Raw genomic sequence first — 110810 nt, 5'->3', positions numbered from 1 at the left:
CCAATTCTTATATAGTGGTTATAAAATCTAACCGCATATATAGTTTCAAAGTTGTATATTGGTTGCAAATATACTGCAAAAGAAGCAAATGTCAAGGCTGCGAGCGGAGTAATATCAACTTATTTTGAAAATTTCTGCGGAAAAAAAACAGCGTTAATTTACAAAGAGCTGTGTGAGAAAGATTATTTTGTGGTATACACAGTTATATGAAATGGAAAAGATCCTAGTTCTTGTTTTTTACTATTATTAAAATCGCGTTATAACAAATCGTCGACGTGGTAGGTCAATATTATATCTGTTTACATGTCATTTAGATCCGATTTTGAACGTTATCCAATGAACGTTTAAAGCATAATTTATAACGCTCTTGATCAGCTGGCTGCTGGCCATTTTAATGCATTCCAAGACTCCCTACAATTACGTGGCGCCGTAACTGGTCTCTGTCCGTTAATTTGTTTGTAGCTGTGGCACTGGGCGATAACAAGCACATGTAGAGGGAGACATTCGACCAATTAGATTTGACTGACGTATGAGTATTGTTTTGGTGACGTCGTTATATTTCATTATACGTGGTTTTTCGTTGTAATAGGTCTATGGAACCAGCATATCGTACACGTAATGAGAAAAGCGACTTTACGATATAAAATAATCTAAGTATATATATCTGACAGTGCGGGTGGCCACTATAGTGTTCTGCTGCCGGTTACTCCTACCGACCGATTTTTCGTTCATGACCTTTCAATTCTGTCGCCATTTTGGCCGATATAGTTGAATACGTTGTACAATTGAAAGCCCCTTTATGCAGTAATTGATCCTTCCACTAACGTATGAACGACAATTTCAAATTTCCGTCTAAATAGCTTTTACTTTTCCGGCTTTTCACGTGAAATCTCCGTTTAAAACATTCGAACAATTTCGCTGAAAAGTCGGTTCCGCGTCACAGCCGGACCTGGACACTAAACACGAAAGATTCCGTTGAATGACGCCATACGTGACGCGCTGAGAGACCGGGAAGGTTTTTAGAATAAACGTTGATGCTGTTGATGACTGATTGAGATTTAGATCGCTACAATTTGTTTCACTTCAAAACCCTCAGTCTTTGACCCCTTGTATTACCCCGGCGTGTGTGGGTTCTATTCCGAAGTATAACGGAAGGCTCTGTTAAAATTTACGGAAAATCTTGTTCACAGATGACTGATGCGCTTCATTGAAGATGATTTTGTTGGGTGAATGCATTCTTGGGTCACTGAAATTCATCTTTATCGAAATAATTTCGGCCAAAAAAGTTGAAAACTAACATCGCCTGAAAACACTCTGCGAGACGACAACCGTGCGTGTTAAACCTAATTTTACCCGGCGGATGTTACTTATCAATATTGCTTTTTTAATCAAAAATATAGAATTGCGCTATAGCATTTTGTAAGAAATACCGGACTAGTAGACAAACTAAATCTAAGAACCACAAGCAAATATAGTAAAGAGCGGCGATAACAGCTATGCATGTCTTGTATAGGGCTTAAATATGAGACTCGCACGCTTTGTATGCAAACCTTTTATTCTAGCCCCTGTTACAAATTTAGTTGTCAAGCACATTTCCAGCAAGATCTTAAAAAAAAGGTATCGTTTAATTTGTGATGACGTTTTTTTCCGAGAGAGTTGTCATCGTTCGAAGGAAACGAGTCCGCCCTGGCACAGTAGCAGTTTTTCAGGTTCTATAATGCGATTTCTCGCTCTACCTCCTCTGACTGGCATCGCTGATCGAAATCGTTCACCCCCTTCGCCCTCCTTTTACTTCTTTCCAATGCCACCCAACAATTCAATCGACGTGGGCTAGGCTTTTTAGTTGGATCAGGCAGTCACCGCTTATAGACCTTAAACGGCAGCTTTATCAGATTCTCTCGAAAACGATTTACGTACAGCAAAGGACTTTTTAAATTGGGAAGCTCCAAGGACGAGCAGATTTTGCTAACTGTATTTGGTTGCTGATTTATGAACTAAAGTTGCGAATGTATTAGGCAGGGATTATTTACTTATTTTACTATATTTAGTATTTAAGTTATTGTCCATGTTTTCATTTCAAGAACCATTAAGAGCAAGATTTTTTTTCTAAAGGTTAAACCTGAACCCACACTTGATATTTTTACATGCTGGTGAATTAAACTGAGCGTAGTGTTTAGCACAAAATTATAAAGTATTTCAAAAGTAGGCCTGACGATATAGTTTACTGCTTCAAAATGGCTGAATAGTTTTCTGTAAATTACCCGATGCGCAAACGCACAATTATGATGAAGCAACAAGCGCAGTGAAATGATTAGCTTGGTTGTGAGAAAAAACTTGCACAGGTTGATGTGCCATCGTTGTATCGATTGTATCAAATGACCACTGAGGACGATCACTTAATCATTCACTCCTTTTCCTTTGCGAAGCTATATTTCATTTTAGATTTTGCAAAAATACAAAACATAAAATGACGCTTAACAAACAAAAATATTTTTTCTTAACTTTAGCTGTAACCGTTTAAATAGTAATAAATAATTCGTAAAACTAATGCCTAATTTTAGTAGTTATTTATAGTGACTTATGACATTGATTAAATGTTTCTAAAATTTAAAACTGTATTTTTCGACTTTCAGGCTAAGAATAACATTTACATCTTTGCTCTTTCTCCATTAAATCGTTACTTTTGTAAGAATATGCGTGTGTCTAATGGAGTTACGCCTCCTATCGAAAAGCTAAACGTTTTTGTTTGACTTACTCATTTTACGCAAAGCTAAACGCTTTTCGCACGTGTATTATTGTAGTTGTCTTGTTTTGCCTCTTGACCGAGTAACTGGATCCGCACTATCTGTTCAAACAAATGGTCGTTGAAAGGTGGGTAAAAAGGACGGCGGCCAAACGAGAATTATCGATATGCTATAGGCTGCTGTTTTAAAATATATTATTATTTTTACTTGTCTTGTAATGCTACATCTTCATATTTCACTTTTGTATCTTTTGGATGGCTCAGTTTTTTTCATCAGCAAATGTTTACTTTAAGTTGTTTACCGGATGGTTCATTTCAGCAGTATAGTTTTAGCAAAGGAATTACGGTAAAGGTTGCATATTTTTATATTTAGACTGTTAGTATTTTTATACAATTTTTTTTCAATTTTTCGCAAATTGATACAAGTTAATAAGAATGAGTTTACCAATACAAAGTAGCATGCAACAAGTTTCTAGCACAACGTATTTTAGGAAAATTTTGAATCTATAAATTGTCGCTATAAAATATATAAGCCGGAAAATGTTAAACCGATATTAATGATAGCTATTTATTTCATATCGGCTCCTATATGACTGGCTAATGTGGGAGTAAAAGTTGATTTTTTAACGTTGGGTGGCTTTTTGAAAATGCATTTTATTGTGTCCAGTAAAAATAACGTACAATATGGCATTACGTCATGCGTGAAGGATCGCCGCGTATGGTACTACATCAACGTCATCCACCCCAAATCAGCGGTTTATTCCTCGACTTCATTGAGAAAAACGGATTAAAGTTTATCTTCGTATTTCCCCTAACCAAGATAACGTTATAGCTGCCACGTCATTTTCGGGCGAGAACGAAAGAGTTTGGCATTGGAGTGGACAACTAATAACGTTGAATTTTTGTAACAATATTTCTTCGGTGAGGCACAGAATAAAATGATGTTATTTGACGTAAAAGTTACCGTTGTAAAAATTTTGGTACATACGTAGGCCTCTATGTGGCAAAAAATTAAGCTTTTTTTCATTTTCTTTTAAATACTTTTAGATTTTTGGTTTTGTTTTGTTGGCGCCCTTGTACCCAGCAAGGAAGCGAAACAAGAATAATATATATAGCAAAAAGCTTGTAACAGAGTAGTTTGAGTGCGTTGACAAAATCAAGCGCATTTTTTCATTGCATGGAGTGATTTCAATTTAAATTCCGAGCTACTTGAGGTCGGTTTCGCCACAGTACATTAACAATGAATAAATACTGCGATTTGATTTTCTAAGCAAAAATGTTTAATGTTACAGATATATTTTAGAAAAACTGCGTTACTTTCCTGGTAAGATTTATTTTCGGAAAATACAAGAAACACACACAATAAGAATTGGATCCAATGTTTGCGGCAATGAACTACGGCCACGATTTACTTCTGAAATCGTCGAGCGATCGCTGTTTGCAAGGTTACGAAAAGTTGAGCTACGATGGAAAAACATTTTACAATGCAGAATGCTGGGGCCAGTACGATCCCTGCTATGATACACCCACCTCCATACAAAACTACAGTTTCGGTTATAACCCTGGGTGCAATGATCAGTTGAACAAAAATTCTTACCACCAAAGACACGACTATTACGCAAACGCTACCTCATCTAAACTTGAGGAGTATCCGCAAGCTTACGTCACAGATGACGCCAGTCTTAACGTCAGCAACCACCATGGACGTCAACATGTAGGACAAAGTCAGCTTGATTCCATTCACAACTATAGTGAAATCCATCAAAATCTATCGACGGACAGGCAGCGTTCATCGGAAAAGGTTTTATCAGATGGAAACGGCAACTTTAATCAAGTGACTTCTTCAAGCGAATATAACAAGAGCTCCTGTCTTTCACGAAAGGGTCACAAGGAAAGGTTTGATGACGGATCATACAAGAACGATGCAATGACCAGAAATGGACCGACATCTCCAATCCCAGACCGCAAGTTTCCAGTTGCAATGAGTGAAGTCCAGTCTTCAGCCTCTTCAGAAAGTCATTCGTCGGATCTGTCTTCCAGTGGCAGCAACGAACCGATGGAATATAAGATTTCGAGCAGTTCGGACGACTATTGTGAAAAATCTAACAAAAATGAGACAAAAATTTTACCGGTCAATAAGAAATGCAACAACGGTGATAAAACCAGTTCCATTAAAGAAAAAGTGTCAACAAAAGAGCCAGAGCAGGCCAAATCAAACAATAGAAACAACGCCGATGAAAAAGATTTGAATTCAGCTAAAACGACGAACAAAGACGACGAAAAGAACCGAGTACAAAAGCCTCCCTATAGCTATGTAGCTTTGATCGCAATGGCTATTCGTGAGTCCGAAGAAAAGAAACTGACTTTGTCCGCCATTTATCAGTACATTGTCGACAAATTTCCCTTCTATGAAAAGAACAGGAAGGGCTGGCAGAACAGCATTCGGCACAACTTGAGCTTAAACGAATGCTTCATCAAGGTTCCAAGAGAAGGCGGAGGAGAACGAAAAGGAAACTATTGGATGCTGGATCCAAACTGCGAAGATATGTTTGAAAATGGCAACTACCGACGCCGGAGAAGGATGAAGAGACCTTACAGGCCGACTCCTGGAGCAGTTTCATCCATGTTGGATCCGTCCAGAGCAGCCATGTTTGGATTTGTGGACAATGTTTACAGCTCGTATTCCCAATTTAGTCACAATACCAAATACCACCTGGGCTCGTACGGACGCTACAGTGACTGGTCCCCGTCAAGATCTCTTAGCGGGCAGGTTATGAACACATATGGACATGCGCAATATCCATCACCCGATATGTGCAGGACGGCCTCCTCGCAAACATACACACGAACAAATCCCTCCTATTACAACGTTCATCCCACTCTCGGATCAAGTTTCGTCCCTGGCGACTGCAATTCAACCTGTAGCTTTCAATCGTACAGCACCCCGGCTACTCCTCCGTATTCGGCCGGATACGGGTATGAGTATCCCCAGCAAGCATCGACTGATATGGCCGGCCTCTCCCCCTGCGTTGTTCATAACGTTGGGTCCAATGTTTATTCTAACGTACATTCTTCATATAACCGGTGAAAAATGTCAACAGCAACATACATGAACATTTTTCACAGGCAAAAACATTTTTTGCAGCCGCAAATTAGCTTCGATTGTTTTTCTGGATTTTAACGTTGCATGTTATTTCTTGTTATTTTCTAGTTGCCTTGTCTAATGTGAATCTTGGAATAGATTTTTTTCTTAACTTTTCGTGTGTTGAACAAGTTTCTTTCATATAAAGCCGTATAAAATCTGTTTTCAATGTTTCGATAGCTAGTGACACTGGAGTTATGTTTAGTATTCAAAAAAGAGTAAGTTTTGGAATTTTCTTGTAATTTCATAATTTGTGCAATAACTTTTGGTCCCACAATATGACGTACACGATTTCACGAAATATTTTCGTGTTTTATCGGAAGTTGCTTTTCTTGTCGTTGAAAGGTAATAAATATGAATCCCCTAACGTCAAAGATGTATAATTGTAATTGAGAAGAAATTTGCTCGGAAACATTAAGTCGATTTAACCGCGTTGACACCATATCTGAGTTAGTAATTCTCAGAAAGGTGCCTTGAATTAAACACGCTTCAAAAACAACAAACAAAGTTTTTAGAATACTTTCAGCAATCATTAGAATTAAACCTAAAAATCATTTATTAAGGCGTTTTTATTAAGCCAATTTTTCACGAATTTAAAGCGAAATATCCCTAATAGCAGCCCAAACTGAAAAAAGTTCTGTTCAAGCAGCTTGTAGCATAAAAATCCTTTCGTGTGTCGATCGCTGTCAGAAATCGGCCAAACTTTGTGACCTCATAGGGGATAAACTCTAAACGTGCATAGTTTATCGTCTAAATCCAATAAGGCAGAAGCAAAAACCAACTAGAATCCCAACAATCGTTTTTCTCTTTATCAACGACGATGATAACCAACTCGTGCCCAGTCCATCTGCCCCCAGTTTGACCCCGCTGATTCGACGTTAGCTTTCAATGAATGATGGTCTTGGGAAGGTTGACATGGGGTTAGCTCAGTTGAACCATTTTACGAATGGAAAGATTTTGCTACTTAATCAGATGCTGGAATTATGCAGCATCGTATAGTGAATGATCTTTAACGCCGTATTCGTTTGATAATACTTTCTTCGTATTTGGTGTAGGGAAAGGTGAAATCACATATAAACCGTTTTTTGTAATGGGCTTGTTATTTTATTACAAAATGTTAGCGGAGTATTTCGTTTAAAGTTATACACATAATGAGCTATTTAGATGTCATTAGACATTTAATGAATGATAGTGTTAAACTGATTGACATTTAAGATTAAAACCCCAACATGAGAGAGGATGTTTCTGATGGCTATAGCAGCATCAACAATAAAAACTTAAAGCAAATGGCAAAATCGAAGTATTTTGGCATCAACAGCATTTTTCTTCCTCGAGTATCTGTTACAGGTGATATTGAGACGAAATACTTTTCAAATCTTTGCTATATTTAAAATTAGGTAAACGATATTATTAGACGTTTTGTTGGAACGGTTTCGTTATTTGTATTCTCACATTATGGTAAAAATCATGTTGATAAAAAGAAGCGTAAAAAGTTTCACAGTCTTTTCATTTTTTGCGTGAAAAAACTTGTTTATTGAATCGCGATATTTTGGATTCGAAATATATCAATCGATCAGCCATTTTGCGTTGTTACATTTGACATTCAGTATTGAAAAGTGAAATCTATTTGGCGATCGGCCATTTTGTTTTGTTATCTTAGATTTAAACATTAATATAAAATTCAACATTTGTTATCCTGACTTTACTTTAGCAACTGTTCGTCACATATTCTTGCAAGTTTTCGATTATTCTCTTTACGTGCTTCAGGCAATTTTAAAATGCAGTTTTGCTTTTATGCAAGTACTGTGGACAGCGGTCATGCCTTTGTTTCAAAGTATTTTTTTTAAAACACGACAAAGTTTTGCAATGTCGCAATAAGTTTCTTTCATTTTTGCATTTCCACCTGTGATATTTTAGCCAATACACCAAACACAATAAATGAAGTTCGTCTGTGAAATGGATAAGTCTCAATTCAGTCATGGCAAAATGTGAATTGTTTTCTGAACCAGTAAGTACACCAAACATGAGCATAATGCGGTTTGCTATCGTTATATAGGTTACTCACTCCTTTTCGTTCAAGACAAAACGCTCCGAAAAGAGGCGTTGCAAAATAGATCGAACTGCGCAATGGCAGCACAAAACCGCAAAAGAAATTTGATAAAATTTATCGGGTCAATTATGCCACAGGAGGTATGGTGTGGTGTGGCAATCTCTCCACTGATAAGCGTCAAATGTCATGCAAGAAATGATGCATTTGTTATTGAATACCAAAATATTTAGCCGCAGATATGGTATTACCTGGTTGCATTTTGTTTGGAGGAGCTCTTGCTTTATACGTTTTAAATGGCATAAACATATAAGATAAGACATACAACTTATATAGATTAAAAGCACAATTTAAGAACGGTTTTGTTTGTGTTGATTTGTAATATAAAAAGGGGATATACAAAGATTTGATGTCAATCAAATAGAACCTAGAACATTAACTTAAAACTTTATAATGATGCTATCAATTGATGATTTTTGCTATGCCGTTGCTTTGTTCAGTTCTCAAAGAAGTTATGAATATTTTCAAGGTCAAAAATGGTTTCAGCAGAGTCAATAAAAAATCTGCAATCGACCCGTGCGGGCTCTTCCGGACTTCAAAGGACCACGCCAACTGCTATCAAGCGACAGTGGCGTTTGAACAATTTGGATGACAAGAATATGAAATTGAATAGTCTTCAAGAGCGATAAAAGGTCAAAGGTTAACAACTGAGCGTGTGTGGGCCTACACGCACCCCTTGATCCCCGCCCCGGCAAACGAAAGCGCAACTGTGTAACTAGATACCCTAAAGAGTAAGAATCCAAGGCCGATTTGATCTTCTGCGCCCTGAAAGAGGAAAGTCTTCGTGTTTAAGTAGTAATATTCGTGCTGAGAGCCAGCACATTTTACAAAGTGTCTTTTGTAATTTGCAAAGGCGGCGTGAATTCTGGATTATAGTTAATACGCCAGTTCATTTTATGAGGTGTTGAAATAAAGTTGACCACATAACGATGCGTTAAGAGTTTTTGGTATTTCACTGCTTGTTTCGTTTCTCAAAAGTGTGCGGTGTTGTAGTGGCGTGCTGCCTCGGATATATTGTCTGCCAAGGGATTTGGTGTCTTCTCCTGTTGTTATATCACGCGTTTAATTACATAACAAGTAATATTTATTTGTTTAAATAAATGAATTTCAGATTCCATGGCATATTCATTTATATGCTAAAGCAACGTTTCTTCACCTGGGGTGCTGAAATCACTTTTTTACAGGGGATGCTACAAAGAGTTAAATAAATAAAAAGCAGATAAACATCGAAATATTGTATCTATTTTGCTTTCGATAAGTTAACGACACTTATTGGTGTGAAGGAATTTGCAGAGCATGGCCGTTTTAGTCACAATGTTTGTTGTGCATGTGGCTGTGGACGTGGGTGGCGCTAGTGAGTGAATAAAATGAACGTAGCTATTAATTTACTCTATGCCGCTAGCTAGCAGAAAAGCAAAATAGGTGTATTCACTGTGGCTGCACTTTTCTGTAAGGAGAAGATACAGTAAGTAAGACTTTCAGATGATGGGAAATTAAACTGAAAAGTGAGATTACTTTCTTCATTTTGAAACTTTTTCACAGGTGTGGTCATACACGCCTCTTTGTAAAAAAATGACACGTAAAAGGATTAACCAATAAAACTTGAACAAAATGCTGCGCCATGTGCATTGTTTAATTTATTTCGTAATTTGCACTTTAATCGAAGCTTAATTTACTATGTTTTATTAAACTAATGATCGGTATAGGCTTTCAGATACCTGTCAAATTTCAACGTCCTCAACTGGAAAAAGTTTATTTAGTGGGGGCCTCTTTTGCGTTTCGAGGGTCTTCAAAATCGGTTTCAAATAGAGCTAAGTTACTGTTTGCTGCAACGCTTATATTTGTCTCCAAGTTTTTTAAGTTTGGCCAACAGCTAAATCAAATCACCTAGAATGGAAAAAAGCGACAAACCCAGAGAGCCTACAACGAGTAAGATGTTAGGCCTATATACAGTGTTGCTTACGATAAAATGCTAGCAGTAGCACCGTCACCAAATTTAATTTAATCTCCAGATTTGGATGGCGGTATAAAAACCACTTACACTTGTAAAACAGACTTAAATTCACTTGCAATATACAGTTGTCTGGAAAACGCCGATAAATTTTCTTGTTTCGATGAATCCGTGCATTCCTTTTTCCCTTTCCTATGAGCTAATCCTTGACGAATGGGGTGGAATGAAATTGTAGTGTAGGAAACATAGACAACTGTATTACTATGTCGCAATCGCTTCGTTACAGCATTAATTTAGCACAGAATTCTTGGTTAACTTTTGTTTTCCAGTTGTTGCAATGTGCACGCACAAACTACACAATACTGGTTATTGTCTTCGGCCCACATTTTAATTAGTCTTTTTAAAGGTCAGCGACAGGTTGTGGCAATTGTCTCAGACTTTACGACGTTAACAGCTGAAAAGCTGTGAGATTGTCCGAACCGTTTAAAAAATCCAATTTTACCGTAGTTATTTTGGCGTAGCTGCGCAGTGCATTGTAATTAGTGTCGTCCGTTTCTGTTATCGTCGTTATTTCATTGTTCTTCGACCCTATATAAATAGGCCTATAATTTACTGCTACACAACGAAAAAAATTACTGTTCATGTATGGAGGCACACTAGACCGTTCGTGTGAAACGTCTTTTCGAAGTCAGATTTGTTTGCGTGTTTAGCGCATAATATTATGCTTCTTTCTGGATCTGCAAAATGCAAGGCTTAGTACCTCGATTAGCAATTAATAGAATCAAAAGAGAAAAAAATCTAAACAATTAAAAACATTTATGAATCGCCCTTTTAAATATAAAAAACCTCACTTTTACCGAACACGCTTCTTTCGATCTTGAGTTTAGGGTAACGTTAGGCAAATCTACCGGGAGTCATGAATGCCGCCGTCAATTTAACCAAGAAACCCAAATTTTCTAGACAGGGTTGAAATAAAGTTCTAGAATCTAGATTGACGTTTTCCAATTATGTTGTCAACAGATAGACAAATTGACAGATGGGCAAATCAGACCAATAATCAAATCAAGGCTGGTAAAAACACTTAACCTGCTCGTGGAAGCTGTTCATAAAATTTTGGTTCTTAGTTGCAACCTTACTTTTTGCGACGTTGCTGCTAATTTACTTTAGTGTTTATTTGTTTACAGTATATGATATCTATAGCTTGAGGTAAAGATTGCTTGAGTCGCTTGAGTTCAGCCGACGTCATCGTATTTGCATCTAGCAAATGTCTGTGTTGTAAGCTATACATTTGTATGTAAAACAAAGGAAACCAGTACCGCTAACCAGTAGCCTAGTAGTTAGTTACACCGACACTTATGTTACTGTGTTACCTATTCAGCCATTGCTGCACTACGGCTCCGTCAGCTGTTTTGTTTAAAAAATGACAGTCAACACTAGGTCTAATATGAGGCAGTTATTTGTGGAAGTGGAGAAATTTTGTGCGTAATTTAGTCATGAAAAGTTAAAGGTGAGGTCAGGGATTAGTTTTAGATTAAAAATTCGATCAAAAAATTCTTGCCGCTCAAACAGTAACTCGGAAAGGGTCTAAGAAAATATGCAGCTGATATAGCCTATCAATGACACATTGCAAATTTCAGTGTAGTTTGCCCTTGTGTTTAAGTTTTTGACCTAAAAAGTTTTGGGCTGTCACTATTTCTTTAAAAAAAAAACAAATTATTGTTTTCAGCTTTTTGTTAACTTAATTCCAGTGTTGTATCATTTTACATTATTAACAATCTAACTCTTAATTTACCTTCTATATTAGCCTATACATATGTATACAGTAGTATATAGTCGTTGGCAAAAAGTAATTTAATAGGCTTAAACCCTATATAGGCCTAGCTTTAATAAACTTTTTGCATACCTGTTCTCCTAACTTAACCACCTACTCGTAACAACATGCTGCATGAGGATTTTTCCAGATTTGGGAAGCAACCCAATGTGTATATCGAAACAATTTATAAATTATAAATGCAAAAGTATAAATATTGAGAGACCATTAGGGAAATTTGTGAGACCAGTTTAAAACCCAAAAACATTAAACAACCCCGTCTGATTTGGTATTCTTTGTGAAAGCAAGTTTTGTTAAGTCACCTCTAACTTAGACATGATTCACTGTGTTAATCAGTGATAGCAGATTTGCACTTGTTTAGGTTACCATGCAGTTTTAGATTTTTTATTCCGCTAGTGTAGGCCTATGATGTATATTGACCATTAATAAATAGACTAGTGAATACATTTTGTCTGTTTTTCTCACTATACACACTCTATTATTATTTTAAAATTTCCTGGAAATTTATGTTTGTACAGGGTTTCAAATCTTGCAAGCTTTTCTGTCCTTTTTAAGTTACTGTTTGTAATTTGCTGCTGTAATTTTTGCTCCTGGTAATGGCAGAAAGAAAAAGAAAGAAGCATAAACATGAGGTTTGTTTTATTTTTTATTACATATGTCACTTGTACGATATCATATATCTTATAAATATTTTATACTGTATCTATTAGAATTAGACCTACAATTTTGATGATGAGCATTTTTATATATTATTGCCTAGTTATATATATATATATCTAGTATATACTTAATGGAGAAAAGATTGACTTAAGCTTTAAATTTAATCACCCCTTACTCCTTTCAACAATGCATCCTAAAAATTCATCCATCTTTTTACTCTGTTTTAGTAGCATCTGGTTTTTCTATTATTTATGGTCGAAAACCAGAAATAATAGAATCAATTAATTAGAAAAAGGAAGTATAGTATTTTTCTTATGGCACGTCTGCTTAGATAGTTTACAAATAATTATTCCATGTAAAGCTTTTTCTTCGTGTGATTTTTGTGCTGTTGAATCATTCAGCAGGTAACTGGTTATTGTGCTTTGTGTTATCTTCTTGATGTACATGTATGTTGTAGTTAATAAAAAGATGATAATTTCGTATGCATTTTGATACACACTAACCATAAGTATTTGTAATATTTGTTGTACTTTTTCCTGGTAAGTCTTAATGGGTAGAAAACCAGTTAAATTTTTCCAGAAGCTTGTTCAGATCCCAGTTGTGCTGCATATTGTACACGTATTACACACTCATCCTGTTTCCTGTTCAGATAAGTGCACGTATGCTTTTGCCACAGTAAACTGTAATTTCTTAAGGTTTCAGGTAGGAAAGACACATTAAAAATGTTCTAGCAAGTCAGATATTTATTTATTCAGTTAACACATAAGTGCTAGTGAATATGGTCATTAATATCCCATTTCGTTCTGCATTAAAAGCTGAGGAAGATACGGTTATTAGTGGTCATGACAATAAAGCTGTGTCTTTTGAGGTACTGGTACAATAGCAGCATGCTTCTATGCCCTTGATAATTACAAGACATACATGTATTTGCGATAAAGCTATCTTTTTTGTATTGATGTCCAATATCCATTTGTTTCTGATGTTACTAAATACAAAAATTTCTGGTTTTGTTTCTGCATATATACAAGTCTGCATTTATACACAGTTTCTTATAAGGATGCAAAAATTTATTAGAAGCTTTAGCAAGTAATTAAACAGAATATCTGAAATATAATGTCTATTCTGCTTTATGTTAGATTACTATTGTTTTTAGAATGGTCCTCCTGAACCAAGTAAGGAAGACCTTGAAATTGCGAAATATGTTCGGTTTAATGCTCCAAAGAAAACAACCATATACCAAAAACAAAATCTTGAATATTTCGTAGGTTTGTTGTGTTTCATTTAATTATGCCTTCAAGTTGATAAAAATGGATTAAAGCATAAAATGAAATGATTCATTTCAACAAGCTTTTATTAGGTCACAAGGCTGTCGATACACTGATGGAGTCAAATTGGGCGAAAAGAAGCAAGAAACAAGATCCAGTTTTTCAGACACGTGATGACGCAGTCAGATTTATGGAAACGTAAGTTTCATTTATATTTATTAACATGACTATGTGTTTACTTATCTTTTAGTTACGTTTAACATAGGATGTGTATTATCTACTCGAACAGTGAAAAGTGTAGATAAATGTATAATTGCAATCCTAAATCAAAGGTGTGCAATTTTATTAACATCTTTATTATCTTTGTTTTGTTTTTGTTAACTGTACATGTCATTACGGTTTCCATTATAACATCACTCATAGTATTGTTGACGTTTGTTGCAAAGTATTGAAACCAAAAAATGTCAAACTTGACATTAATTATGTATAACATTAAGAGATTCTGAAACCTTTCAGCTACAAAGCGATAAGGTTATCTTTGGGATTTGGTGAAACGTGAGGTGGGGAGCCAAGTTTTTTAGATCACCCCTGCTTATCTTCATGATTATTCGGCACTTAACAGTACATCATTTTTGTGGCTAGACAATGCAAAAAACAGCATATTTTATCAACATTTTTAAATAAAGAAAAAAATGATGTTGATGCAGTAAAAGATGATGCTGTAGTTTGAAGAGGGAATGTCAGGCTGCAAACATGATTCTAACATAAATATGTCACCATACAACAATTTGTTGGCTATTTAGCTATCGTCATTTTAACTCTAATTTGTTAGCACTTGCAAAGGTTTAAGTTTGTTGGCACTCAGCACCATAGCATGTCATCATATCTGGTCTTGCATCACCTTTGTGTGTAGATTACGTAATTGCTTGATTGTCTGGCCCTAGCACTTTTCATAATTCTTAATTTTGGCCCTTCACATAAAACTGTTGCACCTGGCCCAAAGCATAGTTTTACTACCATGTTGTTTATTCTTTTACATAACAAGATTTAAATACAATTGCACAGGCTGCTACAAAATGGAATGCTGTATCGTGCAATGAAAGTTCTCAAGGAATCAAAAACCTCAAAAGATACTAAAACATCAAAAGATGAAAAAGTTAGTGAAATATGCATGAAAATATTTACTGTGCTATTATGTTGTATGCAACCAATTCAAGGAAGGCGATTCACATTAAGAAAAATTCTCATTATAATCAACCAATACTTGTAATGCTGTATCTTTTTTTAAAACTGGCCAAGTTATTGCTAGTTAAGGCCACTAACTAACAGCACCCACCCACTCACTAACAGCAGCTAGTTGTGAACTGGTAGTTTTTGAAATGAAATTTGTTTCTCAAGAAATCAAAAGCACCTAAAAATGAAGATGATGGCAAGTCAACGCCTAAACCAAGAAAGCGAAAGAAGCAGAAGGAAGAAGAAAAAGAAAAGACAGAGGAGAAAAAAGATGACAAGGAACCTCAGGTATTGATTTATTTTCTGTTTTCCTGAAATTCATACTTCGTAATCTTCCAGTGACCATGTAATCTAAGTTGAATCATAGCAATCACAGTGGAAATACTTGCATGCCAAGGAAGACAACCCCATTTAACCATAAATGCCAATGTTTGCCTTGCATGCAAGTAAAATTATCTGGTAATTAGCCTGTTAAGATCATAAATAATACGTAAAAGAAAGCAAAGAAGGAAAAGGACGGAGAAAAGAAGAAAAAGAAGAAATACAAGCTGGAGGTGCACGAGGAGCAAATTTTCATGGATTCTTCTGATCTTTATGTCTGGATCTATGATCCCCTGACCACTAGAAAAAAAATACTTGGTATGTCGATGCAGGTTCTTCAACGTTCTTTCAATGCTTTATGTCATATAGTTATGTCAAGCAAAGTACGCTCAATTGTTCATTAAGGAACTACTGCTGTAGTTTGCAATCTGGCAATTAGGATTGGTGTAATACTTCAGAAAGCCCTTTTGTAATTAACTAATTACCAACATACATACAGTTACCTACAGCAGGGCTTCCCAAACTGGGGGTCGCGACCCCGCAAGGGGTCGCAGAGCGTATACCAATTTTACACGAAGTACAAAATACAATCAAAACAAAATATACTTCCAGCCTAATAAACATAGAAACCGCCTTGAGACCAGCATTAACAGATATTGAGCCACGGCTGGACTTGCTTTGTAGCAGAAAGCAGTCGGACCAATCACACTGAATAAATGTGTGTGCTTTTTTGTTTGCAGTAGCCTACATATGTGTAAAGTAGTAAGTAGGCTTTGAGTACTGGTTGCTTGAATTCAGTCTTTGTATCTCAATAAATGTCACTAATGACTAATGTATATTTCGCACTGCTTATCAATTTAAACGTGAAGGGTCGCCGAAAACTTCAGAAGTTTGAAAGGGGTCGCGAGCAAAAAAGTTTGAGAAGCCCTGACCTACAGTACCTACAGTCAATGTTCCCTCTAATTTTTCACGAGTCTGAGCAAACACACTAACTCCCTGAGCGGTCCCTTGGACCACTGTGAGCAACATCAGACGTGCCACGTGCGCACTGTGGCCATTATTATGCGTTTATTCTATTTTCAATTCAGGTTGGCTTATTTTCTTGTGCGCAACACAGATTTTCTGTGCGCGAAGACCGTGTCAGCAGTGCGCATTTGCGCACGCGCGCAGCTTAGAGGGAACATTGCCTACAGTTACCTACAGTTAACCTACAGTTACCTACATTATCAATCATTACCTTTAAAAACATGTTCACTCTTTATATTGTCAAGATTGAATTGTGTGATTAGGTGGACTTATGGTACTTGGTATCATTGGAGCAACCCTTTTCCCATTGTGGCCACCATCAGTACGCATCGGTGTTTACTATCTTTCTGTCTGCGGTGCAGTATTTGTCGGAGCTATCATGGGCATGGCTGTTCGTAAGTGTCACATCAATTTTTTTGTGAAAATGCTAAAATCTATATGATTTAAAATAACAAATTTGGTTTTAGTTCGTACCTTCGTATTCGCCATTGTCTGGGTGGTTACTTTTGGAAAACACCAAGTCTGGTTCTTGCCTAACCTTTTAGCTGATGTCGGATTTTTCGAGTCTTTTAAGCCATTTTATACACATGAATTCTCCAACCCCACAAAAGAGAAAGGTAAGAAAGTTAACAGGAATTAGGGCACTAATTTTTTAACCTCGAGCGTTTAAATTCTTCTATTTTATTTCAAGCTTAGTTGAGATGTGCTTAAGTTTTATCACCGTGCACGCAAAAACTCTTAATTTATCGTTAGCGATATGTGTTGAATCAATTCCTTCTTGTTTCTCTGCGAAGATGAATATTGCAGGCAAATTCAAGCAATAAGGGTGAAATTGATTGATTCAATAAGGAAAAAATGTTAGGGCTCCGTGCCTTTGATAATGTTCGAATTATTTTGTAAAAATGTTAATTTGTGTCAGTGAAAACCAGGTGGATTTGTATCTTGTACAGACTAAGTATTTATTCTTTCTTACCAGTGACTGTTACTTTGATTTGATTAAGCACTATATTCAAACTTAGCAAACTTGGGTTCCCTAATTTACCAAAATCTGTTATATTTGCATTTCACAAATCCAGTTTTTATTCGGTTTGGCACATCCTTTGATATTTTTTGAACATTGCAGCTGTTGTTAAAAAAGCGTAGTTCTGATTGGTGACTAGAATGCTGGCATTTATAGTGATCGTTTATGGTCCTTTGCAACTAGTGCGGGTTTCAGGATGTGAGAGGCTCGTGATATCAGTATTCTGTTTGTCTGTGATGCTGAAGTTGTGCTTGTATAGGCTTCAAGTTACTTATAAAAACAGCACATTTATTTGGCTTTCGCCACAATGGTAGCGCCACTGGGTATCGAATACGGCCGCGTTGTTGTGAACCCAACGCTCTGACCACTCCACCACCGAGCTGACGGCGCTACAAAGGCAGAAATGCGCAACACTTGAAACAATATGGACCAGATGTCGATGTTACTGCTTTGCCGTTGCAACCAACTTTAAATTGTTATTTTACTTATGCAGATAAACTGAGCGACTCTGAAGACGAGGGCAATCGTAACGAAGAAGGCGAAGAAAACGAGAATGAAGAAGCCGAGCCTACTGTCGCAACTGATGTCGGTGACGTTGATGACATCGGCGGAGAAGAACCAGTGACAGTTGCGGCAGAAAATGCGTCGGATCCCGACGTTGCTGAACAGGAAGATAAATCGGCCGAGGAAGTATCGGACCACTCACAGAACGAAGATAAATCGGATGGCCGCGATTCTTCTAGCGATTACGAAATTATAAATGCCAAACCCGAAGAAGTTGCTTAACGAGTATTTAGCAGCTCTCAACAGCCGTCTTTTGCAGCCAAACATACACACCCCTAAAAATAATAATTTGTAAAAATTAAGCCCAACTAATAAATTCAGTTATGTAGATTGAGGAAGCGATCCTTGATATAAGTAATCTAAGCGGCAAAAGTATCAATGATTGGTGTGCTTGCCATAAATGTGCAATTGTAGTTGTTTGCCAGTAACAGCTTGTCAAGAAATTGTTCAAGATGTTTTTTACCTGCAAAAAGCGTTCTTGTACCGTATTACCGTATATTTAATGGAATTTTTGTAGGTGCTTTTCCATTACTGTAAAGTGAATTATGTAAATGTATTGGCGGTAAAAAGGCCTATTCTGTTGTAGTTGAGCGAAATAGTCACCGTGGTGTATTCTAGACTGACCTCTTAAATGGTTTACATAGTTGTGCTTTCAAAATAATATTTTTTGTAACGCACAGCTGGGCTTTATTTTGGTTGGAGTGTAAAGTCAGCGATACACAGCAAAGCAACTATGGCGAGATTAGACGCAGGCAACTATAAGCGCACAAATAACACGTTCTGTGCTTTTTACAGTTTATGTAAATTGATTGCCATGTGACTGCTTTTCTGCAGCGACGCAGATTTATTGTTCGAAAGGCAGTAATAAATCAGGCAAAACGCTATCACTGTATAGCGAATTATTTTCAGACGAAATTTGCCAGTTTTGATCACGTTTCGTAGTCATATCACACTTGCCCCGTGGCAATTTAGTTCTCAAAAAGCCTGACGTTGCGTCATCAGTTAGTTACGCACTTAAGTTTTAATAGGTACCTCAGATCAGGCAGAAGACGTCCAGCAAGCAAAAAAGCACATTCGAAACTAGCCGGTTTCAGCTTATACTACTGTACCGTGTACTGAGTTCATAGCTTACTGCAGTATATGTTTCACTTTTCTTCTCAAAAGTTACATGGCTTTGAAACAGAAAATTGGCCTTCTTTTTTGCTGTTTGTACAGCTGATTAGGTTACTATGTTGAATAGTTGTGTAGCTTATTGGCATAGGTTTGCCGAATGAAAACGAAGAAAAGGAGTGAATTTTACGAGCCTTTCTAGTTATAATCGGTTGCTAGTTATAATTGCCGCTTACAAGTACAGTTTTAAGAAACATCAACAGTGAAATAGGCAGTTAGTTTATTTGCAGCTTAACAATATTGAGCGCCAGACGTACAAGTTGTAGATTTCGTACTGCACGAATGCATTATCGTTTCGTTCTTTTACTTCATGAACTGCATGATAAGCGAAAAGCAACGTATTTGCTACAAGTCGTTTTGGCACAATATAACGAAGACGTGATCGCAGGCAATAAACAGGAAGAGACGGCGTGAGGTTTCAAATCGTGGAAGTTTAAAACTGTTGAAACCGGTGATACTTCGTTTAACCCTAGAATGCATAACAGGGGTCAAAATGACCCAAACGTTGCTATTCATCATAACTGCTTAACGCATATTGCGAATTAACTCCTGGATTTTCTTGACTTTGTTGCCCTTTTATACTTATACATGATGAGAAAACGGTTGTTCTGTAAAATTTTATTTTTGACAAGGAAAATGCATTTTTCATTAAATACCCCTAGAATGCATAACAGGGGTCATTTTGACCCGTAGCATGCATCACGATATAAGATTAACGTAGAAGACCCAAAAAAGAGGCCTGAGATCATCAGGTTTTATAACAAGACAAAGATTGGTTTTGACTTGGTTGACCAAATGGTTCAAACATATCTTTGCAAACGACAAACCCGCCGATGGCCTCTAGTTCTCTTTTACAACCTGCTTGACATCGCAGCTCTAAATGCATATACCATATTCAGACAAGTATATCCTGATTATCAGAGTGGACAAGGTTCAAAGCATCGAGGTTTCATAACAGATCTTGCTAACTGCCTCATTTTGCTCGACATAATGACAAGACAGAAAATTCCTCAACTCCACAGAGCCACAAGAGAGGCTATGGTGAGATGTGGCATAGCTTTTCGAAGTACATCCCTGCACACAGCAAACACGTTGCAGAAGTGGAAACGGTGTTCCTTATGTCCACACGCAAAGGATAAGAAAGTTAATTGCAAAATGTTGCTCAAGATGTTGCAGACCCGTGTGCCCAGAACACAGCGTGACCATGATCACATACAACAAATGCAGTAAATGAATCAGGCTATGCGTTGTAATGTGAACTGTTCTGGAATTTTCTTTCATTTTCTCATCGACTCCTTTATACTGTTTTACGTCGGTTGTTTCATTAAAATGCAGCAAAAACTCTAGATATGTCATCATAACGCCAATGGAAGAGACAAGGAAAGAACAAGAAGAAAAATATTCAATGTCTTTAAAATAGAATTGCATGTAATAGCAATAGGGGTCAAAATGACCCCTGTTATGCATTGGCGTAAGTTTTTTCATGTATGCATTCTAGGGTTAAACTGAGTCTGAGTTTCAAAGCTTGCGCTTCCTAACAATGTCAGAGGAGTCTAAGAGCGCAAGTCTAAAAACAAGTTAATGTTATATGAAAGAACACTACTCACTGAATATCCTGGTGAAATATTTTTGAAAAATAGTTTTTGGTTAGGTAATTATAAGCAAAAAAAAAATCGCAAAACTGGCCGTAATTGTAACGCAGATCAAGTCTCCTGTGATCTCATAGGTAATCACACACAACATTCGCAATTTCATACATTAGCAATATTTACTGTATATCACGTATGTATCTGTTACAGCTGTATAGATCGCTCTCTCTGCCAATAGCTTGGTAGGTGAACAGGCTAAACTCCTATGGCCAACTCTTCTGACTTCAGTTGACTTCCACGCAAGGAAAGCAACAAATGCAGCATGTTGTCAAGCATCTTGACTGGTTCATGACGTAACAAGATCCTTCACCTACGTCACAATGAGCCAAAATTTGAGACTTTTTATGATTTTCTTTTGCCGATAACTACCTAATCACAAATAATTTTCAAAAATATTTTACCAAAATGTTCAGTTGATACTTGATAGTGTTCTTTCATGTAAGATTAGCTTGGATTTGCCCCTCATTTTAAGATAATTGCAATAGCGGTTCACTTCAATCAGTAATGTAAATTTTGTCAAAAAGTAAGGATTAACAACCTATAGACGCAGCTGGGACTTCGTTCCCCACAATTTTGTGACAACCAGAACAGCGATGGGGTAGATTTCCAACTTGAGAAAGTTTTTTAAAATCCCGTAAGCCATGTTCAAAAAGATGTAACCGTAATAGAAATGGTTCTTAGGAAAGTAGAAAAGCTCTATTTTACCGACGACTGACAAAAGGTTGAGTGACTATGTGTTTCTTCATGGAAATTGGAAGTTTAAGCCCAGGCGTCCCTTGTATTTTTGCATTAAGAATTTTTAAATTTAATTACTTATTTATTGGTTACTATTTAACTATTGTTTGGTTACTATTACTTATTTAATTACTTATTTCAGTTACCGGTAATTAAACAAAGTTCTTTCTCGGGTTTCTGAAAGTTAATTTTGCAATTATTCTTCAATAACTCCGGTTGGTTGTATGTAATAGGTTTTTTTGAATAAATTTCCTAGGGTTGTAAAGCACTGCACTAAAGAGGATGATCAAATACGAGAGGACACAAATTTAACAGATCCATGAAAAAACAGAAGTCTATTCTAAAAATAATTCATATAACTTTACCTTGAAGTAGTAGAACTTTTATAGAATTTCGGAGATAATATGAAATTCTGCGGCATTTTTTTGCTACTGGTAACCTATATTACGTTTATTTTATCGTTACGTTTGTATCAAACATGTGAGGTAAGTTGATTGAATAACTGTAAATACATGTTGTTTTTGTTTATTAAACGTTTCTCAAACAATTAAGACACGCTTAATAATGAAAATTTAAAAAAAAATGCTCGTAAAAAAAAGGGAAACACAGGTTTCTATCGGAAATAGAAAAAACACAGTTTAGATCAGAAAATTGTGTGATTGAGTTCGCTAGGGTTCGGTTTATATTTCATGTCACAGCATTTAAAATAACATTGATCGTATCTATTGTTTACGAAATGGAACGAAAAGTCGGTACAGTTGCATCGTATTAAAGCTCCATTACATTCCTCGCAGTACACCGGTTGTTCAAGTTGTGGTGCTTCTTTCTCTGGGTCGTTGCTTCTCCTGACTTGTACATAATTTTTGCAAGCACATCGGAAATCTGTAAGTTCGTCTATTGGCAACTCGGCAAAGTCATATGCCATATGACCTATCTTACTTCTTTGTGATTCCTGTTCTTGTTGGTTTTCTGTTGAGTCCCCGCTGATATCTTTCCTTTTGTTCCCTCGGTTCGCATTAGAGTTGAGCTCCGGGCTCTCTTCCCGTGGAGTCCTTGATTTTGCTCGGCTCCTATCCCAGGCGCTCGTCTCCTTTGCTCGACGTCGCGGCTCATTTATTTTTCGTTGTGTTTCCTGTTTCTTCTGGTTTTCTGTTGCGTCCACGTTCATGTCGTTTCTTTTGTTTTCTCGTGTTTTCTGCTGTTCTGGGGTTGGTTCATTTGGGTCGTGGCTGGGGCTCTCCTTTGGTGGATTCACCTCTGTTGGCCGGCTGATCTCTGCATTGTGGGCTCTCTTTTCCTCGACCATTTCCAATAACTCTTTTCTCTTGGGGCATTCTTTGAACTTATGGCCCTGTTCGGAACAATAAGAACATGTTTGAACCTGTCCGTCGTAACTCACCGCACATCGAATCTTTCCCAGGTACAAGTATGAGGGGAGTTGCAGTTGTTGCGTCATTTGTTTGTGTACTTTATAAATCCTTCTGCCATCTCTGATTCCGTGTTTGTCCTTTCCCAGCTGGGCTGGGCCTTTGATTTCATATTTCGCAAGGATTTTGTCCAGATGTCGTTGCGGGTAATCGATTGGCACCCATCTGATGGTGAGATCTGTTCTGTCGTCTCCATGAGCTGTGGCGTATTTCACTTCTGGTAGCTTCCGAGATATATCTGCAAAGCGTATTGCATTTTTCTTGCTTTCTATCGTTATATTTACCACGTTTCCTGGTTTTTGGATGATCCCTTCAATGTAGCTAAGCGGTATTTGGGTTTCTTTTATCAGTTTGTAGATGTCTTCCCTTTTACTGTCGTTTGCTAACTGGATCGTCACTTCTCGATGGTTGCTGTACTCAGCCGCGATATCGTTGTGCCATTGTCGCTTCACTCGGTCTGCATATGTGAGATGCGTGGCCATTCTTCACTTATACTTTCTGACGTTAGTTCTCCGCACTTCACTTCTTCACTTCTTCATTTCTTATTTCCTTTGCTGGAAACCATTTTCTTGTTATTGCTGTTGTGCGTGTTCATAATAATAATAAATACATAATTATTCATAATAAATACATGTCCATAAAACAAATCAAAGTAATTCTTCCGATGTATATGTGAATAATGTTTGATGCTGCTATTATATAATCAGAATAAATGATTTGCTGTTTGTGGATGATTCATAAATGCTACTAAAATATTTTTGCACAACTATCAGTTGCTACATAAAGTAAGCTACTACAACAGCGGAAAATAATGAATTTATAGTATTCGTTAGCTGACAAGAATTATACGATTTCACTCTCATAATTTAATCAATCTGTGCAATAACTATAATATCAACAAACAACATTATATAGCATTCATATTTGTTTAGGACTGGGACCCAATACCTGAGGATTCCTACAACCAAACCTTTGTATCGATCACAGACCCTAAAGCCAATGAAGTTCGACCTTTGGGTTTCAAGGTCACGACCCTTTCAGTTCATGGTAAGCTTTATTGGATTATTGAGTTGCGTTACTGGGAGAAGAAAAGTTGGTCCGTAGTTCCATGCATTGTAAATGTAAGATACAGGATGTTATTAGAAAGTGCCTCAAAAACAAAAGACTTTAAACCACTTATCCTGCTTCTTTGTAGGCAATGCTACTTGCGTCAGTATAGGTGACACAGGCGGAAATAATCGTCACATAGAAATCAAATGGGAGTTACAACAATCTGGTCAACTCTGCGTAAGAAACCAACAAGATGCAAACGAATTATGTAAGACTTTTGGTGGTTAATGTTGCCGCCTAATTATTGCTACTAAAAGTTGCGACACTTAAAACTATAGCACGTTGATAAATGGAAAAGGGAAGATAATATATTACATATTATAAAATTACATATTTAAAATATTACAACAAAATATTGAAAGTTTTAACTCAGGTTATATTGAAATCTAATGTAATACGCTAAAACTTTGGTATTCCTCGTTTTAATTATTTCCGGTTTGATCAATTCCGCATTTTCATTTTCTAGGTGATTAAGTCCAGTTTAAATAATTCCGGTTCAATCTTTTCCAGTTTGGGAAATTTTGCTTTGATGGTTTTGTTAATGTAATTTTATGACAATCTTCAAGAGTTTGTTTAACTTGATACTATGTAATGGCTATGTAGGTGGTAGCACGATCAATCATGACAGCTGCGGAACAGTACCGGGCGGGGCTTTTGAGGTAAATTACACATTCTATTGTCAAGGGGACGGTTGTGAAGGTGGAGACAAGATATTCTGGTACAGGTAAGATCGAAATTCCTTTCGTTATTGCTTTGCCTCTGATCGCTAAACATAAAAAACACTGGCAGCAACAAACAAAAGCAAACACTTGTGTATGTAGGTATATAGGCAAAGCAAGGTGTCTGACATTCAAAATAATTCCGTGCTGACTATTTCAAAAAGGTTCGTGGTTGAAAGTCCAATGGAAGGTGGCGGTTATGACGAAAACTGGTGCCAGACAAGAGACTTAAATTATCCCTCAAGTCTTGTGCAGGTTTGCATGACTTCACTTAATATTTTTCACGTGTAGCTAACGCACGAGCAGTGTTCATTTTACAATAACCAGTGGTGGACTTCAGCCAGCTCGCACCGGTTCGTGCGAACCGGTTCTCGGAATTTTAATGACCTCCGCGAACCGGTTGTTAACAAGCGTATATATAGGCCTATGTGTATATCGGCCCCGGGTCAATATGGCATGCTGCTAGTGAGAGAACCGAATGTTAAAATATTTGAATCCTACCACTGACAATAACTTATAACCCTTTCGTAGGTATTGTTCGCTTCAGTTGGTAATTTTGCATCGTAAGTGGTTTCATTGACTTTTTCAGCTTCCTGCAAGTATTCAGCCGTCCACAACAACCTCACAAAAAAACGATGCAGAGTCCTTTACCACTAAAAGAGTCGCCATGTCAACTGTTACGTCGTACAGTAACCGTTCTTGCCCCGAGGTAATAGTCTGGAAAAAATTGACCTCTTGTCGTAGTTTATATACGGACTAACCATTCTATATACATATAGAAACAGCTTAATCCAGACTTTTCCGTGGCATCGTAAGCACTTAACGCTAGACGCTAACACAGGCGAGGTGCTAGCTGACGTTGCAAAAGACGCATATGTTTAACAAGTACTTTGCATTCGTTAGAGTGAGCGCTTGAGTCATTTAAAAGACAATAAAATGACGTCATGGTCTTTGCTATTTCCGCAATCATTTCAGCATACTTAGCTAGCGAGTTATGTAGGCTACTATCATGGGATTAACAAATGAAAACGAAAAAAAATTGTCGTTTTATACGCATTTGTTCATTTCCGGTATAGTTTGTTGACAACATGAAGGAAATTTTGCGAGATTAGCGTCAGCCCAGCCTGCCAGTGCAGTTGCAGAAACATGAAAAATTGAAAAAGGACAATAAGTGCATTTACAGCAGCTTGAAAGGATTGTAATTGTAGGTACTTGTGACCGTTTTTGTTATATTCCATGTTATCCTTACTAGCCACAGCCACACGTTAAGACCACAAGTATCTCGAAATAACATTGCCTAAATCGGGCGAATAGAGTATAGTAAAGTATCATAATATGTTACCAAGAGAAATAGTTTGAGGTAGGTTTGAGTAACCTAACCAATCACTGCTGATTATAATGTGAAGGCCCAGTATAGTTGCTGCGCTTTAGACTATAGTTGCTGCCTTTAGTTACAAAAAGATTTGTTACTATTTCTGGTGATAAGCTTTTTTATTCTTATCCTTCGGTGCGGCAAGGTAGTCATAAATGACAGGCTAAGATGCAAGTAGTTGTGGCGAAACCGGTTGTTTCGTAAAGTACGTACGAAAAGAATATTTTTGAGAAATGCAGTTTCTTCTCAATGCGGTTTGAAATTGATGGCCAGTATGTATATATTTAGTAACATTAAGGACTGCGATTCAAACCGCAAAGGTCATCGATTGTTCAGAATCTTTTATATTCTATCTCTACGAATGAAAAAATCACTTTTCTGCAGACAAATTTCGGACACTCATGTGATTTTACTTTTGAATTAAGAAGTAGGCTTTTCTGTAGTCGGCGTATAGAAACAGATTTTTGTAGAATATGAGGTTGTGCGCCATTTTATTGTTGCTGTCAACGTATATAACTTTGTCATCACAGCAAGCATGTACTAGTCCTGAGGTAAGTAAGTAAGTAAGTATACGACGCTGTGTTAAAATGCTATTTGGGGTCAGAGTGAATAACGTTTTCATGTTAATCTTGCACAACTAAGACAAACGATTGACCGTTGGTAGATGATTCCTTAATGCTACCAAAATACTGTATTGTAGCCAATTAATAATAGCTGCTACGCACAGTAAGGTTCGCATACTGTATGTACCCTTTGACGACTCATATGGCCAATGGTGAATTTATATAGCTTATTTGTTAGCTGACGTGATTAATATGATTTCATTCTCTATATCTCACCAATCGTTGTGCCATAAATATAATGTCAACACAACAAACAAACAGCCACTATTGCTACGCTAAACGCATTGTTTACATTTTGGTTTATGGCATTCACAGCATCGCGACGCAATTGGCTTAAATATTTACTTTGAAAATGCCTGTATAACTTATTTTTTTGCCTTGACATGTTCTTATGTAATATTACTGTATGACTTGTGCCGTGTTTATTTAGGACTGGGACCCAATACCTGAGGATTCCTACAACCAAACCTATGTTTTGATCACAGACCCTAAAGCCAATGAAGCTCGACCTTTGGGTTTCAAGGTCACGACCCTTCCATTTCAAAGTAAGTTTTATTTTAACTATAAAGGTCTCTAATATACAAACTTGACCAAAATTTGAAAACGCATGATGTGTAAGGAAAGGAGAAACTTTAAACCATACCTCCGCCTACAATGTTGGGTGTAAGAAACTGTTTACCAGGAAGTGTCTCAGAAACAAAACGAGTTAAAACCACTTACCCCCTTTCTTCGTAGAAACCTTCTGCGTCAACGTGGGTGACACAGGCGGAAATAATCGTCACATAGAAATCAAATGGGAGTTACAACAGGATGGCACGCTCTTTGTAAAGGACAACCAAGAAATGAACATCTTACGTAAGGCTTGTGTCGTGTAGCATTGACGTCTAACTGCAGCTAAACAAACTTTAATTGACAAGATTTCGTGTTAACGCTACAGGTAGTAGCTCAATTAATCAAAACAACTGCGGATCAGTGCCTAGCGGGGCCACCGAGGTAACTTACACATTCTATTGTCAAGCCAACGGTTGTGAAGGCGGCGACAAGATGTTCTGGTACAGGTAAGCTTGTTATTAGTTATCACATAGCTCTGCTTTTGATTGCAAATCGGAAATAACACTGACACAAAACGAAGCACATTTCCTTCCGAAGTTTTTGACAATCAAAATAATTTTGTGCTCACTACTGCAGATTCGTGGTTGAAAGCCCAATGGAAGGTGGCGGTTATGACGAAAACTGGTGTCAGACAAGAGACTCAAAATATCCCTCAAGTCTTGTGCAGGTACGTATTTCATTACTCAGCATTGGTCACGCAGCCAACGCTTATCATATGAATAGGTTGTATCACTCGTTTTGTGTGGCTATAGTTAATCTCATAGTTCTATTGTTAGCTCCCTGTGAGTTAACCTGCAGCCAAAAGAATGTGACCTAATCGTTTATGTTATTTTTCAGATTTCCGCAAGTATACCTCCCCCCTCTACTACCACAAAAAGGAACGGCGCAGTATCTTCTAAAACAGGAAGAGCTGTCATTGCATTGTGTACCATACTTACTTTTCTCGCTGCTATCTTCTTCATGTGAACTAGTTTTTTGTTGGTGATATCCAAATGCAAAAATTTTGTTACCCTCTTCTATTCTCATGCATGTTTGCGGTGATCAAAGCCCGTTGAAAGTATTTTTTTACCCACAATCATCATAGGTTGTTGACCGAACGTTTTTCCATTTGTTGTTTTGTTTGTTAATTAGTTTTTATAATTTTCGTCTGTACTATAGTAATCCAATCTATTCCGATATGGGTAGTAAAATAGAATAAGGCAATTAGAAAACTTAAGTTGGTTGTTGTTATCTTGCACTCTTGTCAAATAGGATGAACGTCGCGCTATGTGTGTTTTTAGAGATTAATGTCATTTTTTACAGTTGCTTTATCCTTGTGTAAATTTTGTGCAGTTCTATTCATCTCCATGTAACCACGCCACAATGTATATCATTTTCATTCACACTATCATGCACTTAAAAGCTCGTGCTTAACATTGTCTCTAAATCATTCCCACTTCTTATCTTATAAGATAGTTATCTGACAAAATGGTAAAGAGCGTTTTCCAAAATTGCGAAACTATAAGCTGTATAAATCCGCAAATAAAAAGATTTCGCAGTGTTTTGATTGCAATGCAGTGAAAGATTGATCTCCTTTCTAATTGGTGGCTGGCTGTGTTGCTTGTCGCTACAACTACAGTTGGTGCCAAAAAGAAAAAGTTGCTTCCAAAGATCAATTCAACAATGCACGGCCGCGCCCAACATTTGCGGCGTGGCTCAACCACATCTTGGTTGTAACAAGCCAGCGGCATGCGAGAACTATTTCCGCTACAGACGCTTTATATCGGATATTTTAAAACTAGTTTATAAATTGTGTTTCTGCCGCTTGGTGTCATAAGAGGACCGTCTTCGGCAGTTAAGCTTTAAAATTAGTTTTATTCGCATCAGATAGAAGCTGAAAAAACTTCTTGTATTCAAAACAAGTCAAAACGAATAACTGCTTACGCATTATTCAAAATACTATAATAGAGCAAGATTGTTATGAATCAGGACTGTCAGAACATTCGCAAAATAATGATTATTATCTATCACAGTGAAGAGAATTAGATGATCGTGTTTCTTTTGCACTACTGGCTACACATTAACGGCATGTTTTAAACATTAACACATTAATGTTTTTATAGCATCGTGGAAATGCATCGGATCACCAAATTGCACTATGTATGTGACAGACATACGTCACCTTGTCATGGTCACAAAAATAACGACTAAAATGACCGGTGGACACAAACTACCCAGATGGAGCAAAACTATAAAAATGCACACGATTCACTCAGGAACTACGCCGCTATAAATCTAAACAAAACGATTAAATAACAAAACAGACCAAGGTTAATCGATGTAAGTGGTCTGTCAAAATGCAAGAACAATCCTTTTTCTAAAACGACTTTCAACAATTAAAACAACTTTGCTGATAAGATGGATTGAGTTCGTATAGCTGTCATTGGTGAGATATCTATTTAAAGTTGCCAACAAAAGTCTGTCTGATGCGGCTGATCCAGTCTATGAAATATGAAGCTCTGGTGTAGACGGCTGGTTTTCTTACCTCACTTCCGCACCTACCCCAGCTATAAATCCCATGCAATACATATAACCCGTTCGAACGCGGACAAAACAAAGGACCACCTGTTTAGAAACACATAAATAGATATTCTTATTCACCTAGGTTTCGGTTACAATTTCTATTTCAAGTTCTTTCCCACCTGAGTCGCCATCGCACGGGTCAATGTTGACGTCGCCAGCGCACATCATGCATGCACGGATGACGCAGTTTCTCCAGTTGGGCTGGTTGCAGCGTTGATTGGAAATCATTGGAACCGAAACCTCTTTCATTACACTTTCATAGCCGCTGCCTAAATAGTAGCAGTATTTAATATTGTTGGACATAACTTAAAACGAATCAAACTCCTACAGTTACAGCATACGACTTCTGCATCGGTAGTTTATTAAAAATAAATGTTACCTTGAGTTAACCCAAAGCCTAAGACAACACAGTTTCTGTTCGGTAGAGGCGCTTCAAATGGGGCGGGCATTGGCGCTGGTGTAACGTATTGCGTGATAAAAGCAGGCCTGGAATACAGCATCGATTAAAGTCATGGAAGAATAGTAGTTTAATTTAACCTTTTCCAAAGATTAATTATACTGAGGGTTATTTATCGGTAAATAACGATCACCATGAGACACAGTTTATAGATACATACTGTAGTTTATAGACTTGGGCTTACCTAGATAGTCTGAGTAGTGCCACATCGTTCAATCGTGGCTGGCCACTTGACTTGCAGTGATTTTGATGACAAGTGACGTCACTCACCCCAATATCCTGCTGACCACGGTCACGGTAAAAGGGCGACTTGTGATATTTTCCCAAGCTAACCAGCAGGTCAGTTGTGGGCCTGCAAGATTCAAAAACTTAGAAAGAGCACATATTTTTTTTAAATCAAAGACGTCCAATATTTCAAATAACGAAAAATGCTCACTTAAAGCCGTGGCAGTATTCTAGTACGCAGTGAGCAGCAGTTAGCACCCATTGGTTGTCAATCAAGATGCCTCCGCAAAAATGTTTAGGTACCGGATGACCTTTGGCCAGATGGGCCACGGAATGTCGAAGTTGGCCTGCCGGTCCACCTCCAACAATGCGGGTCATTGGAGCTGCTCTATGAGCGAAGTCTCTATCTAAGTGGAATTCGCAGCAGGGTGCTGTGGGGTCCAAACGACAGCAAGAATCTGCATTTGAAATTTGTAATAAATACCGCAACTATACTACTTTGACATTTACTGATTTAAAGATTTGGTGTTGTGTGGACATTAGTATGACGTTATGCCGGAGACTGAAAAGGCCGAAGTATACGGGGGTGCTTATGTTCACCTCGAAAGCACGAGGTTCCCTATTTGAAATGTGCGTTTACCTCACTTGCTTGCGTGTGCCAATCACAAGGTAAACAAATCGCGCGCCGGCGCTAAATGTTAAGAGAAAATATTTCGCCGGAGTCTGTCAACAAGAAGTTGGGTGAATTTTTATCAAAATTATTGTAAGTATAAGTGCTTCTTATTATGTACTATATTGTGCTGTTTCATGAAGGTAGCTTGTCATTCGTTTCTAAATGCTGGCTACCTTGTAGCCATGGATTCTCGGTTGGTAGTTGGGATGAAAGGTGAAAGACCAAAGATATAAAATGTTGATTTTACCTTGCTCGTCCACTTTGCAAACTCGACTTTGAGATTTCGCATCTTTCTGGCGTTTTCTCTCCAAGTCGTCTAAAAGTTTGAAAAACGCGGCTATGTCATCCAGTGACTGAGGTGACTGCACACCGTTTGACCCGTGCGTTAGGATCGGTGCCAAGGGCAAATCTTTAAAAGCAGATTATACAAAATAACACCAACCATTTATGCTACTGAAAATGTTTATTTTCTATACTTGCTCATCTAAACACTGACCTGTGTTTCCCGTTGTTGTGTTCCCTAATGTATCACTAAAGCCGTCAGTATAAGGTGGTAAAATGTCCTGTAAATATAAAAGTGATATTATGATCATATTCATAAGCACAATGAACTGGATAACCAGCATAAACAACCCAGTCTGGACGATAGTTTATTATATAACACAAAATACGTAGCCCGTCAAATATGACGTATAATAATCTACCGGCATCACTCGAAAGCGAATGCATTGTAAAGGCTCGAAATGTTTTGTTTTTTTGTGAACTAGTGACTGGTGTCAGTAAACATTGTTCCAGCAATCTTCAAGCATTTTTGGCGCAAGGTTTCTGAGCGTTAAAACTTTTCAAATCTGAAATGCCCAGAGTATCTTGAATGGATCATCCTTACTCGTATGCAACCAAATATATGCATTGGCTAAGTCCTTACCTCTCTGGTCGTGGTTGTTGATTTCGAGGAACTTGCTGTTTCATTTGCTATCAGTTGAAAAAGCCATTCGGGTTCGTTTAAGCGGTTTTGTTGTGGAGAGGTCGTTGTTGTTGTTGCTACTGAACTTTCGGTTGACCGGGTGAAGTAATGGGACCGTGTCGTTGGTATTGAGGGGTTTGCTGTCGTAGTGTTGTCATAGGCATATTGTCCTAGACCTGATAACTCTTCCTGCACTAAGGCGAGAAAATCTTCTTCCTTTGAAATGTTTTCCAAAAGTTCCTCCTCTTCTTTGTTTTCGGCTGCTGCTGTTGTAGTTGTTCTAGTTAGAGTAGGAGGCGGAGGAGGTTCAACGATGCCTTCATCCTTATCACTGCCGTTCTCGTTTCTGGGACCAGGACTTCCCTCTGAATAAATAAATAAATAAATAAAATACAAAAGCTGTTTGCAGTCGAATTTGTTGGCCGTTTATATGTTTAAACTCTAGAATGCCCGCTGTACCTTGATTTGTTTCGTCTTCGTCTTCAATCGGAGGAGGAGATACATAAAGTTCCTCCTGGATGACAACTGAAGGATAAAAGCACCAAATTTTTCGAACGTGTCTGCTATCCCAGCAACAGCCAAGTTCCACGCACTCTTGGGCGCTAATGCCTGGATATCCACAATCAGATCTGATAGCTTCGTGTACGCAAGTTGTCTTGGAGCCTGGATTATTGCTTGAGGGAAGATGTTTGTTGCTCGTTGTGGTGGGCGAGTCTGTGACGGCTCGTATGTATGGGCCATTGCCTTGAACGACGTTTGAAAATGAGATGGGAATCGAAGCAGTTGGCCCAAATGTCTGTTGAGGTTGAGCCACTGCATTGCTCACCGAACTCGACTCGGGATTTTTGCTGTTTCTGCCTTGTTCGATCAAATTTGCCAAAATTGCGGCAACAAGGTCATCCGTTTGGCTATATTTTCTAGGGTTATTTCTGTAAGTACATCACTTTGTTCAAATGTAATACAATATCAGTTTATCCGTAAAGGGCCTTTATGTGAAGAACATGCTGATAGAAATTGATCATTTATGAAGCACCAGCATTTATTGTCATTTACTCACATGCTTGATACAAAAGCTCTTGGAGTTTGGGGAACTTTGGTTGTAGTAGTAGCGATGGTGACCGGTACCGTGCTAAATGTTTATGTAAGCAATTATGATCATCAAATGACTAAAACCACGACAAATTGATGAATAATAACGGCCTAATTTTTGGTTACTGAACTACGTAATAATACAATTTTAGGGTGGGAACACCTTACTAATATGTTGATGTTGTTTACAAAATGTGCGTCGGCAGCTGTATAGCCCAAATGTATAGAATATAATGATAATATAATTACATAAAATATAATGGCATTTGGCTTTAGTTGAACATTGCATGGTATCATATCACGTGATGGGAAAACGTTGACTTATGCAAATATGCACCAATTAGAGAGTGATACCATTATCGAAACAAGTCTAAAATATAGTAAACAAAATAGTTTCATCAAAAGTTTATGATTTTCTTTTATATACTGTAGTTATAAGCTCGTTATACGTTGTGAGTTATTCCACCTTTCGTTGACCGTGTAGCCTTGTTTCGTTTTAATCTTGTTCCAATGGTAGAATTAATATAGGTTTAAAAAAACTAAAGATTTTATGACGGTAGCAACAAACGTCACCGATTCGCTTCAAGGACTTACTTTGTATGAGCTATATTTCTTCCCAACAGGTAAAGGGGTGGAAAAAGAAATGATTTTGGCGTTGTTGGAGGCGTTGTTGTGACTGCCACTCTGCCTTGAATCTCTTGCTGGTTACCTGCATTAAAACTAAATATAACCACAGTGTTTGCAAAATAGGATTCAGGCTACGTTAGAAAAGTTTGTATCAAGGCGTCCCTATTTCAGTGGTAAATGTACAATAAACCAATGGTCCTCAAAATTTTTGTTTTGCGGCACCATATGAAATGCTTATTCAGTTTTGCTTATTTTAACTTTTTTCGTCATTCTTAAATGCCCATTTCCACTGTTCACCACACGGCGCCCACTTAGTCACAATACAGTACCAGTCAAGTTAAATTGGAAATTTTTCCACGCCACACCCAATAACTTCCTATCAGTGCTTGATGCCCGGATAATCAGTGCTTGATGCCCGGATGAATAGTGCTTGAGAGTCATTGCATTAAGCGACAACGCGATCAGAACTTCAATTTCTTTTCCTGTTACTCACTTGGATGAAAGCAGGATAGCCATGGCTTGAAGAGGTTGAATTCGTAGCAGCAGTTTATCGCGTAACAATTAATCGCCGATCCCCATCCGACAAAACATGGTCTTTTCGCTGCCACCTGTCGACAAACTGGACTTCGGTGGAAGCTGAATGGTACAGATAATTCTGTCAGAGCAAAAATATTCTCCTTTAGATAGTGGCGACGTTTCAAGTTTATTAACGAAGGTGTAAAATGTAGGCAGCAATACCAGGCACCAGCATAATATTGTCAGCACCGTGTGAAGAGGTTTAAGGTTAGCAGCATTCGCAATTAAACAAACAGCAGTATCTGAATGTGGTGGATATAGGGTTCCAAATTCCCAACCCGTAAATTCTCGTTTAAAAGGAGAACATTTTGAGCAATACCGTTTAATCTAAACTTAACAAGCTGATAGGGCAGCTTTGCTAGCCAAGCTTATGGCGTTGAACTACCGGGGCCTTTTAGAATGTTTAATACCGCTTTGATTGCTGTTTTGTTATTTTGTTGAGTTATTTACTGACAGGCTTTGGTACCAGCAGGTACCTCCATATGGATGGGATGGTATACCTTCGAGGCATACACGGCCGAGGCTGTGGTCTGATCTTATACGTTTACCGGAATACGTCTTAAAATGTTGTGCTATTATTTCTGTAGCAAGGTGCAAATACGATTTCATCATTGCGATATATCAGGCGGCCATGTTTCTTTCATCAAAGGAGTTAAAAACAACACGGGAAAAAATGAAAACAATTAAAATGAGATCATTGAGGGATGGAATAAAACCAAGACCGTATTTATAGAAAAATACAAAAACCTATTGGTTTGATAGATTTATTTAGACTGTTTTGAACATATTCCGGTTATGACATTAAAGTTTGTTCGTAATATTGAAATGCGTTCCCCAAAAATTAACCTCTGTTTCAGTGATCACGTTTGTTATTGATTTGTAATTTGTTGGGTTGAATCGTGGTTTTATTTCACTTATACAGCGAAATTTCCTTTGCTAGGATTCGTCACAAAAGTCGCTTGAAATAGCCAGACAGATATTGGTTTTGTGAAAGGTGAAAGATTTACATGTGATATCATGTTTCGTGCCTCAATGCAAATTACACAATCGCTTTTGTATAAAAAAGTCTGCAATTTGCGGCGTCTGTAATTTCTGTGTGCTACGAAGAATTGATGTTATTTTACCACGTTACCGACAAAATCAAGCGGCAATTCTGCAAAAGTTGCCCAACTATGACGAAAATTGGAAAATTATTATGCGGAAGTTATTTGAAACGACCTGCATAGCGGCCCAAATTGTTTTGCAATGACTTTTGTTTGACTGTCGTCTTATTTCAAACCCAACTTTTACGGAAAAGTCGTGTAGTAGGCTAGTATGCAATTTTAACAGACTTTGCAACTAAGCACGTTTGTTGAAAATAGCAATCTACAGTAATCATAAGCTATACCAAACTTTCTAACCAAACCGGAATACCAATTTTCAAGTATGAGGGATATTTATTTTATCATTGTCCGTCTCTAACGCGCGTATTTGGTCCAACCCATTTCCAAATTCTTGTCTTTAATACCCACTTCTAAATACACATTACTCCAATTACCAATTTGCATGGGTGTGACGCATTATAAATTGGATTAGAACATGTATGGTTACACCCGTTAAAGTCGTGTATTGCTTTGTATAACCGTGCTACTGGTCTCAAGTTATCACAACACTATGGGCCGATTATGCACGCTTATTTGCGTCAAGCTGATCAGTCTTGTAAGGATGTTAATGTCACGTTAACTGAGAAAGTTTACAAATAAAACAAGCAAGGTTTCAATCGGGGAAATTGTTGTATAAATTGTACAAAAAAACGCTCTTACCAAAGTTGTGACAGTGTAATCAAGGTTACATGAAATATTAGCTCTGATGTAAGCGACAAAAACTGAAATCAAATTCTCAAAATATTTCATAGGCAACAAAATGTTTGACCTTTTTCATATACGAAATTCACGTTTATTGATATTGTTATGCGCAAATAATGTATATGCAGCACGTTTGCATGTCCATTAGCGGTAAAACGTGTGGCAGTAGTTGCCTATTTCATCGAACAAAGTTGTGTTTGTTTGTTTGTGAAACTCTTTATCGTTGACGATGCTGCATTCATAATTTGCAAAATACGTTTTCAAATGATCTATTCTTCAAATTCTAACTATGGAAGGGGCTTTCAGTTGCGTGACCGTTTTCGAAATTTGATGCCACAGCACATTTAGTTTTTAGTTTTAATTAACCGCTTTGTAATTTGCTGCGTAATTAGAACATTTATTTTGGTACGTTGCGCCACGGATTAACCATATGGCCAATATCATAATTATCACGTACAAATTTTGTATTTTGCTTGAGTTTTGCTCAGAAAATCTTTACGGTTCAGCTTATGTGGTTTTAACGACCCTCTGATGCTAATTAAAAATTAATTTCAAGACTTCCTGGTTGCTTTTTACGAATTCTTTATGGTAAAGTCTATCGTTCGTATTAACACAAGACGATTTGTAGCTATTTGCAAACTATGACTTTTAACGCAGACAGAAATAACGGAATCTATAACCGACAAACTTATTACCGCTGCTGGTAGAAGAGTTTTTCTTTTTAAAATTCGACAGCCGTAATGGAATAAAGCTCAATACAGCACCAAACCGGTAATGTTACTTTTAAAATTAACTTTTGGTTTCTATTTCTGTCCAAATTAATTTGCATGTTAAATGCAACTCCCCTTACCTGCTAAATTTAGTGTCATAGCCCCTGGAAAACATAATACCAGCAGCAGCTTGGCGAGTTTCCACAGATGCATTTTTTGAACAAAACAGCTGCGAATATAAAATATAAAAAAGTTTTCATGATGTCTATGTACTTATAATACAATATAATCTTTATTCTGTAAATGTACAAATATACTTAAAAAATCAACTATTTGCAACCTTGTCTACGCGGGACAACCTCAAGCGGTTATCATCAATTCACTGGTTAATGCAACAAAGCGTTCATGTGTCTTAGCTGGTTTGTGACGAAGATCTTAACTTTGATCTTTACGAAATGTCCCTTCGACCACACTTGAACTTTGCTACTTCGAGCGCAAAGCATTTATTCTTCAATATCGGGCTCTGTTGATGAAGGTTGGCTGATCTGATAGCCATAATGTGTCAAACGCACATGTCCCTAGGCGTTATTTATTAAATATACCATCTTTTGCGTAAATGTGAACATTTTCTCGCCATACTCAATTTAACGAAAAGCATTTGCCCTGACTTCGTCATAATATGATGCATTAACTGTGTTCCAATAACTGGCTTTCTAGCTCTTATTTGATAGAGTGAACTTAACTCTTGCATATGTGAGAGTTTGTTTTGGTCCAGCCGTAGTAATTGCTAATGCCTGGTGATTGGGTCGTTTGTTTTGAGTTTTTCTAGTTAAAGTTGGCATATGGCTTGTTGTGAGTAATAAAACTAAAGAACCGGTTTATTGCCCTATTTGCAACAAGGAAATAAAAATTTTAAAACGTTAAATTGCCTGTTATAATGTAATTTGCTGAAGTAATAAAATTATCAATGCATGTCAAAATTCGACTTCATACATCGTATGTATACGCTTCAGTATTGAATTAATTTGCTAGTCCTTTGTAGAGACATGTTGTGACGTGGCACTATTTAAGGTCTACTAACTACAGGAAAACATACACGCTGAAAATAGTGTCACAGCATAACATTAATGCAACTATATCCCCTATAGACAGAATACGTAAGTGAAAACAATCAGGTCATGACTCCAATGCCTTAACAGTTCGTTTAAGTTATGTTCGTTGTCGTTAAGTTATAACTAGTTATATCATCCATTACATATAATTTATTGACGTCAATTTCATGGTATGGTTGTATTGCTAATCTGTTGTTTGTCACGATAGCCGTGGTAATGGGGTGACACGTCAGTTTTTTTTCAAATCACTTCTTCGTTTACGATATACGTCAGCACAGCAATAAGCACTTGTATCGAATGGTAAAGTCGCGCGACCAATAGGGGTAGAATGATGAAAGTTAAAATGTAACATTTCTATGGCAGTGGTGTGTTAAAATACTTGATTCTAAAGGTAAAAGTTCTGCATCTTTCTTCATGTTAAATATTTTTATAGAACATGCGCGTTTTTACTCTGTAGTATTGACACGATCAATTACGCTCGATCAACTGCGCTATCACATTTCAAAAGCGATAATTGACCAGAATACCAGCAAGTGTAAAAGGTCAACGCTTTTGATCATTGTTATGAAGCAATATACGTTCTATTAATACACTCAATAGCAGAAAATGACGATTTATCATTTGCAGATTACATGAAAGGTTACATAAAGACATTTCAGATATTCGGTCACCGTACTTGTTAGATATGAGACTTTGAACACTTTAACATCCTTATCATTCTGTGATAGAACATTAACAGAGCAATATGACTCCTTGGGCCTTTTTCTGAAAATTAACAGCCTCGCCTATAGTCTATATGCACTTGCAACTTGCAATTTTGAAGTAATCACTATCTTTACATTACTTTGATGTAATCTGTGTGAACTACACGGCTGACATTTGTTATAAAGAGCAGCATAGAATGCAGGCGGCGCTATTTGCTCTTTACAATGTCGTTGTATGCATCTTTCTCAACTTTTTCATGTTTGTACATCAGGACCTATTACTATGCGTTGGTCAATTATGTAGGCAATGGTCCACTTTGCGTCAGATTCGCCATTTACCTGCAGCAAAAAAGCACCCATACACACTCACCCAAAATGTCCGAAACCACTTGTCCTTTGCCGTCTTAAGATGCAAATTTTCGTGCATCCAGCCCACAAAAATAAAACTAAAATTGCCAACTTAATCACTGGTAAGAAGCGCTGGTAGCCGCTTGACGCGTTACTGCCAAACGATAACGACTCTGCTTCCCCTGTCTATTGTCTTTGGGAAGAGATGTTCTAAAGTGACTCGACTCGCAGCACGACCGAGACTTTTAATGGCGGACGTAGTCGCGCTTTTTTCTTTAACAGTAATATTTAAAAATTTTGCTTCGTGTATGCGCGTCGTTAAAATAAGATCTTGTAATTCGGCGGAAAATTAAACATGGTTGTGTTGTTTTAAATGCGTATAAGGTCAACTCGATCTTCTTAAACTGGAAAGCGAATACCGGTAATAACACGCAAAGTAGATTTTAGCGGAATAGCCTGCGCAGAGTTTTTGGCACTACGTTGCCTCGGGGTTTACTTTAAAACATTTTTTCGGTAGTTTAAGGTTGTCAACAGCAATTAATATGTTTAAGTCAATTATTTACGTCACGAAATTGAATAAATCCGCAATTACCCGCTTGTATAATATGCGTTGGTGGGAAATTGCCTTTCTTTTCGTATATAGGTTGCAGTATTTCATTTTAAAAATTCGCGCTAACGCCCCTCGCATTCCTGTTTAGTTCTTACAGCATTAAATCCCACGGCGTGCACGACTCACTTTACAAAGCACGTCTCTCGGCAAGTGGATGGTGACGTAGTGCCTTTGCATAATTATTAGTGACAATTCCTTGGCAGCCAGATTCTTCAACGGATCAATTTTCTAATCAGAACCCTTCTAAATTCTCGCTAATGAGTATTGATCAACGTTTGTATGCTTTTTGCTCGTGGAATTAACACGTCTCCCGGTGTCACTAATTCGTTTGACCGCAAGTTACCTGTACATTGCCGGAATGCCAGTTGCTTGAAGCCATTAGATTTTTAAGTGGCATAACAATGCACCTTATAGCTATGTGTATGTAGAGTTCCTAAGCAGAGACTGGTGGGTGGAGAATAAGACTGGAAGGCTAAACAGCGACTTCTACTGGATTTTGAAATGCTTGTTTGAAAACAAAGTTCTTAATGTTTTTTGCTTATCAGCGTATTCAGACACTAATTTGAAATTGATTGATTAGCTATGACACCAATGAAATGTGTTCATTTCTATTTTCATTAATCATTATCGCTCTATAGCGCAACACATCGGTATACCAAGCATTATACATTATATTTTGTTTTGCTATATCTTAGACGGTCGTCGTTAGAATATATTTAATTTTGATTTTCATTAATCTAAAGGTTACATACTAATTGTATTAGAATTACTGTAGATTGCATATTTCAAAGCGAGCAATTATAATCCTCCTAACGTAAAACGGTTTATTTTCCGACCTCAATCTAACTTACATAAATTCGCTCTGAAGCAACAGCATGTTTATTTGAGATCAAAAAGAATCATTGTAACGCAAATAGATGTTGCAACGACGATGGAATACAGATATTAGCAACTAATTTTACGTTTATAAAGAAACACATGCAAGTCTATTTATAGTAAAAAGACTTAGCTTGTTACTCTGAAACATAATATAGCCCATGAAATCTTTTGGACGTTTGTATTCTATTCTATTTCAAGACGGTACAGTCGGACGAGTTTGGTTGGTGTCAGTTGACGTGGCAATTGTTTTGCTGGTTCAGCAGAGCGAATTGGGCTTTGTTTGTTTGTAATGTGTTGCGTAATCATTGTAATGATGTTTGTGCTATTACTTGATAATGATGGAAACGCGGCATCCGTACCACCTTGTCGGGGTCATGACCTCATATCTTCAGCCGACAATCACATCGCCGTATTAAATGTCGCCTATTTTTCATCGGTAGGTTCCGTCTTTTGTCTGCTGGGTAATAACTTTACCCTCACTCGGTCCGATCTTTTAGGCTTGACTTTTCCCAAAGGTGTCATCGGGGCCAATATCGCATCGCAGTCTGTTGCCTTGTCAAGTGAGATTGTTTCCGACGCCACAACATCTTCTTGTTTACCGTTGATCGCCTGATAAATTTGCTTTGACTGATCTACAGACACAAAGTTACTGATATAAGAAGGCTTAAGGGCGCTGCCGCTGAAGCTTTGTGTATATTGTTTATGTGCCTCGTTGCATACGTCTAGTTGTTCCAAGTTACTCTTTTTGCTTGGCTGATGCGTTTTTGCAGTTTCCCTTGCTTCATCTTTGCTTGAAACAGACTGTACGTAGGAAAACGTGAAAGGTTTTGTGATTTGAGTCATGTTATACTCGCTGGAAGCGGGTTTTCGATTTTCCACTTTACGATTGGGGACATCCTTTGCTTTATCATTGATGGAAACCTTAAAAGGCGCGATAACTACCTCTTTTTTCGGGCACTTGTGTCTTTTTTTCATGGCTCCATGCGCCACGATCAGTTTATCTGCGAGGGAGCTGGTAGAATCAGGGTTCACAGTTTTTGCCTTTTCTTGTTTTGGAAAATCCGCAGCAGTTTTCAGTGCACCTTCATTGATGTGAGAATCAAAAGTAGTCATGCTGTGTACTGGTTCTTTTGGTATGTCTGGAAGGACGGTCTCTCGTGGAATATTGGTCGCTGGATTCATTGATTTGAGCGCGACCTTTGATTGCTGATATTTCTCCACGACAGCGGCGCATTTCTTACACTCGTCTTTGAACTCGGTCATCCTTTTTCTTTTGCCTCTGGATCTCGGTCTGCCGGTCTGTAGTTCTGGGCTGGGCGGAGGGACCTTGGGCATTGTTATTGTGAGGCGCTTAACCACTTTAAGTTTGGCTTCAATCTTTAGAGGATCTTTTAGCGGTTGTTGAACCACCGAGAAATTCACTTTCCGTCCCGGTTTCACAACATCTTTGTCTTCCCAGGGCATTTGATCCAAGGTCGGGGTGTCGTTTGAACTGCGGTGAGCGTAACGTATTTTGACGTCATTTCCTTTCTCACGCTGATGCGTCATTCTTCTGAGAAAGTAGTGATCCATCGCATCTTCATCCACCTCACTTCCTTCTTCCCAGCGCGGCGTATCTTCAATTCTACCTGCGTAAATATATTTTCGTGGCACTTTAGTATCGTGATAGCCTATATATATGCTATCTACATACTTTTACTCATGTGGTGATTACGAAATTAATCATCTTCCGTTACTGATTAACCGCATCTGTTTTCGCAAAATTTTTGTTTTGGTTTGAAACTACTGTACCTGTATATCGGAATTACGTTAAAAAATTGGAAAATGTAATTGAAAAGTTATGAGTGGAGGTCTGCATATACAGTGACCAGTGAGGTTGTGATGGTTTCAACGAAACATTTTACTTAAATGGCATCAAAACAAGGTTAAATACAAAGACTTCGTAAATGCTTTGAGAAAATTGCTCGATTTTGTTTCATTTTGGAGCGACGTTTCGGGACCGGGGGTTTTTCGAATAATAAATATTAGAACCAATAAACTAGCGGTCATTTTATTCGCAGACGTTATTGACTTCGTCTTTGTCAGCACCGGCACGAATTTGTTTACCGGTTCTGTGGTTAGTTACTACGCTACTTATTTGTTATTGGTAAACAACTTATGAACATAAGTAAACCAATAAACAACTTTATCCACGAACAAGTAACAGAATCAGAAATAACATCAAGGGCAACCAACGTCATGGTTTGAATAAGTAGTTTCCATAATCGGGGTACCGGAAACCAAAACTTTACTTCGGCTTTTTACGTAGTATGCTCTGTATCAACAAATTCATTGCTTCAGTGTTATCAACAATGCGGGCAATCATTTCATACAACAGAGTGTTTGTATTAGTATAAGCACAGGTAGACAAATGACTTGAGCGCATGAGTTTGTGATATCCCAAAATTTCTGCCATCAAAGCCTTGAAGACTCGAAGCAGAATATATTAGCAAATACTTGAACAAGGTCATACAGCTAAGGCAATAAATTATTGTGGAAAGGGATTAGTAGGGAATGATTTCTAATTTCTTGTACATTGCAATCTAACAAAAATTTACCCAAAGATTTGTGGTACTAATGCGTTACAAGTAAGAGAAAAAATGAAAGATATCTTTGTACAGTAATACCCCATACCTGTGGGAATGTGAACGACGTTTTCTTTATCAACCGCCCCTCTTCGTTTATCCACTCTTCCAAGATAGTATTCGAGATTCTGAAAGTTCCTCTGGAGGTTGCCCATGAGGTCAGAAGGAAGCTTATTGAAAACCACTCCAGTTTTCATGCTTCCAAAATGTCGGTCACTCTCTGTCCTTTTGCGTCTGCGGCTCCGCAGAATTTTCGGTTTGTTTGAGCTGCTTTCCCAAATACCTTTGTTGGATGGGTTAGTAACTTGTTTTGATCTTTTAACTGAGTCACCGGGTAGGTTTAGTTTTCTAGTACTGTCCAGTTTTTCCAGCAAAGTTTCTAGAGCTTTGTTGCTTGCGTCTTCCACATGGTGGGGTAATTTCGTTTCTTTTAACTTGGCGTTCTTCTCTTTTTCTCGAAATTTCCGAAGCTGATGGGAATCCCCGGGGTGCCAAACATTCTCAGTTCTAGACTTTTGCAAACTGCTTTAAAAATGATAAAGGTTATTAAACGTTGTAGAAATGTGCAGTGGCGTTGACAACGTTAGGTAGCGAGAATGACATGTTGAGAAGAACGGAAATAACTGGTAATTAAAAATATTACAGCAAAGATATTTGTTACATTGTGCTGTGAATTGATAGTTTACTTATATATAATAATCGTATCGTCTTTCCAATTCTTTGGTTTTCTCTTTGGTTTACCTAATCTCTATTTAACTGGTTAGCTTTCTTGCTTACCGAGTTGGAGACGGTGTAGTTTGCAGAGGTGGTAGCGGTCGGCGAAATAATTTCGTCGTGGTTGTTTCATCTTCGGCCACACTAACTTTCGATAACAAGGGGTTTGTTTTCTGCTGATAAAAGTAACATTGTTATAATTATACTGAACAGTAATGTCCCGAGCGGTATATTTGTCTCGTATTTTTTTATCATGCGAGTAAACGAAAGTGCTTGTTAAAGTTTATCTCAGTATACTGCAAACAGCGAGCGAAATTATAAAAATAAGAATAAATACCGATGCCATTTTATAAGTGCAAGGAGCAACTTGTTTGATCGCTTTATTGGACATGAGATCTATCCAAGACGACTTCCCTTCCCCTTGAGCTCTATTAGTCCCAGCTCGGTTAACTGTTGGTATAAAAGACTTCATAATCCTGGGAAGGTGCAGAGTTGCCACCGGTTCCCTGTTGCTCGTGTCAATCGCCATAAGTTTTTCGAGTTTCTGATTACGCGGAGATCGTTTTATTATATCTTCCTCCAGCTTCGGGATGTCGTAGGAGGCACTTTCTTTCCGCATCTTCCTGCTACCTTTATGCGTGGCGTCCCCCTTCAAGGCTGCCAGCTGTTTTAGTTTAGATCTATCATACGTGGCCTCAACTTTAGGTAATGGAAGGGGATGTCTGATCCCGAGATACGTGGATGGAAAATCGTATGTAGCGTAAGGATCTCGTTGTTGTCTGTTGGGGTTGGACGCGGGTCCCTGGAAAATTAAAAACAAATAACGCATATTCTTTAAACCGATCTGCGTATTTCGCTGTTAATTAATTGTTAAGAGTTAATATAACTATTAATAATGTTAATATAATTGTTAATGGTTTCATAAGTTATAGATATGCATGTTGCTGCTTATTACGCGTATTATGTAATTATTATGAAGTGATTATAAACATGCTCATGCAAGCTCGTCGGTTTCTATATTTAGTTTGTTACGTCACCGCTTACTTGGGAGTCGTTCCCATGTAGCTCTATTTCCCTTTGTTGTCTTCTTTTTGCTCGATTAGCGTCATAAATCGGAACATACTGGACTTGACTCAGTCTTCCAATCAGCTTCGACATTTTCAGCGGCGATGCTGTGGTGGGCATACTTGGACGAATTTCGAGTAAACCCGATTTTTCACTGAAATTTCCAAGTACTTTTCAGGTGAATCACACGAATCCCTTAATAGCAACTGCACATAGAAAAAAAAACGCTATCTGTCGCTTGTAATTAAATATGGTGGGGCTCTATTTTTATCTATAGAAAAAACAGAAGTTTTGCTTATGGTCCAAGTCAGAAAATCACCAAACGCTTTTAAGTTGCCACTGTTGGTTCGTTCGTTAAAAAATGCGCCATAGAAGATAAAGGCTATACGTCCTTTGCAATAGCAGATACTTCTTAAAGACAGATATAGTTCTATCTCTTTCACTGTTTGGATATTGTTTTCAACAAGCGCTGAAATTAAACATTTTCGTATTTTTTCCGTGAGAACTTCGACATAATCCCTGGCAATATGGCTTGAAGTATGTTGCCAGCTGTTCTCGACGTACATTTGTTGGCTTTCGTCGAATATGAAATAACCAATCTTTTATCTATTTCCCACCTCTTTGCTACATGAGAAAGGTCCAGATATAAAAGCATCTCATAACTTTCGTATGAAAGGTAGAACAACTAGAATATTCCTAAGCTTGATATAATAATGAAATTAAAATATCAAATTGTTGTGGTTGAAAACGCCTATATCAGTTTTTGTTTTATTGACCGCTATTGTCCAACGCACGTTTTAATGGCACCCATGTCATACCTCTCGAAACAAAGCAACCCAGTGCAGTGTAAAATGATATCTAATCCGGACTTTAAGCCTCTCAAATCCGGCTGATACGACTTTTGTATATGTCGATGTCCGTGGTTCACGCCCGCCTTATTGTTGTTTTATGTCAGGCCTTCTGTATACAAAGGCTCACAGATCGCTTGCTTTGAAAAGAGCTTTTTGCTTATGTTGTGTTTACACTTATAGCACACGCAAAGATTGTATCTAAAGTCAATACACACTTTTCATAAAGGAGGCTTGTCTGTGTTCTTTCTGCTTGTTTTCCGATTTAAAAGTTAATGTTTGGAAGTCTTGTTTTACTCTTTTCACGTTTTTTTTGTGACATTTACCCAAGTTGTATAATTGAGCATATATAGTATTTGCCTGCTGCTTTCGATTATTTCATCGGCTAAAAATAAGTCAGTTGAGTTAATATTGATCAGCAACTGAATATTTTTCTGCGCGTGGCACATATTAGGTTAATTCATTGGTCTTTTTCGTCGTCAATGAAAACTCGAAATTTGGGTGCTGTCGTCAAACAACAGACATTAGCGAATGAAAAATTGCGGTTGCCGTTGCACCGGCGCGAATACCTGGGATGCAAAAAACAGGAAATTCGATAATGGGCCTGAAAATGAAATTTGCAAAATGTTGAAACTATATATTTCACTATACTTGTTATGCTGGTATAACTGCGGACAACTAATATGCAGATAACAAATAAGTGGAACGTGAGAGTTCCGCTGTAAGCTGAAAGGAAAGTGAGATTAGACAAACATGAAATGCGTAAATGTGAGGACGTGATTCGTCGTCATGAAATGACATTTTTTTCCAATGGCTTCACCAAAAACTGTGTTGTGACATAATACAGGTCTAAAATTGTGCAGAATTTTAAAACAGCCAATTACGTATATATTTTAAAAATAACTAAACCAGGCATGCACAGGCCAAAAACAATCTTCTATTAGCAATAATCTAAATAATTACACTAAGTGTTTTCGCAAAGACCGCAAATTAAAATCACTATTAGGCGTTACAATAAAAATTATTTTTATTATTTCTACAATTTTGTTTAAGTGACCTGATTTTCCAGTTTATTTATTCCAGTTCATATAAACGCATGCGTGATGACTTGGAAAAATCTTGTTAGTGTTATTTGGGCTGCATTTTGTGAAAAAAATATTGAGACATGAAAGTCATAGATTGCGCGCATGCAAAATGATTACGCTGCGTATATCGCAGTTTTCAATGAATGAATAAGTCAAACTCATTTTGTTCGGTTGCCGCAACTTGACTCATCATCCCCAAAACCTTTTTCCTGTTTCTTTATCACCGTAACGCTATACAGTACAGCAACACCGTCAAGCATATGGATGACGAAGTTATAAGTTTTGAAACCTCAACAAATTGCCACCCCATGTTATATAAAAGGTTACGTGTGTTTCTGGGTAAATAGAGATTGACCTAAACGACGGATGGTCCCTGACTTGTGCGGAATAACATTAGTAAATTGTAGTTGTAGGTTCTTATCCTTAAAATAGGCCAAGTATATAGCAATCTATTGCTAAATTGGTTTATTTGCTTTAGTAAACTTATACTTTTTTGATAGAAAATAAATTACTGCAGGCTATTAAAAATGAACAACTGGAACGTTTGTTTATTTGTCTTAAGTCTTGTAGGACTTCTTTCATGCAACGTTGCGTTTGGAAAAAGTGCAGATCATGAAGGTAGGCCTAATAATCCTTTTCAAAATTCTTTCCAAGAAAAATCCTAAGTCTTTGGTTCTAACTATAATGTTATTAAACAATATTCAAGAATAATTATTGGTTGATTGATTGGATCTTAGCTATTTGTATTACAGAGTTTGGTACTAGTACAGAGCTTACTTATAACTATTGTCAACTGTATAGACAGAGAGTTCGTTAATTTTCTTGATATTTACTTAATTTACAAAACATTTGTTTTCAGAGTTGTGTGGTCCTCGTCGGAGAACGACGTCCTCCGGTATATTGGAAACTCCCAAACGATTTTCCTTGAACAATTTTCAAGCACTATATCCTATAGATATAAACTGCAAATGGACAATTAAAACAATAAAGGTAAAAATTTTATAAGTTAAAAATATAAGATGATAAAATTAGATAATACAGAAAAAGTCTAATTTGTTCATGCATTTTGTCTTATTTTATATTTTATTCATACACTTATTATCTTGTTTATTATTTTCCATGTATAATTTTATAATACACAAAAAAGTAATTCATTTATGTATTTTATTTGATTAAAAATATCGGCAAATTGGAAAAGTTTGCTGCGTTTATTAAGATTTTGCTAAATAAGAAAGCTAACTTTTGCTAAACCCACAATAATTCAGGGTTCTCTGAGATTCTTTATTATTCAGCATATGACTTTACGATTTTCTTCGTTCAACATCGAACCAACTTATGCTAGCAGAAGCTGTGACTGTGAAGATTGCGACTACGTTAAAATTTATAACAACGGAGAACAGGTCAATTATACCCATGTTACTTGAACCTGTCGTGAGATCTGCATCGGCTATAAATTATTATGCTTCCATTATGTGAGCTGGCCAAACTTATTTTGCTGCCATTTTTATCAAAGCCACACCCATCACAAGCTTGTACCTCATATGAACGTAGCGTATTTCTTTAGGTTGGCGGACGATACTGTTCGGCGAATCCTCCCCCGGCCACTCTCATTCTAGGCAACCACGTGACAATCCATTTTCATTCTGGACGTGGAGATTCTGTTTCGACTGGTTTTGTAATGACATGGACATCCATAGGTTTAACTTAAATGATATTTAAATATACAACAAGCCAACAAGGTTACCTTGTTTGCGGAAAATATTGTTATCATTTTTAATGGAAAACATCTTTTTTATTGATCTTTTTTTATTTTTTTGTACAGCCTATACACTTATAGACTTAAATACTAATATACACTTATACAATTATGTACACTTTATTGAGTTTAATTCTTTGCTCAAGAATATTCTTTCATCTGAATTTAAATCGAGCAAACTTTTGTTTCAGCTGCACCCATCATGGGCACTTTTGGCGTGATAACGCCAGACTGGACTCACAGCGACAAAGGATACCAGAGTGGGGTCAATCGCACTTGGGTTATCCAGGCTCCAAGAGCAATGGTATAAGCTAAAGATGTAATTAATTTTCAGCGATCTTGATTTTTTAATTCTCTGTTATAAACTCTGCTGACATATTTATAAGTGCTTGTGGATAACGAGCCAAAACGTTATAGTTTTTCTTTTTCAATATTTTATTTGGTTGAGTTTTTCTCGATTTTAGTTAAGCATTTGCGTTTATCTCAGAAAGTGATGGTGAATGTAACAGACTTCAACTTTAACGATGTTTTGCCGATTGAAAAGAAATACTGGAGAAATTTTGATAAACTTAATTCTGTATATTACTGGCGAATTGGGAAATGTCTTGTAAACGCTTACCTCAAAATATCAGAGGGAAATGGAAAGGTATTTCATGTTATGACTACGCAGGCAGTTATCATCTGTAGCTTTTGTGTTTTTGTGCTGTTTGTTTATAGTTTTTAGCTATTTTTTGTTTGGTTTTATTATTGTTTGTTTAAAGGTTAAACCACCATGTGACAATTTATTAAAACCTGTTGGTTGGTACTCTAACCAGCCAAAGAGCATTACAGCAAAGTGTAATACCTATTGTTTTCGAATCCAGTTAAAAAACTTCAGAGATAAGTAAAGATTTTTTATTTTCACCCAAAAATTTTCAGAAGAGAAAGATTTTTTATGGGCAGAAAAATATCCCCACAATTCTCCGTTTTTACAGCGGCATCGTCCGGATTGAGTTTCACTCCTTGTCCAAAAATAGACATGGTGGATTTCACATGAAATGGAAAGCATATTGTAAGTCAATGTAGATATGTAACAAAAGGTTGAAAGCGTTTTACATGTTAAGTCCTATTATTTCGTTGCTTGAAGTTCATTTTCAACAATTTTACATTTTTGCAATTTTCAGAAATCTGTTAGATCGCGCCACTAGAAATTGCTTGATAAACTACATCCCGAAGCCGCTGATTGATGCCAATGGCTCTCTCTAACATCACAGGATTTATGTTTATTGATTTTATATTGCGTTATCCACATATTGTCGTCCAAATATCTCTTTTTTAGCTTTCATTGTTTGTCACAATTTTTTAGCAATAGCCTGCAGGCTAAAAATGTAAACTGGCCGACTCACTTTCAAAACTTTATCATGTGGTTTGTTGGAGTGAGATCTATAGCGGTAAATGGCCTTCTTTTAATATGCTCGTAAAACTTTTGCGTTAGATTCTTATGTCTGTCTTTTTCATTTTCTTTTGTCATTTTCTTTACGGCCGTTTTTGTGTGCGATTGCATAACGTTATATTTCCTGTGACTATTATAGTTATTATTTCTGTTAATCTTACTTGTAATGTATAGCCTGATTGCAAAAATCATTTAAAAATAACTATACCTTAATTGTTCTAAGCGTTGTATTGGTCTCCCCTGCTGTGCGGTAAAATGTGTTGGTCGTGTGAATATACTATGCAGCAAAAGTGGTCTCTTTATGCTGAAACAGCACTGTAATAGATTAACAAGGTTATGCACAGCCTGCGTGGTTAAAATACAAACAAACTTTTCAAGATATGTAGCTAGCCTAAATTGCGTTATTGTCAATTTTTTCGTTATTTTTTGGCACGACCCGGACCGTGTATAATATAATTATAATACATAGGGTAGATTATCTTCAGTCTTGATTTTCTGGAAAATTGTAACTGTTTTTTTTCGGACGTTGTTATTCATCCAAAACTGCATAATCTACAGTATAATTAGCATTAAGGCTCAAAAGATGTTTTTGTCTACGCGTACGTAAAATACACATTTGTGTGAGATTTCCTACAGCTATAAAGCTTATAGCTTTAAAGACCTATAGATCTATAGGTATATAGCTTTAACACACGCTCAATTTTACGGGTCGAAAGCCAGGCACCGTGGCAATGGCAATGCGTTTACACCATTGTAATAACAAGCTGAAGGCAGTGGCAAAAACTTTCACGTGTTTCTATTTCTTTCTTCATTCCTTGCTGTCACCAGTTGAAAAACTATATTAAGTCATCGAGTCAAGAATGCAAGACGGCAAGGCAATAATCTGCCTTGTACAGTCTGCGGCGTAGAATACCTATCAGTTTTCATATATTTTTTTGGTTTTATGTTAGTTGAATTTATGAAAATTTATTTTAGCTTAAATTAGTGTTTCTAAAATCTATTCAGAATTATTTGATTTTTTCTGCTTTATTTTTTAGTTGAAAGAATATAAATTTGTATAAATTTATTAAAATTTACACTAATTCTTATAAATTTATTTTTAATCCGTGCATCACTGTCGACGTACCAGTGAAAATTCCATCTTGCAACCAGCAGCAATTTCATCACATCTTTCAAAGATTATCATTGGTGTGCGTTTTTGCTGTACAAACTCGGGCTCATCAACAACGCCCTTCCTTAGTGCTATGGCCACCAAAAACCGGGCTCATGCGCAGGATGAGACTTCTTTCCACATCCATTGATGTACAGCATATATTGATGCGATTTTCAATCATCTGTTGCTTGAACACACTACCTGCTCGTCTTCTTAACTTCGCTTCTTTCTTAACTTATATTTTGTAGATTTAACTATTTATGGGTTTGGTAGCCGTGCTAGTTGTTACCAGTAATTATTACCTTAATTATTTTTGAGCACGTTTCGGCTTGGTCACTTTCTCCCGTTCATTTGCGCGTGCTGGTAGCAACTAGCTTGATTTTTCGTCCCAACGCGCTTTTGACAAAAAAAATGATTGATTGAATTACTGGTGTCGCGGCTTTTTTTCGTTCTTGAAAAGAGTTTTGTGTGGCTTCTAATCGAAGCGGATTCTGCTTTTCTTACCGTAATAAATTTATTTGACCAATACTGCGCATGCAATAAACACGCACCATCCTGCTAATCTTGTGGATTAGTAATTACTGTACATATCGTATACGTACGGCAGCTACGCTCACTTTTTTGGGTTTTCTTGGTTGATGAGACAGTGTTTTTGCACTTCCAAGCCGCGCTTTTAGTATACGATATTTTTAGCATCATTTCATGCGCTTTCTAATGAAGCAAATACATTACTTGTGACACGGCCCAACACCTTTACTAATAATCCTTACATCACATAAAAAAGACTATTTTATGTTCAAACCATGCGTTTTTCGGCAAGACATTGGTGCTTTCTTTAATAAATAAATACCTACCCAATCAGTCGCAGACACGTTAATAATAAACATAAGAACATTGCACTAAATATACAGAACAAAATAATCTACTAGCAAAGGATAATGCTTGACGACGTCACACGATGGGAAAGGTGTGCATTTGAATAGAAAAGTGTTTTATCGAATGAATTTATTGCCTCTGTAATACTAGGAACAAAATTAAGGCATCATCAACTTATAGTTAAACAAACATGAACTAAAGAGAATTTATCATTTGAAGAATAAATGACGTCAACATGCTACTGTTTTATACAGTTTAGTCAACCAAGTAACTTGGAAATGTGCGTGAGCTTTTCGTTACACGTCAGCTGAAAGAAAAAAAAATGGTATAAATTTACAAAAAGCGATATTTACAAATACTAAGTTATAATCTTAGGCGCGATAGATACACACAAAATTGGAAAATTTTTCAACACGCATGACTTATAATTTGTTATGCCATTTATGATGACATAGCCTTATGTGTGCAAAATATTAAACCAAGTAATGCAGTGGAAAAACAACAAATTTTTTTAGCCTTCCAGTCAGTGTAATACACTATATTACGAGGATAAATAAGTAATAATGACTCCAACGCTTCTCTCAGAGTGCTAACTAACCTTTGTGAATTTTATAACAAACGCAACAGTATTTCGACACAAGCCTTCGAGGTGATAGCGTCACTCATAATAGATAACTAGACAAACAATTTGAAAAAAGCAGAATAATTCGGAACTTCAGAACAAAACAAAAACAACAAAACAATTTTAAGGCGAAAGTTTTCAATGCAATGTGTATGAGGAAATATACTTCGCAGTCCTGCGAACGAACCAAGTAATCTACGACACACGAAAATCTACGTCATAGTCGCACAGTGTTGATTGCAATAAATGTTGTGCCGGTGAGTAACACTATATTGAGATAAATGTAGTGGTCCAATTACATGAAATAATGGTGGAAAATGAACTTAACAATGTGCTGACGTTTCCTGAGTGTACTATCACCATTTAATTTCCACTTGGCCCAAAATAATACAAGCTTCAAACCCCTGTAGTTTTCTCCACTTCTTTGTTGAACTGTGCATCATCCGGGTTCTGCTCCAAGACTTCATCCCTGTTTTCGCTGTTTGTTTTTGGCGAAACGGACCCAGCTTTTTCGTCGGCTTCGGAGGATGAAAAATGCCTTAAGTAGCCCAGGTGCAGTGGTGTTGAGAAACGGGATAGTGACAATCGATCAGACACCAGCGCGCAACGGTTGCCAAGGTGACGGTGCACACGCGCAATGACTTTAAGAGCATGGCCGAGTTTCAAACCCATCTTTTCGACTAAGTGACCTTCCATGAGAAGCGGAAGTGCGTCACCATCAATACAATTTTCTCGAAAGATCTAAAAACATTGGAAAATTTTTACCATCATAATTTGTATTTCAGAACATAAAATTACGTTTCATCTGTTTGCCAAATGTCTAAGTTGCAATTTGATAAAGTCCAACTTTATACAGTTAGCAGGAGTAATTGCATAAAGTGTAAAAATCCTTTTACCTCTTGGTATTGTTCACAGCCGATATCTTTCAGGAAGTCGCAAACGCTTTCTGTAGTCCAGCTTCCCATGTCTTCGATTGTAGACGAGAGCTCGCGCCAGCGCAGCAGCTCTATTTGCTGTTGTGCAAAAGTAACGTTTTCCGTTGGGGAATCTACATAGCCGGATAGACAAGACTCAGGTCGTATCCCATCGTAAGGAAGATTCGATCTCTTTCCGCCGTCGTACAAGGGAGGTGAATGGGGCGGCGATATGGATTTTGCTCGGGGTTTAGCATAATCAAACACGCTTCCTTGGGCTTCGTTTTGAAGCACCTCATCGCTACTTTTCGTAGCGTTGTTGTTTTCGTCCACGACTCCCTGCTTGCCGTTGCTATGAATTTTTATAAATGGTTAAACTATTATTGCAAAAAATGCCGACCTGTGTTGATTCTAACCCTTAAAAAAGTGATGTTTTATTTCACACAAACGCCGCTTACTAATGTGAAGAATTGGAAAGAGCGGGTGGTGGCGCACTGGAGCTTAATCGTCTCATAACGTCGCTTTTTATGCCGATTTCTTCATAGCCAAATGCTGTGTGACGTCGATTAGTCGAAACGCTTGGAGGGCTAGACTCTGACTTTCGTTCGCCATTTCTGCAAGCAGTGAATAATGATGAATTGTTTGGTATTCAGTGTCAACAAGAATATGTCAAAAGTTACTGCAACTAGCGTTGATGCGTCACAAGTGAATCTACTTTGTAAATTAAAGCAATTTTTTTATTTAAACATTTTTTTTTCTACTAACTTATTTTGAGTGCCATTTGTTAATTCTTTCCCGCTGTTTCTCGCGCCCTTTTTTGAGTAGGTGAGCGACATCATCGGTATCGCGTGGTTCTGAAGATCCAACATCTTGTGGTTCTTCTGAGCGGCATCCGCGTTTTCAATTGCTCGCTTATCCGAGAATGATGGCGGTTTTCGAGAGATCGGTCGATGCAGCCGGTTCTTGCGATCCTGTCGCATACCGGCACCCACAGAAAACCGTTTGTTGCTGTCCCCGGCGGTCTTGTAGCCGCGATCATCCATGCCGTGCCCGTGGGACTGCGGCGGGGGCATTGGGTAATAGCGCCGACTTGACTGGGGCCCATTGCAATTGTTATATTGGTTGGGGTGATGATGCAGCACGGTTAATGGCGACTTGTTTGGACCTCTGCGGACATTAAAAGTTGTTCTTTTGAAATTGATATTTTTCTTGCGAATCAATTTATTATCCTAGTAATAAAAATCATAGACAAATGTGCATAGGATGGCCCTTAAATACAGTAACTAACATTGGCGACTCGAATGGATTGAACCCGTGCCTCTGTCCATATCGTTGATCATAGTAGGAGTCGAGTCCTCTCGAATTATCAGGCTTCGGAAATGGAGATCTCAACTCCATCATCGGAAATTGATCTCTAGATGCTGCGCGCGGAGACGGAACGTCGTAACCTCGAGATGAAGCGGCTCTGGGCGAGGTGGAGTCAAGATTGATGAATCCTCCGCGGCCAGGATGGGAAGAGGAGGAAAAATTCTCCATTCGAGGCGGGGTACAAGCTCTGTCGGTACAAGGTGCCGTAGGATTCGCTATAGCGTGCTTAATTGCTTTGAACAATGCGTATTCGTTGTAGTCGTTAAAATCGGGACCACAACCCGACCTTTGACCTCTGAGGTCTGGGTAGGAATACCCAAATGATGGTGAGTTGTTTTTGTTACTATAGTTTCGTGAAGGTCTGTTGCCGTTGGGCCGGGATAAGTCAAAGGCTTCGGAATTATTCTTCGTGCCCTCCCTGTAAAAAAATATACCATTTTAAATTGTCGAAAATATGACTGCTGCCGTTTAAGTCGATTTCATTTTTCCAGTACAGACATTTTTGTGGTTGGTTCACGTACCTTTTTGGTTCGTTAAAGAAAGAACCATTTCTTTGAGCATCATTTCCTACAAAAATAAACGAAACGTTAAACTCACTGTTTCGTAGAAGATTAAATCCTGCAATATTGCAAAAGAAAAGCTACAGGCGCGGCTTTCTCTTACCGTCTTCAGGTGAATTTGAAGAAAGACAGAGAGGTGTCAATTTGTCGTCATCTCTTTGGATGCTTTTGCCGTCACCTGGAAAGCAAGGCCCACATAACATAAGCCCTTCTTAGAACAAAGTGTGAAGGCACTTTAGAATAGACATACAGTAATTTGCCTGAAACGAGTTATTTGTCAAACACACTATCAACATTTATTACTCATTAAAGAGATCGTCATATTCTTTACGCCTTGACAATTATAAGGGTATCAAAATATTAGAATTAACTTACTATCACAGTTTGAATGACGTCTTTTAAGAGGCAGCTCTGGTCCTTCATTAAATTCGTTCTGAAATAGAGTGGATTTTGCTCACTCGTATTTGATGCCGGCATAAACCGGATGAAACATACAGAATGCACATAATCAGCTCTAAAATCATCGCTATTTTGTATTTCGACATCGGTCTCGTTTTTCCAATTTTTAGCAGCGAATAAGCAAAATACGAGTATATATTGTTGGCCTAAACAAACGAGGCGCAAAGGTACCGTGAAGTGGTGGTATAAGTTTGCCTGCTGTGGCGTGGTTATGTAGGAACAAACTAATGTTCCACTGATAAGATCCCACAGAAGCTATTAACACGTATACGAGATAAACAACAGGAAAAGGCCATATAATATGTAGGATGTCCCATCCTGTTTTACCCCGTTACAGGAGCCCATCATCTGACCACAGGAACATGATTAAACCGTAGGTGACAAGTCGCACGTCGTCATAACGTATACGTGAAAGAAAGGCAGAAACATGTTGCCAGTCTCCTCATTAACGGCGCACTACTCATAATTATCAAGTTACTTCGAGGAAAAATTTTAATGATTAACAAGATGTTCTGTTTGCCTTTTGAACAAGATGTTCAAGATAATGCGTGAAGTCTTCACAAACCCACCCTTTGACTGGCGTCCCGTTGTCGCTTCCTTCCGTTCATAAAGTTAGATGTATTGCGTGAGGGGACCCGTACACTCAGGTCCAGAAATTCATCCCCATTGATTGACGTGACGTCACTTCCTGTCTTCTTGTTGTGAAGTTGGGATATGATCGAGTTGAGTCCGCCGTCGCGCCTAAAAGACAGCAAAACATAAAATTTTTGTCATTGACAAAAATGAAAAATGATGTGCTTGTTGGAAAGCCGAATAACCACAAGGCAAAGCATTTCGCGTGAGAGTTTATATCAACTATTGCACAGTTTTGCGTAACTCACCCTGATTTATGTAGAGCTATAGAAGTTGATTCCGGTATTCCCGCTAAAACGGGAGTCGTAGATGTGGGTCTCATCCTGTCAGGGCTCGAGTTCTTTCTTTCGTTTGGAGTCGACGGGATCGAAGGTCGCTTTTTTGAAGATTTTTCCTAAAAAAACAATTAATTCAAAATTAAAAACGCTGACATGCACGGAAACTATAACCAGATTTTCTGTTTCAGTTTGATTTAAAATCATAGCATGAGTTCAACATGGAAGTATCGTTATTTGTTACTGTGCATGTGGCGACAATTCAGGTTAACCATAGACATATGCATGAAGATAAAGTAGTTTCAGCTTTACCAAACTTCATCCAAATAATCTTCATCACGTGGCCGTTACGGCGACCTAGTTAGCGTTTAATAGGTGATAACATGCCAACAACAGTTACGTCATCCCAAACACACTTGTTTATGTTTGCAAACGGAAATATTGAATCGCATTTCCGGCTAAGCGTTATAAGTACAGAGTTAGAAAAACATGAAAAACTCGCTGACGTGGTCGCCGCGCTATTTTCGTGATTATTGAAACGGATACACGTCAACGCTGAAAAGGAAAAGGCGCAACACAAGAAGCAAAGCTGTCACCACCTTTCAACCATGCCTGCAGTTATGCGTGCACAAATTACCAGATTTGATTAGCCATATGCTACACTGTACTATAAAACCAATCATTAAAGATCGTTGACCGACACCTTACTAACCAGCATACCTTGGCCTTCATTTGGTAAGATCCGGGTCCTAAATTTGCTGAAAATATTTATCGTGCAAACAATGTAAAGCCTATATGTAGACCTATAGAAAAGCTGAAAAGTTTAGAGATTGTATGGTATTGTGTGAAATGTGGAAAAGACGTTTCGAATCGTTTAAAACGACTTTTCGTTAGAACTGATACAATTACTGACTTACTAAATAATTAGGTAGTCTGGCAACACATTCACGTTAAACTTCCACTAAACTACACGTCTGCATGCGCATTACTGATATAATCCTGAGCAAACTCTAAACCGCAGCAACTGAAGCTTCGCTCACCTTTTCGGTAAAATCAACAACCGCTGCAACGATCTTTTTAAACTCTGCCAGCAGCAGTGCTTTACAGGCAGACAGAGTAATACAAAACAGCGCATTAAGCCGTTAAAGCCATATAGTGGCTCATAATTTCCTTCCCGTGTTTCGAACGACGCCGTTCCTTCCTTCCTCGGCGTGGAGGATCGCCTTTTTTCTCTCTTGCTCTCAGTATATTGATATTACAGCCTGTCAGCTAGAGTCCCTGCCTTGCTGCGGTTGCAGCCTTGCCTGGGCTGGGCTGAAATCTTTTCCTGCGTTTGCAGCTCGCTTGACGTGTGAATAGAAACGCGTAGACAAGCGGAATTTCACAAATCAGTATTCAAATTGTCTGTTATTGGAAATTATTTCTCACATCATCGTATAATGGTAAAGTAAGTCCGGTATCGGATTGCACATAGTTACGTCATTGACCATACGTGTAACGAAATCCAGGCAAAATTTATATGATCAATGGGACCAACATGTTGATTGCTTTACGACTTCATTTAACCTTGTTGCAAACAGGCAACGCCGGTTGTCTGCTATGCTAAACGCGATTTACATCAATATGTACAAAAACAACCTTTGACAAAATACTTTCCTTCAGAAGAAGGACCAAAGGTTGTAAAACCAATTTTGAGTATTCGACTGGAGTATAAGGACGCCTACGTACTAGAATAGCAAAACGCTGCAAGCCGGCAAACAATGCTGGCATTAGAAACGATCAATTCAGAGGTGTAGATAGGAAGGAAGTGCTTACGATAAATCATGATAGAAATTGTTATGAACAAAAATTCAAGAAAGCACTCGATAAGTTTTAGTCTCGAGTAGCATTTGACTGCACAGAGAAGGAAAACGATCCACAAGTAAACATAATTTCGTTGGCGTAACAACGCCAGCTCGCTTTTGTTTCCGCCGTTATGGCAAAAAGAGGAAATGACATCACGTCAATTGTTCGTCGCCATCATATTATGAAACTTAACGTTAAGGTTTTAGAAATGTTGTTGGAACTCTTTACATTTCAAGCTGGTAAAAAAGCACTTTTATCAGAAAAAAGCGAGTAACTACTGCCACATCAAAGCTTTGAAATATTAAACAACTTTTAGAAGGAAAGAAAGATGGAAAGACTTCTGTATGGGATCGAGTTTGGTTTGCGTGGACGCCGAATTAATAAAATTTATGAAGAAATGTTTTCTCCACGCTCACAAAACAGATTGGCAAGCGAAATGGGTACAAGCAAACTTCACACAAATAGAAAAGCTTTTGGTGAAAGGCTGCTACGCGTTTGTTTCCTTCCGGAATGGAGCTTGAACTGCAATCTATACTTCCGGCACATTGTGAGCGCCATTTCCGCTGTTTGTTTTGATGGTCACGTGACAGACGCTTCTACTGAAAGTAGGAGAATAGATGACTCCATCTGGGACTGTAGAAATATCTTCGAAATCAATTAATGGAAGGTAAAGAAATCTATCAATGCCTAAAACATTTGCATAACGACGCTTACAGATTTCAAGGGGACATTACCATGTGGTCTACAATGCTTCATAAAGATGCATCATCTCTTTTGCGCACAAGCAACCTTGCGATTAAGGAAACAAAGTTATTTGGTCCCAATTCATGGTGTGTGAACCTATAATAACTACGAAACTGTATAACTTAGCACAGCCCGAACAGGTGCACTAGTCTGTCTCCACTTGCACCAAATACGCTGACAAACATCTTTGCACAAACTGGCTCAAAACGATGTGACATCGCAGTTTTGAAATAAAATTTCGAGGGGATCCGCGAATTCTGAGAAAAAATTACGACTAAACCAACGGTTTGCTGGGACACAAGAAAGACGAGCAACATGCTTGTATTTTAATTCTAGCAATTTTACTGCACAAAAACAGTGATTAATAGTATTTGGCTCAAATACGAAACTGCTAATTACTTCCCGACGACTGAAACAATTCAAACGACAAACAACCTTATGTAAGCAATTCATGACGCGACTTCTCAACCGCGCCACCTAGCGCCGATTGAATATTAGCTGCCGCACACCAGACAAATTGCAGAAGCAATTAAACGTTGAGGAATTTTCAAGAACGATTCATGGCATGTTGCTAGACGTGATCACTATAGAAGATTAAAGGTGTTTGCAAATAAATAACAAACAAAGAAACTTCAACGTCCTAAAGATTACTAAATCGGGAGATATTTAACATAAATAGAAATGTTGTTAAAACTATGGGCTGTTTTACTCGTTGCAACTGTTATTAACTATGCTTAAGGCCATTTTGTTATCCTTTTGGCAAATCTTCAAGTATGGCTAAGGTTTATCACGACGGGAATTATTTTAAAATTGAGTGGCTGTATAGTTTTGACTTCAAATAGCAAACTTTTCGTCATAGCAAACATTGAAATTTTATCAAATAAAACAGTAATGAAATTTTACCGACGACACTTCCATAACCACGCTTTATTAGTACCGGGCATAGAGAAACTTAACACATGAAAATAGAGTAGCAGAAGGATTTCACAAGGAGATAACTTATAAAAGAAAACAGTTCCTTTGATAAAAATTTATTACACAGAAAAGAACATTGCGTTGGGGACTGGGCTCGGTATCACCTTTAACACGTGATCAAATCACAAACGTAAACGAGAATTAGAAAAATACAACATATCACAAAGTTCCTTTCCGCTTCCAAGTCGGTTAAAATCGAAATAGTATGCCCTTGTAAATCTGTTTCGTATAGTTACTTATTCACAAGCTGTAAACAAAATGGCTTCCTCTAGTCTAGAGATCGTATATACAATAACCGGAATTACGTGGCAAGACTTATAACTATAACGTAATTATAATATAAAGAGTAATTATAACTGAGGTGGTTCAAAAAGCACCGGATTAGTTTTGCTTTGAATAAATGCCCCGCCAGTCTTCAACCGTCTTGTCCTTATCATTCAATATATACTTTATTTTGCCAGTTAATATAGATTCAGCTTCAATTTTACAGTTTCTGTGTATTTTTAGTGAACATTTAGTGTTAGAAATGCTGGTGGGAATCTATTGTGTTAATTAAGCGAAATTAAACGAATCTCACCAAGCGAAGTATTGCATGTGTCAGACAGAAACAAACCATTTACAAAATAGTTTTATCGTTGAAATTTTACATCATATAACCCAATAGCATGCTAAGCAGTTTTTTTTTTCAGACAAAAATATTTTTTAAGTAAATCTGCGGATATTATCCTTTTTTTAAAAAAATGTCGAGAATTACTCACCGCCAGTGCAGGTCCGTGTCCTTTGCAGTAGTTGCATTCGCAAACTGGAGGGTGCATTTGCAAGATTCCTTTTGTCATGAGCGTCTTCAGACTCTTCCCGCAGTGCCTTATGCTCCTCTTCCAGTCTTTGGCTGTCTCCCTTCCGCTAATGAACTGAAATTCGTTCGGAGTCATCCATTCATCGTTAAACAAAATGGACTGGCCTAAAAAGAAAACATTTCTAATTTTTAGCAACCGAAACTCTGACGTCGGGGTAATGTGAAAATTTTACGCACTCGAAAATTTAGGAAGTTTTTTCAAAATATTTTTTGACATTTAAATCTTTCTAGAATCCTTTCAAAGTAAACAGCAGTCCGCGTTGGTCACTCATCATTCACAAAAATAAATACTGGCACAGCAAGAATAGTAACAAGCTTGGCCTGTCTAACCTTGGGTCACGATTTTCGTGCATAACATGACTTGAAAGATATTTTCACTATCAGCCGCTCTTACCTTTGCTTCCCTGACAGAGTTTCGTGACGTATAAACGGCCTTTGTTGCCGCCGCATTCCACCTCAATTATGGGGTTGTTTTCGTCGCCCTCGAGACAGATTTCGAAACCAGACCGGACCGGGTCGTCTGGTCGCTCGATCGTATATCGCGTAACAAACTGGTGCAATCCAGAGGCGCCGCTGCCGCTGGGTGCAGTTGACCCCAAGCCAACATTACGGGGGTTGTTGCCGGTAGGGCTTTCTCCGTTACCTTGAAAAAATTGGGACATAAATAATATGATATTTGAGCGATGTTGATGGTTACATTTTGTCAATTTTGAATTAAATGAAAATAAATGTTCAAAATACTAATAATAATAATAACAATAGCAATTATGATAATTTTAATCTAAAAAAAAACAGGGCTGTCCCCATAAAATAACTATTTTTGAAATTTATTTAAAGACATAACACGTTTTAACCAAAAAAATGTTGTCATTGCTAACCTATGTGTAAAGGTCATAAGTACAAAAAAGTAACCAACGTGGCAAAGAAAATACAACGACTATTATTATCGCTAGCAACAAAGAAATTGTGCCTTATTGCCAGTAAGGCAATGTCAATGGCCTTAGTAAGTTCTGTGGTAGCACAGAAGCAAAGTGTTATATGATGGCAACAAAAGTGCTTAAAACCGTTTTTGAATGTTTTCGAACGCTTTTAAAAATTTTAGACAAAAATTCGTAGTTTGTTTGCATCAATCTATGGGTTAACGAAAGTGTTTAATTGGAAATCTATACACTGTAATCCCCATCACCTTGAAGTCTATCGTAATTCCAGAAATGGCTATAGGCGTTATAGTATGAAGAGAATCCAGGGTGCGTGGCCGTGTTTCCAACAAAATTTGAACTGAGCAGATCCCATCTCGACTGAATCCAATTTTCGAGTTGTTTTGTATAATTCGGATACGTCATTTTTATGTCCTTTGACGAGTCCAAAACTGGTTGTGTATTAGTTAACAACATTTAAACTGAATTGGTATTGCGCTTCACAGAGCTAAAAAAGTTATGAAGAAATAAAACATTGTGTCATGTATTTCGTTATTGCTGTTTATATCAATGTTTTTTTGAAGCCGTTTCTGCTCACAGGTGCAGTAGATTCTTACTTTTAATCATGATTTCATTTTTTGACTGCTAAAAGTATTGCTGAACAATTCTGATATTTCATCTACTGATTTTCAAAAAATTCTTTTCTAAACTGTATCTTTTTAATAACAAACCGCCTAAACTATAAAATTCTACACAATAACATAAAAGTTACATAAATTATTGATAAAAATCACTTTATTGTTAAAACGTATGCATGCTCCACCCTATCGACAGCTAACTAAGAACTAAATTGCGACCATTTTGCTGTGATGCCGAGAAAAGCACGTAATGTAGTTCTTCCTCCTAATGCATCAAAGAACTCTTGCCAGAATATTTACTACCCTTCCGTGTTTGATAAACAGACGCTTCCCATTACTGCAAAACTCACGCGACTCGCACGAGATGCGTCGCTTCTTTGTCTGAGCAAACTTCATTTTGTCGGTTTGCTGGGAAAATTGCAAAGAAGAAAGACGAGCTGCATCAATCAGAGCGAGGCGTCACGAAAGACGTTCACGCTGGTATGATGCGTCGCGTCACGGCGTTAATAGGACTAGCGGGGTTAATCAATTACTTATGAGGTCACATGAATATCAGCTTCCGGAAAAACGAGGAGAAATAAAACATGAAGAAGAAAGAGGGTCCGGACAGGTGTTTGGAGAAAGACATACCTCTACGTGTCGTGCGCTTGTCACTACTTTTCCGGCACGTTCTAAACAAAACAACGTCACGACTCGTGGCAACAGCCATATTTTAAACCTATCCGAATGTTCTTTTTTCCATCTTTATTGTCCTTTTTCTTCCATTGTTTTCTTTTCCTTTTTCTGAAAGCTATTTTGCAGCCACGAGTTCCTTCGAATTCACTAAACGCCGCTCGCTTCTGCCGTTATTAGATGTTGATGGGAGCGACGCCAAGAGTGATGTGTTTCGTGCCCGACGTTCGCGTGCGAAGGCCGCATTTACCAGTCGCCAAAAAGCAAAACACATAATATGAACTGGTCACGTTGCCGTGGTGAAGAGACCAACTGCGATTCGTGCGATGGAACGGCTAACCTCGTCCCAAAACTCATGATATGTCATATTCACCGCTTCATGACGCGATAAGCAAGGAACATGATATTGGCATATAATATACTAACCCATAATGTTACGCCTCGGTTCACAACGACAGTATGGTCGTGTTTTGAGAAGGACATTTAATGGATCTATGTGCAATAGTATTGATGACGAAATTGCACTTAAACTTACTCATTTTAACAGATTTATGCAAATCAGCGGTATTACCTACTAACTGTAATTAACCTGTGGTTTATTGCAATCGTAACCGGCCAATGTTTGGTAAATGCGGTGGACAAAGTCCGACATTCCTAGCGGCACGTCCCACATGCAGATTTTGTTTGCATCACCTGGTTTAACAAAAGAAACAAATTAATTGCGCGATCAGTCGCGCCCACGCGCGGTTACGTCATGCATTACGAACCCGGAAACTGCAGAACGAAACAAGTTTATTTTAAATATCTTTTCTCGACCAAATGCACGTTTGTTTCAACAAAAGCCGTGTTTTACAAGGTAGACAAAACACGTACATTTACTCACGGCATTAAAAACTGATATCATCAATATTCAGGTCCCTATATGTCTAATTCCTCATGCAGAAATCATCCAAACTACGTAATAAGAATTTCAATCATTGCTATCAATACTTTTGTGAATTTTAATCAATACTATTTCCCAAGTTCTAAACTTTGGAGTTTAATATCTTGATTATCGACAAATCTTATTTTGTTCGCTGCTATTTTGTTCGCTGCTGCTAAGTGAAAGGGTATATTCCGGTGCGGTATGTTTACGCGATCCTATGCAACCATATATACAAAAGTGGGTGATTGCTAGGAAAAACATAACAATGTTCATAGGATATATCCTCGCGCTGCAAAGCAAACTATAATACTATGCAACGTGACAACGTATATAAATGGCTATATATAGCGTCTATAGACTGGGGTAATAAAAGGAGAAGCGCTTGGCCTGCGCCAAATATACCGACACGTGCAATTAATAATTTCATCCAATAATGTAAAAACACCTAAACGTTGATCAGAAAGGGTTATGACGAAAGCTCATGGGTCTCGTAAGGACCCCAGTAACAAGGAAAGCGCATTGGGAATATCAGTCAAGTAAGTGGAAGACCCGTTCCATTTTTACGCTTTAAAAGTCGTGTATCTTCTAACATTTGTGATTTCTCAGCATGTTGTTGATATAATTATTCTTGAAATTTTTGAGTTATTCATAGACACTGAGTGTTCTCAATACGACAGCAATAACAAAGCATTAAAAGCAACGTAATAGAACGTTTCAATATTGCGTAAATATTACCAACGCATCCACGACCATTTATGTTACTATTTGTCAATGTCTATGTGTTTCGTAGAAGTTATCAGCTAAACCTTATAAGGCAATTTGCAATAAAAAAGCAGTTAAAGGGCAGACGGGTTTAGCGACATTTCTGGACGGATATTGGGGGAAGGCTGGAAGTATTTTATCAGTATCGTGGGTATCCTATGCTTCGGCATAGCTGGTTATATAATGGTGGATTGTAGAGATTTTTTCAAGCAAATGTTTTGGCGCAAACATGCGAGCGAGTTACGGTAAGTATCCAGTGCATAGCTCATCATAAGCTTTGCGGATAAATGTACTAGCACGGATCCACCAAGGATAATTAACTCAATGTTATGTGTAGGGCGATTCTTTAATGACTATAATACAACATAAGTGTCTTAACTTTACCAAAAATTGACCTCATTCAACGAAATATAAAGAAAAGAATATAGAAAACTAGAAACGCCACGTGGCCACTTTAGTTCAAACATTTAAAATGTGGTGTAGAGCGGACACGCGTTGGTTAACAGTTTACTGAGGACAAATTTCTGCAAAATCGCTCTTTAGTCATGCAACTGATGAATTGTGCATTGTAACAAACACAGTAATGTGTCATAAATTTATAATTTTCATCGCCAAAGACGTTGATGCACACTGCTATACAAGGTGTTGCACTAAAAAGTCTTTCCAGGATAACAGAAAAGTAAAAGAAAATAATATGCAAAAAATGTACCTAAATTAATAGGATAACGTAAATTGACCTAAAAACAAAAAAATTGAATTTTACAAAAACTATTGGCTTTATTGACCATGAATCGCCGTAGTTATGTGCTGTGCTGCAATGATAGAAAACATATGGTTCTTTAGTATTTCGATCTCAACGTTGAGATAAGTCATTGACGTTGAGCAACATAATCGTCCAATTTAGGAAAAAAAATAATAAACGATATTTCCGTATTAATGAACTATCTCAAATGTACGGGGAAGCATCATGTACACGGGATTGTAACTCAATGGTAGGGTTGTTTAATGGCATATAATGCAAGTCAATTAATTTCGTGATGCCGCAATCGATGGCTAAATCGTTGCACGGAAAGTGAGTCAGCAAGACTGGTTCCAGGAAATTGTACGTAAACATCGATAATTAAAAAATGCATTTTTAATCGCACGACATGGACGTGGAATGTCGCAAATCCCGTTCTGTGGATGCTCTGTCCAGGCGAACAGTGCACGACACTGGCCAGGAATGAACACAAATCACAGAAGCGCGTTGGCTCCAGCGATTCCAGCAATCACGCTATTCCGTGACAGGGTCGAGCGTCGTGCTGGCCACACTGGACAAAATAAACAGTTCGACGATTTTGCAGCAACAGTTTCCGGTTATTTATGACGACATTATACTGCGTGGCGACAACGTCTGCTTCCAACAAACAAACAACAGGACGCGCGGTTCGGGACAAGGGGTCGGCATTTTAGTTTGGCGTCTTCGGAAAATTCACGATATGACTAGTCGAACGGAGAGGTCGACAATTTCTGGTCAATATACATGGCACGCGGAACAAATTAGTCCATACATGAGGGGATTTCCCAACGCGTTGCATAATACATTGACTGATGAGGAATGAACGGAACATAGATAAACCATTCAAAGAAATATGGAAACAAGGATTTTTGTTGAAGGAACCAAATTTAACTGTCACTTGATGGTACGAGATAGTAAAGCAATTTTAAATGGAACCAAGACATTATTTTAGCAGTCTCTTTTGTTACTGTGTTGTAAAACTGTGTTGTTACTGTAAAACAAATGTTTGTAAACATATAACAAAAGCGATTTCACCTTTTCGGCATCGAAATACGAATTAGAAAATCTGCAATCAACGCTCAATACATATCAAATGATTTCGAAACAATATTTGTTTTTCGCGACACCGCACTTAAGCCGACTGACAGGAAAAGTCGCTACGCCATCGATCGCCGACGGTATTGTTGAGTGTAGGCTTAATATAAATAAACCCTAACGTAAACAAAAACGCAAAACGACTAACCTGCGGAAAGTCCAACACTTTTGGCGGCGTTGTTACGCATCACTACCATACTGGCGGAGGCATTGTGACGTATTCGATTGGCGAACGAATCAGGTGACAGTTCAGGTGGAGGCCGTGGCAGGGAAGATACAAAATTGTCCAGAAAATTGAAATTTTCACCACCTGAGCCAACTCCGAAACCGACGTTGTTGTCGTGGCCCAAATACCTGAATTCAGACGCAAAAATAAACCATAACACGACCCTTTTACACAATCATTCGAGAATTCAGAAATAAACGCAGACGCCCGGCTTACCTTCCGTTAATGTTTGCCAGCAGACTCTGTGCATATTTTTCAGCAACTGGAACGTCCATCGGTTCTTGCTTAACCAGAAGAGCGCGGGCTGCAAGAAGATTCAAGCTGCAAAACAAGAAAAATTTATTAGAATACCTAGCTTATTTCTATTTTAGATAATCTTAACAGTAATACTTACTGATTAACTAAACAGCTTTCATTAATTTCATTTGCATATTTAAATTTGCATTTGCATTAATTAACATAAGGACATTTTCCGACATACCTAATAAAGACAATGTTCATGAAGAAAATGATATTATTAAGTTATAGAAATCACTTCACATAGCTAAATAACCAACAAGTTCTGAAAGTTTAACTTGTTGTTTGTTTTATGAGAACATTCTGTACGAGGGCACTAAACATGCATCTTGAATAAGAGCCCTTGTAAGCAACGTGTTTTTAATTTTAATAATGCAGCTTTGCGTCAACACAGAGGCATCTTTATATCAATATCCAGTGGAAATTTTTATGCTGTAAAGAAAATTGTATGACCACATAGCAGTAGAACGAAGCTAGCCTGACAACAAGACCCCATTGGGTCATTTTTGTACATGTTTCAAAAGGTGTACTTTAAATCATGTATTTTTGCGCACTCGTGCCATAATACCTGGAATACAGTTGAGCGGCTGATAAAAGATGTTGCTGGTTTGGAACATTTTCAATTTTACCGACGGTTTCATTTTCTATGTCCGTCAGTGGGCGCTTTAGTGTTTCAGGTCCAGGACTTTGTTTGCGGTTGGTTGATGACGTGGGCAGAGTATCAGCTCGTGACGTTTCCTCATCCGCCTCTGACTTGCCAGGTTCTTTTTCAGAGTCGTCAGGTTCTTTTTCAGAGTTCTTATCACATGACATTTGATTTTTCTTTGAATCTTGGACCGCCACTTTGAGGTCCATGTCTGAGCAGGGAGACTCCTCAATGGGTTCACCATTGTTTTCACTATTAAGGGTTTGCTTGCTGTTAGAGATTTTAATGTGGTTCTCGTCTCCCTTGTGGTCGTGCGAATTAGAATGGCGTCTCCTCCTTCCTTTCTCACCAGCATCGTCCGTGCAAGTGCTGTTAGCAGCAGTCTCCTCCAGGGCTGAGCTTGAAAACGCCCTTGTGCGAGCGGCAATGTTATTTCCGCCTGCTTCACTGGATCTTTTTGACGACCTTCGTTTGCTTTCCCGCCTCATTTTGAAACCGGGAATTCGATAAAGGTTTACGGTCCTGAGTTTCTGGTAAATTTTTCAAAGCTTGGTTACTGATTCACAGACCACGAAACGGTCGTATTGAATTGCCTACCCACATCCAAAAGGCATAATCTTTCTGTATCTACATTAAACGAATAAACCACAGCCCTGTGGAAGCCAATATACAATGGTGAATGCAAAAAATGACTACAGTAACGCAATCAATCAACCAACGTAATTCATCAACGTTACGCTGAACCATGGGTCAGCATCCAGCAATATGTCCCCGGTACGACCTTTCAACCATTCTCCAACGAAAATTAATTTTATAGCTCTGTAATCACTTTAGACTAACTTTAATCGCAATATCATTAATCACCATAACCTGTTCTTGCCATTCTAAACGTACCTTGGTTTCGTTTCGGCCTAAGCGTTTTAAACGGTTCCACGCTCCTGCTGTTGGCGTTGCTTCTAATCTGAACACCATTTCTGTTTCGATATTTGGGCTTTGACCACAAAACTTTAGCACCTCAACGCAAACCAGCACTTAAAATACTCTAACCTTGTGTAAATGTGCAACGTGCTGCAGCCTAATTGTTATCTAGTCCGGGGTGTTGTTTAGTGGAATAGCTGACATTTCACCTGCTAAACTGCAACTTTATCACTGACAAGTATAAACCGCTGAGTTTTCGAGTGCTGTTACCAGCAGCTAACGTTGGGCCTCGAGTCAGTCACTTTTCGCATATTTCCTCGTAACAGGCATCAGCAAAAACACGCCATGGCAAAAAGGCACCACAGCAGAAGCAGTCGTCTGACTGGTGCTTTCGTCCTGCGCATCTCGTCAGATCTGTGATTACTGACGTCACTTCCGGTTACGTTTTGCGCGTTTCAAGCCCGCTTGCAAAGACGATGATCATCCCCCTGTGTCTAGGCCGTGCAAGACGGGATTCTTTCTAAACGCGAAAGGCATCCTCGATAATAAGCTGCTGTTACTCCTGCTTACGCATGATCATGATGTCGCAACAATCGACGATTTATGACTTGATAATGAAAGGCACTTTTTCGTTCAAACGGAAGAGCCTATTATTCTAAGCACGTTGTCGCAATAGCCGTGCGTGTGATGCGATGCAACAAAAATGTTTGTGCGTGCATTAGACTGGTCACTTCGTAAATTCCAGCCCACGGATTTATAGTTTTTGTGCGGCATCTGTTTATTGCCAGATAATAATTAATTCACACGGCTTGAAAACGTATGTTGCTCGAATGGAAAGCACGTATTCAACAGGTTCACTTCCAACACCAGCAGGTGTCTTTCAAACTACGTCAAAGCAACGACAAAGCGATACATTGACCGGTTTTGTTGACTTCCTAAAGCTACAGACTACGGTTTTGCAAAACCTTCCCGTCAAAACTAAATTGCATCGTGTAATGCCACTTGCACATTGGAGCTCACGAAAGCTTTCTTAAATCCCAATTACGACATTGTTGCATGTATTGGCAAGGGCACGACAACGATGCTAACGCCAACACATCACGGGTCATTCAAAAATTACTTGAAAATATTAAAATAAAAAATCGGCACATACGATAACACTCTTAGGTTAACTTTATCTGTATTTTGTTGACGCACGCTTTCGTAAGGATAAGCTTGCTTCAGCAGGTGCACTAAGAGACGATTTGAATTTGAAAATAATAATCATTTTCAAAGCAGCATCCTGGTACCCTTTATCTGTAATTCTATCGTCATGTAGATGGTTCAAATTTTGTGCCATTTTTGTGCATTTACTTTCGAATGTAGTACGTACACATACCTACTCCAGAATTAAATTCACCATTAGTTTGTTCGTATTCACTCTGAAGAAGGACGAGTATATTTTGTTGGAAACATGTTAGTTTTATTTCGTTATTAAGTCGGATTTCTGCATTTGTTGCTTTGATTGCAACCGCATGGTTTTTAAAATCGACATCGACTCTTTCTACATTGTATTACCTTAAAAATAAAACGTAGAAACAGCAAACAATTTTAAAGAGTGGAAAATTAGTTAACGAGCTCTGATTAAGCTAGTGATAGTTAGCGTGTTCGATAGTAATTATGTTCACAAAACAATAACAACCGGTCGTCATTTTGTTTGGGACACTGCATGACCGATACTAAATTGAAACCCCAATGAGTCACTAGGAACGCAAACCTGCCTGCCAGTCTTAACGAACCCGTTGAAACCGTGATTCATTGTAGTAACGTGTTAGTAAGTTAATGTGCAAGTGATTTATATCGGGAGTCGAATTAACGGACTTCGCCTGATGCATCACAATGGCCATTATTGCATCACACTGTAGCGACCTATTCTGTGACGCAGACCATCATTTGCACACACCAAAAAAATCGTAACTACATAGACGGTTACTTCCTGCAGACTGGTGCAATAGATTCTCAAGAAACATGACGATAGAAGTTATTGGCACATAACTGACAGGTTACGCAACGGTAAAGCCCGAATAGGCCTGCCAACAGTTTACCGCCAATCTTAATGATATGCCACAGACGATTAAAAACGATTTTCAACGTTGTGCAAAAAGCAAAAAGACCAGACAGCTAAAATCTTATCTCCAGAAGTTACACCATATTTTTCTAAAGCTAAACAGAATAGCTTTGATTTAAGAAATAACTCAAAATTTACTATAAAATTTCGATGGCTGTTACCAGCTTTAGCAATTAAATTTTCAGTACAATCGTTCAATGCTTACCGGAATGCTATCTAAGTCAGCAACTATGGCTTGCCATAAGCCACCTACACCTAGAGCACGTTAAATTCAGACGGGTTGACGTTGTTTTTCATTATTTTACGCCAAGTTGGCAAAGTTTAAGCCTACTGGAGGGCTAAAGATATTCGGCATAAACCAATTTCAAGCGCTGCCAGGCTAAATCTTAAGCTTCAAGCCGTAAACAGAAAAACAGTCCTTCATGTTTAACAATGTTAGCCTGCATCTTTCCAACTTTGGTTCTAGCTCCAAGCAAATCGTCCTTCCGTCTGTCGGTGCTTCGATCAGATCACAACGTAATTTCCGGACAGCTAACACAAAAGAACAAAAACAGGGGAACACTAGGCCATGACCTATACACAACAGGCGCACTGACTCAGTCGCAGGGACCTTCCATTCCCAGAAAACAACACTGCTGTGCATACAGCAAAGCTTATTGTGTATCTGTTTCGTTGCCTTTCTAGCAGCACTGTGGCAATCGCTTTCCGCTCTTTACTCGAAGTAGCATATACGAGGGCTTAATCGTGAATTCGGAAAAGCCGCTGCGGGTTCGCATAAGACCCGAGCGCCGGAAACATCGTCGCCAGTTCGGAAATTTCTTCTCTCTTTTTTATCTCGTCATTTCCAGGGAGAAATTAAAAGAACAAGTTTCTTGGCCTGTTCGTTACACCAACCAGCATGGCTAAAATGTTAAACGCAATTGGTGGATCAAAATATAATAGAATTTATACTGTAAAAGTAAACCAGGGAAAACTGCAAGAAACTCGGCTTCGCAACAGCGAAAACACAAGCCATAAAGATAAAAGAAATGGTTGCAAGGCCGAGGTTGCAACGTTAGGCCTTTAGGACAAGATATACGGGCATAGAGCACGTAGTGTGCAAACATGTACTGTAGAGCATGCTCACATGCGTTGGTGCCATCATGCAATAATAAAATCGTACAATTTTAGCGGTGTTTATCGCGAACGTCAAAGGTTTTAAATGTAAATATCGTTAATATAGTTCAATAGCAAAGTTGTTATATGAGAACTCAGGGTTCCAAATGTATCGCCATTTCTGCTCATAATATCCAAAAAGGCCAAGCAGAACTCGAGCCAAGGTCGAAAAATCACATGCATCTCGATACATCAAAACTACAGCTCAAAAATTACCGTTACATATATATGCACGAAAAATACTCACTGTAAATAATAGGCTTTGTAAATGCAATCTTGAAACAACATCATCCACAGAAATCACACTGTCACAAGTTTCTTTATATTAGGTAGATCTTTTTTCCTTTCCGTCTCCATTGTCAACAAACACTTCTTATACTTAACTTATCACCGATTTTGCAAGCAACCTGCTTTAATATGAAACAATTTAATACAGGTTTTTTGTCTGAAATATATTGGCAAAATGTTGACATACTGACATTCTACGAAAGCAAATGTTTCGTACTAAATTTGTGTGAATTAAACTAAAATTGCCATAATGCATTTAAGCCTATTCCAGAAAGCGATATACTTTCACACACTTTGATAAAAAATGGTCGCGCAATCACAAAGAGAAAAATCCGACTTTTGAAGAAACGTTATTGTGCAAACGACAATATGATTTTCTAAAACTGCCAATATTTGCCTACCGGTTAGGAAATAATGTCTTCCGCAGAAAACTCATTTCGGCAACTCCTTGGAAAAACTGACAGTTAGGTGATGGCGTCCGACTTAGGTATAATCTCTTTTCTATTCTACTAATTACTAATATGTCGCAACACAAGTTACTTCATGCTTGATCGACCCCGGAAGCATTTTTTCGGTGTACTCTTCTTGGCTGTGAATGACGGTATCACACGTAGCCAGCACGTTGAAATCACTTGATTGTGGCGTCATTTTCGCATTATTTAAACTTATCTGAGACGCCTTCTGAGTAGTTTGTCACATTTTTATCAACATCGGCAAGCGCTAGATAACCGGCTGGAAAATCTTTATCGATAAGGAGTAGGCGTTTAATACTCCAGGTTAACTACCTTTGTTGAGACACCTGACTGAATCCTAGCCCAGTAAATAGAAAGGGAGCACATCTTCTACTCCATATAGTTCTATAGATATCGCTAAAGCTTTTAGCAGACCTGCGTTTCATTTCAACCTTCTCACGAAACATAAGACTGATGGCAGACGCTTAACGCTTACCCAGTAGACAAAAATAGTCGCAATTAAATGTTGCTGATGCCTTTTCCCGCCAACAAGGTAAACAGGTCGAGAGACGGCGCGGTTGCTGCCCAGTTCACTTTGCACTCCGTAATCGCGCGACACAGAGTCCCTGACAATTTTACTCGCGAGATGCGACGCCACCGCAGGCACAAATACGCTTCTCGATGGCTGGCACGTCGAGCGCTTGATAAGAGACTCGCTTCCGTCGAGAATAAAAATGCCAAGGCGGGTTTACTTGCGACTTTTGCACATTTGGTCAAAAACGAAACGATTGTGGTTAACTACCATCACTTGACAACTGCTGAGCAAGCGTGTAAAGTGTAACTTGTCTAATTTTGAAACTTGTCAAACCTGTGTTTGTATAGGTCACAATCACTATTCACAGATGTGAAATTCATAAAAAGTTTATTTTTAACAACAATGATGATAAACAATGAAACAGTTTGTTGTAACCAAGTGTGCTTCTTGTGTCCGTTTATCGCCTCAACGTCCCTAGCTACAATTATTAATTTGTTTGCTAATCGTCGCGTCAAATTACGTTTTGTATGGGTTCATCACCTCGCCCGGATGTCGTTCTCCGTTACGACTCCGCTACGTCACGTGACGCGACATAGCGGTTTCATTTGCTGGGCAAAACTGCGTGCCAAGTGTCAAACTAGCAGAATTTGGTAAATAAGTCAGTGTCCAAACCATCACATATCCTTTTTCGCCAAAATACTATTTTTATCTTTATGTTTGCTTCTAACCGTCCGAATACACTGTTTGGCACTTCCTATGAAAATATGCCATTGTTTAGGGTTCTTTTCTATTCCGTTGAAACTTTCGCGCAAAATTCAAGGGGTTTCAGTAGCCTGCACCTGATGCATTTGCAACGGGCAAGTGCTTTTAACGCAATGACCTACGCAGATCATATAGGGTTTTATTTTACTCTAGATTCTCAATTTCCGATGTTTTCGTTGTTTTATTGGGCTTGGCGTTGAATGAAAGATGTGACGAAATTCGACGCCTTGTTCGGAAATTTTCTTGCACTAGTCATTCGATTTGACAAGCTAATGGCCAATACTCGACGCAAATCGCTTAATCGTCTGATTGTTCGCCAACTACGGTTTCCAGATTGAGCCGGTTTTCGTGAATTCAGTCGGCCCTGCTCGCTTTCCGTTTTCTGTAGCTATCGCTTTGATGCGGAAAAAGAATCGATGAAGCATTTGATCTGGACGTTCATTGCATGAAAGAAATATCTTGCCAACCCGTAGCTCTTTCACGGTTGTACGTGGCACCATCAAAATGGCACTTGGCACAGGATTTAAAATGACTTAATTGAAATGAATTCTGCTTTCCTGTAACAAGACCAGACGCTTTTGAATGCGCTTACCGTCTTTTTTAATTTGATTTGAATCGAGATATGTTGTAGTGTATCAGATTTTAATGATATTGGTACAAGATTTCGGATTTGCGTGAAAATTTTCTTAACACCGCAAGGCTGTCATGGGCAGGTACAGTCAGTACAAGTTCGTAACATTTTGCGTGTGAAGTCTTAAAAGACACTGGGTACAATGAAATATCTAAATGGCGAAAGCTGACCGTTTCATGTGCTATTTATAAGTGACACGATTTCAGAAAACAAAAGTTGGTTTCCAGGGAACACCGCACTCATATACGGAGAAGCTACCGCCGCTTACTATAAACAAAAATACACCATGAATTAACATAAAGGTTTGTTTTTATTACGCGATCTCCGTATACATGATTACCATAGTTCGTCATATCGATGCAGGCTTCTTATAAATCGCTATATTTGTGCAGAGAGACGAAAGGGTACAAGCACGACAAAGCAGGCTGCAGTTTTGTACAAAGGACCAGAAAAAAATCACTACAAATGGATCACCTTTTTGATAAACACACAAAAATGAACCTACCGGTGTAACTACAGTATTTCTAAACATCATTTTACGTAGGCATTCAGACATCGTGTTAAGTGACCAACGGCATAAAGTGAGCATTGTGCGGAACAACGTGTTATATATGCGACAAATTATATCTATCTACACAATATCTCGCCATTAACCAATAAAGGATAGAATATTATAAATATCTTAATGGATAGGTGCTTAAACATATTTATACCTTGTTTTTGGAAGATATATTCCGTAAGAAACTTCACGTATAGGCCAAAACGTAATGGAGCTAAGATACTGCAAACACGATTTCGGTAAAAGCGACATACAAAGTAAAGATACAGAGCATATATTATAGAGCGAAGGCGGTAACTACACAGGCTTAAAGGTATAATTGAATATCAATTCGAATACAAACGTAAGAACACCAAACAAATATCGAGAAATGACTACAAGCATGCCTTTTTACAAGTTGATGGCAGAATGCGAAGTGCCCGTTTATCAGAAGATACGTAAAGGTCAAAATATGTACATTTGATCGGTGGTGGATGTATATGATAAGCTTGTATAAGTTCTGTTTAGACAATGTAGAAATTCAGCACAAAAATCCAAGCGGCGCGGTAGGGATTCGAATCCAACACCCGGTAATGTTGTTTCGCGTTGAAGATGAGAATTTTCGACTTCATCAATCAAGGCACGGTGACGTGAAAGGGACTTCCCGGAATGTGGTCATCGCCCCACTTAACAATAAGCAGATACTCTCCAGATTCCTTTGCAGTGTACGTGACCGTGTAGCGACGTTGACCGACGTGCTTCACGTGAACTTCCTCGCACGGAGTTACGGGCCCGTGAACACCGACCAAGAGCATGTTACTCCCTAAATTAACAAGAAATGATTGTTGGAACAAGTTTGAAAGAAGCACACGATAATATAACGACTTTGGATGATGTTACGTACATTAAATAGCAGGCTGCGTAGTAGGCTACTTTAATGTACCAAAAAATGTGAATCAATGAAAAATAAATACCATTGAAAAACCTACCAGCGTTACTGCAGTCAACTGTGAATAGATTGTTATCGCCGACCTTTGCGTTTCTCAGACCACTGCCGTATGACCTCACCTTTGCAGCGTCTGATCTCAAGCGAGGCTGGAAAAGAAACAAGTATTAAAATCGACATCGAGCACAGAGAAAAAGCAGCAGACTTTCAGGAAGGGTATAGAGGGGGAATGTACATTATTTTGGAGACCGTCAGAGGTCTTGAGTAATTAGGCATTGTTGCTAAAGCAAAAGCAAACGACGACATACCGAAGATTTATTACTCTTTCCGACTCCTGTGACACGCACGGGGAAACAACTTCCGGGGATGTGGTCGTCATTAAATTTGACAGACACCTCGTAATCGCCTGGAGATAAAATAACCCGGAATTAAACCGTGCAAAGGCCGAGACCGCACACAGGGGAGCATTGGTCTACTTGCATTTAAATTAATTATTCTTCAACAAACCAGTGCAGTGTGAGTTACATAATTCATTACTAAATGAGTCGGTTTTAACTGAATCGCCCATTAACTCGCTTATTTAGGTGCAAGGTGTTTAAGCAGCAGTCGTTAGTAGAGAAGGCGAAGTTGAAATTCATACCAGGTTCGGTGACAACATACGACACTCCGCATGATCCGTCCTTTCTATCCTCGAAGTTGATCTCCGCCTTTGACGGTCCTTCCACCGCGATGGAAAGTCCGCCGGCTCCCGCTTCCCTGGTGTAAATACTGAACTCCGCTGCAGAAAATTAGAATCACAATTTAGAAAATACGAATGATTTGACGTTTCTTCTGTGAATTTAATTTTACCTAGTTTGCTATTATTTGTTTTGTTATTGTTACCTGGCACGTTGACGGTTGCCTCTTCGAGACCGGGTCCGCGAGCCGTCACTTTACCGGCACCACCTTCACCTAGCGGTCCCACTGTGAACTGGAAGGGACTTCCGGGTACATGGTCATCCAAGTATTTTACACTGACCGTATGGACACCAAGTTCCTACAAAAACATGGTCTTTCTAGTTGAGTTTCGAAACTTCGTTTAATTAAAATCATTGATTTTGAATGGAGAAAATTCATGGTACTTTTTCTAATTCGGTGACGTATTTGCTATCCAATCGCATTCGAGAGATTACGAAAACATTGGCTTTTTAACACAACCGGAAGTGTAGCAAATGAACGGTATTCACGACAACGGCTACAGCCGACAAACCAAATATGGAATATAATCGAGTTAGCGTGACAAACAAAACCGTCCAGTTGTTATTATGGCGTGAAGGGAAATGCACCAGTTGAGCTTTGTGACGTAGGAGCTACACCACGCTTCCGGTCACTTATTTTAGATGTTACGAGTTTCGTTCGACTGGATTGCACAAACAATTAGCACATTGGTCAGTTTAACGCCATGCTCGAAAAAAAATGTTTACGACTTACGGCTTTTCAAAAAAAGCTGATATTTTCGATATGTAATTGATTATGTAATACATTGTATTGTGTACTCTCTTGTATATTGAAACTTCCAGGGTGGGCCCTATGTGCTGTAAGAACTGTAGTAAATTCTATGAAAACTACTTGTGAAACAGAAATATTTACTGCGCTAGCTCCGCTTAATTTCTTAGCCCTATAACCGTATAAAATCTTCACCTGTCCGACCGAATAAAAACAGAAAGTATGGAGTCATGAATATGCTATTATGCTCCCATGGTACGGATGGGAGTCTGTTAACTCATTTCGGTAATCATTTGGTAATATTGTTGCGGTGCGTTTTGTAATAAAATCTTTACCCTCGGGACGAATCGGATGCTGTAGGTATCTTCCGATGATTGCACGATCTCCGCTGCGTCCTTGCGGCCGCTCGGACTTTCAACTTCAGCGGTGAGATTGGCGATTCCGGTCCCTGCAGGAGTAAAATGTCAAAATTTGCATGATTTCCCGTTTCACATGAAACATCATGACACAAAGACGGTTCTTAAAGACAGGCACTACAGAAACTGGAAGAGGAAGTGATGGTAAAGCAAAGGAAGATGAAGATGCATTTTGCCTTTGGCTCGGACTTTCTGCTCGTAAGTCCCGAAATGCTCCTGTTTGTTTGTAAAGCGAGGGACAAAATTAGATTGAGAAGAAGAAGATGTAAGTTGGAGGGAAGAGGGAGAGCCTCCGAATCTCTCTTCCACCATGCTCTGGGACTGTGTTCCTCCTGTCGTTGAGCTTCGATAAGACGTCTGCTCCGTACGACTGTAGGAGCGATAACCGGAAGTAGAGGAGTTGGACATGACGGATGATGAGCGCTGCTCCGAAGAAGAAGACATCCTTCCCATCCAGTTCTCTGGAGGTTTAGGAGAAAGAGGAGCAAAAGAGAGCAAGAAGTAAACAAAAAGTTAAAAAATAAAAATTTGCAGATAGGGCAACAGCAGGAGAAGAGAAATTAAGACAGAATTCCGGCAAAGTTGCATCTGGTCGCAAGAAATAAAAATGCCTACCTGGAATTTTCAAGTTCAAATCGCAAGTGCTTCCAACAGTAGCGGCGGGTGCCGCTTTCTGTTGTCTTGTAATGCTCTCCTTTTGAATTCCGCTGTCATCACCTAGACAACGTATTTGCAGTTATGAGTAGCAACAGCTTAGAGGAACTAAACAATTGCTCGATTGGAATTATCTGAATGAACCTGTGCACTTCACTGTGAATGGAGAACCTGGTACATGTTGGTCGGCGAATTTCACGTTGGCAATGTAATTGCCAGTTTCCTGTGGAGAGTATGTGACCTTGCAGATGCCATCTTGCAAATCTTCGCAGTTAATGTCCACCTTGCTTGGCCCCTCGATCGAAAGACCGAGTCCGCCATAACCTAGAGAAAACAGTGGTGTTTACTTCGTGATTTTATCGTTCTACCAAACATCAGCAAAGTATCAACAATAGAAACATATGAATGCATGTCATTTGTCACAGTCACAACGGTAAACAAACGTGACGATACCGCACAAATATTTCGCTTAAGTTTACCTGCTTTTCTGGTGTCCACCATAAACTCGGCCGTCTCACCAGCTCTTGCTTTCTCGCAACCATCTCCGTAAACTTTGACCTTGCTTGCGTCACCAATCTCCGATTCGCCGACCATAATGTGGAAGGGACTGTTGGCCACGTGACGTCCACGCTTCTTGACGCTGACCAAATGTTCTCCTATCTCTTTGGGTGTGAATGAAATACCTGGGTATAGTAATGACACGCCTGGTGTTATTTGTATTAAAGTATTAAAAGTACGTGCAAAACGCGGAAGTACCGCGAATAGCAATGCTCAGCGGACTCGTGAAATCTGTTTCAGGAAAAAGAGCTTCAAACGCTGCGTTTCAGCGTCATTAAAATATCGCTGACGATATTCGTGACCACTTTTGCGTAAAACAGATATTTACTAAGTATGAGACAAAGCACTGACAAAAGTACGTTACGCTTCAATCACGCATTAATGTGAGTACGAACCGATGTGACCGTTAGGAAGTCTCTTAAGCACGCAATCTTCCTTCCTTCCGCTCGGTGATTCAATCGATGCCGTCAGCAAGGACAAATCGTTTTCGTTTATCTTCAAAGTGACGTCACTGGTGGTTCCGTAAGCGAGTTTTGACTTGCGTTGGTCTGGTCCAGCTGCGCAGCAAAGAATAAATTAGAACTGAGTGAAGCTGGAAACCACCAGGAACTTGTCATGGTCGGTTTTGTGGTTATTAAATGTTTTTAAAACATTTCGACATAAATCGACAAAGCCTAAAGCATACACAAATTAAATCTAACTTTTTTTGAGGTGTCGACATCAACAATTTAATTCTAGTGATGATGTCCAGCTTACCCGAAATATTCGCGGTGTAAGGGGAGCCTGGAATGTGTTCGTCGTCAAACTTGACAGTGACCAAGTATTCTCCAGGTGCCGTGGGCAGGTACGACACGGAGCAGGTACCGTCTTTATTGTCCTCGCACGTTATTTCAGCCTTGGATGGTCCTTCAACGGCCAGGGCCAGGCCGCCTTCATAAATAAAACTTGATTTTAGCTCTGGAACTTTTAAACGAGTTTGATATTCGTGCGTATTTAAAAACAAATACCTGCGCCGGCATCCTTGGTGACGATGGTGAAGTTGGCTGGTTCGTCAACTTTACCGGTGACAAGTCCTGGACCGTATGCAGTCACGTGACCAGGAGCCATCACGTCAGCATAGAACTGAATCGGGCTGCCTGTAACATATCGTATGATATTAATCACAACCATAACCTAAATAGCTTGCGTCACTGTAAGTGTAGTAAGTATCTATCTAGATCTTGTAGCCTTAAGGGCTGAGTTAGACAAAAATATTGAATAGGTTGAGACAACGATATATTTTCACCTGAGATGTGTTCATTGTCAAGGAGGATTCCCATCTCGTGCAAACCTTTCTCGTGAGGTTGGTATTGGATCGTGATTGTTCCGTCTCCATTGTCATGGATCGTTGGCACCTCCTTGCGACCGCTTGGTGTTGTGACTTCACCTGGAAAATAAAGAAGCTTTTTGAACATCTCTTCAACATGATTACAGCGCGATCAAAGCCGAGTGAACTATTTTTTTGTTCAACTTGCAGAGTTAATCGAAAAACATGAGTTAAGATTTACTTACTTGATAGTTCTCCGGGCCGAGTCGGAACTTCAAAGGCAAGTTCAACAGGTCGCAATGCATCTGGCCCGTCCACTTGTTCGACAGCCTAGAACAGCGATAATCAGAAAATAAAAGTTGCAAAATATTTATGGTATAATGCTCACAAGACGTTTCGCAGGGAGAAAAAACTTTAAAAGTGAAACCAAGCGGGTAAGGTCAGATGGGTCACGTTACATGACGCAACTTCACACGCACGGTGTGACGCAAGCAAGAAAGAGTCTCATAGCCATGCAAATATATTTCCTGCGCATTATAAACTCAATGAAGAGAGTGCATTTCGAATCGAAAACAATACCATCCTTTTTTCCAAAAGCAGAAAGAAAAAGAAAGGAAGGATGTGTTTTTGCCGTTATCCTGATAACATTAATACCGGTTCATTTCCGTTCATGTAGGAGTAAGCAGGGGCGGCTTCACTCATCTGTACCATGTCCTCGTCGATCGGAACTTGCTTTCTGCCTGGTTCGGCCTGATGCGCGATCACGCGAAAAAGTGGACGGACCAATCACATTCCAATTGTGAGTGCGGGCAGTGAAAGTAACAAACCAGGCAAAAAAACAAACACAGTCATATAAGCGAGGAGTTTAAAAACCATGCAATTTGTATATGTTTGACACACGTTGCTGTTGACGCTGTTCTAAGCGCGACTAATTGACGCATTAAGTTACTTCAACTATTTTTAGCATTTTTCGTCAACTAAATCGTCAAATGAACGCACAGTCAGTGCAGCGCGACCAACGACCAACATGCACGTATTTACATTTTAACTCTTAAAATAGCACAAGTCGGGCCAGAATCTCACACTACAACAAACTCGTACCTTTACCCTCCAGGGACTGTCGGGCACTGCTTCTCCTCCGAAGTGGATGTTGACGGTGTAGTTTCCAGCCTCCGGTGGAGTGTAAAAGATGTCAAATGTCCCGTCTTTGTTTTCGACCACATCTGTGTCTAGTTGGCCGCCGTCGGGTGTCGCAACAGCGCAAGAAACCTTGCCCGGTCCGGCACCGTTCGGGTCAACCGTGATGACCGATTCCTCGCCGATATAAACGTTGGGTCCGAGACCATCGCCTGTTAGCGTTGATCAATTGTTGGTTTGTCAGTAGGTCATTTAATTGAAAAGCAACATAAGCAAAAGCAAAATTATTTGATCGAATTATCCAACAAAGTACTGTAATACGTTAGCTGAGAAAAAACGGGTAAAGTTTGCAACAAGAAAATACAAGAAAAGAAGATACGAAAAGAAAAAGCGACTAACGCAAATAACTTACGTCTTTTTCCACCGAGGAAAACTGAATGAAAGAAAGAAAGGTTTTGAGGACAGAGACAAAGCAAAGTTGATACAAAAATGTATCAAATGCACAAGAATTGAAGAAAAAAAAACAAGTCTCCCGAAGCAAATCTTCGTTTAACTGAAGAAAATACCAGCGCTATACACACCTGACACGAGGCATTTGCTTGCATCGCCGGATGGCACCGTCCTGATGCGGTATGGAGAATATGGGATTTCGTCACCACCGTATTTAACAGAGATCGTGTATCGTCCAACTTGGTCCGGTACGTAAGCGACGGTATATGTGCCGTCGCCGTTATCACGAATCGAAGCTTTCTTTGGTTTGCCTTCGGGGTCCTAAAGAACAGTAAACAGATGTACAAGATGTTTCAATCTTTTCTGTTATATGAAAGATTTTCGGTAAAAACTTTCCCTCGTTCATGAATGTTGCATTTGTTATTAGTTATTACATTGCAATTTGCAATACGCGTTTCGGTATTATTCAAAAGCAAAATAATAATCACATATGATTAGTTTTCATGCATAATTAATAGGCAAAAAATCATTCTGGCGACTAGTTATGTCTGAGATGTATTTATTATGGTCGCAATGCTGTTAGCAAGTGGCGGTTAACAGCATTAACACAAACCATTGAACTGCGGCATATTACTGGTTATTCCAGGAACCTCGCAATTCTGGAAGGAACGTTGGGTATGGATCTATGATACAACCATCGCAAGTTGCAGTTTGCAGGGAAAAACGTAACTTTCTGCTTGAAAGTTAGTAGAAGTTGCTGGAAAGATTGTTCATGGAATCATGAAAAAGCTTGTTATTGCATTGCAGTTAAACGCGAGGTGAGTTGTTTTTCAAGACACCAAGATCACCAGAAAGAAAGAGAGAGAAAGTGCGAGGGAGTCGAGGGAAATCAGCGAAGAAGGCAAGACCAAACAGGGTCTGTTTGATCCGATGTACATTTCCAATGTTGCAGCCGAAGAAACTGTTGCCATGGAAACTTACGGTGGCCTGAACTTCTCGTGGAGCTGCTTCCTCGGAGGGAACATCATCATTAACTCCGGATCGGGCGGGAGTTCTCTTGGTAGGGGAGATCAACTCTTCTTGGATTGGCTGACGACGCCTTGGGCTACCAGTACCGGAAGAACCCTTAACAGCGCCCCGTTTTGTTGGGGCTTCGTTTACCGGTGCCCGGACCCTGCCTTTAGGGACACCGACACCGGACGCAGATTTTACAGGACTAGTTTTCGTGGGTGAACGTGACGTGGGCGAAATAAGATCCTCGCTAACTGGCGCGGCCGATGCCGGTGGCATCTCTGCCGAGTATTTCTCACGCTTAGGATTCTAGAATTGACGAAAGTTTTTCATTTTTCCGAACTTAATCCCAAACTGAAGAAAATTTCGTCCGCGATTATGACCTAACTATGATACTTACAGTGACTTGAACGGCCAAGACTCCGTCACCAGCATCTGTGGCGTCGATGACAAATTCGACAGGCAGTGAAGCGGGAACTCCGGTTGCAGCCACGCCAGGACCGCTGCATTTCACCTAAACATTTAACAATTACTTTTAACCGACTAATGGGACGGCGTAAACAGTCGGAAATAAACCTACAATGCAATATAAAATGGAATCGCAAAAAGAAACATACGACGGTAAATCGGACATTTTCGAATAATTTCTAGAGCGTGTACTAAAATATAATGGTTAATATTTAATAATTATTATTATCAATGAATAACCAGACAACTGCATGGTCGGAACTAGGAGCCCAACCTGGCCACAAAATGAGAAAATATTACGAGGTTAATGATTCAAAATAGTATAAAATAGCGATTGATTAATATAAAAGTGACATTCTTACTTTGCTAGCGTCATGAGTAGGTTGTACGCGGACACGGTAGGGACTTCTGGGGATCTCATCGTCGGCGTATTTGACCTGTACCTGGTAGGGACCTTCTTTGGTTGGAGTATATCGGACAGTATGGGTACCGTCGCCGTTATCTTGGATGTCGACCGGCTCCTTAACACCTAGCAGCAGGATCAAGTTAAAACAATAATTCATTAACAGTCATCAATATGTTAACGTTTTTTAACCGTCAGATAATCTATTGTTTACAAACTAGTACCGGTAAGTTAAATTCTATCAGAACACTAACTTCTTGGGCCTTTGACGGCGACATCAAGCGGCGCAACACCGGCTTTTGAGCAGTCAACCGTAAATTCTTGAGGAATGTTGGCACGAACACCTGGTGAAATACCTGGTCCGTTGCAGGTCACCTAAACATGAAGTTGTTCTAACCGGCTGCTTTGGGACAAAAGTATTGCAACAAATACTTTTGCAACGTAAAATGCAAGATGACTCGGATAAGGACAAAGTGATGATCATAACATGGGGTTTACCCACCTTTGTTGGGTCCACTACGTCTTTGACATTGACAGTGAAAGGAGATCCGGAAATATTTTCACCTCCGTAGGTAATGTTGACTTCATAATCTCCGGGGGCGGTGGGATCGTATTCTACCGCGCATGTGCCGTCCTTGCTGTCCTGCAAAACAAAGGCAAAAAAGTTTTACAAAATCTGCAAGCTGGGTATGCTGAAAGACTAGTACCAGCAACAGTAGCATGAATGGTTTAGTTTTATGAGACTACGCATTACAAATGGCATATTTCGGATCAGGTAACACATCAAGTCGTTAAGGGATTCTTACAGTAGATTTTCTTTGGTATCAAAGCAATTGGCACAAAACCTACTGTGCAAGTGATCTTTGCATCTGATGGTCCTTCAACCGCCAGACCAAGACCGCCGGTACCGGCTCCACGTGTATCGACCGTGAATTTTGCCGGTTTGTTGGTGGTTCCTTGTTCCAAGCCTGGTCCATAAGCTTTAACTTTGCTTGCGTCACATCCTTCTTCGACAGATACCGGGAAAGGAGAGCCGGGAACCGGCACGTCGTCGTAGTCAACATAAATATTGTGAGGTCCTGTGAAATAAGTTAAATTGTATAAAGCGGTTCTACTTCGAACACCAAAGGCGTGATCAAGTCAAAAAGACTTGGTGATCATATTCATAGTTCATACAGTAAAAAGTCTCTTGATCTGTAATGTTAGTTAATGGTTCGCTTTGCTGTCCTTAAAAGGTACACTTGGTGCTAAAAACCATTTACCTTGTTCCATTGGAGTGTACTTTGCTTCATACGTTCCATCTTTGTTGTCCTTGACGTCGATAGGAACCGGGTTTCCGGACGGTCCGGCCACTTTCGCCTTGATATGGTCGCCACCACGTCGGGTGAGACATTTGGCGTCAATCTCAAATTCCGTATCCACGTCAGCCAGCGGTCCTATGTGATAAAATAGTGTTCATTGTTTCCAAAACAACTAATGAAATCAAGCGCACTGCCAAATACCTTTGCGTTCAACCCCAGGGCCAGAAGTGCGCACGCCGCTTGTGTCGATATCTGGTTTTATAGGGACCGTGCACGGAGAATCAGCGACGGGGACCCCGCCATATTCTACATTAACCTTGGCCTTTCCTGGCTTGTCGGGGACAAATGATACTCTGCAAAAATAACAAAATGATGTTTTAGAAGGAAATATTTCCAACTTGTAGAGACGAAGGTGAATCTATGAGCTTAGTAAATCGTGTAATATAGATAAATCGCCTATTTAAGAAATTATGCTCGTTGTAGCTTACTCTTGCGTTCCATCTCCATTGTCCTTGACTTTGACCCTGGGAACCTTGGTTCCGTCTTCATTGGTGACGTCAACAGCAAGAGGTGCTTCTCCGGCTTCGGAACAGTCAACGTCAAACACGCAAGGCTCACCAACCTTACCCGATTCCAAACCGGGTCCTGACAACTTCACTTTGTCGGCATCAAACGCCGGTTCAACCTTGGCTGCAAAGTTAAAGTATGATTGAGAGCTTTTCCATAACCTATTATTTATTGTTCCGTAACCTTATACACCTTAACTATAACCCATACCTGTGAATGGTGAACCCGGAACGTGTTCATCTGCGAAAAGTACGTTAATTTTGTAATCTCCTGGTTCAGTTGGAAGGTACGCGACCGAGCACGATCCGTCCCCGTTATCGATGCATTCTATCTTCGCCTCACATGGACCTTCGACGGTGAGACCCAGCCCGCCGTTACCTATTATTTTATTTGCAAGTGAGATAGGATTATCAGTTTGTTACGTTTTTCACACGCACGAAAGTAGCGTATCGTATTCGGCATTGACGTTCACAAAACAAGCAATAACCTAATATCTTCTCCAGTGCCTCATTAAGATAAAAAATATCTTCGAAAAACGATGAGAAACTTTCGTAGACACTCGATAGACATAAGCAATGCAAGTAATTTCTGTTCACTAACCGGCATCTGCGGTTTCAATGGTGAAGGGCGCTTGCTTTCCGACCACACCTTCCGAGAGCCCGGGTCCATATGCTCTAACCTTGCTGGCATCAGCAGGCACAAGGGCATCGACCAGGAACGGACTCCCCTTCACTGGCACGCCGTCGTAAGCGACGTCCACTCTGTAGGGTCCTGCACGAAACCAGTAGGGACGCAATTATTTTCAAGTACGTTTCATTCCTATTATTTATGCTCATGAATATTAGCTTTGCAACACCACGCGTGATACTTCTGCACGTTTGAATGAGTTTATCTGCTCCTTAAAATCTTCTACACTTTAAACTTTATTTTTCACCTTCTTCATCTGGGATGAATGTATATTTCTTTCCTTTCGGTGTGTCTTTCTCCTCGGTATGGATGGGAGCTTTGACAGGTCCAATAACATCCACATCAAGTTTACCTTGTCCTCCGGCTCCGGAGGTTTGCACTTCAAACTCTTTCGGTTTTCCAACATCCATTTCTGCGAGATGTCAGAATCAGTGGCAAAATACATTGTTACAACTCGCAACGTATCTTTAGGCACACTTACCTTTCCGAAATTTATACGATATCACATATACCTTAGCACTTACGGTAGGTACTGTTACTATTAACATCAAGCTGATCATCAAGATTTAGCCCTGTTATTTAGAATTCATAAACACTGACTACAACTCACTGTCTTCCAATCCTTTCACTTTCACGTTGTCAACATTAAGCTCAGGGGCGACATCAACCGGGAAGGGACCGTCAGGAACGCGGTCCCCTCCGTAAGTGACGTCAACATCCATAGGTCCATCACCGTGGGGAGTATACTTGACGGTATAAGTTGAGTCCTAACATACAGAGACATAGGCTTCTTAAATGGAACACAAAAGCTAAAACTCAGCATTAAACCAAAATATTCCACGCACGCTTTATGTCCAGTCTAGAAGTACAACTTATGGCCGCGTATGTTGCCTCTTTAAATAATGCACATTCGAAAAATGAAAAATGATTTTTTCTAAAAATAACGAACTCAAAGTAACGTTACCTTGTTGTCAATAATCTCTGGCTTGCCTGCAGGTGCTTTGTATGAACCCCTGGCTGGTTTAAACTGTACGTCGGGTTTCGCTTTTCCCGCTCCCTTGGTGTGGATGGTGAAGTGGGTGGGTTTGCCACATTCAACACCTGGTCATAAAAAAGAGCAACTGAAGTTTTACAAGATATATTGACTACGAGGAGGTTTATTTCGCTTTTCTAATAGAAAAGTTACCAGAGAGCGGACACAACATTCACAGAAACTGAGATAGATGACGGTAAAGCTACTTTAAAATTGGTAGAACTGCTGATAAGGAAAGCGAGGTAATATCCCTACCCGATTTCTCAACACCAGGTCCGTCGACGTGCACTTTTTTGGCATTGTGCGATGAAGCAACGTTCACTTTGATTGGAGTGTCTGGCACTTCTTCTTCAGCGAATAGCACAAACACTGTGTGCTCGCCTGCAAAATATAAGCAGCTTTAAGAAAAGAAACACTCGAAAAACTATACAATAATTGCACCTCAGGGTGATGTGTAAATGTTTAAAGAGTAATCAGGTATAATTCCAACTATTTTACACGAATAAAAACTTGCCAATATTGGCAAGAGGACAAACAAAAAACACTAACCTGGGCCAGGGGGTGTGTATTTCACAGTGAAAGTATCCGTAGACTCATTCTTAATAATCTCAAACTCTACATCTCGTTCTGCGGGCCCAGCGACTCCAGCAGCGCATTTTATACCGATGCTGATGTCACCATTTCCTGCCTTGGAGCAATCAACCGTGAAGTAAGTCGGTTCTTCTGCTTTGAGACCAGGTTCGACACCAGGTCCGTAAACCTTGACCTTGCTCGGATAAGAATCTTCGCTCACTGACACCTAGAAATACGAATTTTGCTAAAATCTAAAAATGCCAGATCTACATGAAACAATTTGTTTTTATTGACGGTAGATGTGAAAATGCCTTCAGAATCTGATCTTGAATTTGTTGCAATGAATTGTAAGTGACCGCTTTCAAGTTCGGAAACTGAAAGTATGTAAAATTCTATAGAAAAAAAATCTGGAATTTACCCTGAATGGGCTATCCTTAATGGCGACTCCGTTATATGATGGAATGATCGTATGCTTGACCGGGTTCTTGGGTTGGTACTCGCAGTCGAATGTGCCATCTCCGTTGTCTTGGACTGTCACGGGCAAGTCCTCGCCATCCGCTGTTTTGGCAATGACATTAACCGGTGCAGGATCACCGGCCTTACGTGCGTCCAGGGTGAACTTGGTGGGTCGACCCGATATTGGCTTTCCGGACTCCAAGCCGGGACCGTAAGCTTTGACCTGAAGAATTTATAGAAATTCATGAAGGCTCCAACATCAGTAAAAGTTGTATAAAAGAAAGCGTTCAATCGTTTTGATTGAGTATTTTCTTTTTTTAAAGTTCTAACTAAGCTACCTGCTTTACATAATAATGGAAGATTTCGCCACATAGGACTTATAACATGACCACCGTATAAAACTATAACAAACAAGTAAACTTTACCTTGTCAGGATGGGTTTTCTTGTCAGCTGGTTCGATCCGTGCCATGAACGGCGATCCTTTAATGTCCTGGTCGTCACATATAACATGGACCGCGTATTCTCCGGTCTCAGTTGGGTAATACTTGACGTCACACGAACCGTCACCTTTATCCTCACAATCGATCTTGGCTTGGGACGGTCCCTCAATCGAGAATCCTGCAAATAGGTGAGGTTATAGAAATGCGCCTTTGAACTCTGAAGGGAGTCACGTGTGAGCGTTCTTCTTAACGTACCAAGTTGTCCGACGTCGGATCCCGTCGTTTCCACAACAAAATCCGCTGATTTTCCCACCTGACCTTCCTTCAAACCAGGACCATAAGCGCGAACTTTCTGCGGCCCAGCTTCGGGTCCGACCGAGACCTGCAGTGGATTAACATATTTTACTAAATTAGGAGGAGAGCTTGAAATATCATGCGCTCCCTTATAAATCAAGCAACGTCAAAGTGCACAAATGCATTATGAGTGTATATATCAAATAATATTAGAAGCCACGAGAAGTAACCCACCAAAAAGGGACTCTTCGGGATTGATTTTCCGCCAAACTGTACATCCACGGTGTAATTCCCTTGCTTCAGGGGATAATATTCACAATCATACACATCCGGATTTTCCTGATTCTTCTTGCATACCGCAGGTTCCGACACACCTCCTAATAATAAAGACTTTTAAATTATTTGAAAACATTCGATTAAATCAAAACGTTATGTAAATTAAAAACTCCTAAAATACATTCAACAAAAGCCTCGCAACAATTGAAGGAGGATCAATGACTGCATTAGTGCCGGGCGCGGTTCGTTTAAATTTATTCGTCATTTACAGCTTCAGTGAATCTGAAACGAAGTTTAGTTCGATGGTTTTAGCCGCAACATACTCGGTGCTTTGACGTTGACTTTAAGTTCAGCGTTTCCAGCGTCCTTCGTCGAAACATGGAAGTCAGCCTTTTCGCGTTGGCGCACTCCGGTTGGTTGGATGCCACGACCGTAGGCTCGGCAAGCGTGAGCGTTGAAAGCTAGAAGACGAAAATATTGATAAGCATACGGAGAATAAATTTTAAGCTTACGGTCGGTTGCATGCAGTTGCATATCCAGATGACCATGCAATATTGAAATAAACCGATCACTAAGAGATGGCTGACAGTGACTTTATAGGAGACAGTATACGACTTTATACGACAGTGACTTTATACTCGTATATATTACAAGGTATAATTATTTCGTTTTGTTTAAAAAGAATCTACCACGGAACCTAAGTGAGCATTGTTAGACGCATGTCAAATGAAATTATGATTGACAAAATTATTATTCTGTCAAACTAAGAAACATATTTCCTGAGAAGAACCGCAAATGTAACAACTAAAAAATGGCAAACGACAAGATACTGTTAATAATCCTTCTTTGGAAGTAAATTTCCGTTATATTTGCAAACGATCAGTAATATATGCAGTAATATTTACAAAATGCGGATGGTTTACTGAAAACTTTCAATGACCAAGATGCAATGATATCTGCTGAGATGACAGAAACCTAACGCAGCCAGGCAATTTAACCTGGAATATCGTCGACCTCAGGGAACTTGATTGCCTGCTCTGCAGGTCGTTTGGCCTGTGTGGCTTGTACAGGTTCGTCGACGACTTGAGGAACTTTCTCTGATACTATGGGCTTAGCTTGAACGCCGGGTCCCGGTTTAGATTTTTCACCGGGTTTAAGAATGGCGTTCTTGGTCGATTTTTGTGGAGGGGCGACCGCTATGTAAGTTTCATATATACGAAAAACTTGTGTAACAAACTAATATTCTGAGCACATTGACTCAAATATTACTGTTTAAAATCAAGACTGGTTTGAGGAAAGAAGTAAATAGGCGAGTAGATTACTCACATGGTACAATTTCCACTTGAAAAGGGCTCTCGGGCACGCTTTGACCTGCAAATTCAACGCTTACTCGGTGGTACCCGGGTTCCTCAGGTGCGTAAGTCGCTCGCATGGTACCGTTGCCACGGTCTTGTAGTGTAACCGGTACCCCGCCACGACGACCGTCCGGGCCGGTAATGGTGACTTCCACGGCTCCTTTACCCGCATCTGTAAAGCATGGTGCTTTTGTCAAGCGGATGAAAGCTTTCAGCCAAAACTTAACGAAAATGTCGGTATTTGTGAGAAGCAAAGATACTATTATACTATTAGCTATAATAGTAACTTGGGGCGACAAGAAAAATTGGTAAACGCAACATCAAACAACCGCTTGATGGACATAGCGAGTGAACAAGGGGCTGTATAAAGTAGACAACCCATGGCAAGAGGTGAGCCCAGTTGAATTAGATTATTACAGCTATACATGAGGCTTAGCTTGAGAAAAAACTTTTACAAACGTAGGAATCGACCCAAATGTATGTCAGCTTGTACATGTTATAACCTTAGCGTGTTTTACTGCGCTCACTGCCTCATGCTCATTACCGCTTATTGTGTGATGTGTGTAACTTAATGGTTTAAGAAACAGAAATACAGAAAATCGTGAATGTATGCATGTAATGTTCACTCACGTATATCATGTGTTCGTGTGTGTGTATTCAATTAAATCGTAATCTAAAATACCCTTTCTGGGTGAATTCATCACCGGCCTCACCTCTGCTGCCGTATCACAATAAACACCTCGATTAAGATCGTATACAGTAGAATGATCATGATCACCATAGCACACCATACTCCTTATGCTGTAAAACTACCCAATCATATTCTTACTATAACATGCAATGGAACCGGACAAGCTGAGCAGACTTGCTAATTATATGGTCGTAATTATGCATGCAAACGATTATAAGTATTTTGATTGAACATCGATGACACACTTGCACATACACAGACACGTATTGTTATGAAGATGCCGATGTTGTAAGTTAGACCACTCGGTGCTAACGTACCTTTGTCTAATGGCTTTGACCTACTGTACCCCAACGTTCGGGGATACGTGGGACGGGTGAATGCGGCTGTGTCGGTAAAAAGTTTATAACGCTTTAATTACAATCATGGTTTAACTTTATATAGTCGTAATATGGAGTAGCACAACGATAAACTGAACACTTTGAACAGCGGCGCTATTATAAGATCTATTCGATGACATTTTGGAGGCAGACAGATCAAAAATGTATCGCCTGACTTACAGTATTCAGATACATGATACGTCAATTACAGGTCAGTTACGCCATAAACAAGCAGAAACTTGTCATAACTGAAATATTTACATTACTCATATACTATTACGCGTTGATGCTTTATTTGTCGAGAATGAGTTTACCTTGACGTTGAAGACATTTTCAAATAGGTTATGTCTTTCAAAAGAATTGGGCCAATATAAATTGCGGCGCAACTAATCCGCCGCCTAGTTAACAAACAGTGGGGAGTTATATATACCTCTTATCTAAACATTACGACGCCACAAGTGGAACTTGATAAGTGGTACCTGCTGTAAGTACGTCCAAGTATGTTGGTTCGTTGATGATATTTCCTGGCTCGATTCCCGGCCCTTCCACTTTAACCTTGCTTGCATCCGGTGGCATATCAACATTGACCTATGTTGGAACAGGAAAGAGATTAAAACGTCACCAATATCGGCCATTTGACTGAGGGAAATTGAATAAAGTTCTAAATGCTTAAAATTCACACACACTGTTTCAGTTTGGCATTGTATAGGGATTTTACAAAGATGTTACAAGGAAGTTTTTAGATTCTGCGGCATATTTATCCCTGGATGTGCAGGATTAAATTACCCAAGTTTCACGTACAGTTGTACAAGTAAGCAGATGACTTCTGAATAAAAGAGAGCGACAAAGAAGAGAGAAAATAAAAATGGTTGTTCGCCGGGTGCATAAAGAAACAAAACGGAAAAACCGGCAAACAAGTGTATTTTTTCTGGAAAACAAATGCAAGATCCGAGAGGGCTGTCTAGCGTCTGGCGCCCCGTTCACTCGAGCGTGCAAAACGAATAAAGGTAAAATGAGGAAGAGTGATAATCGCGACGCGTCAACAACGATGACGGCCTTTATGCCCAAATACGGCAGGAGAAGAAATGCACCATTACGATGTATCCGGCAATTCCAAACCTTATTCACTTCGCGTTCATTGAAACGTGTTTTGAACTTGTGTAGAAAAAGTATATCCTGTCTTTGATGTTTCAAATGCTTTCAATAAGAGAAAACGTCGGCTAATACGACCATGCAGAAACCCTTTCAAAGTTGATTTCTAAGTTAAGTCAAAGTGCGCACGTACCACATACCAACATGCACAAACAACACAACGTAGTATGCCAGGAATTTCTTAAGAGTTTACAGCATGTCTGTAATAACTTTTTCTGATACCATAAGCCATACAAGGAAGATGGAATAAACAGAAAAAATGAGAAAACTTCAACAACGTTGCCTTTAAACGTAACATTAAATTAATCGCTAAACGTTTATCTTTCAGCAAGGCACGATAAAAATGAGCAACCCATGAAACGCCTTCATATCCGTTAAGTGTTTTTAACAGGGATCTCGGTCTGGTAATTTACATGTTATAAGCGAAGGCGTGCTCTTTTGGTTTAAACACCGATATGGTTGGGGTGGAGTACAAAACGCACCTTGACGGTAACGTATCGTGCTATCATAACTTACAAAAATTGCCATTGTCATTGAATACATTATAGTTCTATTCTTTCAACAAACAGACCCAGGGAACTTATACCTCAACACCCAGGGATTTGGGGGAAAATTAAACCAGACTGATAACAGGTTCGTAAAGCAACATAACCGCTCTCTGAGTCATTGGCATTAAAATACCAGACGTATTAGCAAATTCTGCAGGTCTAGGCAGTAGTTAGACTACTACAGGTGATTTCTGCTTAAACTTTCTGAGTCACATCTATAGTAAAATGCAAGCGTAAAGTTATGAGAAAATCCACTCAGGACCCAAGCCAGACACAGCAAGTCGCAGGCACCAGGGGTAGGTGGCAATATTACACCGATAGAAACTGCTGAATACAACCCCGTCGACATTCACAATGAAATACGACAAAGACGGCAAATACTAATAACAACAAAATAACTCACCCGGTAAGGGCTGTTTTTAGCCGGTTTTCCGCTGTATGTCACACTAACAACATATTGTCCGGGTTTGGTGGTGTAATAGTCGCAAGAGTACGTTCCATCGCCGTTATTTTTCACGTTGACGTGTTCCGCAACACCACCTACGTAAGAATAATTGCCTATGGTGAACATAATAGGATAATCTTAAACGCCCTGGGGCGTACAGCGAATGAAAACGCTACGCTAAGTCTCCACACGACAATCCGTATTTAGAAATCTCAAACCATAACTAAACATCTTCTCTGTCACCGAAGATAAGTTTTAAGCTCGCTGAGTAACGCGGCACCGTCCAAATCGGCAAAAAGTGTTTCGCAAATTCAAAACACGCCCATCTTGCGAGAGATACTTACGCGGTCCAATGCATTTCACTTCCAATTTTCCATCTCCTGCTTGTTCAGTGTGTACAGTGAAGGTGGCAGTCTGACGAATGGTCATCCCGTCTTGTTGCACACCCGGACCCTCAACCCAAACAGCGTTGGGGTTAAAAGCTGAACGAAAATAATACAAAGTGAAAACTGATCGAATACAACTGATACAAAGTATCGCCATTCGCCATAATACATTACTCACGCAGCGATATCGGAACTTCGAAGGGACTCTTCGGGATTACACATCCTGCAAAAGTGACGTGTACTACATGGTTTCCGCCCTCAGTTGGGGTGTAGGTAACCTTGTAAGTATCATCAGCAGTTTGCTCTATAGCGGGTCGAACAGCTGTTTGAGACCCATTCGGGTCTTCAATGACGACATCCACGTTCCCAACCCCAGCACCTAATAACAAGATATGGTTCCTTATAGCCGATCCCCAAAACGGGTCCTTTACATAGATTACCCTTTGCAATGAGACTTAAATAGGGGCGAATGAGGGTAAGTGATGGGTTCATTGACTTACCAGTTGTGAAGATTTCGAAATAAGTTGGATTCCCAATAACATTTCCTTGCATCAAACCTGGTCCCTTTGCTGTTACGTTGTCAGGATTAGTTGGGGAATCATCCACGTTAACGGTGAAGGGGCTTTTCGGAATGCCTGCCCCGGCAAAGAGAACGGTGACCTGAATGATTTATTCGAATGACTTAGCAAGGTAAACAATGCCTAATTTAGATAGGGAGAAAGCGTGCTTCAGTGCAGGGCATGTTCTTGCGCCGGTTTTCGCCACAGTTATGCAGATTTTAAAGAAGATACAGCACGAATCGAGCGAGAGATTTATGTGTAAGCTGCTTTATGGCTCGCCCGGAGGTAAATAAACCCAATAAATCAATTCTACTTAAAGCCTGTAATATAACAGTTTGACTTAAGCTTCTGATAAGGGCAACTTTACTGGTGTAGTGTTGGAAGCGTCGTTTCTCCAAGTCACAATACAAGCAGCTGACTGTAACCATACTAAATTATTCATGTTTATTCGGCATCGAACTAACATTATAAATTGGCAACCGCATAATAGTTTTTAACTTTTATCAAAAAGATTACATCTTTGCTTTGCGTGGTAGGCTGCGTTGCTGATGTAAACGCGCACAGTTAATTTCTATGCAACTATGCAAGGTTGCATTATCAACTATGGCATTAACTCAGTGATAAAACGATTAAAATAGCCGTTGTTAACATTTTGTGTTTGGAGATTACTACAAACGAAAATATAACCAAACCCTATATTGTAAAACGTGTGTTTTGCTTCAGAATTGTACGTAAGTACAATGACTTTATCTACTGAAATACAGATGTTTTGAGATTTGTTTGATTTGAAAACAACGTAACCTCCAGACATTAGTCCTATTAACATCATGGAAGTACCACCGATATATAACCCATAATATCTGAATATGCAATTGAATGGGTAAATTTTCTTTGAAACCAGTCAGTTATACTTATATGTATTAGTATTGGTATGATTATGATTGTGATTGTGACTATGATCATTTCAAAACTTCCTATGAGTAATTAGTTGTGTTGTTGTTAATGCAGCCAATCGTGGTAAGACGCAACCTTGGCGAAGTTTACGTAATTGATACATTAAGGTCGACTGAATTACGATCAGGCCTCCATAAAATCATCAGTAATTATTTGAACTGTAAAATATTACACTGCAGCCCAATATTACCAAGGCTTGTGCAAAGCCTGAAGCTACGTTTACATAACTTGTCATGTCAAAAAAGTGCGCAGCAATGAAGCCTAACTTATTTGACCTTTATCAGAGCTATCATTACGACTGCACACGTCCCGCTGTTTGCATTAAGCTTGAAGCACGCTATGTATACAATCCTCATTGGTGTGAGCGCATTTACTTGACTTATTATAAAGGCAAAGTAGTGGTCACCTCGTAAGCACCAGGCACGGTGGGGAAGTAAGTCACCGAGAAAGTTCGCAGCTTGTCGTTGTTGGGGGTGGCAGTCAATTCCTGTTTGTGGCCTTCAGGGTCCTGTAAATATACCAATACTTCCCCGTTGCCAGCTGAATGGGTCTCCACAGTAAAGGGAGCTGAAACCCCGACCTTACATCCATGGGGCTCAACACCTACATGGGAAAATAATAGTGTGTTAGAAGGGAAAGTTGTTTTGGGTCAAAACAGCGGTGATTCGTCACTGGCGCTAGATTTCGCAAGTGATGCCCCTCAAAAACACGACCTGACTAATACGATATTGTTTATTTGTGCAGTGGGGCGTGCAGTAAGGTCAAGTAAAACGCTTACTCACCAGAAATCATGTCGTTAAACATACCTTTGCCATAAGCACGAGCCTTCTTCGAGTTGGTTTTTGGTCGAAGTGGCGCTCCAGGTTTCAACTGATTTTTCGGGAACTGCGATAAATACGTCATAACGCTGAGTTCGTCCACATTTGGATTGGTGATCTCTTCTGGAGTAATAACCTGCCGAAATAACCATTTTTTTTGTTGATTTTGGTTACTCTGATGGAGTTTTCAGCCAGTTGGTCGTATAAAAGCAAAGTCTGGCATCAGTTGAAGAAAATAAAACGCAGTGTCTTCACATGCAACATGCGAGAACGATACAAACACGAAAACTTTAAAACAAAACTTCCAGAAGTGAGGTCTGGCTCAGTTTTCAAGTTAACATCACGTGTCACGTGATTTCGCTCCAGGCATCGCGGCTATGTTTGGCAGAGCAATAATGACGTCATGGTGAATACGAGTCCATATAAGGTAAAGCAAATAGCTAAACCGGCGACCGCTGTGCATTTTTGTGGCCGACTTCGCGGCCTGCTGAACTTAGGCTAGAATTGAACAGTTGCCACTCCTGTGTGTATCGAATATTGAATTTTTGACATTTTCATTTACGGTATAATGGGAGATAAGTCATTATATACTGACAAATTAAGTAGATCAGTTACGTTTCCATACGGAATTGTAAATATTAGCACAAGTTGAACGTATTTATTCGATCGTTTTAAATGGGACTCTATCTATATCGACGAGAAGCTTGGATGGACTTCGGCAAAACATCACGGTGATTCAACATCGCCAAGCAGTCATCGGCAAAATCACAACTTCCTTCATGAGTGAGCTGTTAAAATGTTGTGATATGACTGACAATGAACGCGAAAGGAAGCTTAATAAATCATTTGAAGTGATTTATATGAGCCAAGCTGATGTGTTTCATGCAATTTTAACGTTTTGGTAAACATTTAAAAATGATTTGCAAAACCTGAAACCAAATCACTGGATTTGACTTCAACACGAAGGATTTTACAGAGACTTTGTTTAATGTTTGTTTTCGTCATTCGGCATAAGAAGAATTACCAATTTGCAGCATTTACTTGACTTTACTAAGCTGCTTAACTTCAGTTAACCATGAAAAGCTATTTGCACATGCTCAAAGTTCTTCGCGTTTTACTCGTTCATTTTAAAACATACGTATGAATTATTCATTAAAACATACCGAACTTTGAGACGGATGCAAATAAACAATTTTCTTGGATCCGCTCGATAGTAAAAATATTCCCAAACGGAAATTAGCCAACAGCAAAGCCGCAAATAATACGTGAACTTCTTATGACTGCTAGGAGTGTTATATGCAATGCTGGATGTAACAAGGCAGTTCAGGTCTCAGCCCTTTCCAATAGATCTTTAAGATAACACCCGGGGCGGCCTAATATGAGTTCAATATATACCATATATGAGGGCTTCGTGGCAAGAACCGCAACTTTATAACTTAATCACAATGACTGTGTGAATTGCGCTAGGAGTAACTTTTAAATTTCGACGCGCCAACACTCCCGGAAGAAACGCAAAACGTAAAGGGAGCAAAACACACTGGAATTTTGCTGGGGCTAACTAAACCGAGCAGTTTTACGTGCCAAAATTGCTCTCTGTCAAAGCGGCGCCATTATCGCCGATGATTGCAGAGACGTCAATGCTTTGGTTCTCGTTGTTTAGCTAAAGTTGTTTTAATCATTCCATGCTGTGTTAAACCGACTACAATCCAAGGTAATCGTAACCAATTTCAGTTTATATGCATTTAGCACGAACATACATATACAGTATCGTGTGCTGCATGGGAACGACAGTTATCTATCGAAAGATCTTAACTGAATCGATATAGCTTATTAGTACGTTTTTCAAGCTTCAATAATGAAGTAAAGCTAAATACCAGGTATCTCAAATTGGAGTATATACAGTACCTGAGGCACGCCAAGCCACTCATCCGCCAATTTCATGGCCTCAGCAGTGTTTTCAACGCCATTCTCAGGTGCCCAGTCTTCCCAGTCGGGACATAGACCTGACGTGGTTGAAGCAAGTCACGGATGTGAGCATTCATTGAAATGCAGACAGCAATGGTGATGTGAAGAAGACATGCAAAACAACAAACAGGCAAAACTTATAAAACGAGCATGCATAACCCAGTGTGGAGGCAACCATTATATTTTACTTCATTGCGGTAAATTATTGGGGCTTATTGAACACAGTTGAGGATTCCCTGGAATAGATAGTTGATGCAGCATTCACACAACAAACTGAAACCTTTACGTATTAAAGGTTCCAAAGTAAAATAAAAAACTCTCGTATTATCCCAACCACTCATATCAAAAATCGCATGCACGGGTAATAGACGGGTAATCGCAACCGGCGCAATTCTCGAACCTGAGCTACTCCGAGATGATCGTCAGCCAAAGTCATGGCTTCAGTCGTATTTTCGAGTTTATTTCGCGGATCCCAATCCACCCACTGAGGACACAAACCTATCATCCGACGCAAAGATGTAAGTTTCAGGAGAATAAGTGTTTAGGATGAAGAAAGAAGGAAGAAGAAGAGTCCAAAAAGAAAATAGAAAGAAAGAATTAGAGGTAACATTGTACTGTGACGATTAACAACTGAACCAATCAAAAAAACTTATCAATGTCAGAGAACAAGGTATGAGTTATTAAATACCTTTATTCATACAATAGTAACATAACGTGACTATAGTATAGTAGGACATGACAACTATAACGTGACAACTTCATCCAAATTTCAAGCACCAAAACCATTTGCCGTTTTAGGTGAACGGACGGCGCTGTTGTACAAAAATTGTATTTGGTGGGAAACTATTTCAACGCTTTCAGCATTGTAAAGTGTAAGGAACAACCACATTACGTAATTCAATAGCCAGTCGCGTCAAAGTTCTTATGGAGTTTCTCCCAAATCAAGACACCTTTTAAGGTGTTTACAGTCTACAAGGCAAAACTGGTCTTTTACAATTGTCACACAAAAGCTACCACGGACAAACATGTTGCACTTGTGCACTGGATGAAACAAAAAAATTGGAGTAATTTGATACGAGTAGAGAAAGCTTAGTGAGATGAGTTTTTTAGTAATGGGAGTTGATATCTCTACCACCAATAGGAGAATATATTCCTCACAACATTCATAATCAATAGGATTTTTTTGGCAGCTTATAAACGGAAATGTTATCTGGTATCTCAATGGTCTTTTGAACCCCAAGTACAATAGACTTTCAACAAACAAACGTTAAATTTCATTGACACAAAAGCGCTGAAATCACGTTAGCAAGTGTATTGACATAACCTTTATCTTGAAGAGTATGAATCAATAAGCAAACACGAAATCGATTGACGAGTTTCATTTAGGCGATGAAATTCGTCTTTATTTGGGCCTGGTGGTACAGCTGACTTAACTAATTTAACAGGATTTCCCATTCCTATCAATGAAGGGATCGCAAACTTGTCGATATCCGGATTAAAACCTTAATTATCGTATTTCGTTTCATTCTGTAAGTAACCGCACTTTTTGGTTCATACCTGGAGCACAATTGTCGACCAGGGCACCAAGGGCGGTACCGTCTTGCCAGTTGCCCTTGAAGTTAGTGATGGGCATCTGAGGGATCTTGTTCTGGATCCATCCTAAAAGACGTTGCTTGGGAGTCGCCTTCTCCTTCTCCTCTTGCTCAACGTCCTCATCCCACATTGGCATCGAGATCGAGTAATGAAGAATGAGGGTCCATATCAGACCAAGGATCAATTTCAAGTTTCCATCCACGATAGCTTTGCTGTCTGCGTGGAGAGAGAGCCACTGGTTAAATTATTTTCTTTGACCTTATAAACATCGTTACCTGTGCGCTTTGTTCAACAACACTACAGAGCTTCGGTAAAGGAGTGTCATAGTATGGCATTACTTTAAAGCTCTTTTTAGCATAGCACTAAATCTACTGTAGTTGACAATTTATACACCTATGGGGTTGAATAAGTTATATTGGCATGACAGCTGACATCACAAGACAATAGTGATGTGAGCCACCATTGGTTGAAAGTAATTAAGGACGGAAATTAATGCGAAAAGTCAGGGTGTGGCTTAGAAATGTTCTAAAGACAACAAAGCAATCAACTGTGTAGCATGAAGGTTCGGCAGCTCACAAGAATTTCGACACAAAATTCGTCAAATTCATATAGGCAAAGAAAAACACAAAGGTACAGCTTATATAAACATATCATGAAGCGTTTTATTGCGCAAAAGACGTAGATTTCCGAGCGGAGACAAGAATGCAAATACAGAGCCAATATGCAAATAAAAATCGGTAGTGCTGCGTAAGGGCGTAGATCAACAGCCACCGAAATGTGTTATTTGGTAAATTATTACGAAATAAAAACATAGAGTTTACTAGAACATGGTGTGACCCAAGCGCTGACACAACTAAAACACTTGTAACCAACAGCCTTTTATTCATTAAGGTCCGGGCGTATTAAGACTGAAACTGGGTATTGGCTTTCATTGCAAGTTTGGCGTTTGGACGTGGAGTATTTGCCCAAGATGATCGGTCTACCTATTTCACCGGTTCGGCTAATATTTGCTTAATTTGTGCGGGAAGAGAGCGCGATGCTTCAACGTGATCAAAACGAATTATTATGGCGCCGCCCAGCATTGAAACTTATTTATACTACATGGCTTTAGAAGTTGTACTCCGTTTTTGCAAGCCCTTAAATCAAGAACTTCGTGAAGTGTAACTTATAGTCACTTGAAAGTGCGAGATATAGGCGGACATAGAAAACATCCCATACACGTTTATGTAGTTTCTGTTGAATTTGGTCTGTTCTAAACCACGACTGTAAAAAGAAATTCGACCAAAACTGTAAATTACCAAAGACAAGAGCCTAAATGATGTAAAGCATTCTCAATTTGGAAGACATTTTCGTATAAGTAAACGCGATGTGAAACGCGCGACCGTAAATTGCTCAAGTTGTTAAGACGACTGTAAACCCAAAAATCGTGGCCTCAATACTTTAACAAGAGTATTCAAAACGTTTGTGAATTACGTTAACGTTTTCTGTTACGCAGCAACTTTACCAAGCTGTATCGATAGCCACTACAGTAATTCCGTCATCTTTGATGGCTTATTACCGGGAATTGTTAACCGGTGACATCATTGACAAGGGATCCAGATCGACATGAAAAATATGTAGTTAGACTTTCCTATGAATCTAAGCACATTCAACCTACGTCATGTTATTGATCGCTCTAATCTTTTTTTCCCGTGTAAGATAGTGCAGGTGATTAGCTTGCGTGTACAGGCACTTACTATATACATCGATCAAACTGATCTCTTAAAAAGTGTCTGGTTTTCCTTGGCTATGTATTATGTTATTTGTGTTCCCGGTAATAACCATAACGTAATTGAACAGCAAAACAAAGGAAACCGTAGGTAGCTCAACAAATAGGCTCAACAATTATGTGATATTATATCAGTGTACGACCACAACGAAATATGGTTTAATACATTAGCAATCATTTAACTTAGGCCAATTAAGTATTACAGTGTTATCGAGGTGTAGTTACACAAGCCTACAAGGTCGGTATGGGGCGACATAGGATGAATACTGGCTGGTGTATAGTAAGCGGAAGGTATGTGAATTACATTCAGACAACCCTCGAAACAGTTTAAGTGACACTGCCGCGGTGCTTGATTCCTAAATACACACACGCCATGAAGTAACTAAAGAGAATGCTGGCAGCGACGGCTAAATGGCCCAATTAGAAACGACTTCTGAAGAATATTTGCAAACCTATTACTGATTAATTATTAGTCGCACATAGCAATGGTTAATGACAGTAAACTGATAATTGGATTTGAAGACGCTCTAAATCACGCTAATGCAAACAAGATCAAACTTCTAGCAGCAATTTGAGCAACGTCTTATTTTATGACCGTTCGTACAATTTAAGAACGCAGAAAATCACCAAATACAGCGTGGAACCTTCCCGCCCCCGGCAATAAACGACCTTGTATGGCCAATTACTTTATTAAATAACGCAGCCGCTTTCAGTGCGGCTTAGTGAAAAACTTTAACAACATAGTCGGACTGGCTTGTTTTCAACTATTCAGCTAGTGCGGCGGTGCATTTACAGCAATGAAAGCTCGCAGTGTGAGATGTCCCATTCATGAACGCCACTATATCATCAAAACAAAAGAATTCAATGATGGTTGTTTGATCACTTTCAGAACTTCAGCGTCTGTTTTTGGTTGGGTTTAACATACGCTCTTAGTCTAAAAGCTACATATGCTATGATGAAAACCATTTGGCTTTACTATGTTATGAAACGTTACCGATTCATTATGTTTACGCTCTACTAAGGAAGCTTAATTCATTCAAGTTTCCGCCGCAATATTATGCTTCTGTACAGGGCAATGATATATTAACTTATGACACAGGCGTCAGCTAAAATTGCGCTAATGTGGAAAATTGTGTATAATAAACGAGTCTACTAATACTGTTATTTCTAGCCCTTCGTTAGAGTTTAGAGTTAGACGTTTGAGAAAACAGTGACGCGTTCGTGTGAACATGCTTAAAGCGATAATATTTGCAATGACATTATTGAACATGACATTTCACACCGTTAAGGTAACACCGGCTAGTCGGGATTTTAAATTATAAGTCAAAAAAACTTGCAAAAACAATCAGCAAGGGACATCTTGTAAAAACGTATGCGGTCCTACGGTTACCAATATTGTTTTAATACTCAATACTGCACACCAATTGCGGAAAACTAACAGTATAAGCAGAAAACACAAATGACATGTCCTGCTCACGTTGCTATGTTCCTACATTAGAAAACTTACCGATGCTGACAAGCTTGATTCGCTCACGTTCGAGAAATTTCAAAGCGACGGAAACATTCTCCAGTTTCATCTGCCTAAAGTTGGGCCGTTTGTTATGCTTTCCCATCTTTTTCTGGGAAAGAACTTCCAGTAGGGCTATAAGTCTCAGCCCGTCCGACAAGTCGGTTTCCAAGCTTGCAATCCGTTTTTGGACGCATTTTAAATGCTCATTGCACCATCTGGTAAAGGTATTCTTCTGAATTTGCTTCCAGGGTGCGTCTTCAGCTAATTCACGTTCAGTGGCTGGCATGTCTTCCTCGTCGTAGCAGTCTCCAGCCGATACGTACACATCAGTACTGTTATCCATTATTGCCCGATTGTATGTTTATATAAGAGGTAAATTTCGCTCGTGATTGGATAGGATTTTACGGTTGAGTGAGCGTGGAGCATTCAAAAACTGGGCACGAGAGAATGAAAAGAAAGAAATTCTCTCTCTTGTCGGAGAAAACGAGACCAAGCTTGCAAACGACGTTTTCACGCCAGTTAACAACACTCGCAAAACGATACCTGCAGTTTCAAAAACTTTATGCTGTACCTTAAAATTAAACAAACAAGATAAAATTACTGAGTAAGTTATTGTAATGTGCAGCATAAGTGAACTATAGAGTAATACATTATCTGCTATAAAATAATATGTGCAATATCAATAGGTCATAATTTATTACAGTTTTTAAAAAAAGTTAACCCTACTGTAGACACTGATAACTAATGGAAGGACTATTATGGTCTTGTAAATATATTCAAAATGTGACGCAAAGTGAAAGAGTGGTTAGGATAAGTCAGTTGCTAATTTTTTGCCAGATGTGGCTGTATCAACTCCGGACAGTTGGTTGAAGTAAATGCTATAATTAAATCCGACATTTTCGGAGAAGAATTGTATTCAGCTATTCCGCGAGTAGCCTATGCGTCTTGACGGAAAGGCTTCCATATTAGGTAACACACCGCGGCCATTTCAGCGGCAATAAGCCGAAGCACATTGTTTTCGACGTTTCGGTGACGCAATAAAAACAAAAACGTCGGAGATAGTCAGACGGATTACGTAAATGTTCCGCTGATGTCCATATGCTTATAGCTAGTCCTACACGGCACTTGCTGAAAACGAGGCAAGTTAATATACGCCCCCTTGTTTGACAATTTGTACCGTTGTAAATAGTTGTCGTCATAGTTTGTATCGACGTCATTCGAATTTGGAACAATTGGTCAATTACGCCAAGTTCAAAAGCATATATTCAAAATGTTTGGTATTTTTATTGTACGGAGGGGAAATTACAGTACTTCTGAATTAAATAATCTCGTTCCAGTTCTGAAAATGCTAAAAAACATATAAAACTATTGTCTTATGTACAATTAAACATAAATACTTTGTTTACTTTCGTGGGGTAAAGTTTAAGCAATTCAAAAAAAACTAGCTTTGAATGAAAAAAAGGAGTTCAATTCACCAAAAACGGAAGTTCCTGATGTTTATTTGTACCACACTTATACCTTTTCTGACACCGACCGCATCAGAGCATCAATGATTTCGGTGACCAGCCAATAACCTGCGTTTATTATTGAAATAAAAATGTATTCTGCAGCGTCATCTAACGGACAAAAAATTATATCATTACGCACTCAAATTGGCAAATTTGAAATGGTTGTAACTATTATCCGGAAAAAGTGCACGTTTAAAATCTTTTTCTCAGTTACTTATTAACCTGACTTGAAAATTAGAACATACCTATATCAATCCAAATCTATAATCTAAATTTATCAGCCGATTTTAATTTCATTTACAGTTTCAACAGGCTGCACGACATACGTTTGCAAAACATTCGCTTTCATCCTAAATTTCTGACAAACCGAATTTGAATATTTGCTTCTACATTATCCAATTATTATAAATTACATTTCATCAACTAACGCTAGTTACATTTTCTGACCACAAAAAAGCACAAAAAGCAACAAATTCCAATCTTCAATCAGGCTATCACGCAAGAAACTAATATAGACATCGCACTTCCACAATAGACGTCAAAAGTATGGTTAGCAGATTTCAAAAAAGTTGTCACAATACTAAAGCAGCAAAGGCTTACAGCATACAAAAGCTTTGTATTGATTTTAAAATTTAAGTATTTATGCTTTGTATCTAGCCTATGTATTGCACATCATCGCTTCAAGTTAGCATTGTTCACACTCTTAAGCTTTCGATAAGCAATCGCTGACATCCGTTCCATTCAGAACTGTTGAAAGTAAAGTATTCAAGTATGACACGTTTCCTATAAAACTGCAAAGATTTGAAATACACAGGCACCTGGACAAGTTCCGGGCCGCAGAAAACTGAAAGAGTTATCGCTGTAAGGCTTCAAGTTTAAGTCAATTGAGAGATCGAGGCCGATTGACCAAATATGGGTTCAGCGTGGGCTGGCAATGACAAAGCGTTGACGTCACGAGTGAGTAGGGTCCATTAAACCATAATTTCTCATTTTTAAAAGACAAGGGCATAAGAGTTTTACGGCTTCAACTGCACAAATATGGAAAAGAAAAATAGACAATTACCATTAAAGCGTTGGTTGTTTCTGCATCAGTGCTCTATATCACGTACCAATAACAGCAATCAGCGAAAGAAAACAGTTTCTTTAACACATAGGCAATGATGAACTACTTGCTTTATTTACACAAGATATACAATAATGCCCCCCCAAAAATGTTAACAGCATAACCTATTAGTTATGTAAAACTTTATTTTAAAGTGAACCATGATTGTAGTTCAGGATTTCTTCAAACCCTATTATACTTCAAACCTATAATCCACCCTATTGATCTATTTTTCCTTTTTCTAAGATATATTTTTATATAGAACATTTACAGATTCAAAATTTCGATATATGATTAGACTTATCCTTATATCATTAAAAAATATTATATCAAAGACCGCTATCGCGTTAACACAGATATATGTATAGAAAGTGTACCTATGCCCGGTACTATTAGATTATTATACGTAGTCGGAAACATTGTAACTTGCCTTAATGTCCAAGCGTTTCATAATGCAATATATATGTATATATTGAAACAAACGGAGGAAAATTTACCATCCATTTTTTTGCAAATACTTACTGAAACTGCACATATTCTCCAATAGAGTTTATAAAGATTTCCACAAATTTACTTGGAATAAAGATAAAGAATAAAGATCTTTCCTAAACTTCAGAAATAAACAAATAAACCATCTTCTAATATTGTGTCTATGCTCGCAAGCAGTAAGCTTCCCTTTTCAAGAACGCTCAAATGATCTAACGATTATCTTCTCCAAGCAAAACGTGACGTCACAAACCTGATTAGCAAGCGCTAAAACGTGGGCAGCTATGTGTAGGCTGGGAACATTTGATAGCGTTCCCCAGAGTAAGATTGGCAGCATACCGAGGTCCCTTTTCTTGATAATATCCCGACGTTCTTGTCTGTTGTAATCTCTTCTCCGGTTTACGGCTGTTCTGGAACAGTCTACGACGAAGCCGGCGAAAACAGCTGCACACGTCTTTCACCGCATAATGGTTCAACTTGTTTTCAGGCCTCCAGAACTAACCAACTCACATTTGCAAAACCAAAAGCCAGCTGTTCAGAAAACGACAGCAAGCCGCAAACGCGTGTATTACCGCATACATTTGCACTGTCTACGTTAATCTTCAAATTTGAAGACGAAATAAATAAAATGTTGTAAACCGTATACACAAACTCAGGTCATGCCTGCTGACTTTTTTCAGTAAACTTTTCTCCTTCCGAAAACTAAAACGACTTACAAAAATTTCAAATGCTCTACAAGGTTTATTGAAGCATTTCAACAGCTCTTGATTTCACTCCAATATTTTTATAGATCATTGGCAAAGATATGCGCTGAGTGTATACATGCCAGGTTCTTTGTTTTATTCCAAGCTAAAGCCCCAGTCGAAAATATTATAAGATTTTGCATTGCCAATGACAAGTTTCCCCGGCAGTTGGCAAACAGAACGCGCGGCTGCTTGAGTGAAAATTTGTAGAACAATCATACATATATCAGATTAAAAAGAAATTACAAAAAATAGCTTCAAACGTAGACAAATGTTTCTGGTGAAATAGTAAAAGTATGTTAAAATGGGCGCATCACAACAAGCTTGTTTCGGTTTTTCAAAGCGTGCTAAAAACGTCTTCAAAGCGTTGCAAAAGTTTTGAAGTTAATTTTCTTATTCTATTTATTTATTTCGCAAATACAACGCATGGCTGTTTCAACCAAAGTTAACAGGAAAACCATATAAGCTCTTTCGTCGTTTCGGGTTTTCTAATTTTCGATTTCTTTTTTTTCTATTAACTTTGGTGTCAGTCACATACCGTTAAAGCAGCCTCCTTAAAAAACCTAGTCGGTTACCCTTGTTATGACTTCAAACAATTTGTCATTTCATACCACTGACCATTTGCAATAGGCCTACTCCAATAAGTGTAAATTTGTTGACGATTTCAGAAATTTAAAGCGAATTAACCACTTTTAAATATAAATATTTCACGTAACAGTATGTTAGAATAGGTGTATCACAACTTTAGCGAGTTTCGGTTTCCAAAGCGTGTTGAAATCGTAATCCTTCACGTTGAAGTAGGTATGTTGATAGGCTTAACACAGCTTCAAGTTTGATTTGGTTTTCAAAGCGTGCTAAAATTGACTTTAAAGCTGGTTTGATTGTCCTTGTACACCATACTTAAAGGGCCGTGACAACATAATCACAATAGATCAAACACTTCGGTCATAAATGTCGCGAATGGTTGCTTAATTTTTTTCAATTAATGCTTCTCTACAGATAAAATACCAAAAGTTTGGAGAAAACAAATATAACGCCTTTTTTAAAACCAGGAAAAGATTTTTGTATATCCAAACTTTCAGGCCATTATCCCTGTTCAGTCTCACTTAAGTTGTTCGAAAGATTAATTCTTAACAGACCTGCTCTTCTGTAACCGACTTAAAATTGATCAATGAGCAGGCTGGCTTTCGCCAACCCAGATCCATCACTGGTTACCTCCCTGTTTCTCCTGCCTCCTAAAAAGATGGGTTTAGGTACCGAAAAGAGCACAGTAGCTGTATTCGTCGATCTAACATTTGCTTATGACACGGTGAACCATGGACAATTTCTTAAGAAGGTCTTGGACATTTCTGACGACCTTGTGCCCTCACACAAGTCATTGGTAGGCCTACTTCCTTCACAAAGCCTATAAATGGAAGAAAACGTGCAACGCGAAAACTATGCGTTGGACTACTCAAGGTGAGGTTATTGACACAATTTTAGTATAGAAGCTAACAACTACACTCTACGCAAACGACTACTTAACCACACGGTTTATACATGCTCACGTTATGTATATATTGCGCCAAGACGACACTTTCCAATCAGTTGATGACATTGTGAGTACTTTAAAGTTAACACCATACATCTGAAAGCAAACCAACCGAACCGAATAAGCAAATTCCACTAAAAACAAGTGTTTGATTTTGACCTTAGAAATAAAGTAGCGCCCAGACAACTCGTTATCAAATGGTATGGCCAAAAACTACAGTATTGCCTGCTCTTGATTATCTGGGCGTTACCCTCGACGAGAGCCTAACAATATCGAATACATCAAGAAGCTACGATCTAAGCCTAAGGTAAACAGTCGCAATAACATCTTATGCGAGCTTATATCCGGAATTGGGAGCCACACTGCAAATTTAAAGAACTATACAACCAGTTCTCTCTGCTGTTCTGATACACCAGTCCGGTAAGATCAGATTAGAAGATTGTCAGATGTGAGAGCAAGGAAGAAAGCATCTGTCTTTGCGGAAAAAATAGTTTACAAAAAAACTCAACAAGAAAAATTACAAAAACTCATCTATTGTCAGACATGCAGGTAGTACCAGCAAAGCTTTCAGATTGCTCCAAAGCCCTTTGAAAGACATGGAGATGCCTAAAGCGGCCCCACTGTGGTATTGGGAAATGCAAGTATACAACCGAAACGAAAATGGCGGTATAACACTGGAACTTCGATTGTCTGCATCTGCGCTACCTCTGTAAAACCATCCCTTACATATGTTGCAATGCCCCCACCGCACAACAGCTAAACCATGCTCTGCATCTGACTTGACTGCATTTAACAAAGTGTAAAGAAGTAAACAAAGAATGCCCAAGTTTTACAAAAGTTGAGAGTAGAAACGAAAATGAAAATTAAACAAACCTGTAGCCCATAATTAGATAACGATAATTCGACATTCATCAGACTCGGACTAAAAGCGCTGCATCTTGGACACCAAAAGCTGCAAGCTGCACCACTGCAAAAGCTAGTTTCAATTGTCAAAGCATCTTAAAATTGTCGACATTAACGGGAGAAGTTAAAGCTTAAAACATTTCAAA

General features: G+C 38.9%; 8 protein-coding genes across 22 annotated transcripts; 4 read left to right on the top strand and 4 right to left on the bottom strand.

Moving 5' to 3' along the window:
• The first annotated feature begins 3968 nt into the window (after nt 1–3968).
• Nucleotides 3969–6241, top strand: LOC143466240 (uncharacterized). The gene has a single exon (XM_076964876.1). It carries the CDS (start codon nt 4122–4124, stop codon nt 5829–5831), a length of 1710 nt encoding a protein of 569 aa, XP_076820991.1. The 5' UTR covers nt 3969–4121; the 3' UTR covers nt 5832–6241.
• A 6041-nt stretch (nt 6242–12282) lies between these two features.
• Nucleotides 12283–18541, top strand: LOC143464612 (translocation protein SEC62-like). Its single transcript, XM_076962491.1, has 9 exons — nt 12283–12406; nt 13588–13699; nt 13792–13897; nt 14765–14855; nt 15098–15220; nt 15430–15571; nt 16543–16674; nt 16747–16896; nt 17794–18541. Exons 1-9 carry the CDS (start codon nt 12371–12373, stop codon nt 18084–18086), a joined length of 1185 nt encoding a protein of 394 aa, XP_076818606.1. The 5' UTR covers nt 12283–12370; the 3' UTR covers nt 18087–18541.
• A 2595-nt stretch (nt 18542–21136) lies between these two features.
• On the top strand, nt 21137–28694 carry LOC143464611 (uncharacterized). Its single transcript, XM_076962490.1, has 11 exons — nt 21137–21903; nt 23778–23892; nt 24041–24163; nt 24559–24679; nt 24839–24929; nt 25264–25383; nt 27100–27214; nt 27405–27524; nt 27607–27727; nt 27858–27948; nt 28119–28694. The coding sequence occupies exons 1-11, from the start codon at nt 21823–21825 to the stop codon at nt 28245–28247; spliced, it is 1227 nt and encodes a 408-aa protein (XP_076818605.1). The 5' UTR covers nt 21137–21822; the 3' UTR covers nt 28248–28694.
• A 421-nt stretch (nt 28695–29115) lies between these two features.
• LOC143465698 (uncharacterized) lies at nt 29116–39515 on the bottom strand. The gene is made up of 14 exons (XM_076964127.1): nt 39195–39515; nt 37149–37237; nt 34372–34533; nt 33846–33960; nt 33220–33291; nt 32622–33091; nt 32124–32527; nt 31695–31761; nt 31446–31607; nt 30737–30983; nt 30485–30652; nt 30223–30329; nt 29963–30112; nt 29116–29885 (listed from the first exon to the last, which is right to left on the bottom strand). The coding sequence occupies exons 2-14, from the start codon at nt 37219–37221 to the stop codon at nt 29716–29718; spliced, it is 2367 nt and encodes a 788-aa protein (XP_076820242.1). The 5' UTR covers nt 37222–37237; nt 39195–39515; the 3' UTR covers nt 29116–29715.
• A 1112-nt stretch (nt 39516–40627) lies between these two features.
• Nucleotides 40628–45328, bottom strand: LOC143465257 (uncharacterized). 3 transcript variants are annotated; one of them, XM_076963456.1, is made up of 5 exons: nt 45044–45328; nt 44337–44801; nt 44063–44175; nt 43335–43810; nt 40628–42289 (listed from the first exon to the last, which is right to left on the bottom strand). In XM_076963456.1, exons 1-5 carry the CDS (start codon nt 45182–45184, stop codon nt 41085–41087), a joined length of 2400 nt encoding a protein of 799 aa, XP_076819571.1. In that variant the 5' UTR covers nt 45185–45328; the 3' UTR covers nt 40628–41084. The 3 variants fall into 3 exon arrangements, with proteins under 3 accessions (XP_076819571.1, XP_076819572.1, XP_076819573.1); XM_076963457.1 differs by having other exon boundaries at nt 43335–43807; XM_076963458.1 differs by having other exon boundaries at nt 44063–44172.
• A 2173-nt stretch (nt 45329–47501) lies between these two features.
• LOC143465535 (cubilin-like) lies at nt 47502–50454 on the top strand. The gene is made up of 8 exons (XM_076963880.1): nt 47502–47615; nt 47857–47987; nt 48290–48397; nt 48562–48694; nt 48945–49057; nt 49241–49399; nt 49672–49804; nt 49917–50454. Coding segments are annotated over exons 1-8 (870 nt in total). The 5' UTR covers nt 47502–47524; the 3' UTR covers nt 49919–50454.
• Nucleotides 50455–52328: 1874 nt separating this feature from the next.
• Nucleotides 52329–73009, bottom strand: LOC143464932 (uncharacterized). Of its 3 annotated transcripts, none has more exons than XM_076962990.1 (15): nt 72849–73009; nt 67695–67799; nt 67401–67606; nt 61860–62108; nt 61368–61570; nt 57019–57164; nt 56707–56878; nt 56054–56111; nt 55782–55856; nt 55640–55685; nt 55039–55536; nt 54516–54917; nt 54209–54364; nt 53733–54102; nt 52329–53577 (listed from the first exon to the last, which is right to left on the bottom strand). In XM_076962990.1, exons 1-15 carry the CDS (start codon nt 72890–72892, stop codon nt 53233–53235), a joined length of 3075 nt encoding a protein of 1024 aa, XP_076819105.1. In that variant the 5' UTR covers nt 72893–73009; the 3' UTR covers nt 52329–53232. The 3 variants fall into 3 exon arrangements, with proteins under 3 accessions (XP_076819105.1, XP_076819104.1, XP_076819106.1); XM_076962989.1 differs by lacking the exon at nt 72849–73009 and adding an exon at nt 68344–69092; XM_076962991.1 differs by lacking the exons at nt 67401–67606; nt 67695–67799; nt 72849–73009 and adding an exon at nt 62652–64153.
• Nucleotides 73010–75560: 2551 nt separating this feature from the next.
• LOC143465424 (filamin-C-like) lies at nt 75561–104959 on the bottom strand. 11 transcript variants are annotated; one of them, XM_076963689.1, is made up of 52 exons: nt 104389–104957; nt 101078–101329; nt 99921–100018; nt 97544–97691; nt 97144–97340; nt 95724–95883; nt 95402–95602; nt 95182–95319; nt 94796–94932; nt 93172–93280; nt 92633–92698; nt 91596–91796; nt 91268–91465; nt 90593–90730; nt 90228–90370; nt 89955–90081; nt 89684–89877; nt 89221–89481; nt 88779–89028; nt 88485–88610; nt 88161–88297; nt 87807–87963; nt 87444–87608; nt 87110–87280; nt 86720–86887; nt 86431–86632; nt 86144–86295; nt 85904–86077; nt 85491–85720; nt 85144–85284; nt 84896–85016; nt 84601–84767; nt 84171–84284; nt 83741–84079; nt 82891–83080; nt 82722–82742; nt 82274–82521; nt 81827–81922; nt 81418–81502; nt 81152–81292; nt 80874–81002; nt 80623–80796; nt 80262–80423; nt 79788–79991; nt 79453–79632; nt 79270–79371; nt 78574–78686; nt 77636–77789; nt 77394–77531; nt 77062–77159; nt 76797–76902; nt 75561–76630 (listed from the first exon to the last, which is right to left on the bottom strand). In XM_076963689.1, the coding sequence occupies exons 1-52, from the start codon at nt 104732–104734 to the stop codon at nt 76443–76445; spliced, it is 8457 nt and encodes a 2818-aa protein (XP_076819804.1). In that variant the 5' UTR covers nt 104735–104957; the 3' UTR covers nt 75561–76442. The 11 variants fall into 11 exon arrangements, with proteins under 11 accessions (XP_076819804.1, XP_076819803.1, XP_076819807.1 ...); XM_076963688.1 differs by lacking the exon at nt 99921–100018 and adding an exon at nt 99461–99558; XM_076963692.1 differs by lacking the exons at nt 81827–81922; nt 99921–100018 and adding an exon at nt 99461–99558.
• Between the last annotated feature and the right edge of the window lie 5851 nt (nt 104960–110810).

Source organism: Clavelina lepadiformis, chromosome 7 (genome assembly GCF_947623445.1).
Source record: "Clavelina lepadiformis chromosome 7, kaClaLepa1.1, whole genome shotgun sequence".
Lineage (NCBI taxonomy): Eukaryota > Metazoa > Chordata > Ascidiacea > Aplousobranchia > Clavelinidae > Clavelina > Clavelina lepadiformis.
Note: the sequence above shows the minus strand (reverse complement) of the source record. Positions and strands in the feature narration are given on the sequence as shown.

Coding starts and splice junctions, on each gene's coding strand:
- LOC143466240 (XM_076964876.1), top strand. CDS start 4,122: ATGTTTGCGGCAATGAACTACGGCCACGATTTACTTCTGAAATCGTCG.
- LOC143464932 (XM_076962989.1), bottom strand. CDS start 68,909: ATGAGGCGGGAAAGCAAACGAAGGTCGTCAAAAAGATCCAGTGAAGCA. Junction 56,879..57,018: donor ATAGCTCTACATAAATCAGG/GTGAGTTACGCA, acceptor GCTGTCTTTTAG/GCGCGACGGCGGACTCAACT. Junction 55,537..55,639: donor TTCTTTAACGAACCAAAAAG/GTACGTGAACCA, acceptor ATTTTTTTACAG/GGAGGGCACGAAGAATAATT.
- LOC143465257 (XM_076963456.1), bottom strand. CDS start 45,184: ATGCCCACCACAGCATCGCCGCTGAAAATGTCGAAGCTGATTGGAAGA. Junction 44,176..44,336: donor GCACTTATAAAATGGCATCG/GTATTTATTCTT, acceptor TACTTTTATCAG/CAGAAAACAAACCCCTTGTT. Junction 43,811..44,062: donor ACTACACCGTCTCCAACTCG/GTAAGCAAGAAA, acceptor TCATTTTTAAAG/CAGTTTGCAAAAGTCTAGAA.
- LOC143465698 (XM_076964127.1), bottom strand. CDS start 37,221: ATGCATCTGTGGAAACTCGCCAAGCTGCTGCTGGTATTATGTTTTCCA. Junction 30,653..30,736: donor GAATACTGCCACGGCTTTAA/GTGAGCATTTTT, acceptor TGAATCTTGCAG/GCCCACAACTGACCTGCTGG. Junction 30,330..30,484: donor GCACTACTCAGACTATCTAG/GTAAGCCCAAGT, acceptor GCTGTATTCCAG/GCCTGCTTTTATCACGCAAT.
- LOC143464612 (XM_076962491.1), top strand. CDS start 12,371: ATGGCAGAAAGAAAAAGAAAGAAGCATAAACATGAG. Junction 15,221..15,429: donor AAGATGACAAGGAACCTCAG/GTATTGATTTAT, acceptor AATACGTAAAAG/AAAGCAAAGAAGGAAAAGGA. Junction 16,897..17,793: donor CAACCCCACAAAAGAGAAAG/GTAAGAAAGTTA, acceptor TTACTTATGCAG/ATAAACTGAGCGACTCTGAA.
- LOC143465535 (XM_076963880.1), top strand. CDS start 47,525: ATGAACAACTGGAACGTTTGTTTATTTGTCTTAAGTCTTGTAGGACTT. Junction 48,398..48,561: donor TTTATAACAACGGAGAACAG/GTCAATTATACC, acceptor GTATTTCTTTAG/GTTGGCGGACGATACTGTTC. Junction 48,695..48,944: donor AATGACATGGACATCCATAG/GTTTAACTTAAA, acceptor CTTTTGTTTCAG/CTGCACCCATCATGGGCACT.
- LOC143464611 (XM_076962490.1), top strand. CDS start 21,823: ATGAAATTCTGCGGCATTTTTTTGCTACTGGTAACCTATATTACGTTT. Junction 23,893..24,040: donor CACGACCCTTTCAGTTCATG/GTAAGCTTTATT, acceptor GCTTCTTTGTAG/GCAATGCTACTTGCGTCAGT. Junction 27,949..28,118: donor ATCCCTCAAGTCTTGTGCAG/GTACGTATTTCA, acceptor GTTATTTTTCAG/ATTTCCGCAAGTATACCTCC.
- LOC143465424 (XM_076963689.1), bottom strand. CDS start 104,734: ATGGATAACAGTACTGATGTGTACGTATCGGCTGGAGACTGCTACGAC. Junction 100,019..101,077: donor GGTCGACAATTGTGCTCCAG/GTATGAACCAAA, acceptor GTCGGATGATAG/GTTTGTGTCCTCAGTGGGTG. Junction 76,631..76,796: donor AGTTGACTGCAGTAACGCTG/GTAGGTTTTTCA, acceptor TTGTTAATTTAG/GGAGTAACATGCTCTTGGTC.